Source organism: Mobula birostris, chromosome 12, assembly GCF_030028105.1.
Source record: "Mobula birostris isolate sMobBir1 chromosome 12, sMobBir1.hap1, whole genome shotgun sequence".
NCBI lineage: Eukaryota > Metazoa > Chordata > Chondrichthyes > Myliobatiformes > Myliobatidae > Mobula > Mobula birostris.
In genome coordinates this window covers 110,488,929-110,633,107 of record NC_092381.1, presented here as the reverse complement: position 1 = coordinate 110,633,107, position 144,179 = coordinate 110,488,929, and the positions used below count along the sequence as shown (strand labels likewise).

Genomic DNA, 144,179 nt, shown 5'->3' with positions numbered 1-144,179 from the left:
TTTTTAAGTATATAAAGGGTAAAAGAGAGTTGAGGGTAGATATAGGACCAATACAAAATGATGCAGGAGATATTGCAATGAGAGACGCAGAGATGGCAGAGGAACTGAATGCGTACTTTGCATCAGTCTTCACAGTGGAAGACGTCTGCAGTATACTGGACATTCAAGAGTGTCAGGGAAGTGAAATATGTGCAGTGAAAATTACAACTGAGAAGGTGCTCAGGAAGCTTAATGGTCTGAGGGTGGATAAATCTCCTGGACCTGATGGAATGCACCCTTGGTTTCTGAAGGAAGTAGCTGGAGAGATTGTGGAGGCATTAACAATGATCTTTCAAGAATCGATAGATTCTGGCATTGTACTGGATGACTTGGGTAGTGGGTAGTGGCTCCATATGTCACTACTACAGGGCATGACGGCCCTGCCCTACACGAGTCCCGGGCTCAGCTGGCTCCGGCTGACAGTACCCGGTATGGGCCCCTATCCAGGGTTACGGACCCCACTGCCTTGTGGGTATCTTCGGGAGAAGAGAAGGCTGAGGAGTAAACCCTACACAAATCCGGAGTGGAGCCCCTAAGGTGGTTGGATGACGTCTCACGTCACCTCCCGGCAGCTCCTGCAGCCAAGCTGATGCCAAATGTACTGTTTCACATTCCTTTGGACCACATCCGCGAGGCCGAGAGAGGGATCTTGATGTCTGGGCAGCCCAGGATCTCCATATTCATCGCCCAGGTCTGTGCCCCGGAGAAAAACCGGGAGCATCCATTGTCTGCTTAAGCAGACGGAGCCATTAATTACCAGATGACTGGAAAATTGCAAATGTAACTCCCCTATTTAAGAAGGGTGGGAGGCTGCAAAAAGGAAACTATAGACCTGTTAGCCTGACATCAGTGGTTGGAAAGTTATTGGAATCGATTGTTAGGGATGAGATTACGGAGTACCTGGAGGCACATGACAAGATAGGCCAAAGCCAGCATGCTTTCCTGAAAGGAAAATCCTGCCTAACAAACCTACTGTAATTCTTTAAGGAAATTACAAGCAGGGTAGACAAAGGAGATGCAGTAGATGCGGTGTACTTGGATTTTCAGAAGGCCGTTGATAAGGTGCCGCACATGAGGCTGCTTAGCAAGGTAAGGTCCCATGGAATTACAGGGAAGTTACTAGCATGGGTGGAGCATTGGCTGGTCGGCAGAAAACAGAGAGTGGGAATAAAGGGATCCTATTCTGGCTGGCTGCCGGTTACCAGTGGAGTTCCATAGGGGTCGGTGTTGGGACCACTGCTTTTTATGATCTATGTCAATGATTTGGACTATGGGATTAATGGATTTGTGGCTAAATTTGCCGATGATACAAGGATAGGTGAAGGAGCAGGTAGTGTTGAGGAAACAGAGAGCCTGCAGATAGTCTTAGATTGTTTAGGGGTGTGGGCAAAAAAGGGGCAAATTAAATACAATGTAGGAAAGTGTATGGTCATGCACTTTGGGGGAAGAAATAAACAGGCAGACTATTATTTAGATGGAGAGAGAATTCAAGCAGAGGTACAAAGGGACTTGGGAGTCCTTATGCAAGATACCCTAAAAGTTAAGCTCCAGGTTGAGTCGGCAGTGAAGAAGGCGATTGCAATGCTGGCATTCATTTCTAGAGGTATAGAATATAAGAGCAGGGGTGTGATGTTGAGGCTCTGTAAGGCACCCATGAGACACACGAAGTATTGTGTGCAGTTTTGGGCTCCTTATTTTAAAAAGCATATACTGACATAGGAGAAGGTTCAGAGAAGGTTCACGAGAATGATTCCAGGAATGAAAGGGTTACCGTATGAGGAACATCTGGCAGCTCTTGGGATGTATTCCCTGGAGTTCAGGAGAATGAGGGGGGAATCTCATGGAAACATTCCGAATGTTAAAAGGCCTGAACAGATTAGAAATGGCAAAGTTATTTCGCATGGTAAGGGATTCTAGGACAAGAAAGCACGACTTCAGGATTGAAGGACGTTCTTTTAGAACTGAGATGCGGAGAAATTACTTTAGTCAGAGGGTGGTAAATCTGTGGAATTTGATGCCACGAGCAACTGTGGAGGCCAAGTCATTGGGTGTATTTAAGGCAGAGATAGATAGGTTCTTGATTAGCCAGGGCATCAAAGGATATGAGGTGAAGGCAGAGGAGTGGGAATGACTGGAAGAATTGGATCAGCCCGTGATTGAATGGTGGAGCAGACTCGATGGGCCGAATGGCCTACTTCTGCTCCTATATTTTTATGGTCTTATGGTCTTACTTAATGTCAGAGAATGTATACAGTATACAGCCTGAAATTCCTACTCTTCACAGACATCCATGAAACAGAAGAAAACCTCAAAGAATGAGTGACAGAAACATTAGAACCCTAAGACCCCCCTTCCCCCACCCAAGCACAAGCAGCAGTAAAGGCATCAGCCCCCCACCCCATCCCCACGCCCACCATGCAAGCCCCCAAAGAGACCATGATGAAAAACTACAGTCCATCCCAGCACCTTGACATCTCAGACAAGCTCTCTCTCTCACCTGAGTGCAGGAGCTTTCTTTCAACAGCTGCGCCCACGCCTGCTGTCTTGATGTTTCAATCTCCTGCGACGCTTCAATCAGCAAGCAATCGAGTCGTCCAAGGGGCCGCCCCTTGAAGGTGCGCGTCTTCCAGACCGCACCTGGAGATATTGAAACGCCGGGTCCAAGAGTGAGAACCCACTGCCCAAAGAGAACCGTAGTTTGAGCTGCAGCTGTAAATCACAGACCCCCACAGGACCCCAGCCACCTTGAGAAGAAAAGAGAGACACGAGAAGGGAAGAATAAGCTGTTTTGCGAATGAACTGGAAGAAGTCAGCTGGGTTTGCAAAAACCTCTGCAGCCATCTTTAGTTTCCTCTCACTCCCGCTGATGTTGAATGTGAGGTTATTGTGACACGACTCAATCAGCAGATCCATCTCACTCCCGTAAGCTGCCTCAGCGCCATCTGAGATTCCACCAACAACAGTGGTTTGGTTATTAAAACTGAGGCCATGGTGATGAATCAGGTTCAGAATCAAGTTTAATATCACTGGCAAATGTGGTGAAATTTGTTGTTATGCGGCAGCAGCACATTGCAATACATAATAATAAAAACTAAAGTACAGTCAGAGGTGTATAAATATAAAGTTAAGTTAAATAAGTGGTGCAAAAAGAGAAAAAAAAGTAGTGAGGTAGTGTTCATGGTTTCAATGTTCACTCAGAAATTGGATGACAGAGGGGAAGAAGCTGTTCCTAAACATTGACTGTGTGTCTTCAGGCTCCTGTACCTCCTCCCTGATGGTAGCAGTGAGAAGAGGGCACGTCCTGGGTGGTAAATGATGTCCTGGGCGAAGCTGTAATTGATAAACAACAGACTGACATATGTCTTGTGGCTGTCTAGGCGCTACGAAACAGAGTGAGGAGCCAGTGATTCTGCATCCACTGCAGACCTCTTGCGGCAGTAGGTGAATCGCAATGGGTTCAAATCCTCGCTTTGACTCTACCAAACCTCTCAAAACATTCCATTAGAGTAGTTGTGAGTGCTACAAGGCAATAGTCATTGAGGTACATCATCCTGTTTTCTTGGTCACCTGAATGATTGCTGCCCTTTTGAAGCAGGTGAGAAGCTCAAGACTGTGGTAGTGACATGTTGAAGATGTCTTTGAATACATCAGCCAGTTAGCCAAAGTAGCCCGTTTGGCCCATTGAGCCCGTTTCACAATTCAATAAGATCAGATTGGAATATCAACTCCACATTCCTTCCCACTTTTCCCTTAAAAGTATTCATAGATTCTGCTTCCACTATGAATTCTATTGAATATTTAATATTTAAAGACTCAGATAGAGTGGCTGTTGAGAGGATGTTTCTGAACTTAAGGTTCTGAACTTAAAGAGGGGTAACTTTGAAGGTATGAGACGTGAATTAGCTAAGATAGACTGGCAAATGACACTTAAAGGATTGACGGTGAATATGCAATGGCAAGCATTTAAAGGTTGCATGGATGAACGACAATAATTGTTCATCCCAGTTTGGCAAAAGAATAAATCAGGGAAGGCAGTGCACCTGTGGCTGACAAGGGAAATTAGGGATAGTATCAATTCCAAAGAAGAAACATACAAATTAGCCAGAAAAAGCGGCTCACCTGAGGACTGGGAGAAATTCAGAGTCCAGCAGAGGAGGACAAAGGGCTTAATTAGGAAAGGGAAAAAAGATTATGAGAGAAAACTGGCAGGGAACATAAAAACTGACTGTAAAAGCTTTTATAGATATGTGAAAAGAAAAAGATTGGTTAAGACAAATGTAGGTCCCCTACAGACAGAAACAGGTGAATTGTTTATGGGGAACAAGGACATGGCAGACCAATTGAATAATTACTTTGGTTCTGTCTTCACTAAGGAGGACACAAATAATCTTCCGGAAATAGTAGGGGACAGAGGGTCTAGTGAGATGGAGGAACTGAGGGAAATACATGTTAGTAGGGAAGTGGTGTTAGGTAAATTGAAGGGATTAAAGGCAGATAAATCCCCAGGGCCAGATGGTCTGCATCCCAGAGTGCTTAAGGAAGTAGCCCAAGAAATAGTGGATGCATTAGTGATAATTCTTTAAAACTCGTTAGATTCTGGACTAGTTCCTGAGGATTGGAGGGTGGCTAATGTAACCCTGCCTTTTAAAAAAGGAGGGAGAGAGAAACCGGGGAATTATAGACCGGTTAGCCTAACATTGGTGGTGGGGAAAATGCTAGAGTCAGTTATCAAAGATGTGATAACAGCACATTTGGAAAGCGGTGAAATTATCGGACAAAGTCAGCATGGATTTGTGAAAGGAAAATCATGTCTGATGAATCTCATAGAATTTTTTGAGAATGTAAATAGTAGAGTGGATAGGGGAGAACCAGTGGATGTGGTATATTTGGATTTTCAAAAGGCTTTTGTCAAGGTCCCACACAGGAGATGACTGTGCAAACTTAAAGCACACGTTATTGGGGGTAAGGTATTGGTGTGGGTGGAGAATTGGTTGGCAGACAGGAAGCAAAGAGTGGGAATAAACGGGACCTTTTCAGAATGGCAGGCAGTGACTAGTGGGGTACCGCAAGGCTCAGTGCTGGGACCCCAGTTGTTTGCAATATATATTAATGACTTAGATGAGGGAATTAAATGCAGCATCTCCAAGTTTGTGGATGACACGAAGCTGGGCAGCAGTGTTAGCTGTGAGGAGGATGCTAAGAGGATGCAGGGTGACTTGGATAGGTTAGGTGAGTGGGCAAGTTCATGGTAGATGCAATTTAATGTGGATAAATGTGAGGTTATCCACTTTGGTGGCAAAAACAGGAAAACAGATTATTATCTGAATGGTGGCCGATTAGGAAAAGGGTAGGTGCAATGAGACCTGGGTGTCATTATACACCAGTCATTGAAAGTGGGCATGCAGGTTCAGCAGGCGGTGAAAAAGGCCAATGGTATGCTAGCATTCATAGCAAGAGGATTCCAGTACAGGAGCAGGGAGGTACTACTGCAGTTGTACAAGGCCTTGGTGAGACCACACCTGGAGTATTGTGTGCAGTTTTCGTCCCCTAATCTGAGGAAAGACATTCTTGCCATAGAGGGAGTACAAAGAAGGTTCATCAGATTGATTCCTGGGATGGCAGGACTTTCATATGATGAAAGACTGGATTGACTAGGCTTATACTCGTTGGAATTTAGAAGATTGAGGGGGGATCTTACTGAAATGTATAAAATCCTAAAGAGATTGGACAGGCTAGATGCAGGAAGATTGTTCCCGATGTTGGGGAAGTCCAGAACGAGGGGTCACAGTTTGAGGATAAAGGGGAAGCTTTTTAGGACTGAGATGAGGAAAAACTTCTTCACACAGAGAGTGGTGAATCTGTGGAATTCTCTGCCACAGGAAACAGTTGAGGCCAGTTCATTGGCTATATTTAAGAGGGAGTTAGATATGACCCTTGCGGCTAAAGGGATCAGGGGGTATGGAGGGAAGGCTGGTACAGGGTTCTGAGTTGGATGATCAGCCATGATCATACTGAATGGCGGTGCAGGCTCAAAGGGCCGAATGGCCTACTCCTGCACCTATTTTCTATGTTTCTATGTATCTATAGTGGGGGAGTCTAGGACCACAGGGCACATCCTCGGAATAAAGGAAGTCCCTTTAGATTCTGGGGCCCACAGACCGCTTGGTTAATGGTAAGGCTCCATGGCATAAAAAAGGTAGGGAACTACTGCTTTAGAACAAAGATGAGAAGAAATTTCTTTAGCCAGAGGGTGGTGAATCTGTGGAATTCATTGCCACAACAACTATGGAGGACAAGTCATCGAGTATATTTAAAGTGGAGGTTGATGGGTTCTTGATTAGTACAGGCATCAAAAGTTATAGGGAGAAGGCAGGAGAATGGGGTTGAGAGGAATAACAAATCAGCTGTGATGCAATGGTAGAGCAGACTGAATGGGCTGAATGGCCTGTTTCTGCTTCTATGTATTATAATCACTACACTTTCAGGAAGAATATTTCAAAGATTCATGATTGGTGAAAAAAATTCACAATCTTATTCTTAAATGGACAACTCTTCATTTTTAATCCTCAACTGAAGGATTTTTGCCACAATAGGAAACACCATATCTACCCTGCCAAGACTCCAGATCATCTTACATGTTTCAAAAGCAAACTCTGCATTTTTCTTGGCGGTTGATCGGGACAGGACTGCGCAAGCACGTGTAAGTCAGTCTGTGAGGCAGCGGGAGTATTTAAAAGAGAGTAGTTTGACGGAGCGGGCGACGTTGTAGCGGGCAACGGAGTAGAGGGGGACAGAGTAGGGAGGCTTTGTCTTGAGAGGCTTCGGCGAGCAGAGGCTGAGGACGAGCTTCACTCCAAGTGAGGTAAGGCCAGGTAAGTTCCTTTAAAAGGAGAACAGTCTGCAGCAGTATTTTATTTGAAGCAAGGAAGTCGGCGAGGCTGTAGTGTATTGGGTAGGTTATGACAGCTGAGATCGGCCCTGTGGTTTGTTCCTCCTGAAGCATGTGGGAGATCAGGGATACTTCCAGTGTCCCTGACGACTATGTGTGCAGGAAATGTGTCCAGCTGCAGCTCCTGGCAGACCGCCAGTGGATGGAGCTGTGATTGGATTCATACTGGAGCATCCGCGATGCTGAGAAAGTCGTGAATAGCACGTTCAGTGTGTTGGCCACACCGCAGGTAAAGGCTATACAGGCAGAAAGGGAATGAGTGGCCACTAAACAGCATAGCAGTAGGCAGGTAGTGCAGGAGTCCCCAGAGGTCATCTCCCTCCTAAACAGATATTATATTGTTTTAGATACTGTTGGGGGAGATGTCTCATCAGGGGAAGGCAGCAGCAGCCGAGTTCATGGCACCATGGCTGGCTCTGTGGCACTGGAGGGAAGGAAAAGGAGTGGGAGAGCTATAGTGATAGGGGATTCGATTGTAAGGGGAATAGATAGGCGTTTCTGCGGCCGCAAACGAGACTCCAGGAGGGTATGTTGCCTCCCTGGTGCAAGGGTCAAGGATGTCTCTGAGCGGCTGCAGGACATTCTGGAGTGGGAGGGTGAGCAGTCAGTGGTCGTGGCGCACATAGGTACCAACGATATAGGTAAAAAACGGGATGAGGTCCTACAAGGTGAATTTAGGGAGTTAGGAGATAAACTAAAAAGTAGGACCACAAAGGTAATAATCACTACCAGTGCCACGTGCTAGTCAGAGTAGAAATAGGAGGATATATCAGATGAATAAGTGGCTTGAAAAATGGTGCAAAGGGGAGGGAGAGATTCAAATTTCTGGGGCATTGGAACCAGTTCTGGAGGAGGTGGGACCGGTACAAACAGGACAGTCTGCACCTGGGCTCGACTGGAACCAATGTCCTAGGGGGAGCGTTTGCTACTGTTGTTCAGGAGGATTTAATCTAACGTGGCAGGGGGATGGGAACAAGTGCAGAGAGACAGAGGGGTGTAAAGTGAGGGTAGAAGCAAAAAGTAGTAAGGTGAAAAGTAAAAGTGGCAGAACGGCAAATCCAGGGCAAAAATCAAAAAGGGCCTCTTTTCAACATAATTGTATAAGGGCTATGAGTGTTGTAAAAGCAAGCCTGAGGCTTTGTGTGTCAATGCAAGGAGCATTCGTAACAAGGTGGATGAATTAAAAGTGTAGATTGTTATTAATGAATACGATATAGTTGGGATCACAGAGACATGGCTCCAGGGTGACCAAGGATGGGAGCTCAACATTCAGGGATATTCAATAATCAGGAGGAATAGACATGAAAGAAAAGGAGGTGGGGTTGCATTGCTGGTTAGAGAGAAGATTAACGCAATAGAAAGTAAGGACATTAGCCGGGAGGATGTGGAATCGATATGGGTAGAGCTGCATAACACTAAGGGGCAGAAAACGCTGGTGGGAGTTGTGTACAGGCCACCTAACAGTAGTAGTGAGGTTGGGGATGGCATTAAACACGAAATTAGAAATGCGTGCAATAAAGGAACAGCAGTTATAATGGGTGACTTCAATCTACATATAGATTGGGTGAACCAAATTGGTAAGGGTGCTGAGGAAGAGGATTTATTGGAATGTATGCGGGATGGTTTTCTGAACCAACATGTTGAGGAACCAACTAGAGAGCAGGCCATTCTAGACTGGGTATTGAGAAATGAGGAAGGGTTAATTAGCAATCTTGTTGTGAGAGGCCCCTTGGGTAAGAGTGACCATAATATGGTGGAATTCTTCATTAAGATGGAGAGTGACATAGTTAATTCAGAAACAAAGGTTCTGAACTTAAAGAACGGTGACTTTGAAGGTATGAGACGTGATTTAGCTAAGATAGACTGGCAAATGATACTTAAAGGGTTGACGGTGGATATGCAATTGCAAGCATTTAAAGATTGAATGGATGAACTACAACAGTTGTTCATCCCAGTTTGGCAAAAGAATAAACCAGGGAAGGTAGTGCACCCATGGCTGACAAGGGAAATTAGGGATAGTATCAATTCCAAAGAAGAAACATACAAATTAGCCAGAAACAGCGGCTCACCTGAGGACTGGGAGAAATTCAGAGTCCAGCAGAGGAGGACAAAGGGCTTAATTAGGAAGGAGAAAAAAGATTATGAGAGAAAACTGGCAGGGAACATAAAAACTGACTGTAAAAGCTTTTATGGATATGTGAAAAGAAAAAGATTGGTTAAGACAAATGTAGGTCCCCTACAGTCCGAAACAGGTGAATTGATCGTGGGGAACAAGGACATGGCAGACCAATTGAATAAATACTTTGGTTCTGTCTTCACTAAGGAGGACATAAATAATCTTCCGGAATAGTAGGGGACTGAGGGTCTAGTGAGATGGAGGAACTGAGGGAAATACATGTTAGTAGGGAAGCGGTGTTAGGTAAATTGAAGGGATTAAAGGCAGATAAATCCCCAGGGCCAGTTGGTCTGCATCCCAGAGTGCTTAAGGAAGTAGCCCAAGAAATAGTGAATGCATTAGTGATAATTTTTCAAAGCTCTTTAGATTCTGGACTAGTTCCTGAGGATTGGAGGGTAGCTAATGTTACCTCGCTTTTTAAAAAAGGAGGGAGAGAGAAACCGGGGAATTATAGACCAGTTAGCCTAACATTGGTGGTGGGGAAAATGCTAGAGTCAGTTATCAAAGATGTGATAACAGCACATTTGGAAAGCGGTGAAATCATCGGACAAAGTCAGCATGGATTTGTGAAAGGAAAATCATGTCTGACGAATGTCATAGAATTTTTTGAGGACGTAACTAGTAGAGTGGATAGGGGAGAACCAGTGGATGTGGTATACTTGGATTTTCAAAAGGCTTTTGACAAGGTCCCACACAGGAGATTAGTGTGCAAACTTAAAGCACACGGTATTGGGGGTATGGTATTGATATGGATAGAGAATTGGTTGGCAGACAGGAAGCAAAGAGTGGGAATAAACGGGACCTTTTCAGAATGGCAGGCAGTGACTAGTGGGGTACTGCAAGGCTCAGTGCTGGGACCTCAGTTGTTTACAATATATATTAATGACTTAGATGAGGGAATTAAATGCAGCATCTCCAAGTTTGCGGATGACACGAAGCTAGGTGGCACTGTTCGCTGTGAGGAGGATGCTAAGAGGATGCAGGGTGACTTGGATAGGTTAGGTGAATGGGCAAATTCATGGCAGATGCAATTAATGCGGATAAATGTGAGGTTACCCACTTTGGTGGCAAAAACAGGAAAACAGATCTGAATGGTGGCCAATTAGGAAAAGGGGAGGTGCAACGAGACCTGGGTGTCATTATACACCAGTCATTGAAAGTGGGCATGCAGGTACAGCAGGCGGTGAAAAAGGTGAATGGTATGCTGGCATTCATAGCAAGAGGATTCGAGTACAGGAGCAGGGAGGTACTACTGCAGTTGTACAAGGCCTTGGTGACACCACACCTGGAGTATTGTGTGCAGTTTTGGTCTCCTAATCTGAGGAAAGACATTCTTGCCATCGAGGGAGTACAAAGAAGGTTCACCAGATTGATTCCTGGGATGGCAGGACTTTCATATGATGAAAGACTGGATCGACTAAGCTTATACTCACTGGAATTTAGTAGATTGAGGGGGGATCTTATTGAAACGTATAAAATCCTAAAAGGATTGGACAGGTTAGATGCAGGAAGATTGTTCCCGATGTTGGGGAAGTCCAGAATGAAGGGTCACGGTTTAAGGATAAAGGGGAAGCCTTTTAGGACCAAGATGAGGAAAAACTTCTTCACACAGAGAGTGGTGAATCTGTGGAATTCTCTGCCACAGGAAACAGTTGAGGCCAGTTCATTGGCTATATTTAAGAGGGAGTTAGATATGGCCCTTGTGGCTAGGGGAATCAGAGGGTATGGGGGGAAGGCTGGTGCAGGGTTCTGAGTTGGAAGATCAGCCATGATCATACTGAGTGGCGGTGCAGGCTCGAAGGGCCAAATGGCCTACTCCTGCACCTATTTTCTATGTTTCTATGTTTCTTTTAGTCAACCACAGTTTTGGGAGTTATAGTGGAGCGTGTATCAAGCTTCAAATTCCTTGGCGTCCACATTTCCGAGGATCTCACCTGGTCCCTGAACTCCTCCATCCTGATCAAAAAGGCGCAACAGCGCCTTTATTTCCTGTGGAGCATCAAGAAAGCTCACCTCTGTCCCAGGATACTGACGGACTTTTACCGCTGTACCATTGAGAGCATACTCAACAACTGCATCTCAGTGTGGTATGGCAACTGTCCCGTATTGGACTGCAAAGTACTCCAACGTGTGGTGAAAACTGCCCAGCACCCAATTGCCCACCATTGAGAACACCTACCATAAACGCTGCCTGGGCAGGGTGAAAAGCATTATCAAGGATGCATCTCATCCTAACCATGGACTTTTTACTCTCCTCCCATCCGGTAGGCGCTACAGGAGCCTCCGCTCCCACACCAGCAGGCACAGGAAGAGCTTCTTCCCTGAGGCTGTGACCCTGCTGAACCTCACACCACACGCTAAGCAGTATTGCACTCATACTGTACTGTCTCAGTACTTTTATATTTGTCATTACTTTTTATTCGCAGTTATTTTGTAAATAACACCCTTCTTTGCATTTCTGGTTAGATGCTAACTGCATTTCATTGGCTTTGTATCTGTACTCGGCACCATGACAATAAAGTTGAATCTAAACTGATCTAACCTAATCTAATCATTGCACTCATGTGCTGGGTCCAGGACAGATCCTCTGAAATGATGACTCCGAGGAATTCCATGAGGACTGGTGCATCGGCCTCATGTTTCCTCCGCCTGAGGTCAATAATCAGCTTCTTGGTCTTGCTGACATTGAGTAAGAGGTTGTTGTAGCACGACTCAGCCAGATTTTCAATCTCCCTCCTATATGTCAATTCGTCACCAGCTGTGATTTGGCCAAAGACAACAGTGTCGTCAGCAAACTTAAATATGGCATTGGAACTGTGCTTGGCCTCACAGTCATAAATATAAAGCGAGTAGAGCAGGGGACTAGGCCCTCTATCTCTGTCTTTCAATACTTGATGGGTTTCAATGAGATTACCCTCCATTCTTCTAAACTCTAGCGATTACAGGCCCACCCAGAGCCATCAAATGCTCCTCGTACATTCGTACATCTGTTATGTGCCGTGTCGTACGACATGGGTGATCATGGTCTTTCCATTAACATGATTGCTCTTGGCAAAATTTCTCAACAGATGTTGTTTGCCTTTGCCTTCTGGGCAGTGCCTTTACAAGACGGGTGACCTCCCCAGCCATCATTAATGCTTTCCAGGGATGGTCTGCCTGGCGTTAGTGTTCGCATAACCAGATCTTGTGGTATGCACCAGCTGCTCATATGACCATCCACCACCTGCTCTTGTCGTTTCACATAGAGTCGTAGAAAAGTACAGCACAGAAGCAGGCCCTTTGGCCCATCTAATCTGTTCTGAACCATTTTAACTGCCTACCCCTACTGGCCTGCACTGGGACTATAGTCCTCCGTCCCGCTACCATCCATGTACTTATCCAACCTTCTCCTAAATGTTGAAATTGAGCTCACAACGCAGCACTTGCACTGGCAACTCGTTCCACGCTCTGATGACCCTCCGAGTGAAGAGGTTTCCCCTCATGTTCCCCTTAAACTTTTCATCTTTCACCCTTAACCCATGACTTCTAGTTGTAGACCTCAAAGGAAAAAACCTGATTGCAGTTACCCTGTCTATACCCTTCATAATTTTGTATACCTCTATGAAATCTCCTCTCAATCTTCTATGTTCCAAGAAATAAAGTCCTAACCTATTCAATCTTTCCCCTTAACTCAGGTCCTCCAGACCCAGGAACTTTCTTGTAAATTTTCTCTGCACTCTTTCAACCTTATTTACATCTTTCCTGTAGCTAGGTGACCAAAACTGCACACGATACTCCAAATTAGGCCTCACCAACATCTTAAACAACTTCAAAATAACATCCCTTTTCCTGTACTCAATACTTGGATTTCTGAAAAACCAATGCACCAAAAGCTTTCTTTATGACTCTATTTACCGGTGCTACCACTCTCAATGAATTATGGACCTGTATTCCCAGATCCCTCTGTTCTACCACACTCATCAGAACCCTAAACTTCACTGTGTAAGAACATAAGGACATTAGAAACAGGAGCAGGAGTCGGCCATCTGGCCCGTCGAGCCTGCTCTGTCATTCAATAAGATCATGGCTGATCTGGCCATGGACGCATTCTCCACCTACCTGCCTTTCCCCCATAACCTTTAATTTCCCTATTATGCAAAAATCTATCCAATCTTGTCTGAAATATATTTACTGAGGTAGCCTCCATGGCTTCATTGGGCAGAGAATTCCACAGATTTACCATTCTCTGGGAAAAGCAGTTCCTGCTCATCTCCGTCCTAAATCTACTCCCCTGAATCTTGAGGCTATGTCTTCAGGAACAGACCTACCCTGGTTGGTCCTACAGAAGTGCAATGCCTCACACTTGTCTACATTTAATTTCATCTGCCATTTTTCAGTCTAATTTTGCTGCTGCCCAGATGCCACTGCAAGCCATGAAAGTCTTACTCACTGTTCACTACACCCTCAATCTTGGTGTCATCTGCAAACTTGCTGATCCAGTTAAGCACATTATCATCTAGATCATTGATATAGATGACATACAACAATGGACCCAGCACTAATCCCTGTGGCACTCCACTATTCACAGGCCTCCAGTCAGAGAGGCAACCCTCTACTATCACTCTATGGCTTCTTTCAATGTCTAATCCAACTTACTAATTTATCTTGAATGCCGGCGAAAGAACCTTCTTGACCAACCACCCATGTGGGATCTTGTCAAGTGCCTTGACAAAGTCCATGTAGACAACATCCACTGCCTTTGGTGCTGAAGAAACAAAACCATGGAATCAGAAGAAGAAGAATTCATAATAATAAATAAATAAGCAATAAATATTGAGAACATGAGATGAAGAGTCCTTGAAAGTGAGTCCATTTGTTGTTGGAACATTTCAATGATGGAGCAAGTGAAGTTGAGTGATGTTATCCCCTTTGGTTCAAGAGCTGGTGTCTGAGGGGTAGTAACTGTTCCTGAATCTGGTGGTGTGAGTCTTGAGGCTCTGTATTGTCTTCCTGATGGCAGCAATGAGAAGACAGTATGTCCTTACAAGAAATGCAAAACAGAAGGTCTCGGATGACTCTTGACCTTCTTCTTTGGAACAGAGGAACTGTTGGCTGAAAAAAGATGAGATTCCATCCAGTCCAGTTCCTACAGCCTTGGTTGGTAAGAGAGTCAACAGGATTGGAATCACAGTAACCAGTCACAGGAGTGAAGGAGATGAGAGGCGATTTGATTTGAAGAGACATAGATTGAGTGGATAGACAGAGACTTTTTCCCAGGGCAGAAATGGCAGGGGGCATAATTTTTAGGTGATTGGAGGAAAGTAGAGGGGGGATGTCAGAGGTAAGTGTTTTTTTCACAGAGAGTGTTGAGCATGTGGAACCTGCTGCCAGGGGTGGTGGTAGAGGGAGATCCATTAGGGATATTCAAGGGACTCTTAGACAGACACATGGATGATAGAAAAATGGAGGGCTATGTAGGAGCAACATCCAACAGGACCACAACCAAGAAGGTTTGGAGGCTTGTGTGCCACAATGACTCAGAAAATTATGTTGGCTGGAGTCAAGGCCTTGTGGTTTGACTCTTGGTAGGGTCTCCCATGACACAGAGGTCAAAGGGTAGAGGCTAGACTAAGAGTGGTTCACCATCCTCCAGGTTTTGGGGTTAAGCTCTGGGCTAACAACCCTGACTTGTCAAACAAAATTATTGAGGAAATGGCAACAAAGAACCTTCTACATCTATGTGCGACAGTATGGACAGTGAGAGATGGAGGACTTTCATTGCTACCCTAAATGCCAGTGGAGTAATGGGCAGTAAGTAAGCAGGTGGAAAGGGACCGTTAGATTGATCTTGGAGTAGCTTTAAAGCTAGTAAACAACAGAGGCCAAAAGACCTGCAGTGTTCCATTTTACTATGCTAAATTCTGCCATTAAATAAATTACACTTTTCCATTACCTGAATTCACAATTGCAACTCAAATTTCCAGTGCAGTGTGATTTCAAAGTTCAAAATAAATGTTATTATCAATGTACGTATATGTCACTATATACAACCCTGTGATTCATTTTCCTGTGGGCATACTCAGCAAATCTATAGAGTAGTAACTATAACAGGATCGATGAAAGATCAACCAGAGTGCAGAAGACAACAAACTGTGCAAATGCAAATATAAATAAATAGCAATAAATAATGAGAACATGAGATGAAGAGTCCATTGGTTGTGGGAACATTTTAATGATGGGGCAAGTGAAGTTGAGTGAAGTTAACCCCTTTGGTTCAAGAGCCTGTAGGTTGAGGGCTAGCAACTGTTCTTGAACCTGGTGATGTGAGGCCTGAGCCTCTTGGACCTTCTACCTGATGGCAGCAGTGAGAAAAGAGCATGGCCTGGGTGGTGAGGATCTCTGATGATGGATGCTGCTTTCCTACGACAGGGTTTCATGTATGTGTCATTATGTGTGTGCATAATAAAGAACTTCAGTTCCCAGTGGGCAATGCAGGTGGTTCACCCGGAACTGGAAATGGAGGTAGTGAGCTGGTCGTACTTGCACATGTAGAACACAGTTCAGCTGGAGCCATTGAGGATAAAATGTTCTAGTGTTTCCTCATGCAGTTATTCTTTATTAAGAACAAACATAACAATGTTAATGTGCTCAATGGTGGGGATGGCTTTACCCATGATGCAATGGGCTGATTCCACTAGTTTAGCAGGGTTTTCTGTTCACGGGCTTTGGTGTGTCCATACCAGCTTGTGATGCAGCCAGTCAATACACTCTCTAAAACACATCTATAGAAGATCTGACCTTGCATTAAAGTATTACTCTGTAATTAAGTGTCTTTCTAGGTCTCTGCTTTAATGCATGTCCCAACAATGCATTGTCTAAAAGAAGATGTCATGTAAATAAAAGTTCAAAGTAAAATATATTATCAAAGTTCATACTGTACATGTCACCACATACAGCCCTGAGATTGTTTTTCTGTGGGCAATCTTAGCAAATCTATAGAACAGTAATTGTAAATAGGATCTGTAAACATCAGGAAATATAAACTGTAAACAAACTGTGCTAATGCTGATAATAAATAAATAGCAATAAATAACGAGCATGAAATAACAGGATCAAAGAGTCCTAAATGAGTGTACTGATCTCCTTTTGTTTAAGAGCCTGATGGTTGAGGGGTAGTAACTGTTCTTGAACCTGGTGGTGTAAGTCCTGAAACACCTGTACCTTCTACCTGATGCAGCAGTGAGAAAAGACCATGGCCTGGATGGTGAGGATCTTTGATGATAGATACTGCTTTCTTGCAGCAACATTTCATGTAGATGTGCTCAATGGTTCGGAGGGCTTTACCCATGATGTACTGGGCCAAGTCCATTATCTTTAGTAGGATTCTCTGCTCAAAAACATTGATGTTCCCATACCAGCCAGTATGCACACTTCCTTCTCTAGACGTTTGCCAAGGTTTTTGATTAATCGAAAGGAGGGCAGAGCATAGTCATGATAGCACTAAATGGCAATTGCTCTGCTTGCAGCTCTGTTTCTATCTCTGATATCTCTTTTTTTCCCTTTCAAGGTTATTTTGAAGACCCTGACCTGGAGTTGCACTCTGACTTCAGTTCTTTGCGGGAATGGGACCCTCTCTCAGGGCCTCACAACCGGCCGCTCTTGATATCCCAAGGACACGGCCTGGAAGACTAGTGCACCTTCAGGGTGCTGGATTTTTGTGGCTCTGGAGACGGGCTGATTCAAGGCTGGTGCCACCAACTGAGGCGTCAGGGGAGAACACAGAACACCGGAAGCAGCGGGCTACTGGCTGCGTGCCCAGAGAACTGAGTTCTTTGGGCACAGAGCTCGGAAAAAGCTACGCAACAGACTTTTAACATCATAAATCAGTGAGTTGTTTGTTATGTCTCCACTCTCACTGTGAAACACGGACACCTCTTTTTCCATTGTTAGAGAGAGAGAGGGTCTGTGGTATGTTGAATTACCGGGTGTACGATAGTCTTTGGGGTACTGCAAGTCTGTGTCTTTATTGATGCTTTGTCACACGCTTGAGTGCTCGGTGGAGGGGGCTGATTTTTTTTTGCTGGTGGGGGTGGGGAAGTCATCTGAGTGTGCATAGGAAGGTGGAGCTGGGGAGGGGCTTTGGGGTTCTAACGTTTAATTGTCATTCATTCTCTCCTCTGTTTTCGTGGATGTTTGTGAAGAAAAAGAATTTCAGGACGTATATTGTACATATTTCTCTGACATTAAATGTACCTATTGAATCTATTGAACCTCCACAGACTCACAATTATATTTATATGACAGGTATAGCACAGGTCCTCTGAGATAGTGACAACCAGGAATTTAAAGCTGCTGATTCTCACCACCTTTGATACAGTGGTGGTGTCATTAGCAAACTTGTATATGGTGTTGGAGCTGTACTTAGCTGCACAGTCACAGGTGTAAAACAAGTAGAGGCGGGGTTTAAGTAGACATCCCCGAGGTGCTCCTGTGCCGACGGAGATTGTGGAGGAGATGCTTTGTCCAATCTGAACTGACTTGGGTCTACAAGTGAGGAAATCCAGGATCCAGTTGCACAAGGGCCACGTCTTGGAGTTCACCGATTAGTTTTATGATGGTGTTAAATGCCAAGCTGTAGTCGATAAAGAACATCCTGACGTGTGCATCTCTGTTGTCCAGATGTTCCAGAGTTGTGTGTAGAGCCAACAAGATAGCATCTGCTGTCGATTCGTTGCTTCGGAAGGCACACTGGAGCCGATCAAAGTCGCCACTCAGACGAGAGCTGCTATGCTTCAACACCAGCCTCTCAAAACACCTCATCACTGTGGGTGTCAGTGCCTCTGGGTGATGATCATTTAAACAGGTTACCACACTCTTTGTGTTGTTCTAATGAACAGATTAGAAGAGATAGACAATGTTTTGGGCCAAGTCCCGTCTTCAGGAGTCTTTCATCACCAACTATATTAGAATGTGAACTCATCTGTTTTCTGTTTCAGGCAAGACCTGCTTCCCAAGAAGTTCCTAATGCAATCCAGTGATCTACTGGTGTGGATAGACTTACTGCCTGTTATGCCACTGGCAATTAGGGCAGCACTGAAGGTCCTTCATCTCTGCCTGTCCGTACCGTCACATGCAGATGTAGAAGGATTCTTCATTGCTGTTTCTGTAACAATTTTGTTTTACCAGACGGGGTTGTTAGGTCTGAGCTGAACCCCCGAACCTGGAGAACCAATGGACCACTCTTGGTCTGGCCTCTTCCCTTTGACCTGTTTGACGTGGGTGACCCTACCAAGAGCCAAAGCATAAAGCCCTCGCTTCGGCCAACATAGCTCTCCGGGTCATTGAGGCACACAAGCCTCCAAACCCAAAGACAGGGTTGTGGTCCTCTTGGAACAATGGTGAAGATATAAAGATTGAAATGGGTTTAGGTTGGTGGTGAGAGAGAGGAAAAGAAGAATTTCCCAATCATCTTTCTTTGACTGAAAGGTTCATTGACTTTCACTGTGAAAGATGGCAACTTCACACCAAGATGAGCAGGGCTTCAGTTCAGGATAAAGACCACCAGAGCCCAAGGTCACCAATTCATTGTTGCTGTCCCGCCATGTTGGTGGTCTGGGCACCAGCTCAATGGCAAGTTCTGAATCAGAAGAGATTCTCTTTTCCAAGTCATGTGCACAAGATCAATGTCTTGTACCAGTAGAACCAGACTTTGTGGATGGATTTAGGACTAAAAGAAAGTTAAAACTAAATGCGAAGAGACAAGTCTGGCTAGTCTCTAAGGTTGCAGACTCCATCACTGTGCTGTCTTCCAGATGCATGTGCTATGTTTTAAGAACATAAGAACTTAAGACATTGGAGCAGAATCAGGCCATTCATCCCATCGAGTCTGTTATTATGATTATGAGGACACGCAGTCCCCTTTTATTGTCATTTAGTAATGCATGCATTAAGAAATGATACAATGTTTTTCCAGAATGATATCACGAAAACACATGACAAACCGACTTAAAAACTAACAAAAACCACATAATTATAACATATAGTTACAACAGTGCAAAACAATACCGTAATCTGACAAGAACAGACCGTGGCACAGTAAAAGTCTCAGAGTCTCTCGAAAAGTCCCATCATCTCACGCAGATGGTAAACCTCCATTGCCACTGACTTGCCGATGCATCATCCTGGAAGCATCCGACCACAGTCCAACTCCGAGTCCGTCTGAAAAACTCCGAGCCTCCGACCAGCTCTCCGACACTGAGCACCGAGCACCATCTCTGTCGAGCACTTCGACCCCGGCCCTGGCAACAGGCGATACGCAAAGCCGAGGATTTGGGGCCTTCGTCTCTGGAGATTCTTGATTACACAGTAGCAGCGGCAGCGAAGCAGGCATTTCAGAAGTTACTCCAGATGTTCCTCTGTGCTTCTCACGGCTGTCCCCATCAAATCCGGATTGTGCACGGCACCCCTAGTTACATATATCGATATTCATTCGGAACGGCTGCGCACGCTGCGTCTCGTCACCATCTTCTCCTCCCTCCTACGAACACTCTCCTCCTCCTAAGTCTGTTCTGCCATTTCATCAAGGCTGATTTATTATCCAACTCAACCCCATTCTCCTACCTTCTCCCTGTATCCTTCAACACCCTGACTAATCAAGAATCTATCAACCTCTGCCTTAAATATACCCAGTGACTTGGCCTCCACTGCAGTCTGTGGCAATGAATTCCACAGTTTCACTACCTTCTAGCTAAAGAAATTCCCCGTTATCTTTGTTCTAAATGGACGTCCCTGTATTATGAGGCTGTGCCTTCTGGTGCTAGACTCTCACATTATTGGACCCATTCTCTCCACATCCACTCTATCTACGCCTTTCAATATTCAATAGGTTTCAATGAGGTCACCCACTTGGTCTTTTAAACTCCAGCAAGTACAGGCCCGGAGCCATCAAACGTGCCTCATATGTTAACTCTTTTGTTCCTGGAATCTTTCTCATGACTCCTCTCCAATGCCAGCACATCTTTTCACATATAAGGAGTCTATAACTGCTCACAATAATCCAAGTACAGTTTCAACAATGCCTTATAAAGCCTTGGCCTTACACCCTTGCTTTTATAAACTAATCCTCTGGAAATGAATGCTAACATTGCATTTGTCTTCTTTACCACTGAATCAACCTGCAAATTAACCTTTAGAGAATCCTACACAAGGACTCCCTTTGCAGACTTTTTACACCTCTGACTTTTGGATTTTAGAAAACAGTCTATGCCTTTATTCCTTCTACTAAAGTGCATGGCCATGCACTTCCCTACATTATATTCCATCTCCCCCAATCTAAGTCCTCCTACAGACACCCTGCTTCCTCAACAGTACCTGCCCTTCACCTATCTTCATAACGTCCACAAACTTGGCCACAAAGCCATCAATTCTTTCATCCAAATCTTTGTCATATAACATGAAAAGAATTGGTCCCAACACAGTCCCCTGCACAACACCCCACTGCAAGTCAGCCAATCTTCTGTCCATACTAGTATCTCTCCTGTAATACCATTGGCTCTTATCTTGTTAAGCAGTCTCATGTGCAGCACCTTGTCAAAGGCCTTTTGCCTAGGTCAGCCTACCACACTCCATGTTTCCCCTGCTAACTCCATGCAAATTGAATTTCAATTCCATTGAACTGAAGTTTAATTGTCATTCAACCATACTTGAATAGCCATGTAGACAGGCAAATGAGACAGTGTTACTCTGGGGTCAAGGTACGAAAGACAGTACCAACAATCACACACAGCACAAAGCACATATAGTAAATACAAGATCACAAGGACATAAAGACATCAGTCAGATACAGCCATGCAAAAAAAAGTCCAGACCTGAGCCATGAATGCTGCTGGAGTCAATGGTTGACCACAATACAGCTTGCCTTCTGCCGAGCGAACACAGGGGGTGTGGGGTGCAGCATCGATTCCAACCTGGACATCACGCCACACCACTCGCAGTGGAGCTCACTGGCTCTGATGCCTCTCTCCTGGAAGCTGTAAACTGGCAACACCATGGCTCGAGGCCTAGTCCTCGCTACGACCGAGGCCACGCAGCACCCTAGCCATCCACCCTTGCTCACTGCCAGTAAATCGGCGAATGGAACTTGCGACATACCACATTAACAATGTCCAAAAAGGTCTTGCAATCACAATATAAGTGACCAAGACAGCCCCTCACTATTAGACTGTACACCTCTTTCGACTCAGGCTGCAGCGCGATGCACAGCTCCTTCACTTTCTCCACCAACAAGCAACTTGCTGATGGGGTGGAGCTGTAGTACCACAAGTTCTAAATATCTGGTTATCCTTTTACTCTTCATGTATGTATAGAATGCCTTGGGATTCAACTTAATTCTACTTGCCAAGGACTTTCCATGGCCTCTCCTAGATTTCCTAATTCCCTTCCTTAGTTCTTTTCTGCCTTGTTGGTACTGCTCATGTGCTTTGTGTGATCCTGACTTCCGAAGCTTTATATACTTTTCCTTTCTCCCCTTGACTAAATCCATCACCTCTGTGGACATCTAAGGTTCTCTTATCTTTCCGTCCCGTCCTTTCTTCTAACAGGAACGTACCTTTCCTGTACTCTGTGCAATTGATCTTTAAATACCCTCCACGTGTCTGATGCAGACATGCCAGAGAAAAGGTGTTCCCAATTAACGCTTCTTAGTTCCTGCCCAATGCCCTCGTAGTTTTCCCTACTCCAATTTAAAACTCTCTCACAGGACCATACCTATACTTATCTATGGTTATCCTGAAAGTTAAGGACAAACACAAGACACTCTGCAGATGCTAAAAATCCAAGCAACACACACAAAATGCTGGGGGATCTCAGTAGGTCAGGTAGTATCTATGGAAAAGAGTAAACTGTTGACGTTTTGGGCTAGACCCTTCATCAGGACTGGGAAAAAAGATGACAAGTCAGAGCAAGAAAGTGGGCGGAGGGGACGAAGAAGCAGAAGTCAGGGAGTTGTGGTCACTCTTCCCTAACTGTTCACCCACTGAAAGGCCAGTCACCTGGCCTGGCTCATTACCCAACAGCAGGTCCAGGAAGGCCCCTCTTCCCGTTGGGGTAGGCCTGCAGTACTTTAAGTTCTTAATGTCCAGGATTTTGTGATCATAAAAAATGACCCCCTAGAAGCTGCTGCATTCGAACGCGCCACCATCTCACCGGTTTTTCAACATGTTAGCAAGTTCTTACTTTACACTCAGAACAATCCTTACAACTCAGGCAATGTTCTTCATACAGTAACCAGGTGCCAAGAAACATCAGAATCTGCGATGATGGTTTTAATGTTGCTGGATTAGAAATAATTATTTGTACTTGCCCTAATTACCTCAATCACTCAGCTCTGCTGGTGGCCTGCATTATGGCAGACATCTCCCAGTGTGGTCCCAAAGCTTACGGACCAGGTAAACTTGTGTTTTGTATCTAGGCTAATTTCAAAGTACATTTATTATCAAAGTTATATTCATTATATAACATTGAGAATTTTTTCCTGTCATTCATTCTTTAGGGGTTTTCTTCTGTTTGGTGGATGTCTGTGGAGAGTAAAAATTTCAGGTTGTATACATTCTTCCGATATGAAATTGAACCATTGAACCATTAACAGGCAGCCATGAAACAAGGAAATGCAAAAAACATTTTTAAAAAGATCTTTGAATACCCAATGGGCAGAGAGAAGAAAAAAAAATTATGCAAATAATAACTGCAAGCAAATAACATTCTGAACTGAAGTCTACAAAGAGAATCCAAGACCCATAGTTTGTAAATGTCGTGGATCAACAAGCCGAACCAGCCCATTCCTCACCTTGGGCCCCTGACACCCTGACCTTTTCAATCTGGCCTGGTGCCTGAACTGTTGTCCAAACCCTGCTAATTCAGCCTATACCTGATCTTCCTGATTCAGCCTGGTGCTTAAATCGTTGTCCAAACATTGGGTTCAGTCTCTGGGATCCGGACCCTGCCACCTCAATTCCGTCTGTACCCGATCTTTCTGATCAAACCTCAGGTCTTCCTTGCTCTCGGGGAGGTGCCTGCTGCCTTACCTTGCCTCGTTTTTGCTGCATTAAATTGCCTCCAAGTCCAACAGGAACTGACAGACTATTGCTTGCGATGATCATTTGCTAGAAAAAGTGTGATAGCAAAGAATTTACAGTGGTGCTAGAAAGTTTATGAAACCTAAAACATGATCAGATCTTCATGTAAGTCCTAAAACTTGATAAACAGAACCGAATTAAATAAATAACACAAAAAACTTTATACTTGTTCACTTATTAATTGAGAAAAATGATACAATATTACATGTATTTGTTGGAAGAAGTATGTGAACCTCTGGGGTAATGCCTTCTACAAAAGTTATTTGGTGTTCCCATCAATGAGATGACACTGAAGGTGTGGATTGGAGAGGTGCCCTGCCCTATAAAAAAGACGCACAAAGTCAGATTACTGACGGAGCCTGCTCTTCTCAGGAAAGATTTGTTTATGTGCACCATGCCTCGATCAAAACAAGCTTTCTAGTGGCACTGCAGTTGCTTTCCTTGTCTCTGTAGGTGCTATAATTCACTGCAGCCCCCTTAACAAGGAAAATGAAGTTGAGTTAGCAGCAGATAATGTGTGTGTTTGAGAGGGTCACTAGCAAACTCAAATGCAGGAATAACAGGGACTTCAGCAATTCAAACAAAACAAAAGATTTATTACAGAAATTAACCAGCAAAACTAACAAGAGCTCAGACAAACTACACAGAAACTTGAAGAACTGAAATCACTGACGATACACTGAAGAACTCGATCAGGGTTTTAACAGATAAGGAACCTCAACGACTGAGCAAAGAGGGATTGACGTCGTCCCCTGAAATACACCGTGGAGCTCGTAGGAATTCAGGACCAATCAGACAACATAGGTGGCCGGACAAACCAGTAATCCACAAAGCCAAGAACTGCAATACAAGACATTGAAAATATTGTGCTAACTAAATTATCCCACATTGAATAAATGTGATCAGAACAAAGAGAGTTTAACAATCTCCATGATCCCAAATGAGACACCTGCAACACAAAGTGAAAACCAGAGCTGGTCCAATGACAAACAATTACACACAAAAGATAAACAATCCAAGGAACACTGCACACCTACGAGGTGACACTGAGAAAATACATACTAACTGACAAATAAAATCTCTCTTTTTTAACAACAACCCCTGGTTTTGACAACCAGTGGCGGCGCCAGAGATTTTTTCTTGCTGGTGCTACAGTGGGGCTGAATTATTCAGTGATGGTGCTGAGGGATGTGCTGTATGATAATATGTATTCGCAAGGCCAGACGCGTGGCATTCAAAAGTCAGTTTCAAGCATTATGTGCCTACTATAAATGCTTCTGTTGATTCACAAGCAACAGCAATTGATAAACATAACGTAGAAGTGAACTGTGACACTGTCAACAGCATCGAAGACAACCCGGGCTACACAGAGCATAAACAAACAAACCAACAGAGCATCCGACCCACAGCACACAACGAGAATCACGCACCAATCCCGCAATCAGCGTCAAATGCATGCTTTTCAACTGAAAAACACAACACTAACCCACAATGTCCGCTGCTATTCGCATTACATAGACAGAAAATGCCAAAAGATACACCATTATTAAAGTCAAGTAAGGCAAACAACAGGTGCAAGGCTTTACCAGGAGTTGGACAAATTGTACCCTGACCATGTAATACCTCAATTAATTCGGCTACTGAATTTAAAACAAAAATCAACAGAATCACCACTTGGAAGTCTAAGCAAAACCAGTAGGCTTAATAGCAGTAAATGTAATATTTTGGGATTTGCAGGAAACATAAGGACTATGGGGTATCCACCACAAAATAATAATAATAATCAGCATTAGTCTTGGACCAAATTTAGCAAAAAATTAACTGCACTCCCCATTGATGTTTTCAGAGAAGCACAATCCGTCTGTTGTTGTGATTGGTGGCGAAAGCATCAATGATTTTCTGGATGCGAAGTGCTTTGGTCCTCCAGCTGTTTGTGGCCAACAGGGCCAAGTTGCTGTTCCGAGCATCGCCACTGCTATTCCTTAGGTAGTTTTTGAGGCGAGTGAGGCAAGAGAAACTCCGTTTGCATGAAGCAGATGTCACAGGTAGAGTCAGTGATATGCAGATTGGTTTGTATAAATCTATAGATGCATCACGGTAGGGTCTCATTAGAGCTAGAAATTCCACTGTGTCATTCACTGTCTGTTCTTGCTAGAGACTCAACCAGTGCTCTCATATACTCTCGATTTTCTTGGACAATCTTTGCATGTCCTTTGTCAAGCATATTTCCTAATCTTTAACCGTCTTGTTTTCTCAGTCTGAATTTGGCCCGTGCCTCCATCGCAAACTTATGAGCTGCACTTACATGGTGGGTTTTGAAAGCTGTTGTAGCTTTCCACCAGTTGCGGTAACCAGTGACAGTGAAGGTGGACTCAGAATGGAACCCATGTCCTCCACACAGGAAATGCCTGCATGCGAAGCAGAACGTAGTATCTTTCGTGGTCGAATATTCCACCCAGTCAAAGCAGCCATGAATAAAACTCCTTTGCTGATTGCCAAACTGTTGCGGGCAGCGAAGGGTACTTTTTCAATGCTGGCTGACGAGGTCCTTCCTCAGGCTGCTGGCTGACACTAACAGTATTCCCACTCGCACTAAGAGCGGCTTCATCCACGTTCTCTTCCGAATCCCGCTCCATTTCTTGTTCCTCTACTTCGCCCTCGCACTCCTTCGATGAACTGCTGTCGTCCTCATCCCCACTTACTTCTTTCTGCATGTCACTTTCAATTAAGACAGGCTCAGGCTGAGACATCACTGATTCCTCTGGATGAGGTTGTTTTCTGACTAAAAATCGATCCATTTTTCACGCCGGCCAAAATAATGCACGTGCCAGGCACACGCTTGCTTGTAAAAGCACAATGTGTGTGTGTGGCATCCGTTAGTCTCGCGAGACCATGGATCTGCGACTGGATGTATACTATCAATCTCCCGCGTAAGTGAGAGTGAGTGACATCACCACCTGAAGTGATCTTAGATCAGCTTAACTGATCTGAGGACAGCAATGGCACGACATTGACAATGAACGAATAAGTAGAAGTGTAGAGTGGATCTGACAGAGTTTATAACTTTATTGCTGCGTGGGTGCTATGGTAATTGGGGGCACTGTTTCACTAGGTCAACTGGAGAAACAAGCTGTATTCAAAACTACACAGATAAAGCAAAGCAGCTGCAATTTGTATGTGAAATTTCAGTTAATTTCTTGGTGGTGCTATTGTAATTTCTGCTGGGGCTATAGCACTAGCTAGCACCACCTTAGCGCCGCCCCTGATGACAGTGTTGGTGTGTGTATGCATGCATACATGTATAAATACGTACAAAGCTGCAGTTGTGTAAACACAGGATGCTGAGATACATCCTAGGATGTGCTGGGACACATCACCAATGATGTAACCTGGGGTCATTGGGTGTTTCGGGTCTCTCAACATCAGACACTCTCACTCAGGCGACCTGTCCAGGGTTGATCAGGCCCTGGTTCATGTCCCAGCAGCAACGGTCCACAGGTCCAACCTCTTGATCCGTCGCTACCTGGAGGCTTGTTCAACAGCCTCTGTGACGGTCCGGATGGGTCTTTTCTTTGGAGTCCCAGTAATGCCAAGGAGAGAGTAGGTTCTGAACAATGAGCAGCCAGCAAAAACCTCTACACCCCATTTCTATAGACTCGTACCATACCCTCCACCCCGGTCTGGGGCACTGCTCTACCAGCTCCTGGAATTTGGCCTTCTTGTGCTCAAATGCCTCTGCAGTACGGTCTTCCCAAGGAACAGTCAGTTCTACCATGACCACCTGCTTTGAGGTCAGGCCTCAGGGATGATGATGCGATGAAGTCAGGGAACTTTAATTGCTTCCCAATTTCAGCTTTCAGTTGCCAGTCAGACAATGTGGTGAGCAAGCCTGCTGGTGATCTAGGCTGAGGCTGTGAGTGACAACAGAAGGCCATCAAGGATGTGGTTACCTGCTGAGTTATTCTTAACGTGCCTAGCTACAGCTTCCAGTTTAAGATGATGCTGGTGAACCGCAGCAACTTCTGGCTGGTAGCTAACGAAACAAGGAAAATGCTTTGTTAATCACAAATTTTCTGGCAAACAGTCATCACAAGCAATAGTCTGTAACTCCCCTTTGGACTTGGAGGCAATTCGATGTGGTAAAACCGAGGCAAGGCGAGGCGGTGGGCACTTTGTTGAGAGCATGGAAGAGCATGAAAGATCGGGCACAGACTGAATCGAAGCCATGGAGTCCAGGTGCCAGACATGACTGAGCACAATGTGTGGACAGAGACTTACAGGCCAGATTGAAGTGGCGAAGTCCGGCATATCCAAGCGGTAGAACTTGTTGTTTGGACAGAGAGTTAAGTGCCGTGCCAAATTGAAAAGGTCAGGGCGTAGGGGCCCGAGGTGAGGTGGGGGCTGGTTAGGATTGCTGCTCCACAACATTTACTCGGCTCTGTGCTGAACTATGGGACTCTCTTGCGAACATCAGTTCAGAAACGCTATTTGCTTGCTGTTACTGTTTGTATGCTTTTTTTTACAATGCATATTGGGTGTTCGACGATCTTTTTTATGGATTATTTTAGTTGTAAGGGGTGTCTTTTTTTTATGTCACTGCATAGTCTAATTAAAATGGCTTCTTTGTTATGTTATAATTGAAAGGGCTTCTTTGTTATGTTAACTGCTGAGAAAGTCCTCCCGCTAGCAGTTTGTTTGAATCACGTTACTGATAAAAAGATGTTATGAACCAATTGGGATAGTTGTTATGTTTTTGGTGTGTCTGTAAGATATTGTATGCGCAGGGCTTTGGGGGGAGAAGGCAGGAGAGAGAGACAGAGAATGGACCAGGTGCTGTGAGTCCGCTAACTGGGTCGGACCCCGAGCGGGGCATTCGGCGAGGAGAGGAGATGGAGACGGACTCGCGTGGAGTGTCTGGTCAATCACCGTTGTTGGTCCCAGGCAGCCGGTCAAGGTGGTTGAGGGGTCGCAGGGTGAAGAAGAAGGGTCCTGAGCTCCAACTGTTTGTGCACGAAGAGATTTAACTTTGATAAGTGTGGCACCTTTGAGTTTCCTTTTATATTTTATTCTTTATTAATTATATAGTTCCAGTAATATCTATAAATTGTAAATCATTTATTTAATCATATCTGGTGTGTTGTCTGTTATTTGGTCGGGGTGGGGTACATCACACAGCATCCAGACAAACTGATTACCCAGTTTGGCGGGGTGGAGGGCTGTTTCCCTAGACGACAGTGAGCCGAGCGACCCTGAGGCTGGCCAGGGGGGCTACATAGTCTTTTATCTTCCTTTGGACATGATGTCTTTTTTTTATTCTCTGCACAGTGGGTGTTAGACAATTTTCTCACATATATGGGGCTTGTTTTTGGGTTTCTTCATTTCATGGCTACCTGTTAGGAGACGAATCTCAAGGTTGTGCAATGTAGATGTACTTTGATAATAAAATGTACTTCAGCTTTGAACTTTGGATGTAGAGAGAATGTTTCCTATTGTGAGGTTGGCTAGGACCAGACGGCACAGCCTCAGAATAGAGCGACATCCATTTAGAACAGAGATGAGAAGTCTGAGGATGTTGAATCTACCGAATTCATTGCCACAGATGATTGTGGAGGCCAAGTTATTGGGTATATTTGAATCGGAGGCTGTTAGGTTCTTGATTAGTAAGGTCCTCAAAGGTTATGGAGAGAAGGCAGGAGAATGAGGTTGAGAGGCATAATAAATCAGCCATAGTGGAATGGTGGAGCAGACTTGATGTGTCAAATGGCGCAATTCTTCTCCTACAACGCTGTACAAAAGTATTAGGCACGCTAGCTCTATATACATGCCTAAGACTCACCCCAGTTATGAAGTTCTCTTCATACAAGAGATCTCCATTCCATGCAACATGTGTGAGGGTGGCGGCAGCAAACAATGCTACCAAAGGCAACATCCTCCAGACAGTTTACAAAACAACTCCTTTCACTTCTTCTACATCTTCCATTTATTTCAAATGTAGTCCTGCTGCTGTTGGAGCCTGTGGTCTACAAACTGATGGTGTGTTTTCAGGCCGATCGAATGATCTGGTGCTTTGCCGTCTCTGAGAGATTCCACGAGGCTGCGAGCAAAGTGGATGACATGAGGGCCAGAAAGCGGAGGCACATATGTATATCTAGGATGCCCAAGACTTTTGAACAATTCTGTTGTAATGTTATGTATTGCACTATATTGTTTGTGGTTTTTGTATTGCTATATTTATGCTTTATTCTTGGTTGGTGCGGCTGTAACGAAACCCACAATTTCCCTCGGGATCAATAAAGTATATCTATCTATCTATACTGCTGCCACAAAAAAAACCAAATTCCATGACAGACCGTACTGTGCAAAAGTCTTCGGCACATTTATGTCATTAGGATGCCTAAGACTTTTGCACAGTACGGTATTGTACTTGGCAGAGTGGAGAGTGAGTTTGTAAATCTGGTGGGAACAAAGGATATTGGGGATGACAAGGGTGGATGGCCATTAGAGGGGTGTGGGACAGGTGGCAGAGGAGGCGGGGGAGGCGAGGGTGCAGACTCACCTAACCCTGAGACACCAGGCAAGGTCATTTGATTCCAAACAATTGGTTTATTGATCATCACAGAATGTCTCTCTGATGCTTCCCACTCCCTCCCCTCTCCCTTCCCCTTTCCCTGCCCCCTTTTCCACTCTCAGTCCACAATAGATATCCATATCAGAATCAGGTTTATCATCACTCACATATGTCATGAAATTTGTTTTTTTGTGTGGCAGTAGTACAGTGCAATACATAAAATTACCACAGTACCCAGCAGAAGTCTTAGGCACCCTGGCTATATATATTTCCCCACACGAAACCACCATGGTGGGCTTCACAGCTGAACAGGTGAGAAGGCAGCTGAAATGTCTCAACCCAAGCGAGGCTGCAGGACCGGATGGTGTCAGTACCAGAGTGCTCAAAGCCTGTGCCCCTTAGCTATGTGGAGTACTTCACCATGTATTCAACCTGAGCCTGAGGCTCCGGAGGGTTCCTGTACTGTGGAAGACATCCTGCCTCGTCCCTGTGCCGAAGACACTGCGCCCCAGCGGCTTCAATGACTACAGACCGGTGGCATTGACCTCCCACATCATGAAGACCCTGGAGAGACTTGTTCTGGAGCTGCTCCGGCCTATGGTCAGGCCGCACTTAGATCCCCTCTAGTTCGTGTACCAGCCCCAGCTAGGAGTTGAGGATGCCATCGTATTCCTGCTGAACCGTGTCTACGCCCATCTGGACAAGCCAGCAAGCACTGTGAGGGTCATGTTTTTTGACTTCTCCAGTGCGTTCAACACCATCCGCCCTGCTCTGCTGGGGGAGAAGCTGACAGCGATGCAGGTGGATGCTTTCCTGGTGTCATGGATCCTTGATTACCTGAATGGCAGACCACAGTACGTGTGCTTGCAACACTGTGTGTCCAACAGAGTGATCAGCAGCACTGGGGCTCCACAGAGGACTGTCTTGTCTCCCTTTCTCTTCACCATTTACATCTCGGACTTCAACTACTGCACAGAGTCTTGTCATCTTCAGAAGTTTTCTGATGACTCTGCCATAGTTGGATGCATCAGCAAGGGAGATGAGGCTGAGTACAGGGCTACGGTAGGAAACTTTGTCACATGGTGTGAGCAGAATTATCTGCAGCTTAATGTGAAAAAGACTAAGGAGCTGGCGGTAGATCTGAGGAGAGCTGAGGTACCAGTGACCCCTGTTTCAATCCAGGGGGTCAGTGTGGACATGGTGGAGGATTACAAGTACCTGGGGATATGAATTGACAATAAACTGGACTGATCAAAGAACACTGAGGCTGTCTACAAGAGGGGTCAGAGCCGTCTCTATTTCCTGAGGAGACTGAGGTCCTTTAACATCTGTCGGACGATGCTGAGGATGTTCTACGAGTCTGTGGTGGCCAGTGCGATCATGTTTGCTGTTGTGTGCTGGGGCAGCAGGCTGAGGGTAGCAGACACCAACAGAATCAACAAACTCATCCGTAAGGCCAGTGATGTTGTGGGGATGCAACTGGACTCTCTGACGGTGGTGTCGGAAAAGAGGATGCTGTCCAAGTTGCATGCCATCTTGGACAATGTCTCCCATCCACTACATAATGTACTGGGTGGGCACAGGAGTACATTCAGCCAGAGACTCATTCCACCGAGATGCAACACAGAGCATCATAGGAAGTCATTCCTGCCTGTGGCCATCAAACTTTACAACTCCTCCCTTGGAGGGTCAGACACCCTGAGCCAATAGGCTGGTCCTGGACTTATTTCATAATTTACATATTACTATTTAACTATTTATGGTTTTACTACTATTTATTATTTACGGTGCAACTGTAATGAAAAGCAATTTCCCCCAGGATCAATAAAATATGACTATGACTATGACTATGACTATATGTGCCTAAGACTTTTGCAGAATAATTGTGTGTGTATTATATTGTAACATAGCTCTGTGTTTTGCGCTTTGTTTGGTCAGGCTGTGTACACGTATGTGGTTGAATGACCAGGAACTTGAACTTGATAAATTCTTTATAATTGTTAAATGTTGTTGTTTTTGGTTGTGTGCTGCTCTCTATTCAACCCTCCACAACAAATTCCTAATACATGTAATCCCATATGGGGAAATAAAGTTAACCCTTGAATAAATCCCATCTCTTTTTTAAGATTGCTAATTTTTCATGATTTATTTATTGAGATACAGCACTGAATAGGTCCTTCGAGCCCTGAGTTAATTCTAGTCTAATCATAGGACAATTTACAATGACCAATTACCCTACCAGACACTACATCATACCCTACAAACTGGAGCACCCAGAGCTACCCATGCAGTTACAATGAGACTGTACAATCTCCTTACAGGTAACAACGGGAATTGTCTAGAATTCCCAATTGTCTAGAATTGTCTAGCAAGGTTGTGATGCTGAGGCTTTATAAGGCACTGGTGAGGCCTCACCTTGAATATTGTGAACAGCTTTGGGCCCCACACCTTAGAAAAAGATGTGCTGGAATTGAAAAGGGTCCAGGACAGGTTCACAGGGATGATTTCAGGAATGAAGGGGTTGTCATACAAGGAACATTTGATGGCTCCGGGTCTGTACTCGCTAGATTTCAGAAGGATGAGGGGGGATCTCATTGAAACCTTTCGAATGTTGAAAGGCCTAGACAGAGGAGATGTTTCCCATGGTCGGAGAGTCTAGGGCAAGAGGGCACAGCCTCAGGATAGAGGGGCGCCCTTTCAAAACAGAGATGCAGAGAAATGTCTTTAGCCAAAGGGTGATAAATTTGTGGAATTTGTTGCCACATGTAGCTGTGGAGGCCAGGTTGTTGGGTGTATTTAAGGCAGAGACTGATAGGTTCTTGATTGGACATGGCATCAAGGGTTACGGGCAGAAGACCAGGATCTGGGGTTGGGGAGGAGAAAGAAAAGGCTCGGCCATGATAGATTGGCAGAGCAGACTTGATGGGCCAGATGGCCTAATTCTGCTCCTATGTCTTATGGAAGTGAACCCAGGTCGTCAGTACACAAAGCGTTATGCTATCCACTATTATACCATGCCGCCCCAAATATGGGAAAAGGTTGAATAGGTTACAACTTTATTTCCTGGAGCATAAGGGAATGAGGGGAGATTCGATAGAGGTATACAAAATTATGAGGATTTTTCCATTGAATTTGGGTAAAACTAGAACTACAGGTCATGGGTTAAGGGTGAAAGATGTTTGGAGTTCCAACATTTTCTTGCTGCTTTAAAAAAAAAGATAGAAAACTACTTTTAATCAAATCTCCAGTTCAAGAGGCACAGATTGAAATAGTGAAAAAGGCCAAAAACAAATCTGAAATATTTTATGTCTGGAATAAAGGTTTAGAAATTTCTGGACAAGCCACTTAGACTTGTATTAATTTTGCCTCTTGTCTCTTACAGTCAATATCAACATGTAGTTTAATACTTTGTTTGCAATTCCACAGTGCAGATCAGAGACGGTGTTGAAAAAGAATGCTCCATCCATACATTCCTGACATGCTTTACTGACATCTAGCTCCCATCAGAAACACCTCCGCTAATTTCCAGAGGATTAAATGTTAAACTTGCATTCACCTTCAAACAATGAATATATAAAAAAGGCATGCACATGCTGTATCTTACTTCAGAGTTCTGTTTCACGAGCCAGCCCTCATCGGAGGATCAGAGGTGGTTAAGGTAGAGAAGAGCTTTAAATTTCTGGGTGTTTTTATTCCAGAGGACCTCTCATTGGCTCAGCATGCAGATGCAATTGCAAAGAAAGAACAGAAATGCCTCTACTTCCTTTTGAGACTGCGGAGATTCGAAATGACATCTAAATCTTTGACAAACTTCTGTGGAGTTTGTATTAACTCGTAGTGGAGAGTGTATTGACTGGCTGCATTATGGCCTGGTATGGAAACACCAATGCCTTTGAACAGAAAATAGTGGACATGGTCCAGTCCATCACAGGTAAAGGCCTCCTCTTCACAGAGCACATCTACATGAAATGTTGTCAGAGAAAAAAGCAGCATCCGTCATCAGAGATCCCCGCCATCTATGCCATGCTGTCTACTGACTGCTGCCATACAGGAGCCTCAGGATTCCCACCACCATGGTCAGGAACAGTTACCAACTCTCAACCATCAGGCCCTTGAACCAAAGGGGATAACTTCACTCAATTTCACTTGCCCTATCATTGGAATGCTCCCACAACCAATGGACTCACTTTCAAGGGTTCTTCATCTCATGTTCTTGATATTTATTGTTTATTTATTTATTTATAATATTTCTTTATTTTTGTATTGTTTAGCTCAGTGTTTATCATCTGCAGGCCGCCCCAATTCAAAGTCGCCCAAAATAGCAAAAAAGGAGCAAGCAGAACCCAGAAACTCATCATTCCCTGATTTACAGAGTCCAATCACAAACCCTGTCAACTGGACCTTGTTCAAGACCCAGAACTCCAGCACCATCCTCCAACAGCTTCGAGAGAGAGAGAGCAAGACCATTCAAATACAGGACCTTCCTTTGGGAGCAGTGAACCAGACTGAGGGAGAGAGTGTCACATGCAGACAGCTTCGCTTGGCAGCAGCGAGTAGACAGCGCTGAACACCAACTTACCTTCCGCTCATGCCTCAACGATTTTAAAGTCAGTGATATCAGACTACAACATGGTGTTTAGGATGCACTAAAGTTCAAAGTTCAAGATAATATTTATTATCAAAGTACATATATATCTCCATATACAATAGACAATAGGTGCAGGAGTAGGCCACTCGGCCCTTCAAGCCAGCACCACCATTCACTGTGTTCATGGCTGATCATCCACTATCAGTATCCAGTTCCTGCCTTATCCCCATATCCCTTGATTCCACTATCCTTAAGAGCTCTATCTAACTCTTTCTTGAAAGCAACCAGAGAATTGGCCTCCACTGCCTTCTGAGGCAGAGCATTCCACAGATCCACAACTCTCTGGGTGAAAAAATTTTTCCTCAACTCCGTTCTAAATGGCCTACCCCTTATTCTTAAACTGTGGCCTCTGGTTCGGGACTCCCCCAACATCGGGAACATGTTTCCTGCCTCTAGCGTGTCCAATCCCTTAATAATCTTATATGTTTCAATCAGATCCCCTCTCATCCTTCTAAATTCCAGTGTATACAAGCCCAGTCCTTCCAATCTTTCAACATATGACATTCCCGCCACCCCGGGAATTAAGCCAGTGAACCTATGCTGCACTCCCTCCATAGCAAGAATGTCCTTCCTCAAATTTGGAGACCAAAACTGCACACAGTATTCCAGGTGTGGTCTCACCAGGGCCCTGTACAACTGCAGAAGCACCTCTTTGCTCCTATACTCAACTCCCCTTGTTATGAAGGCCAGCATGCCATTAGCTTTCTTCACTGCCTGCTGTACCTGCATGCTTACTTTCAGTGACTGATGAACAAGGACACCTAGATCTCGTTGTACTTCCCCTTTTCCTAACTTGACACCATTCAGATAGTAATCTGCCTTCCTGTTCTTGCCACCAAAGTGTATAACCTCACATTTATCCATATTAAACTGCATCTGCCATGCATCTGTCCACTCACCCAACCTGTCCAAGTCACCCTGCATTCTCATAACATCCTCCTCACCTTTCACACTGCCACCCAACTTTGTGTCATCTGCAAATTTGCTAACGTTACTTTTAATCCCTTCATCTAAATCATTAATGTATATTGTAAATAGCTGCGGTCCCAGCACCGAGCCTTGTGGTACCCCACTAGTCACTGACTGCCATTCTGAAAGGGATCCGTTAGTCCCTACTCTTTGTTTCCTGTCTGCCAACCAATTTTTTATCCATGTCAGTACCCTACCCCCAATACCATGTGCTCCAGTTTTGCCCACTAATCTCCAATGTGGGACCTTATCAATGGCTTTCTGAAAGTCCAGGTACACTACATCCACTGGCTCTCCCTTGTCCATTTTCATAGTTACAGCCTCAAAAAATTCCAGTAGATTAGTCAAGCATGATTTCCCCTTCATAAATCCATGCTGACTCAGACCGATCCTGTTACTGCTTTCCAAATAGCTAAACAGCAAATCTACAGAAGATCAATATAAAAACAACCAGAGTGCAGAAGACAACAAACTGTGTAAATACAAATATAAATAAATAGCCATAAATAACAAAACATGAGTAAGACCAAAGAACTGATTGTGGACTTCAGAAAGGGTAAGACGAGGGAACACACTCCACTCCTCTTGGAATCAGAAGTGGAAAGAGTGAGCAATTACAAATTCCTCGTGGCCAAGATCTCAGAGGATCTATCCTGGACCCAACATATCGATGCAGTTACAAGGAAGGCAGAACAGCAGCTATATGTCATTAGGAATTCAAAGAGATCTGGTATGTCACCAAAGACACTTGTAAGTTTCTACAGATGTAAAGCAGAGAGAGCGTTCTAACTGGCTGTTTCGCCATCTGGTATGGGGTGGGGGTGCTACTGCACAGGATCAAAATAAGCTGCAGAGAGTTGTGAACTCAGTCAGCTCTATCATGGGCTCTAGTCTCTGTAGTATTCAGGACATCTTCAAAGAGCGATGCCTTAAAAAGGCGGCATCCATCATTAAGAACCCCCATCACCCAGGACATGCCCTCTTCTCATTGTTAACATCAGGAAGGAGGTATAGAAGCCTGAAGGTACACCCTCAACAATTCTGTAACTGCTTCTTCCCCTCTGCCATCTGATTTCTGAATGGACATTCGACTCATGAACACATACTTATTTCACTATTGTATACAATTGAAGATATAATACAATTGATGCAACAAAAACAGAATGTCAAACCAAGAGACAGCGAAGAATACAAACAACTTGATAAGACAATAAAAAGAAAATGCAGAGAAGCTAAAGACAGATGGCTAAATGAGAAATGCTCGGAGATAGAAATGCTACAAATCCATAACTCTGGAACAAAGTTGATGCACAGTAAGATTAAGGAACTAACGGGAAAATTACCTTGCTCAAGACGGCAGCTTAATTATGAGCAAAGAGGAAATCCTAAACAGATGGACGGAATATATAAAAGAACTTTTTGAAGACCAAAGAGGAGAAAAAACGAACATAAAGAAGAATCCTGAAGGACCTAGCATAATAAAATCAGAAACTCCAGCAGCCATAGATAAAACAAAACATAACAGAGCAACTGGTCCAGACAACATCGCTGTTGAAATGATACTGGCCTTAGAAGATTTTGGAATAGAGAAAATAACAGAAATAGCAAATGAAATCTATGATCATGGGGAGATACCAGCTGATTTAAGTAAATCACTGTTCATCACACTTCCAAAGAAAGAGGGAGCAACAGAATGTGAGTTACATCGTACAATAAGCCTGATGAGCCACGTGGCAAAAATTATTCTCAGAGTAATCATGATGAGAGCAAGACGCTGTATAAAACCAGAAATCAGTAAAGAGCAATGCGGCTTTGTGGAAAACACTGGAACCAGAAATGCAATTTTCATGGTATGGATGATCTGTGAACGAGCCATCCAGGTACAAAAAGACATCTACCTATGTTTCATCGACTATAAAAAAGCTTTTGACACTGTCAGACGACAAGATCTTCTGGAAATGTTTCAAAATTTTGACATAGATGGGAAAGATATACGTTTCTTAAGAAACTTATACTGGGACCAGACAGCATCCACCAGAATAGAAGAAGTGAGTGAGTATGTGAATATCATGACAGGAGTCAGGCAAGGTTGTGTCTTTTCGCTAGACTTATTCAATCTGTATAGTGAAAATATCTTGAGAAGTATCAAAGACATCAAAGGATTCACAACTGGAGGCCATAATATAAATAACATCAGATATGCTGATGACATTGTACTAATAGCTGACTCAGAAACAAAACTTCAAGAACTACTCACTATAGTGGCAGCAGAAAGTAATCGCAGGGGCCTCTCAATCAACACCAAGAAGACAGAAAGCATGGTCATCTCCAGAAAGACAAACATCCCACAATGTGTGATCAAGATTGGAAATACAAACATCAAACAAGTCAACAAATTCAGATATCTTGGCAGCATAACAACAAGTGATGGCAGGTGCGACAGAGATATCAAATACAGAATAGCAATGGTGAAAGAAGCTTTCCAAAAAATGAAGACCATATTAACAGACAGAAAGATGAGTATGCACACTAAAAACAGAATACTGCAGTGCTACATTTATTCTATCCTGACTTATGGAAGTGAATGCTGGACCATTTCTCCAGCAATGGCAAAGAGATTAGAAGCAGCTGAATTATGGTTCTACAGGAGAATGTTAAAAATATCATGGACCACACACACATCAAATGAAGAAGTTCTCAGAAGAGCCCAAGCAGTTCGATCACTCATACCAACAATAAGAGAAAGACAACTCAGATTCCTAGGACACATCATGTGGAAAGATGAACTAGAAAAACTCGTACTTTCTGGAAAGATTGAGAGGAGCAAACCTAGAGGAAGACCTTGGCTTATGTACATCAAAAGCCTAGCCAGGTGGCTACATATCCATGAAATGGAAGTCATCCAAAGAACGAGGGATAGATCTATATGGAAAACCATGGTCACCAACATTCACATCGGATATGGTACCTAGACAGACAGACATACATATATTATATACATACGTGTTTCTATATATGTGAATTAGGGGGAAAACCCTGCGCTGGTTGGAATCATACCTGACACAAAGGAAGATGACTGTAGTGGTTGGAGGTCAATCATCTCATGCTCAGGACATCACTGCAGGAATTCCTCAGGGAAGTGTCCTAGGACCAACCATCTTCAGCAGCCTCATCAATGACCTTCTTCCGCCACAAGGTGAGAAGTGGGGATATTCTCAGATGACCGCACGATGTTCTACACCATTCGTGACTCCTCAGATAGTGAAGCAGTTCATACCCAAATGCAGCAGGACCAGGACAATATCCAGGCACGGGCTGACAAGTGGCAAGTAACATTCAAGCCACGGAAGTGCCAGGCAATGACCATCTCCAACAAGAGAGGCTCTAACCATCGTCCCCTTGACATTCAGTGGCATCACCATCACTGAACCCCCTACTATCAACATCCTGGGGGGGTTACCATTGACAGGAAATGGTACTAAAACAGATTAAATGAATCCTGTGGCGCTTAACTCACTTCCTGACTCTTCAAAGCCTGTACACCATCTACAAGGCTCAGGTGATGAGTGTAATGGAATACCTGCCACTCCCCTGGATGAGTGCAGCTCCATCAACACTCAAGAAGCTTGACACCATCCAGTACAAGGCTGCCCACTCGATTGGTACCCCTTCCACAAGCATCCAATCCCCCCACCATTGACCCTCCAAACCACTCACCATCCTGCCTTGGAAACATATCGCCATTCCTTCATTGCTGCTGGGTGAAGATCATGGAATTCCCTCCCTAAAAGCACTCGCGGTATCTACACCTCGGGGACTGCAGCTCATCACCACCTTCTCAAGGGCAACTACGGATAGGCAATAAACACTGGCTTAGCTGGCGATGCCCACATCCTGTAAATGAAATGTACATATATGTGTCTGTGTGTGATATAATGTTGGCGCGTGGCCAAGTGGTTAAGGCGTTCGCCTAATGATTTGAAGGTCGCTAGTTCGAGCCTTGGCTGAGGCAGCGTGTGTGTCCCTGAGCAAGGCACTTAACCACACATTGCTCTGCGACGACACTGGTGCCAAGCTGTATGAGTCCTAATGCCCTTTCCTTGGACAACATTGGTGTCGTGGAGAGGGGAGACTTGCAGCATGGGCAACTGCTGGTCTTCCATACAACCTTGCCCAGGCTTGCACCCTGGAAACCTTGCAAGGTGCAAATCCGTGGTCTCATGAGACTAACGGATGCCTATAAGAAAGTGTGTGATATACATATATATATATTTACTGTGATTCAGTTTTTTCTCTGTTATTGTGTATTGCATTGTACTGCTGCATCAAAGTCAACATTCACGACATTTGCCAGTGATATTAAACTCGATTCGAATTCTGATTCTGACGTACACTCAATGGCCACTTTATTAGGTACAGGAGATGCCTAATAAAATGGCTACTGTGTATAATAATCGATAGTATTAAGTTGAACAGTTAATTCAGCCACATACAGTCCCAAGCCCCACCGCTTGGGGCTAGCAACCCCATCCGAGAAAACGCAGAGCTACAGAAAAGGAAGCAAGCTTCAAAGACGTCACCCTTGCCAGAGGAAGGATCTTCACCTATATGGGCTACACCTGGGGACAACTTGAAAGTCCGTCCCTGGACAGAGGACTCGTGTGCTGCTGTCAGCACATGACCCAGTAAGGGAGATGGGCTTACGTAAGTAGGAACATAGAAGATGTTCAGTGAAATTAAAGAATTATAGGAAGTGTATCCAAAGCAATATGACACGAGGAAATCTGCAGATGCTGGAGATTCAAGCAACACACGCAAAAAATGCTGGTGGAATGCAGCAGGCCAGGAAGATGTACAGTCGATGTTTTGGGCTGGGGCCCCTTGTTGTCCCAGTCCGAAACGTCGACTCTACATCTTCCTATAGATGCTGCCTGGCCTGCTGCGTTCCACCAGCATTTTTTGTGTGTGTGTTGCCAAAGCAATATGATATTGGTAGCTCGAGAAAGCAGACATTTCTGATTTACAGAAAAATTGGTTTATGGACGGTTCTCAGGAATAGAAGCCTTGCAGAACCGGTGTTGTAAATTTTCTTTAAGAAATGTATCATTCTGTTCAGGCAACAATACTGCTTGGATTTCCAGCATCTGCAGATTTTCTCTTGTTTCTGTACAGGGAGATTTAGTTTATAATCAAGGAGCTTAGTGCCCTCTGCTGTCTGGATAATTCAAAAGGTTCCTGCGTTCAAACCTATTGTGTCTTGATGAAGAGTTGCAGCACAAAACGTCAACTGTTGCTTCCTTTCCATAGGCGCTGCCTATCCTGCTGTGTTCTTCCAGAATGTTGTGTCCATTACTCTGCATTTGGAAAGCTTCTCACACCAAAAACACATGTGTAATACAGTAACCAACCCAGGTACGTCGCAGAAAGGGAAATAAATACCATGCAGGGAAAAGTGACTGGATAATTAAATGAATGCAAAGAGGTTAAAAAAAACTCAAACTGAACTGAGATAATTCAAAGTTCTGCGATGCAATGGGACTTGGGAGTCCTTGTGCAGGATACCCTTAAGGTTAACCTCCAGGTCGAGTCGGTGGTGAAGAAGGTGAATGCAATGTTGGCATTCATTTCGAGAGGAATAGAGTATAGGAGCAGGGATGTGGTGTTGAGGCTCTATAAGGCACTGGTAAGACCTCACTTGGAGTACTGTGTGCAGTTTTGGGTTCCTTATTTAAGAAAGGATTTGCTGACTTTGGAGTGGGTTCACAGAAGATTCACTAGAATGATTCCGGGAATGAGAGGGTTAACATATGAGGAACGTTTGACCGCTCTTGGACTGTATTCCTTGGAGCTTAGAAGAATGAGGGGGGACCTCATAGAAACATTTCGAATGTTGAAAGGCATGGACAGAGTGGATGTGGCAAAGTTGTTTCCCATGGTGGGGGAGTCCAGTACAAGAGGGCATGACTTAAGGATTGAAGGGTGCCCATTCAGAACAGAGATGCGAAGAAATTTTTTTAGTCAGAGGGTGGTGAATCTGTGGAATTTGTTGCCACGGGCGGCAGTAGAGGTTAAGTCATTGGGTGTATTTAAGGCAGAGATTGATAGGTATCTGAGTAGCCAGGGAATCAAAGGTTATGGTGAGAAGGCAGCGGAGTGGGACTAAACGGGAGAATGGATCAACTCATGATAAAATGGCGGAGCAGACTCGATGGGCCGAATGGCTGACTTCTGCTCCTTTGTCTTATGGTCCTATGGTCTAAGATGAGTAACAATAGTGCTCCCCTCCTCCCTTTCTACCAAACATGGCAAAGTACGTTCATCTGTTTAAAGGTGCTGTACCTGCATCCCTGAGAGCTAAGTCCAACGAGTCCTTCAGAAGATCGTGAAATCACTAGTTCATTAAGATGGTTAAGGGGAAAATACAGTCTGCAGTTTGCAGTGAAAGTAGTTCAGAAGTATATTTAGAAGTTACATAAGCTGCCAGCAAAACGTTGCCATGTTTCACCAGCGCCATTTTGCCCAGCTCTATACAAGAGCAACACAACTAGTATTATTGGATTCAATGTCCATTCAGAAATGGAATGACAGAGGGGAAGAAGCTGTTCCTGAATCACTGAGCGTGTGCCTTCAGGCTCCTGTACCTCCTCCCTGATGGTAGCAATGCGAAGAAGGCATGTCCTGAATGATGGGGGTCCTTAATGATGAACGCCGTCTGTTTGAGGCATTGCTCTTTGAAGATGCCCTGGATGCTGGGGAGACCAGTGCCCATGATGGCGCTGACTGAGTTCACAACTTTCTGCAGCTTATTTCAATCCTGTGCAGCAGTTACCACCCCCCCCCCACACCCCCATACCAGACAGTGATGCAGCCAGTTAAGATGCTCTCCTTGGTATATCCGTAGAAAATTGCCAGTCATTCAGCAAAGAAACAGGATCTTTGGCCAACCAGTCCACTCCAAGCAAGATTCCCATCGAAACCATTTCCATCTGACCTCTTTTGACCAATGTCCGTTTAAACCTTTCCTATCCATATACCTGTCGAAATAGCTTTTAAATATTATTACTAAATCTGCCTCAACCATCCCTCCTGGCAGCTTATTGTATATATAGACCACCCTCTGGCAGAGGAAGCTGTCCCCCAGGTTCATATTAAATCTCTCCCTCACACCTTAAACCTATACCCTCTAGTTCTCAGATGAAGGGTCTCAACCCGAAACGTTGTCTGTCCATTTCTCTCCATATTTGATGCCTAGTGTGTAGAGTTCCTCAGTACTATGAGTGTTGCTCCAGATTCCAGCAACTTCTGCCACCTGATTCTCCCACCCTGCCAAATAAAACTGGGCACATCCATCATATTTGTGCCCCTCATGATCTTGTTTAGATAAACAGCACGAAACAGGCCCTTCCAACACAAGGTGCCATGCTGCCCAGCAACCCACCTGGGTAACAGCCTTGCCCCCCTTACCCCCAGGCTGTGAGACCTCTGAACCCCCTGCTACCAGCAACCCACCTGGGTAACAGCCTCTCCACCCCCCCCCCACCCCCAGGCTGTGAGACCTCTGAACCCCCTGCTACCAGCAACCCACCTGGGTAACAGCCTCTCACCCCCCACCCCCAGGCTGTGAGACCTCTGAACCCCCTGCTATCACCCACTACACATCACTTATGACAATGCCAGTAGCAGTCATACTGTTGTGCATTTAACTGCATGTTGTATATGCACTTTATGGCCACTTGTAAATCTATAGAATACTTTTTTTGTCAGTTCAAAATTCAGAGTAAATGGGATTAGCAAAGTACATAGATATCACCACATATAACCCTAAGATTCATTTAATTATGGGCATGCGCAATAAATCTATAGAATAGTAACTATAACAGGATCAGTGAAAGATCAACCAGAGTGCAGAAGACAACAAGTTGTGCATATGCAACTATAAATAAATAGCAATAAATATCGGGATCATGGGGTAATGAGATAAAGAGTCCTTAAAATGAGATCATTGGTTGTGGGAATATTTCAGTGATGGGGCAAGTGTGTGAAGTTATCCCCTTTTATTCAAGAGCCTGATGATTAACTGTTCTTGAACCTGATGTGTCATTAACTTCAAACTTTCTGCATAATCACTAAAAGCGTTGAACTGCATGTGCATGTAACGAGAGCTGTATAACTCATCTCCTTCTACCTTAGGCCACAAACTTATCAATTACCCATGCTGTGGACACTTTCTTGAGGTCCAAGATCCGTATGCTCCACGACCGCTGGACTAAGTGTGTAAACATAGGAGGGGACTATGTTGAAAAATAAATTTGCTAGATTTTGTAAAATTGACTCCTTCTACCTTAGGCCACGAACTTATCAATCACACCTCTGATATGAATATATATTGCCAGGGTGCCTAAGACTTTTGCTCACTTCTGTATTTGTCAACGTGGAGCAGAGAGCGAATTTGTAAATCTGGCGAGAGCAAAAGATGGTGGGAATGGCGAGGGTGGAGCACCATCAGAGGGGTGTGTGACAGGTGGCAGAGAAGGAGTGCCAGGCGTGGGGGGGAGTGGCATGGGGGTGCAGACACCCTCAGCACTGAGACACCAGGCAAGGTCATTTGATTCCAGACAATTGGTTTATTGATCATTGCAGAACGTCTCTCTGGTGCTTCCAGCTCCCTCCCCTCTCCTTGCCCCTCTCCCTTCCCTTCTCCCAGTCTGCTTCCCATTCTTAGTCCATGATAGAGATCCAAGTTGGAATCATTTGCATCAACGACCAACATGGTCCCAGGATGGGCTTGGGACAGTCTGTAAGTGTCACTGTGCTTTCAGCACCAACATAGTATTCATACAGCCCACTAACACTAACCTGTACGTCTTTGGAATGTAGAAGGACACCAGAGCATCTGAAGGAAACCCACATGGTCACTGGGAGCATTTTGATGCATTCAGAAATGTTTATTTGAGTCTCTAATCATTTTCATTATTCTTTGCAAATCAATTTCATTTATGTGCGTTAGATGTGAGTATTGTGTTTGAAATTCAAATGTGTTCAAAGTGCTACCCTCTCTCTAATGGTAACTATGAAATAGTGTATAATTACTGAAACTTTGCTGTTTGCTCCTTTTAGGCTCCAGCAACTGTCTATTACATTCCCAACTTTATCACCGTGGCTGAAGAAAAATATCTGCTGCAGCAGGTATGTTACTGCACTTCATCAGAGTCAGTTTTACAATCACTGGTGTAAGTTGGAAACTTGTTTTACTACAGCAGTACAGTACGGGCAATTATTAAACTGACATTAAACTTCTTCATGATATATCCCCCTGTTATCCAGAGCACAGATTAATTGTTCTATCAAACTGGAGTCTATCTGATAAGGCAACGTTATCACACATGGGCTGGCTCGGCCAGAGTCTTCATCTTGTGCAATCGGAACACAGAATCCGAATCAGTCTATTTTCACTGATATGTGTCCTGAAATTTGTTGTTTTGTGGCTCCAGTACAGAGCTATACATAAATAATTACCATGTTACAATAAAAAATATAAGACATTGGAGTACTGTGTCCAGTTCTGGTCACCTCACTACAGGAAGGATGTGGAAGCATTGGAAAGATTACAGAGGAGATTTACCAGGATGTTGCCTGGTTTAGAGAGTATGGATTATGATCAGAGATTAAGGGAGCTAGGGCTTTACTCTTTGGAGAGAAGGAGGATGAGAGGAGACATGATAGAGGTGTACAAGATAATAAGAGGAATAGATAGAGTGGATAGCCAGCGCCTCTTCCCCAGGGCACCACTGCTCAATACAAGAGGACATGGCTTTAAGGTAAGGGGTGGGAAGTTCAAGGGGGGATATTAGAGGAAGGTTTTTTACTCAGAGAGTGGTTGGTGCGTGGAATGCACTGCCTGAGTCAGTGGTGGAGGCAGATACACTAGTGAAGTTTAAGAGACTACGGACAGGTATATGGAGGAATTTAAGGTGGGAGCTTATATGGGAGGCAGGGTTTGAGGGTCGGCACAACATTGTGGGCTGAATGGCCTGTACTGTGCTGTACTATTCTATGTTCTATGTTTTAAAAATAGTGCATAAAGGGAGTTAAGTAGTGAGGTGATATTGACGGGTTCAGGGACCATTAAAAAACCTGATGCAGGAGGGAAAGATGTTCCTGAAACGTAGAGTGTGGGTCTTCAAGCTCCTGTATCTCCTCCCTAATGGTAGCAATGAGAAGAGGAGATGTCCCTGGTGGTGATGGTCCTTAATGATGGAAGCTATATTTTTGAGGCACCACTTCTGAAGATGTCCTCGATGGTGGGGAGGCTGGTGTCCATGATGGAGCTGGCCAAATTTTCAATCCTTGGCAGGTATTACTGATCCTTTACATTGGAGCGTCTAACCCAGACGTTGATGCAACCAGTCAGAATGCTCTCCTTGGTATATCAGATCAGAATAAGAATCCAAATCACAATCACGTCTATTATCACTGACACAAGTTTTGGTGCAGTAGTACAATGCAAGACATAAAAAATCACTCCTAAGTTACCATAACAAATGTTGGTTGCCCTTCATGTCCTAAGATGAGAGGAAACCTGTGGGGGAGAGTTTTTGAAGTGCAAAAGCTGTTGCACTGAGGCAGTTCCACTCTGTTGACCTCTGAAGTCCAGGTTCAGTGGTACGAACAAGCATCACAAACTGGGGCCTTCCTTGGTTGCAGTGGATGACCAGGACATTTTCTGTGCCTTATCGTGCCCTTCGCTCTCTGCGGAGTGTTGCGATACCACCTTCCTGGCCATTGGATCTCGCTGTAGATCTCATCCACCCAGTCCGCCCCAGCTGACATTGCATGCTAGGACCAGCATGGTCCCTCTTTCACTGGGGTATGAGGCCGCCGGCTCCCCTCAGCTGGTTGAGCTTGCCTGTCGAAGCGGTGTAGCAGGTTTAGCCACTGTCGCATACAAACAGCTACTTGGAGCCACAGGTGAGAGCTGTGTGTCCAGTGGGGACTAAAGTTGAGTGACCTGCTCCAGACACGACAAGCCCCTCACCCAGGACGCTACCCCTCCCTGAACACCCCATACACTCCAACATAAGTACTAATATCACAATAACAACTGACTGGAAAGAATCTTGCTTACAGTGTCTGTCCTAAACTAGGAAGAAATGATTTTCTTTTGGCTTCTGGCAATAGTGCTAACTCTTACCTACACTCAGAAATGTGAACCGAAAAGGTCCTGTAGTTCCTTAGACTAGGAGCTGTTCTTCAGGTGTTTGCCAGTTGAATTTGGGTGCTTGTCTGCAGTTGATGGCCGTCCATCTGTTTTCTAAACTAAGTGTTCAGCTTAGTTCAATTCAGTTTAGTTGAATTTAATGCTCTGTCATTCACTCTCAGAGAGACAGTCTCTTCTGATCAAAATTGCACAAAATAGCAATAAGAGAAAAGCCAGAAATCAAAAACACATCATATCATGAACTACAGAGTCTGATCCACAAACTGTGTCGATTAAACTTCTTCACTGTTGCATTTTTTTTTACTATTGCTTCTTGTCATTTCACAGATTGTGTTTTTAATTTTCAGGTTTATGATTCACCCAAACCCAAGTGGACTCAGTTGTCGGGAAGAAGAACTGGGGTGAGGGAACACCCGAGTAATAGGGGTATAAACTTTCCCTGATTGAATATGTTTATGGGTGGATTATTGAGAAAGGTATTGCTAGAATAAAGTTGAATGAATTATTCCATATCGAGGCTGACAACCAAAAGGAAAAACTTCCATTCATATTGGCACTTTTCATGACCTCTAGATGTCCCAAACCAAGCATATCAAGACTACCACTGTGAGAAGTACATCCAGCTGCAGCTTCCAACAATCCACCTTAAAGAGTTGGAGCTAGAATTGGATGAACTCCGGATCGTTCGGCAGGCTGACGGGGTGATAGATAAGACATACAGAGAGGTAGTTACATCCAAGGTGCAGGACACAGAAGACTGGGTAAGTGGAAGGGGAAAGGGATTAAGGAGTCAGTGCAAACTGCCCATGTAGACATTCCCCTCAATAACAGGTATTTTACTTCAGATACTTTTGGGGGGGCGGTGGTGACCTAACAGAGGAAAGTCACAATTATTGGGTCTCTGACTCTGTGTCTCAGAAGAGAAGTGGGGAGAAGAGGCACACTGTGGTGATTGGGGATTCATTAGTAAGGGGAATGGACAGGAGGTTCTGTGGGTGAGGACGAGATTCCTGGATGGTATGTTGCCTTCCTGGTGCCAGGGTCCTCGACATCTCGGACCCAGTCTTCAGCATTAAGTTGGAGGGTGAACAGCCAGAAGTCATTCGTGTAGGTGCCAGTGATATGGGTAGGGCGAATGACAAGATTCTGCATGGGGAGTTTAGGGAGTTAGGTGCTAAGTTAAAGGGCAGGACCTCCAGGGTTGTGATCTCAGGATCGCTACCCATACCACACGTTAGCGAGGCCAGAATTGCGAAGATTTTACAGTTTAATATACGGATAAGGATTTGGTGCAGGAGGGAGGACATAAGATTTTTGGACCATTGGGTTCTCTTCCAGGAAAGGTGTGACCTGTACAGATGGGACGATTTGCAACTGAACTGGAGGAGGACTAATATCCCAGCAGGAAGGTTTGTTAATGCTGCACCATGAGGTTTAAGCTGGGGTTGCGGGAGAATGGGAACCAGTGTGCAGAACAGTTAGTGGAGAGGTTCAGGAAGCAGATTTTGGTTAGACCTCAGACAAATTCAGGAATCAAAAGGTTGAGCATGGTGTGACTGATGTCCTGAGCTGCAAGAAGTATCGTAGGAAAGGTGGATGATAGAGCTGAGGAAGAGGTAGCTGGCTTACAAACAGAGGCAAAGTGTAGTGAGGTCCGGCTATTGATAGGGCAAAACCACAGTCAACAGGATGAGTTGCGATGTAAAAGGCGGACAAAATCGGATAGAAGACTGAAAGTGTTATATTTCAATACGTGCTGTATATGGAATAAGGTCGATAAACTTGCAGCACAGTTGCAGATTGGCAGGTATGATGTAGGCAGCATTGAATCATAGCTGAAAGAAGATTATAGCTGGGACCGTCAAGTTCAGGGATACACATTGCATTGAAAGGACAGGTAGAAAGGCAGAGGGGGTGGCGTTGCTCTGTTTGTAATAAAATAAAATAAAATCATTAGAAAAAGGTGATAAAAGGTTGAAAAGTGTTGAAAAATTGTGGACAGAGCTAAGGAATTGCAAGGGTAAAAAGACCCTGATGGGACTTGTATACAGTACCCCAAATAGTAGTAAGGATATGGTCTACAAATTACAGCGGGAGATAGAAAAGGACAATGTTACATTAGTCATGGGAGATTTCAATATACAGGTAGATTTGAAAAATCAGGTTGGTGCTGGATTCCGGGAGGGGGAATTTCGAGAGTGCCTACAAGATGGCCTTTTTGAGCAGCTGATAGTTGAGTCCACTAGGGGATCAGCTATTCTCGATTGAGTGTTGTGCAATGAACCAGAATTAATTAGGTAGAGCTTAAGGTAAAAGAACCCTAAGGGCCAAGTGATCATAATATGATCGAATGCACCCTGAAATTTGAGAAGGAGAAGTTAAAGTCAGATGTGTCAGTATTGCAGTGGAATAAAGGGAATTACAGAGACATGAGAGTGGAGTTGGCCAGAATTCATTGGAAAAGAACACTGGCAGGGATGACAGCACAGGATGTATACATCCCAGGAAGGAAGAAGTATTCTATTGGAAAGATGACATAACCGTGGCTAACAAGAGAAGTCAACGCCAACATAAAAGCTAAAAAAGCGCATATAATAGAGCAAAAATTAGTGGGAAGGTAGAGGATTGGGAATCTTGAAAACCAACTGAAGGCAACTAAAGAAGTCATTAAGAAGGTAAAGATGGAATACAAAAGTAAGCTAGCCAGTAATATTAAAGAGGATACCAAAAGTTTCTTCAGATACATAAAGTGTAAAAGAGAAGTGAGAGTGGATAATAGACAGCTGGAAAACGACGCTGGAGAGGTAGTGATGGGAGACAAGGAAATGGAGGATGAACTGAAAAGAATTTTGCATCAGTCTTCACTGTGGAAGACACTAGCAGTATGGTGGAAGTTCCTTATGTCAGGGATCATGGAGTGTGTGAAGTTCTTGGGAAACAGAAAAGTCTGAAGGTAGATAAGTCAACTGAACCAGATGGTGGACACCCCAGGGTTCTGAAAGAAGTGGCCAAAGAGACTGTGAAGGCATTAGTATTGATCTTTCAAGAATCACTAGATTCTGGAATGATTCCACAAGATTGGAAAATGTCACTGCACTCTTCAAGAAAGGAAACTATAGTCTGACCTCAGTGGTTGGGAAGATGTTGGAGTTGATTCTTAAGGATGAGGTCTGAGGGTACTTGGAGGCACATGATAAATAAGCCATGGTCAACATGGTTTCCTCAAGGGAAAATCTTCCTTGACAAATCATTAAGGACCCCATCACCCAGGACACGCCCTGTTCTCATTGCTACCATCAGGGAGGAGGTGCTTAACAATTCAGGAACAGTTTCGTCCCCTCTGCCATCCAGTTTCAGAATAGACATTGAACCCATGAACACTACATCACTACTCGTTTCTCTCTTTGCACAACTGATTTCATTTAACTTTTTACATATATACTTGCTGTAAATTACAGTTTTTATTATTATGTATTGCATTGTACTGCTGATGCATGACAGTAAATTTCACGACATATGCCAGTGATATTAATTCTGATTCTGGTTTAAACAGAAATCTAGCATCTATTCATTTCCATTTCCATGCTTTTGTGTTTGATTAACACAACCTTTATGTTTCTCCATTAGTTTCTGTTGTGCTTTCTTTCCTCTGCACTTCCTGGTCTCTCGTTTGTATCACTCGTATTCACTAGTTCATTCTCTGTTTCATTTTTATGTATCCTCTTCACAATCCTCCCCTTCAATGTACACGTGAGAAATAAAGATAATCTCGATTGTTTAGTTATGGTTAAATTAGAGGTTGACAGGTTATTGATTAGTCAGTGCGTGGAAAGTTATGGGAGAAAGCAGGATAAAGTGGTTGAGAGGGATAATAAATCAGCTGTGATGTAATGTAATGCTAACTTGATGGGCTGAATGGCCTTATTCTGCACTGATGTCAAATACTGTTTTATTTCAGCTTCCTCTCCTTTAGCTTAATTGTAGTCAATGGGATATAAAGAGGCGATGCAAATATAAATTACTGCTGTATTTCCTTTACAGCACTGTCTTTCCTGTTTTCTTCTCTTTACTGCTCTTTCTCCTCTATATTCAAAGATTCATTTATTGTCAGAGTATGTATGCAGTATACAACTCTGAAATTCTTCTCCTCTAGATGGCCACGAAACAAAGTAAACCTTGGAAGTCATTCAAAGAGAAATAGCGACCCCCCCCTCCCCCACACAACAAGCACAGCAACACAATTATTAACTCCCAAAGCCCCCTTCACTGCGCAAAATGTCAGAAGTATACTGGACCCCAAATATCCCTCTCCCCACATGAAAAAATAAACAAAATCTCAACAAGGACATTTTGCCTTAAATCTCTTCTCCCTGCACATAAAAAAACCGAGAAAGAACTAAGAAACACAGAATATAAAAATCTGTAAGACTGAAAAAAGTCCATAGGCCAAACTCATATCTATATCCATATCAATAAACGCAAAAAGCCTCAGTGACCTCCTCTGGGCACAGCGACAGTGATATATTTTACCACAGCCACCCCTTTCTCCTACTCACTACTATCTTCTGGGTTAGTGCTGAGTGGTGGTTGTCCATTGATGACAGGAGATCTGTATGAGAGAGTTCTATAAACTGGGAAAGCTGTTGCACTGGGGCAGTTCTACTCTCAACTTTGGAAGTCGGGGTCCAGTGGCATGAACAAGCGTCACAAACTGGGGTCTTCCTTGGTTGCAGTGATGTCTTCTGTGCCTTGTCATACCTTTTTACCATGATGTCTTCTGTGCCTTGTCATACCTTTTGCTCTGCACAGACCATTGCAGAATGGCCTTCCTGGCTGTTGAATCTCACTGTAGATCTCATCCACCCAGTCCACTTGAGCTGTCTTCACATGCGAGGTCAGGCACATCCCTATTCCATCGGGGTATGAGTCCCGCCGGCTACCCTCACCTGCTTTAGCCCATCTGTTGAAGCTACTTGGAGCCACGGGTGAGAGCAGAGTGTGCGGTGGGGACCACAAGTGAGTGAGCTGCGCCAGATTGGACAGGATAAGCTCCTTCAACAAAGGTGCTATCCATACAACCCAGTAGTGAAAAGGCGCCACCAAAATGAAGCAATATTAAATGCTCAAATATGAGCTGAGTTTCACCTTAGTTATATCACTTGTAAGTGCTGTGGTATGGTTTTCTAATAAATAGTTCCTAATACAGGGATATATTTTATATATAATATATATAAATTTATATCTAAATTCATGTAAAATCAAAGAGGGCAGATTATTGTTATTTGTTAAATGTATATCGAGACATACAGTGAAATATGTTTATGTCAATGACCAACACAGTCCAACTATGTGCTGGGGGCAGCCCACAAGTGTCACCACACTTCTGGCACCAATATAGCACACCCATATCTTACTAACTGTAACCTGTACAGCTTTGAAATGCGGGAGGAAACCCATGTGGTCAACGTACAAACTCCATGTGCTGGGTGGCGATGACATTACATGCCCACTGTTGTAACTATGAACAAAGTCACTGGAAAAGACACTGAAGTGGTGGATATGGAAGCCTTTATTCTAGCAAACCGAGTATGCAGTCATCATATTTGAGAAGTCTTGGAAGAAGAGACCTCTTTGACCCAATATTACACAACATTTTTATATGCTAAAGAGCAAAGGTAAGAGCAGAACAATTCTATAGTTACAATGTGTCCACAATGCTTCCTTTCAATTACATACTGTTTTCAAACACCTCCTTCTTCGTACCCTTACTCCAGACACCCAAAATGACCCTAGGCTGCATTCATGCAGATGCTGGCACCTGAGGTCAAGTAGAATGTTCCTTTGTTTGTGATTGAGCCCAACCTGCAGCTCCAGGAAGCCCATTATTCTGAACTGTTTTAAATTCAATCTGCAATCCACATTCAAATCTGAAAATTGGTTGCTAGTGAAATTAATATTTGCTATATATCCTAACTGCAGAATACACCCTAACACCCACAACTCACTAACCACAACCTGGACGTCGTTGAACTGTGGGGGGAAACCCATGTGGTCAACGTAGAAACTCCTTACAGACAGCAGCAGGAATTGCTGGCGCTGTGAAGCATTATGCTAGCTGTGCCAAATAATCCCCATTTTTATTACTGAGTTGTTGTGTGAAATCAGTTTTTGTTTTTGTCCTTGTAGCCTCACGAGGATGGGCCTCTGTACTTTCCAACTGTGACCACTATAAGCCTTGGCTCTCAAACTCTACTAGATTTCTATCAGCCCATTACAAAAGAGAATGAAAAGGGAGAGGTTAGTATCATTTATCTTCATCATTACTTTTTGGGGTGAACAGTAGTTTTGATGAACTGTCGATCATAGTCTCTGCAAGATTTGCTGTTGCTTGCGTGGTGCATGGTGCGGGGGGGGGAGTTGATGCCTTTGCTGGGGCAAGTTGGGGGAAGGGGAGGGTTGATGATTTTGCTGCTGCTTGTTTGGGGGAGGGAGGCTTTGGGGTTCTAACGTTTTCTGTCAATCATTCTTTGCATTTTTCTGTTTTGTCGATGTCTGTGAGAGTAAGAATTTCAGGTTGTATACTGTATACCAGCAGTCCCCAATCACCGGGCCGCAAAGCATATGCTACCGGGCCGCGAGGAAACGATATGAGTCAGCTGCACCTTTCCTCATTCCCTGCCACGCACTGTTGAACTTGAACATAGGCTTGCCAACTGTTCCGTATTTGCTGGGACATCCTGTATATTGGGTTGAATTTGGTTTGTCCTATACAGGACCGTCCTTGTCCCGTATTTCCCCCGCTAAGGTAGAGCGTTCCTATGAAACCGTTCGTGCCGAAATGGCGTAAAGCGAAGGAGCAATTACCATTAATTTATATGGGAAAATTTTTTGAGCATTCCCAGACCCAAAAAATAACCTACCAAATAACACATAGAACCGAAAATAACACTAACATATAGTAAAAGCAGGAATGATATGATAAATACACAGCCTATATAAAGTAGAAATAATGTATGTATAGTCGGGAAGATTAAGCCAAAACCGATTTGTAGAAAAAAAATTGGCACGTACGCGCATGCTGACACAGGTGCCTGTGCAAGGCTTCATGGCCATGGTAGTCCATCCTGGGGTAAACACAAATGTATGGGATTTGACTGCTACCTTTGTCCCTTATTTGGGAATGAGAAAGTTGGCAACCCTAACTGTAAAAGACATGTTGAGGTGAGTTAGGTGAGCTTAACCCTACTTGAACACCCTCGTCCCCTCGGTCGGCCGGTCCGCAAGAATATTGTCAATATTAAACCGGTTCGCGACGCAAAAAAGGTTGGGGACCCCTACTGTATACATTCTGTGATATTAAATTGAACCATTGAACCATAACTCTTTTAAACATTAATGGATTTCCAGCTTAGACAGAACTGCCCATCTCACTGTTGCCATGGGAACACCTGATGTTTTTCTGTGTGACCAAATAGGGAAGTATCATCATTTTAAGTGTTAAATGTGTTTAAAGAATACTTAATAAAGAACATTATAATGGCAAATTCAATACACAGATAATAAACATCATGTTGATTACAATGTGAGATTTTAATAACACAGTGGTTTGAACATACCTGTGCTTCCTAAATAATTGACACAAGATATAAGATTTTTTTAATATAATGTAGATTCAGAAAATCAGGGCCACATCAGCAGATTAAAGATTTGTGGGGGTTTTTTTTTGCTCCATTTACATCGAAGCATAGTGAAATATGTCTTTTGTCTCAATGACCATAGCAGTCAGTGGATGAGCTAACACCCACACCTCATGAACCCTAACCTGTATGTCTTTGGTTTGTGGGAGGAAACCAGAGCACCTGGAGGAAACCCATGTGACTACAGGGAGAATGTCCAAACTCACTGCAGACAGCGGTGGGAAATGAAGCAGGTCACTGGTGCAGTAATAGCATTATACTGTTGTGCTACACATTAATGATCCTGAGGATGTCAACCTCTGATTACTGGCCAGAGCCATTTCAACACTCAGTCTGGGAGTGCTGACTCAGGGACACTGTTGTGTGTGCTGGCTCACTGGTGCTGTCGCCTAGTGACCTGATGCCCTTCTGAGACAAGTCACCAGTTTGGACGTCAGATGATGTCAGGACACTGATACAATAATCAACAATCTTGTAAAGAAAGCTTTTGGCATATTGATTTATTGGGTACAAGAGATGGGCTATTATGTTGAAGTTGTACAAGATGTTGGTGAGGCCTAATTTGGAGTAATGTGTGCAGTTCTCATCACCTAACTACAGGAATGATGTAAACAAGGTGAAAGAGTACAGAGAATATTTACAATGATGTTGCCAGGTCTGGAGGACCTGAGATATAAGGAAAGATTGAACAATAAGGAAGATAAGAACTGTATTCTTTAGAAACATAAAAGACTGAGAAGAGATTTGATAGAGGCAGACAAACTTATGAGGGGTATAAACAGTCACTTTCCACTGAAATTGGGGTGGGACAACAACCAGAGGTCATGGGTTAAAGGTGAAAGGTGTAAAGCTTAGGGGAACATCAGGGGAAACCTCTTCACTCAGAGGGCCATGAGAGGCTGGAATGAGTTGCTAGCACAAGTGGTGCATGCGAGCTGGATTTCAACGTTTGGATATGTCCATGGATGGTAGGGATATGGAGGGGTATGGTTTTGGTGCAGATCGATGGGAGTAGGCAGTTTAAATGATTTTGATATGGACTAGATGCGTTGAAAGGCCTGTTTCTGTGCTGTATTTCTATATAAATCTAATCTCCATTATTGTTTCATCCTCCTGATGGGAACCTGAGATGAGCTGACACTCTCTGAGACACAGGTCTCCAGGCTGTCCCATATTCAACTTCCTGCACGATCTGAAGAGAACGGCGATATCTGAGCAGTGTATCTCTGCTTCAGCAGACAAGTTTGCACCTGTAACAATTCTTCTGCTGGCGAATGATCTGTGCATACACTGCATCACTGCACACACAGATGAGCCATCTTGTGCCGGGGGGGTGTGGGGGTGCATCCCTATTCACGTGCAGAACAGGTATCTACTGACATGTCACAGTCCCTTTGCTCCTGGAGGACCACAATTTGCTCCTGGGAGCATCCCTGTCCACCAAGAGCAGCAAATGTGTTTCTGCTCAATGATTCCTAACAACATCTAGCTACTGCTGTGTGACCAAGGTCAGAGATCTAGTTTGATCAACAGAGACAGGAGGACAGTGGTCTCCACAGGAGCTGTTACCATACAAGAAAGTGCACACAATGTCCAGAGTGAAGGGGGTGAGCAGGGCTCCACAGACTCTCCATAGGGTGCAGTAAGATACACTCTTCCACCCTCCTTTCTATCTCCTGAATTCTATCAACTAGCCTGATGGAGATCTCACCAACTCAGTATGCATGGCTATCAGTTTCTGCAAGAAAACATTTCAAGTGGCCCTCAGCTGAAGCTCTGTTGTAATGTGTGTGATACGCACCGCAAGCCCATCAAATGTGCAAAGGTCTCGATAGAGTGAATGTCATGAGGATGTTTCCTATGGTGGGGAAGTTTAAGACCAGAGGGTACAACCTCAGAATAGAAGGACATCTAAAAGAATGGAAATGAGGTGGAATTTCTTCAAACAGACAGTGGTGAATCTGTGAAATTCGTGGAGGCCAAGTCATTAGGTATACAGTATTTAAGGTAGAGATGGATAGATTCTTGATTAGTCAGGGTGTGAGGGATATGGGGAGGAGATAGGATCTGAGAAGGAAATGGATCAGCCATGTTGAAATGGTGGAGTAAGCTTAACAGGCCAAATGGCCTAAATCTACTCCTATATCTCATGGTCTATTTCACCACCACGTGCACCCAGGTTCCCAAACTTAGTCGCCTATCCTCTCTCCACTTCTGCACATATTCTCTGGCTTCAAGCACCCAGATATTCAGCTGAGCTCCAAACCAAATGGTCTTCTGAAGATGGGGGTCAAACCTCTTCAGTATTAGAGCTTCACTCGCTAGGTATATGACAAAGAATCCCACTCTTATCTGAAGTAATGACAACTTCACTTCTAGCTGCAGAGGATGCAGAGGCATCAGAGGAGTTGAACCAAAGGGTTAAAAAAATGCGAATTATGCTTCCAGTAACAACATAGGGCTGCCTGTGGACTCCAGCTCCGGATTGTTTGGGGGGTTTGCTCACGAAGGCTTCCCCATGAGTGGGTATAGCTGCAAGGCAGCAGGGGTTTGAGGTGAGGTGTTTTTCTTCTCCCAGGTGAGTTGCCAACTACAGCTGATGAGCCCCATCTGCCCGAAATTTTTGTATATTTTTGTTGCACATATTTACAAACAATAATCACTGTTAAAAAGGCACTAGTTGTGGATAATAATAAACATGAGAAATTCTGTAGATGCTCGAAATCCAAAGCAATACATACAAAATTGCGGAGGAAATCAGTGGGTCACATAGCATTAATGGAAATTAATAAATAGCCATCATTTCAGAGTGTGGCCCTCTTTCAGGTCTGGAAAGGAAGAAGGAAGATGTCAGAGTGTGAGGGGTGGGGTGGGGAAGGAGGATAGCCCAAAGTTGATAGGCGGAGCCAGGTGGGTAGGAAAGATAAAGGCCTGGAGAGGAAGGAATCTGATAGGAGAGGAGAGTGGACCATGGTAGAAAGGGAAGCAGGAGCTGAGAAGAGGTAAGAGGCGAGAGTGAGGAATAGAAGAAGAGGGGAAGGAGAGTTTTGTTTTACCAGAAGGAATATGCCATTAAGTTGGAGGCAATCCACATGGAATATAAGCGGTTGCACCACCCTGAGGGTTGTCTCACCTTGACATGAAGTGGCCATGGACGGATGTGTTGGATTACAGTGAGAATGAGTAAATAGGAAATAACCAAATTTTGTGATGTTAAAGATATACAAGGAATTAAGTAAGCCTTTAAAATCAACTGCTAAAATTCAAGAGGCTCCAGGTGATTTAGCGAGGGACAGCATAGAATTCATAGACATGGGGTGCAACCAGAATTCCAGTTGAAGCTGGTGAGATGTCGATGTCCTTGTGATCGATGACAGGCTTGAAGACAAAGCTCTGCAGGAGACTGGTCAAAAAAAGGAAGAGTTCCATGCGAGCCAAAGATTCTCCCAGACACATTCTTTTGCCTGCAAGAGTACAGGGATGTTCTTGAAAAAAATCTGTGAAAGGTTGTTTACAGCACTCAGCACTATTTACTTAAAATATATTTCATAATTGGAGACCTTTTTCGGGTTCCTTTGACTGTTTTTGGTAAAATTAGAGATGAATAATAAATATACCAGTGACATAATTACCTCATGAATAAACTAAAAAAAGATCTGAGTTGGACCATAAGATATAGGAGCAGAATTAGGCCATTTGGCCCATCGAATATTCAATGCAATTCCATCATGGCTGATCCATTTTCCCTCTCAGCCCCAATCTCCTGCCTTCTCCCAGTATCCCTTCGTGCACTGACTGATCAAGAATCGATCCACCTCTGCCTTAAACATACGCAATGTCTTGACCTCCACAGCATTATTTGTTTTATATTCTAGTCCATTGAAATGAATGTTAACAGCGCATCTGACTTCCTCAGCACTGACTCAATCTGCAAATTAACTTTTAGGCAATCCTGGACAAGGACTCCAAAGTCCCTTTGCACCTCAGATTTTTGAATTTGCTCTCCATTTAGAAAATAGTCTACGCTTTTATTTATTTTATCCAAGTGCACTTTCAGACACTGTATTCCATCTGCCACTTCTTTGCCCATTCTGCTAATCTGTCTAAGTCTTTCTGTAGCCTCTCTGCTTCCACTAAACAACCTGCCTCTCTACTTATGTTCATATTGTCCACAAACTTCACCACAAAGCCATTAAATCCATCGTCCGAGTCATTAACATATAACATTAAAACCGTACCTAAAACAGTCCCCTGTGGGACACCAATAGTCACCGGCAGCCAACTAGAAAAGGTCTCCTTTATTCTCACTCTTTGCATCCTGCCAATCAGCCAATGCTCTATCCATGCTAGTATCTTTCCTGTAACACCTTGGGCTCTTAACTTGTTAAGTAGCCTCATGTACGGCACCTTCTTAAAAGCTGAAGATCTGAGTACACAACATCCACCAATTCTCCTTTGTCTATCCTGCTTGTTATTTCTTCAAAGATTTGTCAAGCAAGATTTTTACTAATGAAACCATGCTGACTACAGCTTATTTTATCATGCGAGTCCAAGTCCCCAAAAACACATCCTTGACAATTGACACCAACACCTTCCCAAACACTGAGGTAAAACTGGCCTATAGTTTCCTTTCTTCTGCACTCTCTTTCCTCTCGAAGAGTTGAGTGATTTTACAATTTTCCATTCTAATGGAAGCATGCCCGAATCAATTGATTCATGAAAGATCATTAGTAGTGCCTCCACAATGTCTTCAGATATCCTTTTCAGAACCTATTTGATACTTATCTGCTGTCAGACCTTTCAGTTTTCCAAGAACCTCGTTCTAGTAATGGTAACTTCACACACTTCATGACCACTGACACCTGGAACTTGCACCATACTGCCAGTGACTTCCACAGTGAAGACAGATGCAAAATACTTATTCAGTTCATCCGCCATTTCCCTGTCCCCCATTACCATCTCTCCAGCATCATTTTCCAGCAGTCCAATATCTACTCTCACCTCTCTTTTACACTTTATATATCTGAAGAAACTTTTGGTATCCTCTTTAACATTATTGGCCAGTTTACCTTCATATTCCATTTTCTTCTTTATGACATTTTTAGTTGCATTCTGTTGGTTTTTAAAAGTTTCCCAAACCTTTAACTTCCCAGTATTTTTTGTTCTATTATAAGCCCTCTCTTTGGCTTTTATATTGGCTTTGACTTCTCTTGTCTGCCACGGTTCTGACACCCTGCTTTTAGAATACTTCCTCTTTGGGTTGTATATATCCTTTGCCTTGTGAATTACTCCCAGAAATTTCAGCCATTGCTGCTCTGCTGTCATCCCGCCAGTGTTCTTTACATATCAATTTTGGCCAGCCTCTCTCTCATTCCTCTGGGTTTCCCCTTACTCCACTGTAATACAGGTACATCTGACTTCAGCTTCTCCTACTCAACGTTTCAGGAACTGCTTCTTCCCCTCTGTCATCCAATCTCTGAATGAACATTGAACCCATGAACACCACCCCACTATTTCTGTTTTTGCACTACTTATTAAACTTAACTATTTAATATACATACATATACTTACTGTAATTCAGTTTTTTCTTATCATGTGTTCATTTGTACTGCAGCCACAAAGTTAACACATTTCACAGCATATGCTGATGATATAAAACCTGATTCTGGTTCTGAAGAGTCCTTAAAGTGAATTCTTTGGTTGTGGGAACATTTCAATGATGGGGCAAGTGAGTGTAGTTATCTCCTTTTGATCAAGAGCCTGATGGTTGAGGGATAGTAACTGTTCTTGAACCTGGTGGTGTGAGTCCTGAGGCTCTTGCACCTTCTACCTGGCGGCAGAAGCGAGAAGACAGCATGGCCTGGGTGTTGGGGATCTCTGATGATGGATGCTGTTTACCTACAGCAGTGTTTCATGTTGATGTGCTCAATGGTTGTGAGGGTTTGACCCGTGATATTCTAAGTCAAATCCAGAAAGCAGCAAGTCTGATGATTGGGAGCATTTTGTGCAACACTCATAAAAGTTGCTGGTGAACGCAGCAGGCCCAGGCAGCATCTCTAGGAAGAGGTACAGTCGACATTTCGGGCCGAGACCCTTCATCAGGACTAACTGAAAGGTCTAATTGCTAATTGGCCCTTCAAGTCTGGTCCGCCATTCAATCATGGCTGATTGTCCATCACAGTTTTGAATTACCAGTCAGGGTTGTTAGCCCTGAGTTGAACCCTGGAACCTGAAGGATTGGTGGACTGCTGTTAGTCTGGCCTCTGCCCTTTAACCTGTTTGACATGGGTGACCCTACCCAGAGGCAAAGCATAAAGCTCTTACTCCAGCCAATATAGATCTCCGGGTCATTGAGGCATGCAAGCCTCCAAACGCTATGAGAAGGTTGTGGTTCTCTTGCAGGTGGGCAGAGAGAACAAGCAATAAAATAAATAAGTGTATATGTATACCTGCTGAGAATGCCACAAAATTTTCACTCTTTTTGAAACATCCATTTTCATCAAGGAAATGGTTTGCATTAAATGATTCTGGTGACTCCCAGTGGCTGTTGTCTTTCAGAACAGAGGAAAGGACAGGGATCACAAACATGCCCTAAACACAGAAACAAGTTCAGACATGGTTATGATCAAAAATTGTGTTAGATGACATTATGTCAACACATTAAAATAATAACTAATGACATTATACATCCCAGGAACGATGTATTGCAGTGGCTGATGTGGTATTGCTCCTCGGAGCACAGAATGTAATACATTTGTGGTCTGAAACCTGATCTTGTTGGATCGGTAATAATAGTATTATTGTTATAATATTAATATAGTAATATTATTACTACTGTTTAAAAATATTTTTTCTCAGCTCAGGCTGGTAATGCCTGATATACAGGCATAGACAAGCACACTCATTTCTGAATTGCTAGGAACTTTCGGACTATTCTGGTGGTGGTTAGTACTGCGGCTTTCTGGAGATTTACATAAATATTGCTCTGAATGACTAATTGATTTAAGTGTAGAGACTTTGGGTTTCTTACCAGTTGTAGATATTACCACTAGGACAATGTATACCCTGTTCATGTTCCATTACCTTTCAATTTCCTTTTTCAAATTCAGGATATTTCTAGTATATTTCAGCTATTGATTCAGTATGTTTTATGTGTTTGGAATGGCTGAATCTACTAAGTAAATCGTGCTTGCTTGTTTATTATATTATTATTATTGTTTGTTTATCCTGTATTATTATATTATACTGTTACTTATAGAACACTTTTCATACAGGCGATGTAGCTCAGAGTGCTTTACAATGGGTTAAAGTGGAGACCAAAATATATAGGAGCAGAATTAGGCCATTTGGCCCATCGAGTCTGCTCTGCTATTTTATCATGGCTGATCCATTTTTCCTCTCAGCCACAATCTCCTACTTTCTTCCTGTATCCCTTCATGCCCTGACTAATCAAGAACCTATCTACCTCTGCCTTAAATATACCCCTTGACTTGGCCTCCACAGCTGCCTATAGCAACGAATTCCACAGATTCACAATTCTCTGGCTAAAGAAAGTCATCCTCATCTCCATTCTCCATTCAAAATAGATGTCCCTCTATGCTGGGGCTGTATCCTCTGGTCCTAGACTCCCCCCCTCCATAGGAAACATCCTCTCCACATCCAGTCTGTCAAGGCCTTTCAACACGCAAATAAAATGAAAAATAAAAATAAAAGACAAAAAGATGTTAGTTAAAGGCAAGGTTAAATAAATAGGAGTTGAGCTGGCGTTTAAAAATGTCAACCTAGTCACTATAGTTTTAAGTATTGATTTCCACAGTTTAGGAGCGTAGTTCAAAAAAACAGACCCACCAATTATCTTTTGATACAAAGTTGCCTAAATTTAAGAGACCGGCAGAAGAAAACCTGAGAACACGGCCTCAGAATACAACGTCATCCCTTTGGAACAGAGATGAGGAAGAAATGAGGGGGACGTCATTGAAATCTATCGAATATTGAAAGCCCTAGACCTCAGTAAAATAATAGAGGTCCATGGCATTAAAACTGCTGGGAACCCCTGGCCTAGACAGAGTGGACATGGAGAGGATTAGGGCTAGAGGGCACAGTCTCAGAATACAAGGTTGTCCCTTTAGAACAGAGATGAGGAGGAATTTCTTTTACCACAGGGCGGGGAATCTGGAATACATCGCCACAGGTGGCTGTGGAGGCCAAGTCATTGGGTACATTTAAAATGGAGGTCGACAGGTTGTTGATCAGTCAGGGTGTCAACGATTATGGGGGGGAAGGCAGGAGAATGTTGCTGAGAAGTGATAATAAAATCAGCCAAATGGCCTGACTCTGCTCCAATTTCTTCTGCTCTTTCAGTGAACTGCATACTAATATTTCAAAGCCCTACCATTTACTGCGTACCCCAATATACTGGAGATTATTCCATCACCTGGAGTGTATGGGATGTCCAGGGAGGGGTAGCACCTCTGGTGTCCATTCCGGGGCAGCTCATTCATCTTTGGCGCCTACTGGACACTCTGCTCCCACCTGTGGCTCCAAGTAACTGACCTCATGTGACAGCAGCCACATCCCAGTACACCACTTCAACAGACTGGCTAAAGCAGGCAAGGGTAGCCAGCAGCCTTATATTCCGGTGAGAGAGACAGGCTTGTCTTAGTATGTGAAATCAACTCCAGCGGACTGGGTCGGTAAGATCTACAGTGAGATCCAACACCCAGGGAGGCGATATTTTAATGCTCCCTGGAGACCGAACAGCATGACAAGGCACAGAAAAGGTCATGGTCATCCACTGCAACCAAGGAAGACCCAGTTTGTGATGTTCGCTCATATCACTGGACCTGGACTTCTGACGTTGAGAGAGTGGAACTGCCCCAGCGCAACGGCTTCTCCAGTTTAAAAACTCTCCCACACAGGTCTCCTGTCGTCATCGGACAGGATGGACAAACACCACCATTCCTCCTCACCAACAAGCAGGTTAAGGACACTGTACTTTTTAAAGTACAGAATAGCTGGCACGTGATCATTTAATTTTTGGTTTGATGTTATTACAAATAATACAAATAAAACATTATATTGATCTTGCCTCTGACCTTGGGTATCAAATATCCTCGGAAGTTCACATCACTTGTTGTCATGCGTGGAACGCTCAGAGGAGCGATGTCGATGTATCGCTGGACCTCGTGGATGACCGCGTCAGTGTACGGCATCTTCGCCCGATCCTCAATTGCCAGTCTTCGATGAGATCCAATCACATCATCAATCTCATTATGAATCTTCTCTGGGAGAGGAAGATAAGCAAATTTTGTTTCACACATTCCATTTACCAACATTTCCCAACTCGTCATATTGGTCAATATTGTCTGATTTTACACTCAATAGTCAGTTTATTAGGTACACCTGCTCATTAGTGCAAATTTAGGATGACGACAGAGACAATTTGAGACTCTGCAAACGTTGTTAGGGGTTTGAACATGCTCTGCAAGTCTATGTATCTTGCTGTATCTTCACAGTTTTCTGATGACTCTGCCATAGTTGGATGCATCAGCAAGGGAGATGAGGCTGAGTACAGGGCTACGGTAGGAAACTTTGTCACATGGTGTGAGCAGAATTATCTGCAGCTTAATGTGAAAAAGACTAAGGAGCTGGTGGTAGACCTGAGGAGAGCTAAGGTACCGGCGACCCCTGCTTCCATCCAGGGGGTCAGTGTGGACATGGTGGAGGATTACAAATACCTGGGGATACGAATTGACAATAAACTGGACTGGTCAAAGAACACTGAGGCTGTCTACAAGAAGGGTCAGAGCCGTTTCTATTTCCTGAGGAGACTGAGGTCCTTTAACATCTGTCGGACGTTGCTGAGGATGTTCTACGAGTCTGTGGTGGCCAGTGCTATCATGTTTGCTGTTGTGTGCTGAGGCAGCAGGCTGAGGGTAGCAGACACCAACAGAATCAACAAACTCATTCGTAAGGCCAGTGATATTGTGGGAAGGGAACTGGACTCTCTGACGGTGGTGTCTGAAAAGAGGATGCTGTCCAAGTTGCATGCCATCTTGGACAATGTCTCCCATCCACTACATAATGTACTGGTTGGGCACAGGAGTACATTCAGCCAGAGACTCATTCCACCGAGATGCAACACAGAGCGTCATAGGAAGTCATTCCTGCCTGTGGCCATCAAACTTTACAACTCCTCTCTTGGAGGGTCAGACACCCTGAGCCAATAGGCAGGTCCTGGTCTTATTTCCTGGCATAATTTACATATTACTATTTAACTATTTATGGTTTTGTTACTATTTATTATTTACGGAGCAACTGTAACAAAATCCAATTTCCCCCGGGATCAATAAGGTATGACTATGACTAAGTGCAGGATCACACAGACAACCGGAAGGGTTAAGTAAAACCAGGAATTTTATTAATAAATTAATCAGTTGAACTTACAAGGCCTTGGATAACTCATGATACTCGTTCAGAACTCCACTAGGCAGGGATCAAGACAGTGGAGACCCGAGAGGGTAGCACTACCCCTTTAAATACATTCCAGTGCACAAAAAAGTCTCTGCCCAGCTGATAAAACACCAGACTAATTACAGGGTTAACCAGTAACTATTCTAATAAGAGACAAAAGTCCAAGGATACTTAACTGGACACCTGCAAAGTCTTGAAGAATTAATTGGAAGTATCCAAGGACAATTGCAACTTAACTGTAAACTGGGGAAGATCTAACAATATCACATAAAAACCCCGAAGTGCATTAATATAGATAATTCTAATTAATAAAACACAGAGAATACAAAAAAAACTCAGACCCCTCAAAGAACTCTACCGATGACCCATGGTTGTGAGAGTGTGGGTTTCCTCTGGGTGCTCTGGTTTCTCCCACATCCCAAAGACGTACAGGGTAGAGGGATAATTGGTCACATGGGTGTAACAGTAGTGTGGATTAGTTGGACCAGAAGGGCCTGTTACCGTGTTGTAGCTCTAGATAAACGATGACTGTGTGGCTCAGCACAACTCCACTACTGTATTCAAGTTTGCTGACGTGGATCCAGTCAAAGGCAGTGATGAATCAGCAGTCAGGAGGGAGATTGAAAACGTGGCTGAGTGCTGTCATAACAACAACCTCTCACTCAATGTCAGTACAACCAAGGAAATGATTATAGACTTCAGGAGAGGGAAACCAGATGTCCATCAGCCGATCTTCACTGGAGAGTCAGAGCTGGAGAGGGTTAGGATCTCTGAATTCCTGGCCGTTACTGTTTCAGAGGACCTGTCCTGGACAGGAAAGTGCAATTGCAAAGAAAGCACGGCAGTGCCTCTACTTCCTTTGGAGTCTGCGGGGATTCAGGATGACATCTAAAACTTTGACAAACTTCTTTAGATGTGCAGTGGAGAGTGTACTGACTGACTGTACGGAAACACCAATACCTCTGAATGGAAAAACCTACAGAACATAATGGATTTGGCCTAGAATATCACGGGTAAAACCCTCACAACCATTGAGCACGTCGACATGAAACACTGCTGTAGGTAAACAGCATCCATCATCAGAGATCCCCAACACCCAGGCCATGCTGTCTTCTCGCTTCTGCCACCAGGTAGAAGGTGCAAGAGCCTCAGGACTCACACCACCAGGTTCAAGAACAGTTACTACCCCTCAACCATCAGGCTCTTGATCAAAAGGAGATAACTACACTCACTTGCCCCATCATTGAAATATTCCCACAACCAAAGAATTCACTTTAAGGACTCTTCAGAACCAGAATCAGGTTTTATATCATCAGCATATGCTGTGAAATGTGTTAACTTTGTGGCTGCAGTACAAATGAACACATGATAAGAAAAAACTGAATTACAGTAAGTATATGTATGTATATTAAATAGTTAAGTTTAACAAGTAGTGCAAAAACAGAAATAGGGGGGTGGTGTTCATGGGTTCAATGTTCATTCAGAGATTGGATGACAGAGGGGAAGAAGCAGTTCCTGAATCGTTGAGTGTGTGCCTTCTGGCTTCTCTGTCTCCTAGAGGGCATATCCTGGTGGTGCGGGTACTTAATAATGCACGCTGCCTTCCTGAGGCTCAGATCCATGAAAATTGAGAAGGCAAAGTTTACAAATTTCTGCAACTTACTTCGTTCTGCACAGTAACCGCGCGCCCCCCCCCCAAACCAGATGATGATGCAGTCAGTAAGAATGCTTTCCACAATACATCTGTAGAAATTTGCCAGTGCCTTTGGTGACATACCAAATCTCCTCAAACTCCTAATGAAACATAGCCACTGCCTTGTCTTCTTTATAGCTGCACTGATATGTTGTGACCAGACTAGGTCCTCAGAGTTATTGAAGGAAGTTGAAATTGCTCACTTTTTCCACTTCCAATAGCTCTGAGAATAGGTTTGTGTTCCCTCATCTTACACTTTATGAGAGATTGTTCTTTGGTCTCACTAATATTGAGTGCAAGGTTATTACTATGAAACTTCTCAACTAGCTGTATATCTCTCTCCATTACACCCTCTTGTCACCATCTGAGATTCTGCCAACAATGGCTATATAACATCAGCAAATTTATAGATGGTGTCTGAGCTGCTCCTAGCCACACAGTCACGGGTGTAGAGAAAGTAGAGCAGTGGGCTAAGCACATATCACTGTGGTGCACCAGTGTTGATTGTCAGTGAGCTGGAGATATTATTTCTGATCCGCACAGATCATGGTGTTTCGGTTGCAGTGGAAGATACAGAAACCTAGATTCTGTAGCTTTTCACTCAGTTAGTTTTATCTCATTATCTCATGTTCTCATTATTTCTTGCTATCTACTAATATTTGCATTTGCAGTTTGTTGTCTTCAGCACTCTGGTTGATCTTTCATTGACCCTGTTAGAATAACTATTCTGTAGACTTGCTGACTATGCCTGCATTAAAATGAACCTCAGGTTTTGTATATGGTGACATTTATGCACTTTGAACTTTAAAGATAAAATGAAAGAAAGAAATCAAATGGAACTGATGTTTTAAGATATGACCTGTTCAGAGAAGCATTATTCGGCAGTACTGACATGCACACGTTGTCTTCGTCGTTCTTGCTGGTTGAAGGCACAAGCTTTGGAGGTATTGTCACAGCAGCTTAGACAAAGAGCATCCTGTAGATGGCACCCCATGAACCCATGGGAAAGAGACAAGTGTTCAGGGTGAGAAGAGAGCAAAACCTTTGGAGTGTCAGAAAGGGTACCAATCACACGGTCGACTTTGTTCTTCAGAGTTCACAGTTCTTTTATTATCAAAGCAAGTATGTACATTATACAACTTGAGATTTGTCTCTTTACAGGCAGCCACAAAACAAATAAACCTCAGAGGAACCCATTAAAGAAAAAGAAGACTGCAAACACCCAATGGGGGAAGAGGGAGGGAGAAGGGGGTGTGGATGGAGGGGCAGGGGGGTGTGGATGGAGGGGCAGGAGGGTGTGGATGGAGAATGGGGATGGGGGTGCAGATTAGAAGTGTGGTGACACTTGCAGACTGCCCCCAGCATAATTCCCACTGATTTGTTTTGACACACACAATGCACTTTTCTGCATGTTTTGATGGCTTATGAGTGCCTGAGATCCCAAGAGTTATTGCGTCTGGATTTCACCTCCTAGTAGGGTCACCCATGGCAGTAAGGTCAAGGGAGAGGTTCCAGACAAAGAGTGACCAACCAAGACCTCAACGGTGGAGCTGGTGGAAGATGGTGACTCATCACCATGGCTGTGAATGCGCAGGAAAGCTTCAGCAGTGTAGGGTCCCGAGTCATTTTGCATCCCATGCCACTGGACACTGACCCTGACCCGTCAAGGACCGAGTGGTGGTTGCTCATGCATCAATCTCCCCATGTTAAACAAATTCACCCACAAGCATTCTCCATTAGGGAAATAACCCCTCAGGAGAACATCATACTCGTCTTGAGTGATTACTATACTTCCATTTTTAGATGTAATCATACATATAACAAAAAATTCAACAATGAACCTCTATATGGAACACTGTCCTAAGAAAGCAGGATCGATCATCAGAGACCACCACCCACGTCATGCTCTCTCCTCACTGTTCCCATCAGGCAGAAGGTACAAGAGCCTCAGGACTCGCACCACCAGGTTCAGGAACAGTTACTACCCCTCAACCATCAGGATTTTGAACAAAAGGGGATAACTGCTCACACTTGCCCATTCTTTGAGATTTTCCTACAACCAATGATCCAGTTTCAAGGACTCTTTATCTCATTATCTCATGTTCTCATTATTTATTGCTATTTCTTTATATTTGCATTTGCACAGTTTGTTGTCTTCTGCACTCTGGTTGATCTTTCATTGATCCTGTTATTGTTAGTATTCAATAGATTTGCTGAGGACGACCACAAGAACTGAACCTCAGGGCTGTATATGGTGACACGTATGTACTCTGACAATAAAATTTACTTTGAACTTAGACTTTGACACTGCTGTGTAATTGATACACACCTCGCAATTTCTACAGCTGTACCGGAGAGCATTCTCACTGGCTGCATTACCACCTGGTATGGGGCATGGGCACTGCACAGCTGCACAGAGCTGTAAACTCAGTCAGCTTCCCATGGGCACTAGTCTCCGTAGTATCCAAGATATTTTCAAACAGCAGTGCCTTGGAAAGGCAGCACCCATCATTAAGGACCCTTACTACACAGGGCAGGCCCTTTTCTCATTGCTACAATCAGAGAGGAGGTACAGAAGCCTGAAGACACACACTCAGTGATTCAGGAACAGCTTCTTCCCCTCTGCCATCTGACTTCTGAATGGACAATGAACTCATGAACACTACCTACTTTTTTTTGCACTACTTACTTAATTTAATATATAATTACTTAGTGTAATTCACAGTTTTTTCCCTATTATCATGTACTGTATTGCATTTTACTGCTACTGCAGAGTTAACAGATTTCACAACATATGCTGGTGATAATAAAGCTGATTCTGATTCTACATTGAAGACAAGCTCTTTTATGGTCAGCAGGTCGGGCAGCATCCGTGGAAACGATCAGGCAACGTTTCGGGCCGGAACCCTTTGTCAGGACGGATTCCGGCCTGAAACATTGACTGATCGTTTCCACGGATGCTGCCCGACCTGCTGAGTTCCTCCAGCATGTCGTGAGTGTTGCTTTGACGCCAGCATCTGCAGAGTATTTTGTGTTTTCTTTTATGGTCAACTGAAGGGTTCAATGGACTGAAGGTCTGGGCTGTACAGTTTGTTTGGTTGTATTTTTACTGATATTCTATATGGACTGGTTGTCTTTTATGTGCGAGGACTGGGCCTCAAGCTGCAGTTTCACCTGGTGAGGTCGAGTGGGGGGGGAGGCAGCCTCAGGACCAGTGAACTCCTCCGGGGTGGTGTGGTGCAGTGTCCAGCCTGGAGCCGGCTCCCCCCCACCGTGTTTGCTCACAGGAGACGGGCTCTATCGAAATCAACTGGAGATTGATGGAGTGAGTTTTTGATTCTTTTATTACGTGATTATGATACCATTTGTGCTTGCTATCTTGTGAGTGCTTTGTGCTGTGTGTGACCATTGGTACTGTGTTTTTTACCTTGACACTGGAGTAACGCTCTTTCATTTGGCTGTATTCTTGAGCATTCATGTATAGTTGGGTGATAATTAAACTTGAATGGATTTGAATTGAATTAAAGCTTACCTTGAACTTCCGGATACTTTGCCAGGATTTGAAGAGCCCAGCGCAGTGTTGTACTGGTTGTTTCGGTTCCAGCCAGAAATAAGTTTAGTGTCGTCAACAGCAAGTTTTCTTGAAAGAATTCGGAGTTAAGATCATCTTTGTCCTGACTCAAGGCAAACAAAAATCCACGTTTTAAACAGAAGGGATTGTGCAGACGCTAGAAATTGTGAGCAACACACACACAAAAAAAGTGCCGGAAGAACTCAGCAAGTCAGGCAGCATCTATGGGGGTTAATGAGCAGTTGACGTTGTTTCAACCGAGATCCTTCATCAAGGCTGAAACAGAAAAGGGCAGAAGCCAGAAAAAGATGGGGGGAGGGAGGTGGGAAGGGAAGGAATACATTTTAACAGCCTTCAGTCGATTTCAACTTTAATTCAACTTCCTGGATCCTTATATTCTTTTTATTTTTTTATTTTATTGCAATTCAGCGCAGAATAGGCCCTTCTGGCCCTTCAAGCTGCGCTGCCCAGCAATAACCCAATTTAACCCTAGCCTAATTACGGAACAATTTACACATTAACCTACCAACTGGCACTGTGGGAAGAAACCCATGCAGTCATGGAGAGAGCGTATAAATTCTTTACAGGAGACAGTGGGTATTGAACCTGGGTCACCTGTACTGTGAAGCGTTGTGCTAAGCACTACGCCATCCTAATGTTACCGCGCTCTAAAATAGGCAAATGTTTGCAATAGCAGTTCCCAAAGAAACAGAAAATCATGGAAGTTTTTAGGAGGGTCTGTGACAGAGGACTGTTGACACAAAATGCCAGATTTTCTTTCTATAGGCATTGCCTGACCTACTGAGAATTTTTGGCATTTTCATTTCTTAGTTTAGATTTCTAGCATTTGTATAGTTTTCATCGAAAAAGGTAACTTTTTTTGGGCGGCACAGTAGTGTAATGCTTTAGAGTACAGGCGACCCGAGTTCAATTCCAGTCGCTGCCCGGAAGGAGTTTGTACGTTCTCCCTGTGGCCGTGTTGGTTTCCTCCAGGTGCGCCAGTTTCCACACACAGTCCAAAGACGTACCAGTTAATAGGTCAATTGGTCATTAAAAATTGTTCTCTGGTTAGGTTAGGATTCAGCAACGTATGGGGATCACCAAGTAGAGCATCCACTCCAAGGTGAGGCTGTACTGGAGCTGTGTTCTGTCCACACTCTTGTACGGGTCAGAATGCAGGAATGTGACAGAGAGCAATCTTGCCAAGCTGTCGTCATTCTACACCATGAGACTCCGGAAGATCCTTTGTTATTTCTGGCCAAGAAAGATCTCCAACCACACCCTACTCCTTGAATGTCCCCAAGAGGACATGGTCACCATCATCATGAGGAAACGTTGGAGATGGGTTGGGCACGTGATGAGAAGATATGCCAATGCTATCAACAAGACAGCACTTCATTGGACCTCTGAAGGGCGGAGAAAATGCAGGAGACCAAAGACAATTTGGCACCGTACCGTAGAGGCAGAAATGAAGACCCGAACCACACATGATGGGGCACAATAGAGAAGACGGCCGAGGACAGACAGAGATGGAGGACCTTCATTGCAGCCCTAAGCACCATCGGTGTAATGGGCAGTAAGTAACTAAACTGAATAAATAGATGGGCTGCTGGTTGGTGCAGCTCTTTGGGCCGGAAGGGCCTGTTCTGTGTCGTGTCTCTAAAATAAAATAAGAAGACAGAAGTTATTATGTTCAGTGTATTTGGTAGGACAGTGGGAAATGAACAAATGCAAGAAGAAACTTGTGCCATTACCTCATCCATCTTCATGAGGAAGCAGTCGATGTAATCCCTAGGGGAGTCTTTCTGGACAGTTTCTTTGTGACTCTGAATAGTTTTGGCCAGAAAACATTTCAAGTTTTCGATATTTTGGAAAATCTTCTGGTGAGGTCCAGGCAGGAAACCCATGATCCTTGGGAAGTTGTTGTACAACTGTAAAATAAACTCATCATTTTCACTGACATGGTGCTACACTGGATACCTAATGCTCAGTTCAAAAAGTTCAAAGTTCAGAGGATATTTATTATCGAAGTATGTATGCAGCATTCTACTCTGAGATTCTTTTTCCCACAGACAGCCACAAAACAAAGAAAACCATGCAAATGTGCAAAGAAAAGCAACAAAACCCACCCCCACGTCCAAAAAAAAGAAAAAACGCACAAATGGCAAAAGATTGAAAAATACAGAATATAAAACACAAAATCTATAGAGTTCAGACATATTCAGTTCAACTCAGTTCAATCTAGCTCTGTGTCGTTCATTATCTGCAGGCCGCCCTGATCAAAGGCACACAAAATAGCAACAAAAATCAAGAATTAACCAGAAACACATCATTAGGTGAAATACAGAGTCTAATCCACAAATTACATTGATTAAACCTTGTCCAATACCCAGGGCTACACCACAATTCTCCAGTTGCATCGAGCGAGAAGGAGAGGGAAAGACCACTTGAAAAAAGGAACTTCCTTTGGAAGCAGCGAGCCAGAGGTAGAGAGAGAGGGGGAGAAGGTAGAGATGGAGGTGGAGAAGAAACCATCACACTCAGACACCTTCCTCTGGCAGCAGCGAGCGAGAAGCTGATAGATGGCACTGAACATCTGCTTATCTTCTGTTCTCACCTCGATGATTTCAATCTTCCTTGACTCTTCAAATGGTGAGATTGGTGAGAAATGCAGTCAAATATGGGCTTGCATCCCATCTCCAGGCTTCTTGGCCTCGAGGCTGCAAGCTTTGTTCGAAACCTCACCGGACATCCCTGGACAATGAAGTGCCAGATCACTCAATTGGCCCAAAAACACATCACCAAAATGTAGATCACAGACTCCAACAGTAGAAGAACCACATTTGGAAGAAAAAGAAGAGGTAAAAGCATCAGGTTAGAGGTAAGAAATTTGCTTTGTCACATGTACATCGAAACATATCGTGGCGTTATTATCTTCGTCTTGAGCCTGTCACTCCTCCTGGAGCAAAGGCCCCCGACAGTATCCTGCCAGAGTTCTCTGTTCTGGGCCAGTCTTTCAAGTTATCCCCAGGTATAGCCCATCTTCTCCTTCCTCTCCCAGGGATGAGGTCTTTAGAGTTTCTGCTGGCATTTCTGTAGCTCTGTGATTTTTATGGGATGGAGTTACTAGTGCCAAGCCCAACACTCATCCTTTTGCAGCAGGCTTGGGATCATCCAAAGCAGAGTTGGTGTAATTATGGTGGTGTTATTATTAAACACCTGGTGCTGGTACTATTTTTTCAATTTCAAGTTTAATTGTCGTTCAACCATACACGAATACCCATGAATACAGTCAAATGAAACAGCAATATTCCGGGGCCAAGGTGCAAAGCATAGTACCCACCGTCACACACAGCACGAGCCACATATAGCACATGTAAGACAGCAAGCACATCAGATATCAGTAAAATACAGTCACACAAAAAAATATGGTCCAGGTCCCTGAGTCCATGAATGTTGCAGCAGTCTGCGGTTAAACACGAGACCAGCTTGTCTTCTGCCAAGTGAACACTGGGAGTCAGCGATGCCAGCTTGGACACCATGCCACACCACCTCCAATGGAGCTCACCAACTCCGACGCCTCTCTCATGGGTGACTGTTGACAGGCAACAACACAGCTTGAGGTCTAGTCCTCATATGAGTTGTTATTGAGTTTAATGATTAAGGATTAGGACATGCTCTCTCCTCACTGCTGCCATCAGGAAGAAGGTACAAGAGCCTCAGGACTCATACCCCCAGATTCAAGAATAAGTATTGTCCCTCAACATCAGGATATTGAACCAAAGGGGATAACTTCACTCAACTTCACTTATCTCATCATTGAACTGTTCCCACAATCTAAGAATTCACTTCCAAGGACTCTTCATCTCATGTCACGATAATTATTGCTTATTTATTTATTATTATTGTTTCTACTTTTCCATTTGCACTGTTTGTTGTCTCCTGCACTCCGGTTGAATGCCGTAGTCTTTCATTGACTCTGTGACTACACTTTCACGGGGCGTACTTCTACTCCCTGAGTATAGGCAAAGACTGAAGACTGCAGCACCAATAGAGACAACTGAGAAGGTATGGACCAGAGAGGCACAGGACTGCTTTGAATCAGTGGACTGGACTGTGTTCAGAGTTACTTTCGAACCTGAGTGAGTGTGCCACAGTTGTCACCGACTTCATTAAAACCCATGTAAATGAGGCTATGAAAACTTGCTGTACATTCCCAAACCAAAAGCCTTGAAAGACAAGGGAACACAACCAATCCTCATAGAGGGATCAGAAGTGGAAAGAGTGAGCAATTTCACATTCCTGGGTGTCAATATCTCTGAAGACCGAACCTGGACACAACATCATATTGATGAAGCTATAAAGAAGGCAGAATAGTGGCTATATTTCATTAGGATTTTGAAGATATTTGGTTTTTCAACTAAAACACTCGAAAACTTCTAAAATGTACTATGAAGAGCATTTTGAAGGCTGCATCACCATCTGGTATTGGGGCGGGGGGTGGGGGTTGATGGAATTGCTACTGCACAAGATCAAAATAAGTTGCAGAAACTAGTTAAATTAGTCAGCTCCATCATGGGTACCAGCCTCTGCAGTATCCAAGACATCTTCAAGGAGTGGTGCCATAGGAAGGCAGTGTTCATCATTAAGGGTCCCCACCATCCGGGACATGCACTTCTCACACTGTTACCATCAGGGAGGAGGTACAGGAGCCTGAAGGCACACACTCAGCGATTCAGGAACAGCTTCTTCCCCTCTGCTGTCCAATTTCTGAATGGACATTGGACCCATGAATGCTACTTCAGATCTGTTTTTATTTTTGTTATTTTGCACTAATTTTAATTTAACTATTTTATAGACACACACATATTTAATGTAACTCAGTTTTTTCCTCTATATTTGTCATGTATTACAATGTACTGCTGCTGTAAAGTTAACAAATTTCACAACATATGTAGGTGATAGTAAATCCGATTCTGATTCAGATTCTGTGATAGTTATTATTGTATAGATTTGTTAAGTATGCCCACAAGAAAATAGACTTCAGGGTTGTATATGGTGACATATATGTACTTTGATAATAAATTTACTTTGAACTTTGATTAAGTTAGCTTCATTTGTCACACGTATACCGAAACATACAGTGAAATACGTTGTTTGTGTCAACAATCAACACAGTTTTAGGATGTGCTGGGACAGCCCGCAAGTGTCACTATGTTTCTGGTGCCAACTAAGCATGCCCACAACTCACTAACCCTAAACTCTACGCCTTTGGACTGTGGGAGGAAACCGCAGCACTTGGAGGGAAACCACACAGTAACAGGGAGAACGTACAAACTCCTTACAGACAGCAGCGGGAATTGAACCCAGGTTGCTGGTGCTATGAAGCACTATGCCAACGATTATGCTGCCGCAATAGACTCATGTACATCATGATAGAAATACATCACCAACAGTCTGGAGGCAGAATGGAGTGATGACGGCACAAAACGGCAACTCCTTTGTTTGCATCTTCAGAAACAGCTCTATTTCCATCTTTAATATCTTTATTTTTCCCTTTCAGAGTTCTTTTGGAGACCCTAACCTGGAGTTACACACTGATTATGGTTCTTTGCGGGAACGGGACCTGCTCTCGGGTGTTCATGACTGGCCGTTGTCCGGCACGCCAAGGACTCGGCCTAAGAGACCGGCTGGGCTTTGGAAGTCCGGGATCTCGGGGCTCTTGAGATGGGCGGATTGAGGATTGGTATCATGGCAGGAGACCCGTGTGTCATCCGGGGAGTCAGAATATCTGTGGCTGTCTGCCCAGAGACTTGTGACCTTTGGGCACAGAGCTCAAATAAAGCAACATGGCAGACTTTTAACATCGTAAACCAGTGAGTTGTTTATGTCTCCCTGCCCGCTGTGAAAACGGAGACACCTCTTTCTCCCTTATTAGGGAGAGAGAGCGCATGTGGTATGTCGAATACTGGGTAAAATGCAAAGTCTTTGGGGTAAGTGCAAGTTGGTGTTTTTGCTGTTGCTTTGCTCACTCTTGAGTGCTCGATGGCAGGTGCTGGTGCTTTATTTGCTGGTGGGGGGAGGGGAAATTGTTGCTTGCTGCCGTTTACGTGTGGGAGGAGGGAGCTGGGGGGGACTTTGGGGTTCTGACATTTAACTGTCATTCATTCTTTGGGGCACTTCTCTGTTTTCGTGGATGGCTAGGAAGAAAAGCATTTCAGTATGCATACTGTATACATTTTTCTGACATTAAATGTACCTTTGAAACCTATTGGTTTGGATCTTAACCATCCCACCACTGTCTATAAGGAACGTGTACGTTCTCCCCGTGACCATGTGGTTTCCTCCAGGTGTTCCAGTTTCCTCTCAGAGTCCAAAGACCTACTGGTTAATTGGACATTGTGAATTGCCCTTTGGCTAGGCTAGGGTTAAATCGGGGGATTGCTGGGTGGCGTGGCTCAAACTCTGTACTGTATCTCAATAAATAAGATTATCTTGGCACAGTCAGTTGAATTTTAAGGTTATTTTAAACCATTAGCCAACAGACATTATGACTGAATGAAATTTGGTTTGAAACGTTGATTCAGTGGTCCAAATAGTATTCTAATTTCAGAATTTCGTGAGGTAGGACACAGACACCAGGGTTATGGATGACCATGGGTCAGCAGACATTGGAAAGTAGGAGGCTGACCAGGAATGTGTTGGAATGTTCAAGTTCAGATATAATAAAGGGAGGGACAGGGATTCAAAGATTCAAAGTACATTTATCAGCAAAAAATGTAAAAATTGTACAACCTTGACATTTGTCTGCTTACAGGCAGCCACAAAGCAAGGAAGACCAACACCCAATGTGCAGAGAAAGAGAACAAAATGCAAATCACCCAAACAACAGAAGCCAGCAACGACATTTCAAATCAAACTGAGTCATCAGATCAGAATTCCCAGAGTAGCCCGTAGTAGGCCGAAGCCTCGGTCTCAGTTCATCATATTAGTGGGGAAAATTGCTGTGAAGCTCGCAGACAACAAGCACAGCAACTGGAACAGTTTCACAGACTCCAGATTGCGGAGGAAGGAGTGAACATAGTGGGAGAGCAAGCAAAATTGGTCCAGCTCTCGCCTCTGGTCCCAACACCTTTCCTTTCCAGTCTATCTGAGCCTACATTTAAATTTTCCAAACAGCAGAACATACCTTGCATTAGGACCTGAGCCCTGCTGTAACGAAATGCTCCGGGCCTCGACCACACTGCCCAGTGATTCACTCTGGGACACGTCTTTCTGCAGGCATTAAGGGTGAAGACTAGCGACCCCCACAGTCAATGATTGAGGTTGATGATCCCGAGTATGAGGGTGGGTTTTCCACCAGCTCGGTGTGTCTTGGGGGGTTGACGGTCTGTGCAAGCTCAGAGCTTGAGGCCCAGAGATCAAAGTCCTGCAAATGGCAAGTCCTGGGGTCAATACCCAAGGTCAAAGTTGGAGGGCAAATCCAGCAATCAGTCGCTGGGTCAATATGTCCGGTAGTCAGAGGTTCGACATCAGTGAGTCGGAGGGACTAGAGGTTGTGGAGGCCTAATATCTGCAAGTCCAAGAGTCCGGGGCCAAGGACTGCCGGTCAGAGGCCGAGCTGAGGTTGGAGACCTGTTTGTGAGAGTAGGTGGGAGGGTGGAAAAGCGGCTCACATGTTGTGCTGTTCTGCCAAAGATCGCGGGCATGTTGGGCTGGAACCGGAGAGCTGGTGAAACCTGCAGGCTTTCCCCAGCACATCCTTGTGTTGTGTAGGTTTTTAACACAAATGACGCATTTCACTGTATGTTTCAGTGTACAGGTGGTAAACAAATGAATCTGAATCTTCGATGAGCATTTTCACAGCTGGCAGACTGAGAGATGAGTAGATTTGTGCATTGTTACAACCATTAAAATAGTCTGGGGGCAACAATATGGAAATAGCCATCCAAAATTAGATCTGAAGTCAAAACTGCAAAAGTACTGCATTACATGACAAAGTATATTGCAAAAACATTACATTGTAGATTGGGGGACTGCTTCGCCGAACAACTCCTCTCTATCTGCCAAAAGTGAAACTTCCTGATGGCCAAATATTTAAATTCCTGATCATTCTGACGCATTGGTTCATGGCGACATCTTAGAAACATAGAAACATAGAAAAATAGGTGCAGGAGTAGGCCATTCGGCCCTTCGATCCTGCACCGCCATTTATTATGATCATGGCTGATCATCCAACTCAGAACCCTGCCCCAGCCTTCCCTCCATACCCGCTGATCCCCGTAGCCACAAGGGCCATATCTAACTCCCTCTTAAATATAGCCAATGAACTGTCCTCAACTGTTACCTGTGGCAGAGAATTCCACAGATTCACCACTCTCTGTGTGAAGAAGTTTTTCCTAATTTCGGTACTAAAAGGCTTCCCCTTTATCCTCAAACTGTGACCCCTTGTTCTGGACTTCCCCAACATCGGGAACAATCTTCCTGCATCTAGCCTGTCCAATCCCTTTAGGATTTTATACGTTTCAATCAGATCCCCCCCTCAATCTTCTAAATTCCAACGAGTACAAGCCCAGTTCATCCAGTCTTTCTTCATATGAAAGTCCTGCCATCCCAGGAATCAATCTGGTGAACCTTCTTTGTATCCCCTCTATGGCAAGGATGTCTTTCCTCAGATTAGGGGACCAAAACTGCACACAATACTCCAGGTGTGGTCTCACCAAGGCCTTGTACAACTGCAGTAGTACCTCCCTGCTCCTGTACTCGAATCCTCTCGCTATAAATGCCAGCATACCATTCGCCTTTTTCACCGCCTGCTGTACCTGCATGCCCACTTTCAATGACTGGTGTATAATGACACCCAGGTCTCGTTGCACCTCCCCTTTTCCTAATCGGCCAGCATTCAGATAATAATCTGTTTTCCTATTTTTGCCACCAAAGTGGATAACTTCACATTTATCCACATTAAATTGCATCTGCCATGATACAATTTAGTCTATCTTAGCTAATTCACGTCTCATACCTTCAAAGTTACCCCTCTTTAAGTTCAGAACCTTTGTTTCTGAATTAACTATGTCACTCTCCATCTTAATGAAGAATTCCACCATATTATGGTCACTCTTACCCAGGGGGCCTCTCACGACAAGATTGCTAATTAACCCTTCCTCATTGCTCAAAACCCAGTCCAGAATAGCCTGCTGTCTAGTTGGTTCCTCGACATGGTGGTTCAAAAAACCATCCCTCACACATTCCAAGAAATCCTCTTCCTCAGCACCTTTACCAATTTGGTTCACCCAATCTTGTGCACAGAAGAGGCCATCTCAAGGTGGAGGAGCCACACCTGATGTCCTGTCCGGGTAGCCTCCAACCTGATGGCATGAATATCAATTCCTCATTTTGATAAAAAGATTTTTCTCTTTATTGCCCTATCCCCTCATCTCTTCTCCACACTGGCCTCTTACTTCTCCTCACCTGCCCATCCCCCCCCCCTCCCGGCTCCCCTCCCCCTTCCCTTTTTTCTGTGGTTCACTTTCCTCTCCTATTAGATTCCTTCCTCTCCAGCCCTTTATCTTTCCCACCCACTGGGCTTCATCCATTAGCTTCCAGCTATTCTCCTTCCCATCTCCCCACCTTCTCATTCTGGCGGTCTCCCCTTCCCTTCCAGCCCTGAAGAAGGGTCTTGGCCCAAAGTATTAACTCTTTATTCATTTCCACAAATGCTGCCTGTCCTACTGAGTTCCCCCAGCATTTTGTGTGTGTTGTTTAAATATACATTTGTTAATATTAAATGCACTCCCCCATCTTGCTGATAAATAATTAATGTTGATCCTGAATCTCTCAGTTTCACTTACACATTGACCACCTGAGTCTCAGATGAAAATATATTTGCTCTTAACTTCAGTAACTCACACAATCCACTGTAAAGAGACATACCTGTATCCAGGGGCTACTGAAAGTGCGGGCACTTTCTGCAACCAGCTCCATCAGCCACAGAAATTGTTTATCTTCGTAATCAAAACGTTTTCCAAAGGTGATGGAACAGATGATATTTGACGTTGCACCTCGCAGGAGAAAGTTTGGGTTGAAAGGTTGACCTGGTCCAATTAAAGAGGCCATTTAGAAAATCATAGGACGTTAAAATGAAATTTTGGGGCAGTCCTAAATGTTTTTTGGAAATTAAACACAAGAGATTCTGCAGATCCTGGAAATGCAGAGCAACACACACACAAGGAGGCAAGAGTGGGGAATAAACTTTTGTCACCTTCTCACTCTGGCATCTTCCCCCCTCTTTTCCAGTCATGATGAAAGCTCTCGGCCAAAAATGTTGACCATTTATTCCTCTCTGTAGATGCTGCCTGACCTGCTGAGATCCTGCAGCATTTTGTATGTGGTGTTATACATATTAAGTACATCTTTGTTCAAAAGGTATCAATTAGTTACTTAATACAGAACCAGTAAGGCCTCACTTGGAGTATTGTGAGCAGTTTTGGGCCCCTTATCTAAGAAAGCATATGCTGACATAGGGGAGGGTCCAGAGGAGGTTCACGAAAATGATTAAAAGGCTTGTCATATGAGGAACATCTGCTGCCTCTGGGACTGTATTCACTAGAATTCAGAAGATTGAGGGGTGACCTCATTGAAACCGATCAAATGTTGAAAATTCTCGATAGAGTGGATGCAAAGAGGATATTTCCTATGGTGGGGGAGACTTGGACCAGAGGGCACAACCTCAGAATAGAGGGATGTCACAACAGAGATGAGGGAGAATTTATATAGCCAGAGAATGGTGAGTGTGTGGAATTCGTTGCCACAGGCGGCTGTGGAGGCCAGGTAATTGGGAATACTTAAGGCAAAGGTGAATAGATTCTTGATTAGTCAGGGCATGAAGGGATTCGGGGAGAAGGTAGGCCATCAAATGCTGTAGTGACAAACCTTTCTTATCCCCGAAGCTTGTTACCAGGAACTGGGCTTCTTCCTGAATCCTCTCCTCAATGCTCTTTCTCCCCATTCCAAAATTCCTCAAGGTGCTGAGAGTGAATCTCCGAAGCTGCTTCCATCTCTCGCCACTGCTGAAAGCAACTCCTGCAAGAGAGACCTTAGGTTAACGTCTCTTTGGAAGGGGTGTCGATTGTCTGAGGGCCAAACATACCAGTTTCCCAATTTATTCTTTATCCTTCCTTACAATTGCCGAGATGTAGCTCCTCATCTCAGTGCTCGTTCTTCTAGGTAGGAATTGCTACTATAGAATTCCACAGTTAAATCAGCTGGTGTTCCTGGTCACCAAACACAGTCCAAGGTTTCCCTGATTAGATGTCACAAGACGAACAAAAAGGAACCGTAAAAGAATTGGAGAGGTTCACAAGAATTATCTCAGAAGTTAAAGGGTTAATGTAAGAGGAGCATTTGATAACTCTAGCACTGTACTTGCTGGATGAACTCAGGAATTTTAGGGTTAATGTTTGAGGTGCATTTGATAACCCTGGGCCTGAACTTGTCGGAGTTTAGAAGAATGAAGCGGGGGATGGTTCTCATTGAAACCAGGCCTAGAAGGGATGTGGAGAAGATTTATCTATTTATTTATTGAAATACGATGCAGAATAGGCCCCTTCAGCTCTTCCAGCCACATCACCCAGCAATCCCCCGATTTAACCCTAGCCTAATCACAGGGCAATTTACAACGACCAATTAACCTACCAACTCAAGACCATCTTTGGACCGTGTGAGGAAACAGGAGCACCTGGGGAAAACGTATACAGTCATGGGGAGAACGTACAAACTCCTTACAGTTAGTGATGAGAATTGAAACCGGATCGCTGGTGCTGTGAAGCATTGTGCTAACAACTACACTACCATGCCGTCCATGGTAATGACGTTGCCTATATTGGGGGAGTCTCGGACCAGAGGTCACAGCCTCAGAATAGAAGGATGTCCCTTAGAACAGAGATGATGAGCAATTTCTTTAGCCAGAGAAGGGCGAATCTGTGGAATTTGTTGCCACAGACAATTATATATTCAAAGGTACCAGTCCAGGTAAAATGGAGCAGATTAGAAGATTTAATGTGTGGCTCAAATCATGGTGTAGGCTAGAGGGGCATAGGTTTATAGGAAATTTGGGCACCTTTTGGGGCTGATGGAACCTGTAGCACTGGGACCGGTTGCATTTGGACTGGAGGGGCACTAGTGTACTGGGCAGGTGTATGCTTCAGTTAGTTGAGATCTGTTTAAACTAGGGAATGAGGAGCAGGGTAACAGGAAGAGGCTGGGCTCAACTGTTTAAACATTATCATGACCAATTATAGGCTTCAAAAATATAAAAATGGGCTGGAGTAGGATAAAAGAACTTCAGTAATAGACTGGGGATGGTCTGTATAAATGCAAGAAGTATTAAGAATAAATAAGCTGGCATTATATGCTAGTGTGTACAAGTATGATATAACAGCAATAACTGAACCTGGCTGACCTCAAAGGATGGTGATGAATATAGTATTAAAGAATATAATTTATTTAGTAAAGGTAGGCAAGATGGTAAAGGTGGTGGAGTAGCCGCATATATAGAAAGAATTTAAACATGAGGCTCCTTGTGATAGGAGATGAATCGAGACTTAGTGAAGATATCTGGGTGAGAATTGAAAGCTATAATGATAAAGGAATAACATTGGGTGTATGCTATACACCCTCTCATGCTGATAGTGATTTTAATAACTAGGGAGGAGAAGATGGTGACGCGATGCAGTTCGCAGCAGCCACTTCGGTGGTGATGTCTGTTATCTGTCAAGTAGGGTGCCGTGCACAATCCTGATTTGATGGAGACAGATGTGAGAGCACAGAGGAACACCTGGTGAAACTTCTGAAATGCTGCTTCGCTGCCGCTGCTACTGTGTGATCGAGAATCTCCGGAGGGGAAGGCCCCAAATCCTCAGCTTTGCTTGTTGCTCGGCGGCTGGGGCGGGGTCGAAGCGCTCGGCAGAGGATGGTGCTCGGTGTCGGAGGGCTGTTCGGAGGCTCGAAGTTTTCGGACGGACTCAGAGTCTGCTGCGGTCGGGTGCTTCCAATGGTGCTGCATCGGCAAGTTTGCGGTGCTTGGAGGTTCGTAGCAGGGAGAGTTTCTCCCTTCTACCGTCTGCGTGAGATGATGAGGCTATCGGGACTTGAGACTTTTTTTTACTGTGCCCATGGTATGCTCTTTATCAAATTACAGTATTGCTTTGCAGCGTTGTAACTATATGTTATAATTATGTGGTTTTGGCAGTTTTAGTCTTGGTTTGTCCTGTGTTTCTGTGATATCATTTTGGAGGAACATTGTATCATTTTTTAATGCATGCATTTCTAAATGACAATAAACGAGGACAGAGTGTCCTCATAATCTAATCTAATCAGAATTTTAGAAAAGCAAGTTCTGAGGGTGGTATTATAGTTATGGGTGACTTTAATTTCCCAAGTATTGAGTGGGAGAACTCAGTGGCTCAAGAATTAGAGGAATGTGAATTCATTGAGTTATAATGATTGTTTTTGATCCAATATGTAACTGCACTAACAAGGAGCAAGGCCTGTCTAGATTTGACATTCTGTAACAATCATGATAGAATTTTGAGCACAGAAGTCGTTGAGCTTTTAGGAACAAGCAACCATAATATTATTAGTGTTGAAGCTTTGTGTAAAAGTATATCAGTAAAAACCAAAACCATTAAATTGAATTTCAGAAAGGCAAACTTGGAGCAGATGAGGCAAAGACTTCAGAAGGTAAACTGGAAGGAACTGCTTGACATTGAGTCAGTTGAGAAACAATGGGGTCGATATAAAGAGGTAATACACCCAGAGCAGGAAATGTTCCTACCCAAGACCAGGAAAAGCAATAAAAACAATAGATCAATTACACGGATAATTAACGATATACATAAAATTATTGAAGAAAAGACAGCTTTATAAAGAACACAGAAAAATAGTAATGAAGTTAACCAAAGGGGATTTGAAGATATGAGAGCTATAGTCAAGAGGGCAATTCCGATAGCCAAAAGGCAGGTCGAGAAGGATATTGCTGGTAATGCTACAATTGATCCCGAGAGATTTTTTCAATACTTTAGTAAAAGAAAAGTCAGGAGGAAATTAAGTGTATTGAGAATACCAATAGCATGATAAATTATGCAGAGAAGGTCATAGTGGATACTCTTTACAGATGATTTGCTAAAGTACTCACCCACAAAGATGTTAGCCACATGCTAGTAAGTGTAGAGAAAAATAAGGTTGTTTTAAGTGACTTAGAGATCTTAGAAAGTGAGCTCCTGCTTCAGCTGAAAAGGCTGAAAGGTAATAAATCTCCAGGGCCAGCCAACATATATCCAATGGAACTTAAAGAGGTCTGTGATTATATATACAAATCCCTAACATGTATTTTTCAAAAGTTATCAAAGTTGCTGGTGAACGCAGCAGGCCAGGTAGCATCTCTAGGAAGAGGTACAGTCGACGTTTCGGGCCGAGACCCTTCGTCAGGAGGGGGAGGGATGTGTATATAAATAAATAACAGATGGGGTACGAGGGGGAGGTGGGGCATTAATTCCACATCCTATTCCCATTCTGATATGTCTATCCACAGCCTCCTCTACTGTAAAGATGAAGCCACACTCAGGTTGGAGGAACAACACCTTATATTCCGTCTGGGTAGCCTCCAACCTGATGGCATGAACATTGGCTTCTCTAACTTCCGCTAATGCCCCACCTCCCCCTCGTACCCCATCCGTTATTTATTTATATACACACATTCTTTCTCTCTCTCCCCCTTTTCTCCCTCTGTCCCTCTAACTATACCCCTTGCCCATCCTCTGGGTTTTCCCCCCCTCCCCCTTTTCCTTCTCCCTGGGCCTCCTGTCCCATGATCCTCTTATATCCCTTTTGCCAATCACCTTTCCAGCTCTTGGCTCCATCCCTCCCCCTCCTGTCTTCTCCTATCATTTTGGATCTCCCCCTCCCCCTCCCACTTTCAAACCTCTTACTTGCTCTTCCTTCAGTTAGTCCTGACAAAGGGTCTCGGCCTGAAACGTCGACTGTACCTCTTCCTGGAGATGCTGCCTGGCCTGCTGCGTTCACCAGCAACTTTGATGTGTGTTGCTTGAATTTCCAGCATCTGCAGAGTTCCTCGTGTTTACGTTTTTCAAAAGTCGGTGAAGACTGGTGAAATCCCTAAGGAATGGAAATGGGTTAACGTTGTCACAGTATACAAGAAGGGTGACCATACTGACCCTAGTAACTATAGACCTATAGTCCCTAGTAAACATTATGTGCATCATAGGTAAGATAATGGAAACATTAATAAAGAATGAGGTGGAAAAGTAGCTGATAAGAACAGGCATGTTAGCAGACAACCAGCATGGGTTGAGAAAGGCGAAATCATGTTTTACTAATATGCTGAAGTTCTATGAGGAAGCAATTAAAATTTTTGATAACAATAGAGTGGTTGATATAATTTATTTGGACTTTCAGAAGGCTTTTGACAAGGTACCCCATGAAAGGTTAATAATCAAATTACAAGAAGTAGGGATTCAGGGTAAGGTGTGTGAATGGGCACAGAATTGGCTGTAAAACAGAAAACAACGAGTTAAGGTGAGAGGATCATTTTCACACCTAGAAGATGTTAATAGCGGGGTTCAGCAGGGAGCAGATTTGGGGGCCGCTGCTGATTTGTAAGATCTCTAAGTCACTTAAAACAACCTTATTTTTCTCTACACCGACAGATGAGCACAAGAGACCAAAGAGTTCATCTGTCTCTGTGTGTCTCAAAGCTTGTGAAACTCCTATCAAAACCATGCTGATTTAGTGGCATGAGAATAAACAATTGAAGAGTTTGTCTATCTCTGTGTCTCTCTCTACACTTGTGGAACCTCTATTTATTGGGAGACCTTTCCCTTGGTTCATACTCAGTGACCTGACTGATGAAGGCCAGTGTGGAAGCCTCAGGACTCACACCACCAGGTTCATGATCAGTTATTATCCCTCAACCATCAAGCTCTTGAACCAAGGAGGACAACTTCACTTGCCCCATCACTGAAATTCTTCCACAACCAATGGACTCTTCATTTCATGTTCACAATATTTATTTCTTATTTGTTATATAATTTCTTTAGTTCAGAATTGGCACAGATTGCTGTCTTCTGCACTCTGGTTGATCACCCAAGTTGGCGTAGTCTTTCATTGGTTCTGTTATGGTTATTATTCTATAGATTTTTTTTATTGAGTATGCCAACAAGAAAATGAATTTGAAGGCTGAATATGGTGACATGTATGTACGTTGAAAATAAATTTACTTTGATCTTTGTCTTTGGGGCAGCACTTCATGTAGATTCTAGACGCAACTATTACAAATACCGTCAGATGTTGGGAAAGAAACTCCACCAAGTGGATCCTCGATTTCCTCACTTACAGACCTCAGTCACTATGGGTTGGCAACGTCTTCTCCAGAATCAGTTTAACTTTGAACTTTTTTGACTACCTTGTCCATCTGTGATGCAGCTTTCAACGAACTATGCACTTGTGTTCCTAGACACGAGAAAATCTGCACACCTGGAAATCCAGAGCAACACACACACACACACACACACACACACACACACAGAATGCTGAGGGAACTCAGCAGGTGGCAGTATCTAAGGAAAGGAATAAATAGTGGACATGTTGGACTGAGACCCTTTATCAGGACTCTTTGTACTCCTAGGGCACTTTTTGCTGGTGTCTAGTTTTGTCGTTCTGCTGAACATTGTGGGCATGTTATGCTAGTGTCAGAACATGTGACAACACTTGCAGGCTGTGCCCAGCTAATCCTTGGGTGTACTGGCTGTTAACACCAACTACGCATTTCACGGTATGTTTCAGCGTTCATGCGATGAATCTGAATCTCAGGTCCTTCTGTTCCACCACACTCCCTAGTGTCCTTCCATTCATTGCACAGCTCCTTGGAAATATATCAGTATTCCTTCATCAACATCTTCATTATGTGACATGTTATATGATATAAGCAATCTTGCTCCCTTCACCATAATTGTTCTTGACCAATTTTTCTGCAGAACTGGTTTCCATTGCCTTCTCTGGGCAATGTCTTTACAAGATGGGTGACCCCAACCATGATCAATATTCTTTGGAGATTGTCTGCCTGGTGTCAGTGATTGCATTACCAGGACTTGTGATATGCACCAGCTGCTCATACAACCATCCACCACCTGCTCCCACGGCTCCCATCCCTTACACCTCCTTTGGTAGAGAGGTATCTCAACCGCGATACCCACGTTCATTGTCACGTTCTAAATCCTGGAACACTCTTCTCAGGCAGCATCGTGGAAGTAACATCAGCATACAGGATACTCAGCACTATCTTCTCAATGGCTTGGGTTTCCACCAGGTGCTCTGGTTTTCTCCCACAGTCTGAAGACATATGGTGTAGGAGGTTAGCAGAACAGAGGAAACTGAGAATTCATCTAAAATGGTGGCAAACGTAGAGAGGGTTGTAAAGAAAGTTTTTGGCATATTAGCCTTCATAAATCAAAGTACTGAGTGCAGGAGATTGGATGTCGTGTTGAAGTTGAATAAGATGTTGTTGAGGCCTAACTTGGAGTACTGTGTACAGTTTTGGTTACCTACCTACAGTAAAGATATAAATATGATTGAACAAGTCTAGAGAAAATTTACAAGGATGTTGCCGGAATTGGAGGACCTGAGTGATATAGCAAGATTCAACAAGTTGGGAATTATTCTTTGAAATGCAGAAGATTGAGAGGAAATTTAATAGAGATATATAAGATTATGAAGGATATAGATAGAAAAAAAATGCAAGTGGGCTTTTCCCCTGAGATTGGGTGGGACTACAATTACATGTCATTGGTTAAGGGTGAAAGGTGAAAAGTTTTAAGAAAACACGAGAGGGAAACTTCTTTATTCAGAGGAGAAAAGCGTGGAATGAGCTGTCAGTGCAAGTGGTGCATGCGAGTTCAATTTCAACATTTAAGAGAACTGTGGATAGGTACATGTGTGGTAGGGTTACTGAGGGCTATGGTCCGGGTGCAAGTCCGTGTGAATAGTTTAAATGTGCCGGTATAGACAAGAAGGGCCAAAGGGCCTGTTTTGTGCTGTACATTTCTACGACCCTATTAATTGGTCATTGTAAATTCTCCCGTGATTAGCCCAGTATCTGGGCTGTGCGGCTCCTTGAGCCTGAAGTCCCTGTTCCGCACTGTTATTTCTAAATAATAAATTAAAATTATAACAAGAACAACCAACAAGTGCCATCTCTTTCAGCAGCATTAACAGTCCTAAGTGTATAAATAACAAAAAATATTCAGATTTCAAGAGAACGGAAGCAGCAACAAAATAACTTGAGTTAAATTAAAAATTTTCTTACCATAGCCGTCAGAGACTCTTTCCAAGAAGGGTAAGAGATATCGGCCGCTGAAGTCATGCCCATGGCCAATAAGGGCCTCTCTTATAGCTTCGGCACCACACACCACCACCGCAGGGAAGCTGCTGAACCAGAAGGTGAACACGGGGCCATACTGTTCACTCAGCTGTGGTGATACAATGAATGTATATTGTTTTTTAACATGTAATACTCCGTATGATGTTCATCAATCAATTTAGCTAGAGAGGAGATAAGACCCATACTATATTCCTTTAGGGGAACAAGTGGCCTAGGCACAGTACTGTATTTGTCAACGTGGAGTGGAGAGAGTGTTTGTAAATCTGGCGGGAGCAAATGATGTAGGGAATGGCGAGGGCAGAGTGCCCTGGGATGGGTGGCAGAGGAGTGCCAGGGGCGAAGGGTGGTATGGGGTGCAGATGCATCCAGCCTTGAGACCCCAGGCAAGGTAATGTGATTCCAAACAATTAGTTTATTGATAATTATAGAATGTTTCTCTGGTGCTTCCCACTCCATCCCCTCTTCCTTCCCCTTTTCCCAACCATGACTCCCCTCTCCCTGCCCCCTTTCCCACGCTCAGTCCAGAACTGAGATCCGTAACAGAACCAGGCTATCATCACTCACATATGTCATGAAATGTCTTCTCTTTTTGCAGCAGCAGTACAGTGCAATACATAAAATCACTACAGCACTGTGCAAAAGTCTTAGAGACCCTAGCCATACATATGTGTCTGAAACTTTTGCACTGTATTGTACATTGAAACATCAAAACAGCAAAATGTGTTGCTTGTGTCAATGTCCAACCCTCATTGGGGTGTGAATGTGTGGTGACACTCGTGGGATTTCTCCAACAAATCCACAGACTGTGATGGTTGTTGACGTAAACGATGCATTTCACTTAATGTTTCGATGTACATGTGTTGAATAAGTTCATATGAAATCTGACCAATGCAGTACAAGGATGTGCTGGGGGCAGATCACAACTGTCACCATGCTTCTGGCGCCAACATAGCACGCCCACAACTTACTAACCCGTACGCCTTTGGAATGTGTGGGAGGGAAATGGAACACCCGGAGGAAACTCACACGGTCTCGGAGAGAATGAACAAATGGCTGGAGGAAATCAGTAGGTCAGGTAGTATCTGTGAAGGAAATGGACAGTCCACATGAAGGTTCTCGATTTGAAACATTCATTGTCCAGTTCCCTCCGCAGACACTCTGTGACCCACTGAGATCCTCTAGATACAAGCATCTGCAAGGTCTTGTATCTCAAAGTGATGCAGAGCTACCCACTGAACTACTGGAACTATCAGAACTTATGACCAAAGTTCTGTGTCTCTCAGAGGAGACATTAACATCCTCAAAAATTGATATCTCAAGAAGGCAGCATCCGTTATTACGGACCCACACAATACTGGACATACCCTCTTCTCATTCCTTCATCATGGGCGCTAGCCTTCCCACCTTGGAGGACATCTTCAAAAATTAATACCTCAAGAAGGTGGTGTCTATCATTAAGGACCCTCACCATCTGGGACATGACCCCTTCTCATTACTACGATCAGGGATGAGGTATAAAAGCCTGAGGTTCCACCCTCAATGATTCAGGCATCCATCAGATTTCTGTACTGTCCAAGAACACCATCCCACTATTCCTCTTTGCCACTATTTCCTTCTTTGTAACCTATAGTAATTTTTGGGTGGCGGTGTGCAGATGTGTCTCTACCAAAAGAGGTGTAAGGCACTCCTTCCTTCCGCTAGCCTGCAGGTCACCCTTGGGCAAGGTGTAGCACCTGCTTAGCCCCCATCCCTCCAGATCAGGGTCAAATGAAGCCATGTGAGCAAGTGGTAGATGGTTGTATGAGCAGCTGGTGCCTATCACAAGTCCCGGTTATGTGACCACTGACACCAGGCAGACAAACTCTGAAGAGTATTAATAATGGCTGGGGTAATCACAGTCTTGTAAAGGGACTGCCCAGAAGAAGCAATGGCAAACAACTTCTGCAAAAAAATTTGCCAACAACAATCATGGCCATGGAGAAGAACTGGCACATAATGAATGAGTGAGTGATTTTTATTTCTTGCACTGTACTGCTGCCACAACAAATTTCACAGCATATGTCAGTGATAATAAAACCTGGTACTGATGGTCAGTTCCAGAATTTATAGCCTGAACATCTGAAAACAAGTCTTGATTACTTCCTGATAGGCACAGGCTAACAATAAGTATAAAAATCATAGAGCAACATAGTGCAGATACAAGTCTTTCAGCCCATTTTGTGGACGTCCATCCATGGTGCCCACTCTGATGACCTCAATTTCCTGCATTTGGCACAAGCTCCACCCCTCCATGTATCTACCCAACTGCTTCTCAAATTGTACCTGTTTCAACCACTTCCTCCGGCAGCTTGTTCCCTTCACTCACCACCCTCTGCTCCTTCAATTGAATGGTTAAAGCAATGGGCTAGAAATTCATTGGGGTTTCCAAAGTTCAAAGTACATTTATCAAAGTATGTAGATATTACACAACTTTGAGATTTGTCTCCTTACAGGCAGCCACAAAACAAGAAACCCCAAAGAACCCATTTCTAAAAAATCCAACACACACATGCAGAGAGGGGAAAAGAAAATCAAATTGTGCAAACAACAAATGCAAACAACAAAAGCAAGCAAACAGCGCTCAGAATTAAAGTAAATCCATAGACAAGAAGCCTGGACTTTGAACTTTGAAGTCTTCTGCACCTCAAACACAGGCTTATTACCACTGACATGTCGTGAAATGTGTTGTTTGATGGTTGTAATCTTGTACATTAAAATTACTATAAGTTACAGAAAGACATAAATGATATATTATAATAATATAGATTATATATAAATGTTATATGTAATGTTGAATCTATAGGGTAGCATAGTGGTCAGAGCAATGATCTACAGTACAGGTGACCTGTGTTCAATTCCCACTGCTGCCTGTAAGGAGTTTCTTTCTCCCAGTGACCATGTGGGTTTCCTCCAGGTGCTCCGGTTTCCTCCCACAGTCCAAAGACGTACCAGTTGGTAGGCTAATTGTCCCAGGATTAGGCTAGCGTTCAGTTGGGGGATTGCTGGGCGGCACGGCTCAAAGGGCTGTAGTGGCATATTCCACACTTCATTTTAATCAATCAACAAATAATATATATAATATTAGATATATATTATACATATAAGGTAGCGTGGGGTGGGAGGGCTTGGTCGACAGCCCACCCCAGGCTTTCCTAGTGGCCAACACTATTTACTGTTCTTGTTTCAAAATGCTTTCGTGGCATTACAGTAGGGGGTCGCACTGACTGTAACCGGGGTGTGAAATAATGACCTCCCCCGTCTGTATATGACTGAGGGGGGGTTTCTGCCTGGGTCACAGCGCCCGGTAGGTGTTTTTTTGTGCTTGTCGCAATAAAAACGGCTGTTGAGTTAAAGGAGCTTTTCTCGTCTGTCATCATAGAACGAATGCTCGCCACAATATTACACTAAAATATCTAAATAAATAAATCAATAGTGCAGAAAGACAGCTAATAATGAGGAACTGTTCGGAAATCTGATGGCGGAGGGGGAAGAAAATTCCGAACACGTTTCGGGTGTCTTTTCGAAAATACTCGTAGTAGTTTTGAACGTGGTGATTTCAGAATCAGAATCAGGTGTATCATAGAAAACATAGAAAACATAGAAAATAGGTGCAGGAGTAGGCCATTCGGCCCTTCGAGCCTGAACCGCCATTTATTATGATCATGGCTGATCACCCAACCTTCCCTCCATACCCCCTGACCCCTGTAGCCACAAGGGCCATATCTAACTCCCTCTTAAATATAGCCAGTGAACTGGCCTCAACTGTTTCCTGTGGCAGAGAATTCCACAGATTCACCACTCTCTGTGTGAAGAAGTTTTTCCTAATCTCGGTCCTAAAAGGCTTCCCCTCTATCCTCAAACTGTGACCCCTCGTTCTGGACTTCCCCAACATCGGGAACAATCTTCCTGCATCTAGCCTGTCCAATCCCTTTAGGATCTTATACATTTCAATCAGATCCCCCCTCAATCTTCGAAATTCCAACGAGTACAAGCCCAGTTCATCCAGTCTTTCTTCATATGAAAGTCCTGCCATCCCAGGAATCAATCTGGTGAACCTTCTCTGTACTCCCTCTATGGCAAGGATGTCTTTCCTCAGATTAGGGGACCAAAACTGCACACAATACTCCAGGTGTGGTCTCACCAAGGCCTTGTACAACTGCAGTAGTACCTCCCTGCTCCTGTACTCAAATCCTCTTGCTATAAATGCCAGCATACCATTCGCCTTTTTCACCGCATACATTCCAAGAAATCCTCTTCCTCAGCACCTTTACCAATTTGGTTCACCCAATCTACATGTAGATTGAAGTCACCCATTATAACTGCTGTTCCTTTATTGCACACATTTCTAATTTCCTGTTGAATACCATCTCCGACCTCACTACTACTGTTAGGTGGCCTGTACACAACTCCCACCAGCGTCTTCTGCCCCTTAGTGTTACGCAGCTCTACCCATATCGATTCCACATCTTCCCGGCTTATGTCCTTCCTTTCTATTGCGTTAATCTCTTCTTTAACCAGCAACGCCACCCCACCTCCCCTTCCTTCATGTCTATCCCTCCTGAATATTGAATATCCCTGAACGTTGAGCTCCCATCCCTGGTCACCCTGGAGCCATGTCTCTGTGATCCCAACTATATCATAATCATTAATAACAATCTGCACTTTCAATTCATCCACCTTATTACGAATGCTCCTTGCATTGACACACAAAGCCTTCAGGCGCTCTTTTACAACTCTCTTAGCCCTTATACAATTATACTGAAAAGTGGCCCTTTTTAATGCTTGCCCTGGATTTGTCAGCCTGCCACTTTTACTTTTCTCCATAGTACTTATTGTTTCTACCCTCACTTTACACCCCTCTGCCTCTCCGCACTGGTTCCCATCCCCCTGTAGTGAACTAACTTCCTCACGCCTAGCCTCTTTAATTTGATTCCCACCCCCCAACCATTCTAGTTTAAAATCACCTCAGTAGCCCCCGCTAATCTCCCTGCCAGGATATTGGTCCCCCTAGGATTCAAGTGCAACCCGTCCTTTTTGTACAGGTCACGCCTGCGCCAAAAGAGGTCCCAATGATCCAAAAACTTGAATCCCTGCCCCCTGCTCCAATCCCTCAGCCACGCATTTATCCTCCACCTCATCGCATTCCTACTCTCACTGTCGCGTGGCACAGGCAGTAATCCCGAGATTACTACCTTTGCTGTCCTTTTTCTCAACTCCCTTCCTAGCTCCCTATATTCTCCTTTCAGGACCTCATCCCTTTTCCTACCTATGTCATTGGTACCTATATGTACCACGACCTCTGGCTCCTCACCCTCCCACTTCAGGATATCTTGGACACGATCAGAAATATCCCGGACCCTGGCACCAGGGAGCCAAACTACCATCCGGGTCTCTGGACTGCGTCCACAGAATCGCCTATCTGACCCCCTTACTATCGAGTCCCCTATCACAACTGCCCTCCTCTTCCTTGCCCTACCCTTCTGAGCTACAGGGCCGGACTATGTGCCGGAGGCACGGCCACTGTCGCTTCTCTCGGGTAAGCTGTCCCCCCCAGCAGTACTCAAACAGGAGTACCTGTTGTTAAGGGGCACACCCTATTACCTGACCTTTCCCCTTCCCCCTCCTAACCGTGACCCACTTGTCTGCCTCCCGTGGCCCCGGCATGACCACCTGCCTGCAACTCCTCTCTATCACCTCCTCACTCTCCCTGACCAGACGAAGGTCATCGAGCTGCAGCTCCAGTTCCGTAACGCGGTTCCTAAGGAGCTGCATCTCGATGCACTTGGCGCAGATGTAGACGTCCGGGAGGCTTGTAGACTCCAGGGCCTCCCACATCCGACACCGAGAACAAGCAAACTGCCCTCACACTCATACTGCCCCTCTCCTCAAATAACAACAATATTATCATATCATAACAATAATATCATCGTGGAAAATTAATGCCGTGAAATTTGTTGGTTTGCGGAAGAAGTGCAGTGCAAAATTACTGTTACAAAATATTAATAAATGGTGCCAAAAGAGGGATAATAGTGAGGTTCTGATCATTTGATACCGACCGTGATTTAAAGAAAAACACCAGCCCTACGCAACTTTTGTATGACTGCTTCCGTGATTTCGTCAAATAAAGCGGCCTCAAGTGGGGGAAGTTTTTTAAAAATTTTTTATCTCTGTGTGTAATTTAAATATACAGACATTGTCCCTACCTTGATGAGGGATTTGTGGGGTGCTTTGAAATCCAGTTGGAATAGGTTGCCGATGATCGGGAGGGCAGGGGGACCCGGGGGAAGCCTGCCTGTCTGCCGCTGGTTGTTCAAAAAGAACCTCGCCAGAAGCAGGACGCTCAGTAAAACAACCAACAAAGTTGTCAGCGGTTCACCAAAACTCATGGTGACAGAGTACACAGTTTCTAAAAAAGAAGCAAGAGAGGCTGTATCTCAAAATTCACAGTTGTACCACTTTCACCAGATTCAAACAGTCAACTACCCTTAAATTAAGGGCAATTAAAGTCCCAATTGAAAAAAAAGTCCTCACTGACAACCTTTATACATTTGAGTAAGTCTCATTATGGACCGCCCTTCGGAGTTCTGACGCGACTTCATGTCAGTGGGCGTGAGTTATGTTCTCAACAAGTGAAACTATCGAGAATTGAAATGGCGTTCAAAAGGCTGACAATTCCGAATCACCTTCATTGTCAGGTAAATGCTCGGTAAACCGGACCGCAAGCTGCTGAGAATTCCTCCGGCCATCGTTGGAATATATTGATTCTGTGCATTACGTCTGATTTAAGCTCCTTTTTTTCAGTTGAAAGTTCAAAGTAAATTTTATTATCAAAGCTCATACATGTCACCATATACAACCCTGAGATTCGTTTTCCTGTGGGCATTCTCGGCCTGGACTCGTGGAGCCCATAAGTAGATCAACAGACCGAAGGCTAGCATCCTCGACCTCGAGGAATAGCCACGACGACGACTCGGCAAAGCTACAGAATAGTAACTCTAACAGGATCAATGAAAGATCAACCAGAGTGCAGAAGACAACTGTGCAAATGCAAATATAAATAAATAGCAATAAATAATGAGAACATGAGATAAAAAGTCTTTAAAGTGAGATCATTGGTTGTGGGAACATCTCAATGATGAGGAAAGCCGGTGTAATTAACCCCTTTTATTCAAGAGTCTGAGATTGAGGGACAGTAACTATTTTTGAACGCAGTGGTGCAAGTCCTGTGTCTTTTGTACCTTCTACCTGATGGCAGCAGTGAGAAGAGATCATGTCCAGGGTGGTGGGGATCTCTGATGATGGATGCTGCTTTCCTACGACAGCGTCTCAGGTAGATGTGTTCAATAGTTGGGGGGGGTCTTTACCCGTGATGGACTGGGCCAAATCCACTACCTTTTGCATGACATTTCCGTTCAAGGGCATTGGTGTCGCATACCAGGGTATGAGGCATGTTTTGCAGCAGCAGAGAGGCAGGCTTCTCCTGGGTCCCTCCACCCTCTGATTGCTGTCAAGATAGTTTAATGTCATTTCCAGAACATGTGTAAAGGCAAACGAAATGATCATTACTCTGGCTCTGATGCACTACAACAAAAACCACAATAAGATCGAGAACACAGCCCAGTCCACCACAGGTAAAGCCCTCCCCACCATTGAACACATCTACATGAAACATTGCTGCAGGCAAGCAGCATCCATCATCAGGGACAACACCACCCTCCCCAGGACATGCTCTCCTCTCGCTGCTGCCAACAGGAAGAAGGTACTGGAGCCAGCAGATTCAGGAACAGTTACTACCCCTCAAGCATCAGGCTCTTCAACTTCACTCAAAGCAACACACAAAATGCTGGAGGAACTCAGCAGGCCAGGCAGCATGTGTGTATAAACAGTTGACGTTTCAGGCCAAGACCTTTCATCAGGACTGGAAAGAAAAATGATAAATCAGAGTATGGAGGTGGGGGGTGGGGAGGAAGAAGTTCAAAGTGGCAGGTGATAGGTGGGACTGGGAGAGGGGGAAGGGTGAAGTAAAGAGCTGGGAAGTTGATTGGTGAAAGAGATAAAGGGCTGGAGAAGGGGGGAATCTGATAGAAGGCCATGCAAGAAAGGGAAGGAGGAGGAACACCAGAGGGAGGTGATAGGTCCCAAGAAGGATACGTGGCTGTGGTTGTGGGTCACTCAACTTGCCCCATCATCGAAATGTACCCATGACCTATGACCCATTTTCAAGGACTCTTCATCTCATGTTCTTGATATTTATTGTTTATTTATTTATCATGGTCATTTCTTTCTGTTTGTATTTGAACAGCTTGTTGTCTTCTGTACTCTGGTTGAATGCCCAATTTGATGTGATTCTGTTATGGTTATTATTGTTTTCATTCTGGATTTATTGAGTATGCCTGCAAGAAAATGAATCTTAGGGTTGTGTATGGTGACACACTATGGGGAGTAACCTCAAATTATGAGTGTGAGAAAGCTGGTGGAGTTTTGGATAGTTCACAGTACATTTATTATCGAAGTATGTATATTATATACAACCTTGAGATTGGTCTCCTTACAGGCAGCCACGAAACAACTGAACCTGAAAGAACCCATTTCAAAAATGCTGTCAAACACCCAATATGCAGAGATAACAAATGGTGCAAACAATAAAAACAAGCCAGTAAAATTCACAACTGAAGTTTGTGTAAGTGAGTCCACAGCCACAAAGCCAGCCGTCACTGCAGCCAATATAGGAGCCCGTTTCAGCCTCAGTTCAGTGCAGAGATGGGTAAACCTTGCAGAACAGCTAACTGAACCAGCCTGTCCCTCGTCTCCAGCCCCCACACCCTGACCTTTTCAACCTGGCCCAGTCCCGATAGCATCCAAACCTCAGGTCGTTCGTCACTCTCAGAGCTGGGCCCTGCTGTTTTGATACACTTTACTTCTTGAAATACAGTGCGGAATAGGCCCTTCCGGCCCTTTGGGCCACAGAGCTCGACGATGCCCAACTTAACTATGATGTTGTGGCTATTACAGAGACTTGGATGGCTCAGGGGCAGGAATGGTTACTTCAAGTGCCAGCATTAGATGTTTCAGAAAGGATAGAGAGAGAGGCAAAAGAGGTGGGGGCGTGGGACTGTTGATCAGATAGTGTCACGGCTGCAGAAAAGGAGGAAGACATGGAGGGATTGTCTACAGAGTCTCTGTGGGTGGAAGTTAGGAACAGGAAAGGGTCAATAACTCTTCTGGGTGTTTTTTATAGACCACCCAATAGTAACAGGGACATTGAGGAGCAGATAGGGAGACAGATTCTGGAAAGGTGTAATAATAAGAGAGTTGTTGTGGTGGCAGATTTTAATTTCCCAAATATCATAGAAACATAGAAACATAGAAAATAGGTGCAGGAGTAGGCCATTCGGCCCTTCGAGCCTGCACCGCCATTTATTATGATCATGGCTGATCATCCAACTCAGAACACCGCCCCAGCCTTCCCTCCATACCCCCTGACCCCCGTAGCCACAAGGGCCATATCTAACTCCCTCTTAAATATAGCCAATGAACTGGCCTCAATTGTTTCCTGTGGCAGAGAATTCCACAGATTCACCACTCTCTGTGTGAAGAAGTTTTTCCTAATCTCAGTTCTAAAAGGCTTCCCCTCTATCCTCAAACTGTGACCCCCAAGAGCAAGGGGTTTAGATGGGGTGGAGTTTGTTAGGTGTATTCAAGAAGGTTTCTTGACACAATATGTAGATAAGCCTACAAGAGGAGAGGCTGTACTTGATCTGGTATTGGGAAATGAACCTGGTCAGGTGTCAGATCTCTCAGTGGGAGAGCATTTTGGAGATAGTGATCACAATTTTATCTCTTTTACTATAGCACTGGAGAGGGATAGGAACAGACAAGTTAGGAAAGCGTTTGATTAAAGTAAGGGGAAATGTGAGGCTGTCAGGCAAGAAGTTGGAAGCATAAGTTGGGAACAGATGTTCTCAGCATGTATGGAAGAAATGTGGCAAATGTTTAGGCGATATTTGCGTGGAGTTCTGCATAGGTACATTCCAATGAGACAGGGAAAATATGGTAGGGTACAGGAACTGTGGTGTACAAAGGCTGTTGTAAATCTAGTCAAGAAGAAAAGAAGAGCTTATGAAAGGTTCAAAAAACCAACTAATGATAGGGATCTAGATTATTATAAGGCTAGCAGGAAGGAGCTTAAGAAAGAAATTAGGAGAGCCAGAAGAGGCCATGAGAAGGCCTTTTGGTGGACAGGACTAAGAAAAACCCTGAGGTATTCTACGAGTATGTGAAGAGCAAGAGGATAAGACATGAGAGAATAGGACCAATCAAGTGTGACAGTGGAAAAGGGTGTATGGAATCGGAAGAGATAGCAGAGGTACTTTGCTTCAGTATTCATACGGAAAAGGATCTTGGCAATCTAGGGATGACTTAAAGCGGACTGAAAAGCTTGAGCATGTAGATACTAAGAATGAGGATGTGCTGGAGCCTTCGGAAAGCATCAAGTTGGATAAGTCTCCAGGACCGGACAAGATGTACCCCAGGCTACTGTGGGAGGTGAGGGAGGAGATTGCTGAGGCTCTGGCAATGACCTCTGCATCATCAATAGGGATGGGAGAGGTTCCGTAGAATTGGAGGGTTGCAGATGTTGTTCCATTGTTCAAGAAAAGGAGTAGAGACAGTCCAGGAAATTATAGACCAGTGAGTCTTACTTTAGTGTTTGGTAAATTGATGGAGAAGATCCTGAAAGGCAGGATTTATGAACATTTGGAGAGGCATAATATGATTAGGAATAGTCAGCATGGCTTTGTCAAAGGCAGGTCGTGCCTTACAAGCTTGATTGAATTTTTTGAGGATGTGACTAAACACATTGATGAAGGTAGAGCCATAGATGTAGTGTATATGGATTTTAGCAAGGCATTTGACAAGGTACCCCATTCAAGGCTTATTGAGAAAGAAAGGAGGAATGGGATCCAAGGGGACATTGCTTTGTGGATCCAGAACTGGCTTGCCCACAGAAGGCAAAGAGTGGTTGTAGATGGGTCATGTTCTGCATGGAGGTCGGTCACCAGTGGCGTGCCTCAGGGGTCTGTTCTGTGATCCTTACTCTTCATAATTTTTATAAATGACCCGGATGAGGAAGAGAAGGGATGGGTTAATAAATTTGCTGATGACACAAAGGTTGGAGGTGTTGTGGATAGTGTGGAGGGCTGTCAGGGGTTACAGCAGGACATTGATAGGAAGCATAATTGGGCTGAGAAGTGGCAGATGGAGTTCAACCCAGGTAAGTGTGAGGTGGTTAATTTTGGTAGGTCAAATATGATGGCAGAATATAGCATTAATGGCAATACTCTTGGCAGTGTGGAGGATCAGAGGGATCTTGGGGTCCGAGTCCATAGGACACTCAAAGCTGCTACGCAGGTTGACTCTGTGGTTAAAAAGGCATATGGTGTATTGGCCTTCATCAATCATGGGATTGAGTTTAGGAGCTGAGAGGTAATGTTGTGGCTATATAGGACCCTATTCAGACCCCACTTGGAGTACCATGCTCAGTTCTGGTTGCCTCACTACAGGAAGGATGTTGAAACCATAGAAAGGGTGCAGAGGAGATTTATAAGGATGTTGCCCGGATTGGGGAGCATGCCTTATGAGAATAGGTTAAGTGAACTTTTTTCCTTGGAGTGGCAGAGGATGAGAGGTGACCTGATACAGGAGTATAAGATGATGAGAGGCATTGATCATGTGGAGAGTCAGAGGCTTTTTACCAGGGCTGAGAGGGCACAGTTTTAAGGTGCTTGGAAGTAGGTACAGAGGAGATGTCAGGGGTAAGTTTTTTTAGACAGAGAGTGGTGAGTGCGTGGAATGGGCTGCCGACGATGGTGGTTGAGGCGCATACGATAGGGTCTTTTAAGAGACTCCTGGTCAGGTACATGGAGCTCAGAAAAATAAGAGGGCTATGGATAACCCTAGGTAATGACTGGATTGGTTAATGACCTAAATTCATATCCTTACAAGACAAAATCAAGATTTAAAACTACCACATCAAAGCCCGTCGTAACAACAGCACAGTAGTGTAGTGGTCAGCACAACACTTTATGGTACCAGTGACCTGGGTTTAACTGCCTGTCAGATTGTGTGTTCTCCCCGTGACTGCTTGGGTCTCCTCCAACAGTCCAAAGACCTGCTGGTCAGTAGGTTGATTGGTTGTTGTACACTGGCCCGTGATTAGGTTAAGGTTAAATTGGGGATTGCTGGGTGGCACAGCTCGAAGGCCAGAAATGCCTACTGTGCTGTGTCTCAATAAATAAATAAATAAACAAATGAAATCACATTAAGGATGGAGGCTGACAGCCCGTAATGGGACTTACAGGACTGTGCATGTCCTGAGTGCAAGGGAGGGACAGGGCTTACTTTCCTGTTGTTGATTTGTTCCTTGTTGTGCTCTGAGGTGAGAGTGGCAGGCAAGCGGGTGTTCAGCACAGTCTACCACCAATGGAAGGTCTGCGTATGACGGTCTCTCTCTCCCTCTTGCTCACTGATTCTGGCAGAAAGTGCCTGCATTCAAACAGTCTCTCTCTCTCACCTTCTGCTGCTCAATGTGTCGGAATATCGGGGACTTGAGCAAGGTTTAACTGATGAAGTTTGTGGATTGGACTCTATAGTTCACATTATGATGTGTTTCTGATTTTGATCGCTCCTTTTTTTTGTTACCATTTTGTGTGATTTTGATCGAAGCAGACTCAGATAATGAACAACACATTGAACTAGACTGAGCTGAACAGAGTATGCCTCGACTGGTTGGATGATTTATGCTTTGGTGATTTACATTCTGTGGTCTTTGTTTGTTTTTCTTTTTACCATTTGTACAATTTGTTCCTTTGAGCTTTGGGCGTTTGATGTTTTTGTTTGAATGGGCTCCATGGTTTTTCTTTCTTTGTTTCGTGGCTGTCTGTGGGAAGATGAATCTCAGGGTTGTATACTACATACACACTTTGTTAATAAATGTACTTTGAATCTTTGTTGTGTTCTGCCCAGCATTGTGGGCATGCTATATTGGCACCAGTATGTGTGGCGACACTTGCAGGCTCCCCCCAGCACGTCCTTGGGTGTGTTGGTTGTTTTGCAAGCAGCACATTTTAGAGTTTGTTTCGAAGTACATTCGATGCACTAATCAGCAGTACCTCCACTTCCTGAGGAGACTGAGGCTCCCCCACCATCTCCAACTGAATTTTACAGGACCACCATTGACAGCATCCTGACAAGTCACATCTCCATCTGGTATGGGAGCAGCAGAGTGTTAGAACGGAAACAGGACCCTTAGTATTATTAAGGACCAGCATCCTCCTTGACTTTCTACCATCAGGTAGGAGACTCTGATGCATAAAGACAAGAATGATCAGGATAGGAAAACAGCTTCTTCCCTCAGGCCATTTGGCTTCTGAACTCCTTGCCGCATTGCATTCAAAGTGTCACTGGATAATTTGTACTATACTCTACAATATTTAATTTATGCTCGTTATTTTGTTAATCTATGCATAATTCATTTCTAGATTTAATTCTTACTTTTCTACATTATTGTGTACTATATGTGTGTTATGTATACTGTGTTTTATACCCTGGTTTAGAGAAACGTTGTTTTGTTTGACTGTATACTGTACATGTATATAGTTAAATACCCATAAATTTGACTTGAAAAGACTTCCTCTAAGTATTTTTTTTTAAGTTGGGGAATAGAGGCCCGCCCTTTCAGTTTTCTCTAATACTTCGTTGGATTTGGTATCAACTGTATAGACAGCACAGTGGCATAGTAGTTAGCACAACTCTTTCCAGTACCAGCGATCCGGGTTTGAATTCCCACCACTGCCTGAACGATGTTTGTACAGTATATCCTCCCTGTGACTGCATGGATTTCCTCCAGGTGCTCCAATTTCCTCCCACAGTCCAAAGACATAGGTTAATTGGTCATTGTAAATTGTCCCATGATTAGGTTAGGATTCAATTGGGGGTGGGGGGTTGCTGGGTGGTGCAGTTCAAAGGGTCTATTCCACCTTGTATCTCATTAAATAAACATAACAATTGTTTACCCAGTGCCTCTACAGTACATTCATTCGTTTTTACCAAACCCTCATATTAACGTTTATAAATTAATTAATTTCGGCGGTTTGGCACATTCAGGTGTAATTGCAGCTTGTTCGTCATACAAGATAGGGGGCGCCAAAGCTCCTGAAATTACACACTTGTTATCTCTTGCATCCTCTATTTGTTAGTCATTGGGAAGCAAATCCCGCCTACCGTTCGTCACTCGATTGGATATAGCGAGTCCCGATCACGAAGTTGATTGGACAAATCAATTGACAATCAACCTCCATTGGGCGTTTGAGTACGACCTCTCGTATGTTTTAATGTCTCGTGGTCTTCAAACGGATGACCTCTGGTTACAATTTTGTAAACTTCTATTTGCTCAGCGACTACAAGGTTGGTGGCAATTACGGTTTCACCGAACCCATACCGACAGCTCGGCCATTTCGTCCTTAATAGGCGGGGTTCGGCTCATGCTCGCTATCAATCAGAGATTCTCCTTCACTCTTCTCTCTCTCTCTCTCTCTCTCTCTCTCTCTCTCTCTCCACCCCCCCCCCCCCACCTTGCCATAATCCTACAGTCACACGGTTCGCGGCTTTTTTTGATTTCCATTCGACCTTTGCCCAGCCATTCTTTCTTCGCAGCTTCCCGTTTGGGTTTGGCTGCATAACGCCCGTTCCCCCCGCTGCAGCAGCATTCCCTGTGACCTGCTCGCCAAGTATACCCTCCAATCAGAACACGTAGCTCCGCATCGTGCTCGCGGTTCCTCCAATCAGAGCTCGCCATTCCACATTGCGCTCTTGGTTTCTCCAATCGCAGCTCGCCGCTCCGCGTCGCGCTCCTGATCCACTAATCAAAGCTCGCTGTTTCGCATTGCGCTCTGGGTCCACCAATCAGGTGTCGCCACTCCACAATGTGCTCCAATCAGAGTATGTTTTTTTTCGCGCTAGGGGTCGGGTCGGCTCGTGCTCTGGCTTCAAGTCGACAGCTTTCGTTCCTCAAATACGGTCCGCACGGTGATGATGGAGGGCGGCCGAGTCACGCCACTTCACACGGAAAAAGCTCCAAGAACTTGGGCTCAGTAGTCGTTTCGTGCGGCGTGAGACCTTTTAGCAGGACAGTTCATCTCTCTCCATAGATGTTCCCTGACCTGCTGAGTTCCTCCAGCATTTTGTGTGCCGCAAGGGCTTAACAGCATCTGCGGAATTTCTTGCGTCGATGCAGTGGTCCCCAACTTCGGGCCGCGAAGGGTGTAGCGGTAGCCGGAACGCACCCAGCACATCTTTAAGATAAAAGCCGAAATAAACAAGCTAATTGATTAGGTGCTGCCTGGCATGTAAATATCAGCCCAGATTGTGATTAATTAGCTTGTTTATTTCGGCTTTTTTCTTAAAAATGTGCTGGGTGCGTTCCGGCTACCACTGCATTCTTCGCGGCCCGGAGTTTGGGGACCACTGGTCTATAGAATCAAAGTCAGATTTAATATCACCGGCACATGTTCTGAAATTTGTTATGCGGCAGCAGTACAACGCCATACATAATACGGTACCTTTATTATAATTTACAGTTTGTGTGTTTGCGCATGCACCCTCGGTGGCACTGACTGAGTTCACAACTTTCTGCAGCTTATTTCAATCCTGTGAAGCAGTTACCCCCCCCCCACACCCCCATACCAGACAGTGATGCAGCCAGTTAAGATGCTCTCCTTGGTATATCCGTAGAAAATTGCCAGTCATTCAGCAAAGAAACAGGATCTTTGGCCAACCAGTCCACTCCAAGCAAGATTCCCATCGAAACCATTTCCATCTGACCTCTTTTGACCAATGTCCGTTTAAACCTTTCCTATCCATATACCTGTCGAAATAGCTTTTAAATATTACTACTAAATCTGCCTCAATCATCTCTCCTGGCAGCTTATTGTATATATAGACCACCCTCTGGCAGAGGAAGCTGTCCCCCAGGTTCATATTAAATCTCTCCCTCACACCTTAAACCTATACCCTTTAGTTCTCAGATGAAGGGTCTCAACCCGAAACGTTGTCTGTCCATTTCTCTCCATATTTGATGCCTGGTGTGTAGAGTTCCTCAGTACTATGAGTGTTGCTCCAGATTCCAGCAACTTCTGCCACCTGATTCTCCCACCCTGCCAAATAAAACTGGGCACATCCATCATATCTGTGCCCCTCGTGATCTTGTTTAGATAAACAGCACGAAACAGGCCCTTCCAACACAAGGTGCCATGCTGCCCAGCAACCCACCTGGGTAACAGCCTTCCCCCCCTTACCCCCAGGCTGTGAGACCTCTGAACCCCCTGCTACCAGCAACCCACCTGGGTAACAGCCTCTCCACCCCCACCCCCAGGCTGTGAGACCTCTGAACCCCCTGGTATCACCCAGTACACATTACTTATGACAGTCATACTGTTGTGCATTTAACTGCATGTTGTATATGCACTTTAAGGCCACTTGTAAATCTATAGAATACATTTTTTGTCAGTTCAAAATTCAGAGTAAATGGGATTATCAAAGTACATAGATATCACCACATATAGCCCTAAAATTCATTTAATTATGGGCATACTCAATAAATCTATAGAATAGTAACTATAACAGGATCAGTGAAAGATCAACCAGAGTGCAGAAGCCAACAAATTGTGCATATGCAACTATAAATGCAATAAATATCGAGATCATGGGGTAATGAGATTAAGAGTCCTTAAAATGAGACTGTTGGTTGTGGGAACATTCCAGTGATGGGGCAAGTGTGTGAAGTTATCCCCTTTTATTCAAGAGCCTGATGATTAACTGTTCTTGAACCAAATGCATTGTCCATCAGATTCCTAATACTGCCCCTAATCTTATACAGGTCCTCCTTGTGTAAGATGGCTACTGCGCCTCCTCAAATCATATCAAGTTTTAATTATCATTCACCCATACATGGATATAACCAAATGTAACAGTGATCGTCTGGGACAAGGTGCAGAACATACAGTACACAGCACATTCAAAATAGTGAGGGGGAGAAAACAGTCACGCAAAAAAGTAGTCCAAGACCTCGAGTGACATGTCCTGCCAATTGATGGTATAGTTCCCGGCATTGCAGCCTGTCGTTCCACCATTCAAACACTGGAGGGCTCCACCGACAGGGTGTTGGGCCAAGATACAGAGCTGGTCCTCGTCCGTGGATCCCTCAGTTGTCACACAATTTGAGAGAGTGGTTAAGAAGGTACATGGCGTGTTAGTCTTTATTAGCCAAGGGACTGAATTCAAGAGTCCATAAGACCATAGGAGCGGAATTTGGTCCATCGGGTTTGCTCCTCCATTTCATCATGGCTGACCCATTTCCCTTTTTGCCCCAATCTTCTGCCTTCTCCCCATATCCCTTCATGTCCTGACTAATCAAGAATTGGTCAACTTCTGCCTTAAATATACATAAAGACATGATCTCCACAGCTGCCTGTGGCAACAAATTCCACAGATTTACCACTCCCTAGCTGAAGAAATTCCTCCTCATCTCCGTTCTAAAGTCATGAGGAAATGTTGCAGCTCCATGAAACTCTTGTTTGACCACCTTTGGAGTATTGTGTTCAGTTCTGGTCACCTCATTACAGGAAGGATGTGGAAGCTTTAGAGAGGGTGCAGAGGAGATTTACCAGGGTGCTGCCTGGATTAGAGAGCATGACTTATGAGGATAAGTTGAGCGAGCTAGGGTCTTTCTCTTTACAGCAGGGGTTCCCATTCCCAACCTTTTTTATGCCATGAACCCCTATGATTAATCGAGGGGTCCATGGACGCCAAGTTGGGAACCCCTGAGTGAAGGATGCTGGGAGGTGACTTGATAGATGTGTATTACATTATAAGAGGCATCAATAGTGTGGATAGCTAGCATCATTTTCTTTGGGTGGAAATAGATATTACAAGAGGGGATAATTTTGTGGTGATTGGACTAAAGTATGGCGGGGGAGGGGAATGTCAGAGGCAGGTTTTATTTACACAGAACAGTGGGTGTGGAATGCACTGCCAGCGTGGTGGTAGAGGGAGGTACGTTAGGGAGATTTATGAGACTCTTAGATGGCCCTCCATTTTTCTTTCATCCCTGTGCCTATGTGGGAGGGAAGGGTTAGATTGATCTTGAAGTAGGCTGAAATGTTGGCACAACAACATGAGCTGAAGGACCTGTACTGTGCTGTACCATGTTTCATAAAGTCAGGAGGCAATATTGCAAATAGATTTAATTGTTTCTTATGAATTTACAGGTTCACTTCAGTGACTGATGAACAGCCCTACCTGTTTTGAAAAGCAGATGTTACATTCTTCAGTTTGACCGTGCCATGGCTGCTCAGAATGATGGTCCTTGTGATCTGGAGCTCTTCCGTGTGGTTCAGGTTCGTTAGTACCTCATATTCGATGAAGGATACGGGAGTTGCTTGCCTGCTGGTCTAAGTAGATACGTTAAATTCTAAAGGAGGAATTTCTTTAGAATATAGAAATCTGCAGCACAATACAGGCCCTTTGGCCCACAATGTTGTGCCAACCATGTAACATACTCTAGGAACTACCTAGAATTTCCCCAGCGCATAGCCCTCTATTTTTCTAAGCTCTATGTACCTATCTAAGAGGCTCTTAAAAGACCCTATCGTATCCGCTTCCACCACCGCCACCTGCAGTGCATTCCTTGCGCCCACCACTCTGATGCCCTCTGTCACCCCTGACATTCCCTTGATACCTATTTCCAAGCACCTTAAAACTGCCCCCTCGTATTAGCCATTTCAGCCCTGGGAAAAAGCCTCTGGCTATCCGCATGATCAATGCCCCTCATCATCGTATACACCTCTGTCAGGTCACCCACCTCTCATCTTCCATTGCTCCAAGAAAAAAAGGCCAAGTTCACTCAACCTTTTCTCGTAAGGTACACCCTCCAATCCAGGCAACATCCTTGTAAATCTCCTCTGCACACTCTCTATAGTATCCACATCCTTCCTGTAGTGAGGTGACCAGAACTGAACACAGTCTCCAAGTGGGGTCTGACCAAGGTCTTATATGGCTGTAACATTACCTCATGGCTCTTGAACTCAATCCCACAGTTGATGAATGCCAGCACACCATATGCCTTCTTAACAATACTGTGAACCTGTGCAGCAGTTTTGAGTGTCCTATGGATATGGACCCCAAGATCTCTCAGATCCTCCACACCGCCAGAAGTCTTACCATTAACATTATATTCTGTCTTCAAATTGGACCTACCAAAATGAACCACTTCACATTTATCTGGGTTGGAGTTCATCTGCCACTTCTCAGCACAGTTCAGCATCCTATCGCTATCCCTTTGTAACCTCTGACAACGAGACTGTCCACAACATCCCCAACTTTTGTGTCATCAGCAAACTTACTGATCCACCCTTCTACTTCTTCATCCAGGTCACTTATAAAAATCACAAGTAAGGGTCCCAGAACAGATCCCTGCAGAACACCACTAGTCACCGACCTCCTTACAGAATACGAACCATCTACAACTACCTTTTGCCTTCTGTGGGCAAGCCAGTTCTGGATCCACAAAGCAATGTTCCCTTGGATCCCATACCTCCTTAATTTCTCAATAAGCCTTGCATGGGGAACCTTATCAAATGCCTTACTGAAATCCTTGTACATTACATCCACTACTCTACCTTCAGTGCGTTCTGATACATACTCAAAGAATTGAATTGAATCAGGCTCATAGGGGTCATCCTACCCTTAACAGCCATCATGACCATCCGTAATGGATTTGATTCGAAGAAGGAGTCTGAGAGTCTGAGCGGGAGTGCCGAGAAAGACATTTTTGAAATTTTCGTTATTTTTTTTTCTCCAACGGCGTTCTGAGAGGCGGGACTGCGCAGGTGTGTGACGTCGGGCTGTGCAGCGCAGCAGATTTAAAAGGAACAGAGCCTCATAGGGCGGGCAGCGTAGTTTGCGGGCTGCAGAGTGAGCCGGGAGCAGAGTGAAGACTTAAGGGCTTTGGCTCAACGGGCTTAGGCGGAAACAGGTGAGGAAGGTTTGGCATTCATTTTCTGTTGTTATTTGAGGAGAGGGGCAGTATGAGTGTGAGGGCAGTTTGCTGTTCTCGGTGTCGGATGTGGGAGGCCCTGGAGTCTCCAAGCCTCCCGGACATCTACATCTGCGCCAAGTGCATCGAGATGCAGCTCCTAAGGGACCGCGTTACGGAACTGGAGCTGCAGCTCGATGACCTTCGTCTGGTCAGGGAGAGTGAGGAGGTGATAGAGAGGAGTTGCAGGCAGGCGGGGCCAAGGGAGGCAGACAAGTGGGTCACGGGTAGGAGGGGGAAGGGGAAAGGTCAGGTAATAGGGAGTACCCTGGTGGCTGTGCCCCTTAACAACAGGTACTCCTGTTTGAGTACTGTTGGGGGGGACAGCTTACACGGGGGAAGCGACAGTGGCCATGCCTCTGGCACATAGTCCGGCCCTGTAGCTCAGAAGGGTAGGGCAAGGAAGAGGAGGGCAGTTGTGATAGGGGATTCGATAGTAAGGGGGTCAGATAGGCGATTCTGTGGACGCAGTCCAGAGACCCGGATGGTAGTTTGCCTCCCTGGTGCCAGGGTCCGGGATATTTCTGATCGTGTCCAAGATATCCTAAAGTGGGAGGGTGAGGAGCCAGAGGTCGTGGTACATATAGGTACCAATGACATAGGTAGGAAAAGGGATGAGGTCCTGAAAGGAGAATATAGGGAGCTAGGAAGGGAGTTGAGAAAAAGGACCGCAAAGGTAGTAATCTCGGGATTACTGCCTGTGCCACGCGACAGTGAGAGTAGGAATGCGATGAGGTGGAGGATAAATGCGTGGCTGAGGGATTGGAGCAGGGGGCAGGGATTCAAGTTTTTGGATCATTGGGACCTCTTTTGGCGCAGGCGTGACCTGTACAAAAAGGACGGGTTGCACTTGAATCCTAGGGGGACCAATATCCTGGCAGGGAGATTAGCGGGGGCTACTGAGGTGATTTTAAATGAGAATGGTTGGGGGGTGGGAATCAAATTAAAGAGGCTAGGTGTGAGGAGGTTAGTTCACTACAGGGGGATGGGAACCAGTGCAGAGAGACAGAGGGGTGTAAAGTGAGGGTAGAAGAAACAAGTACTAAGGAGAAAAGTAAAAGTGGCAGGCTGACAAATCCAGGGCAAGCATTAAAAAGGGCCACTTTTCAGCATAATTGTATAAGGGCTAAGAGAGTTGTAAAAGAGCGCCTGAAGGCTTTGTGTGTCAATGCAAGGAGCATTCGTAATAAGGTGGATGAATTGAAAGTGCAGAGTGTTATTAATGATTATGATATAGTTGGGATCACAGAGACATGGCTCCAGGGTGACCAGGGATGGGAGCTCAACGTTCAGGGATATTCAATATTCAGGAGGGATAGACATGAAGGAAGGGGAGGTGGGGTGGCGTTGCTGGTTAAAGAAGAGATTAACGCAATAGAAAGGAAGGACATAAGCCGGGAAGATGTGGAATCGATATGGGTAGAGCTGCGTAACACTAAGGGGCAGAAGACGCTGGTGGGAGTTGTATACAGGCCACCTAACAGTAGTAGTGAGGTCGGAGATGGTATTAAACAGGAAATTAGAAATGTGTGCAATGAAGGAACAGCAGTTATAATGGGTGACTTCAATCTACATGTAGATTGGGTGAACCAAATTGGTAAAGGTGCTGAGGAAGAGGATTTCTTGGAATGTATGCGGGATGGTTTTTTGAACCAACATGTCGAGGAACCAACTAGCGAGCAGGCTATTCTGGACTAGGTTTTGAGCAATGAGGAAGGGTTAATTAGCAATCTTGTCGTGAGAGGCCCCTTGGGTAAGAGTGACCATAATATGGTAGAATTCTTCATTAAGATGGAGAGTGACATAGTTAATTCAGAAACAAAGGTTCTGAACTTAAAGAGGGGTAACTTTGAAGGTATGAGACGTGAATTAGCTAAGATAGACTGGCAAATGACACTTAAAGGATTGACGGTGGATATGCAATGGCAAGCATTTAAAGGTTGCATGGATGAACTACAACAATTGTTCATCCCAGTTTGGCAAAAAAATAAATCAAGGAAGGTAGTGCACCCGTGGCTGACAAGAGAAATTAGGGATAGTATCAATTCCAAGGAAGAAGCATACAAATTAGCCAGAGAAAGTGGCTCACCTGAGGACTGGGAGAAATTCAGAGTTCAGCAGAGGAGGACAAAGGGCTTAATTAGGAAGGAGAAAAAAGATTATGAGAGAAAACTGGCAGGGAACATAAAAACGGACTGTAAAAGCTTTTATAGATATGTAAAAAGGAAAAGACTGGTAAAGACAAATGTAGGTCCCCTGCAGACAGAAACGGGTGAATTGATTATGGGGAGCAAGGACATGGCAGACCAATTGAATAATTACTTTGGTTCTGTCTTCACTAAGGAGGACATAAATAATCTTCCAGAAATAGTAGGGGACAGAGGGTCCAGTGAGATGGAGGAACTGAGCGAAATACATGTTAGTAGGGAAGTGGTGTTAGGTAAGTTGAAGGGATTGAAGGCAGATAAATCCCCAGGGCCAGATGGTCTGCATCCTAGAGTGCTTAAGGAAGTAGCCCAAGAAATAGTGGATGCATTAGTGATAATTTTTCAAAACTCGTTAGATTCTGGACTAGTTCCTGAGGATTGGAGGGTGGCTAATGTAACTCCACTTTTTAAAAAAGGAGGGAGAGAGAAACCGGGGAATTATAGACCGGTTAGCCTAACGTCGGTGGTGGAGAAACTGCTGGAGTCAGTTATCAAGGATGTGATAACAGCACATTTGGAAAGTGGTGAAATGATCGGACAAAGTCAGCATGGATTTGTGAAAGGAAAATCATGTCTGACGAATCTCACAGAATTTTTTGAGGATGTAACTAGTAGAGTGGATAGGGGAGAACCAGTGGATGTGGTATATTTGGATTTTCAAAAGGCTTTTGACAAAGTCCCACACAGGAGATTAGTGTGCAAACTTAAAGCACACGGTGTTGGGGGTAAGGTATTGGTGTGGGTGGAGAATTGGTTAGCAGACAGGAAGCAAAGAGTGGGAATAAACGGGACCTTTTCAGAATGGCAGGCGGTGACTAGTGGGGTCCCGCAAGGCTCAGTGCTGGGACCCCAGTTGTTTACAATATATATTAATGACTTGGATGAGGGAATTAAATGCAGCATCTCCAAGTTTGCGGATGACACGAAGCTGGGTGACAGTGTTAGCTGTGAGGAGGATGCAGGGTGACTTGGATAGGTTGGGTGAGTGGGCAAGTTCATGGCAGATGCAATTTAATGTGGATAAATGTGAAGTTATCCACTTTGGTGGCAAAAATAGGAAAACAGATTATTATCTAAATGGTGGCCGATTAGGAAAAGGGGAGGTGCAACGAGACCTGGGTGTCATTATACACCAGTCATTGAAAGTGGGCATGCAGGTACAGCAGGCGGTGAAAAAGGCGAATGGTATGCTGGCATTTATAGCAAGAGGATTTGAGTACAGGAGCAGGGAGGTACTACTGCAGTTGTACAAGGCCTTGGTGAGACCACACCTGGAGTATTGTGTGCAGTTTTGGTCCCCTAATCTGAGGAAAGACATCCTTGCCATAGAGGGAGTACAAAGAAGGTTCACCAGATTGATTCCTAGGATGGCAGGACTTTCATATGAAGAAAGACTGGATGAACTGGGCTTGTACTCGTTGGAATTTAGAAGATTGAGGGGGGATCTGATTGAAACGTATAAGATCCTAAAGGGATTGGACAGGCTAGATGCAAGAAGATTATTCCCGATGTTGGGGAAGTCCAGAACGAGGGGCCACAGTTTGAGGATAGAGGGGAAGCCTTTTAGGACCGAGATTAGGAAAAACTTCTTCACACAGAGAGTAGTGAATCTGTGGAATTCTCTGCCACAGGAAACAGTTGAGGCCAGTTCATTGGCTATATTTAAGAGGGAGTTAGATATGGCCCTTGTGGCTACGGGGGTCAGGGGGTATGGAGGGAAGGCTGGGGCGGGGTTCTGAGTTGGATGATCAACCATGATCATAATGAATGGCGGTGCAGGCTCGAAGGGCCGAATGGCCTACTCCTGCACCTATTTTCTACGTTTCTATGTAATCAGATTATGTCTCTCCAAATACTCATAAATCCTGCCTCTCAGGATCTTCTTCAACAATTTGCCCATCACTGAAGTAAGAGTCACTGGTCGATAATTTCCTGGGTTATCTCTACTCCCTTTCTTGAACAAGGGAACAACATTTGCAACCCTCCAATCCTCCGGTACTTCTCCCATCCCTATTGATGATGCAAGAGGCTCAGCAATCTCCTCCCTTGCTTCCCACAGTAGCCTGGTGTACATCTCGTTCGGTCCCGGTGATTTATCCAATTTAATGCACATCCTCTTTCTTAATGCCTATATGCTCAAGCATTTCAGTTTGCTGTAAGTCATCCTCACAATTGCCAAGGTCGTTTTCCCTGGTGAATACTGAAGCAAAACATTCATTAAGTACCTCCGCTACAGCCTATGAATCCGTGCACACGTTTCCACTATTGCACCTGACTGGTCCTATTCTCACTTGGCTCATCCTCTTGCTCTTCACATACTTGTAGAATGCCTTGGAGTTTTTTTTAATCCTGCTCACCAAGGCCTTCTCATGGCCCCTTCTGGCTCTCCTGATTCACGGCTTCATGCTTTGAGTTGTAGAGGGATACAACATGGGTGGCAGGGTGCAGATACGTATCTACCAAAGGAGGTGTAAGGCATTTCTTCCCTCTGCTATCCTGCAGGTCACCCTTGGGCAGGTGCTGCACCTACTTACCCCCCACACCCACCATCAGGGTCACGTGAAGCCATGGGAGCAGGTGGTGGATGGTCGTATGAGCAGCCAGTGCATGTCACAAGTCCTGGTTATGCGACCACCGACACCAGGCAGACAAACTCCGAAGAGTATTGATAATGGCTGGGGGAGGTGAGGGTCACTGTCTTGTAAAGATACCGCACAGAGGAAGACAATGGCAAGCCACTTATGTAGTAAAATTTGCCAAGACCAATCACGGTCATGGAAAAACCGTGATCATCCATATCATACGACAAGGCACATAACGAACGAACAGCATAGTGATAGCAACACACATCAAAGTTGCTGGTGAACGCAGCAGGCCTGACGAAGGGTCTCGGCCTGAAACGTCGACTATACCTCTTCCTACAGATGCTGCTTGGCCTGCTGCGTTCACCAGCAACTTTGATGTGTGTTGCTTGAATTTCCAGCATCTGCAGAATTCCTGTTGTTAGCATAGTGATAGGCCCTTCAGTCTGAAGACTGCAACAATTATTAACAACTGATTTACACTAATCCAGTATTAATCTCATATTTCAGTATTCTCACTTCTCAAGTTTTTTTTGTAGCAGCAGTACAGTGCAATACATAAAAGTACTACAAAATTGTGCCAAGTTTTAGACACCTTAGCTACATCCATGTGCTATATGTACATGTGACAAATAAAAGTAATTTTTTTCAGAATATAAAGATAAATGTTAAAGATAAAGCAGATGGACTACAGTATCTGCAATTGTGTGGTCATGCACCTTGGTAGAAGAAATAAAAGCTTAGACTATTTTCTAAAACGGGGAGAAAATTCAGAAATCTGAGGTGCAAGGAGACTTGGGAGGCTCATGCAGGATTCTCTAAGGTTAACTTCCAGACTGAATTGGTGGTGAGGAATGCGAATGCCATGTTAGCATTCATTGCAAGAGGATTAGAATATAAAAGCAAAGATATAATGTTGAGATTTTATAAGACACTCTTGAGACCTCATTTGGAATATTGTGACTAATTTTGGCCCCTTATCTAAGAAATGATGTGCAGACATTGGAGAGTTCATTTGGAGGAGATTCATGAAAATGATTCCGGGATTGAAAGTCTTGTCACATGAGGAGCATTTGGTGGCTCTAGGCCTGTACTCACTTTAATTTAGAAGAATGAGGAGGTGAATTGCAATTAAACCCATGGAATGTTGAAAGGCCTAGAAGGAGTTGATGTGGAGAGGATGTTTTCTATGGTGGGGGAGTCTAGGACTAAGGGACACAGCCTCAGGATAGAGGGGCCTCATGGAAGTGAGGAATTTTTTTAGCCGGTGAGTGGTGAATCTGTGGAATTTGTTGCCACAGGTGGCTGTGGTGGCCAAGTCATTGGGTGTATTTAAGGCACAGGCTGATAGACTCTTGATTATTCAGGGCATAAAGTGTTACGGGGAGAAGACAAGATATCGGAGCTGAGATGGAAAATGAATCAGTCACGATAAAGTGGCAGAGCAGACTCCATGGGCTGACTGGCCTAATTCTGACCCTTTGTCTTACGGTCTACATCAAAGCATATAGTGAAATGCATCATTTGCATCAACGACCAACATGGTCCCAGGATGGGCTTGGGGCAGTCTGTAAGTGTCACTGTGCTTTCAGCACCAACATAGTATTCATACAGCCCACTAACACTAACCTGTACGTCTTTGGAATGTAGAAGGACACCAGAGCATCTGAAGGAAACCCACATGGTCACTGGGAGCATTTTGATGCATTCAGAAATGTTTATTTGAGTCTCTAATCATTTTCATTATTCTTTGCAAATCAATTTCATTTATGTGCGTTAGATGTGAGTATTGTGTTTGAAATTCAAATGTGTTCAAAGTGCTACCCTCTCTCTAATGGTAACTATGAAATAGTGTATAATTACTGAAACTTTGCTGTTTGCTCCTTTTAGGCTCCAGCAACTGTCTATTACATTCCCAACTTTATCACCGTGGCTGAAGAAAAATATCTGCTGCAGCAGGTATGTTACTGCACTTCATCAGAGTCAGTTTTACAATCACTGGTATAAGTTGGAAACTTGTTTTGCTACAGCAGTACAGTACGGGCAATTATTAAACTGACATTAAACTTCTTCATGATATATCCCCCTGTTATCCAGAGCACAGATTAATTGTTCTATCAAACTGGAGTCTATCTGATAAGGCAACGTTATCACACATGGGCTGGCTCGGCCAGAGTCTTCATCTTGTGCAATCGGAACACAGAATCCGAATCAGTCTATTTTCACTGATATGTGTCCTGAAATTTGTTGTTTTGTGGCTCCAGTACAGAGCTATACATAAATAATTACCATGTTACAATAAAAAATATAAGACATTGGAGTACTGTGTCCAGTTCTGGTCACCTCACTACAGGAAGGATGTGGAAGCATTGGAAAGATTACAGAGGAGATTTACCAGGATGTTGCCTGGTTTAGAAAGTATGCATTATGATCAGAGATTAAGGGAGCTAGGGCTTTACTCTTTGGAGAGAAGGAGGATGAGAGGAGACATGATAGAGGTGTACAAGATAATAAGAGGAATAGATAGAGTGGATAGCCAGCGCCTCTTCCCCAGGGCACCACTGCTCAATACAAGAGGACATGGCTTTAAGGTAAGGGGTGGGAAGTTCAGGAGGGATATTAGAGGAAGGTTTTTCACTCAGAGAGTGGTTGGTGCGTGGAATGCACTGCCTGAGTCAGTGGTGGAGGCAGATACACTAGTGAAGTTTAAGAGACTACGGACAGGTATATGGAGGAATTTAAGGTGGGAGCTTATATGGGAGGCAGGGTTTGAGGGTCGGCACAACATTGTGGGCTGAATGGCCTGTACTGTGCTGTACTATTCTATGTTCTATGTTTTAAAAATAGTGCATAAAGGGGGTTAAGTAGTGAGGTGATATTGACGGGTTCAGGGACCATTAAAAAACCTGATGCAGGAGGGAAAGATGTTCCTGAAATGTAGAGTGTGGGTCTTCAAGCTCCTGTATCTCCTCCCTAATGGTAGCAATGAGAAGAGGAGATATCCCTGGTGGTGATGGTCCTTAATGATGGAAGCTATATTTTTGAGGCACCACTTCTGAAGATGTCCTCGATGGTGGGGAGGCTGGTGTCCATGATGGAGCTGGCCAAATTTTCAATCCTTGGCAGGTATTACTGATCCTTTACATTGGAGCGTCTAACCCAGACGTTGATGCAACCAGTCAGAATGCTCTCCTTGGTATATCAGATCAGAATAAGAATCCAAATCACAATCACGTCTATTATCACTGACACAAGTTTTGGTGCAGTAGTACAATGCAAGACATAAAAAATCACTCCTAAGTTACCATAACAAATGTTGGTTGCCCTTCATGTCCTAAGATGAGAGGAAACCTGTGGGGGAGAGTTTTTGAAGTGCAAAAGCTGTTGCACTGAGGCAGTTCCACTCTGTTGACCTCTGAAGTCCAGGTTCAGTGGTACGAACAAGCATCACAAACTGGGGCCTTCCTTGGTTGCAGTGGATGACCAGGACATTTTCTGTGCCTTATCGTGCCCTTCGCTCTCTGCGGAGTGTTGCGATACCACCTCCCTGGCCATTGGATCTCGCTGTAGATCTCATCCACCCCGTCCGCCCCAGCTGACATTGCATGCTAGGACCAGCATGGTCCCTCTTTCACTGGGGTATGAGGCCGCCGGCTCCCCTCAGCTGGTTGAGCTTGCCTGTCGAAGCGGTGTAGCAGGTTTAGCCACTGTCGCATACAAACAGCTACTTGGAGCCACAGGTGAGAGCTGTGTGTCCAGTGGGGACTAAAGTTGAGTGACCTGCTCCAGACACGACAAGCCCCTCACCCAGGACGCTACCCCTCCCTGAACACCCCATACACTCCAACATAAGTACTAATATCACAATAACAACTGACTGGAAAGAATCTTGCTTACAGTGTCTGTCCTAAACTAGGAAGAAATGATTTTCTTTTGGCTTCTGGCAATAGTGCTAACTCTTACCTACACTCAGAAATGTGAACCGAAAAGGTCCTGTAGTTCCTTAGATTAGGAGCTGTTCTTCAGGTGTTTGCCAGTTGAATTTGGGTGCTTGTCTGCAGTTAATGGCCGTCCATCTGTTTTCTAAACTAAATGTTCAGCTCAGTTCAATTCAGTTTAGTTGAATTTAATGCTCTGTCATTCACTCTCAGAGAGACAGTCTCTTCTGATCAAAATTGCACAAAATAGCAATAAGAGAAAAGCCGGAAATCAAAAACACATCATATCATGAACTACAGAGTCCGATCCACAAACTGTGTCGATTAAACTTCTTCACTGTTGCATTTTTTTTTACTATTGCTTCTTGTCATTTCACAGATTGTGTTTTTAATTTTCAGGTTTATGATTCACCCAAACCCAAGTGGACTCAGTTGTCGGGAAGAAGACTACAGAACTGGGGTGAGGGAACACCCGAGTAATAGGGGTATAAACTTTCCCTGATTGAATATGTTTATGGGTGGATTATTGAGAAAGATATTGCTAGAATAAAGTTGAATGAATTATTCCATATCAAGGCTGACAGCCAAAAGGAAAAACTTCCATTCATATTGGCACTTTTCATGACCTCTAGATGTCCCAAACCAAGCATATCAAGGCTACCACTGTGAGAAGTACATTCAGCTGCAGCTTCCAACAATCCACCTTAAAAAGTTGGAGCTAGAATTGGATGAACTCCGGATCGTTCGGCAGGCTGACGGGGTGATAGCTAAGACATATAGAGAGGTAGTTACACCCAAGGTGCAGGACACAGAAGAGTGGGTAAGTGGAAGGGGAAAGGGATTAAGGAGTCAGTGCAGAGTGACATTCCCCTCAATAACAGGTATTTTACTTCAGATACTTTTGGGGGGGCAGTGGTGACCTAACAGAGGAAAGTCATAATTATTGCGTCTCTGGCTCTGTGTCTCAGAAGGGAAGTGGGGAGAAGAGGCACGCTGTGGTGACTGGGAATTCGTTAGTAAGGGGAATGGACAGGAGGTTCTGTGGGTGAGGATGAGATTCCTGGATGTTATGTTGCCTTCCTGGTGCCAGGGTCCTAGACATCTCGGACCAAGTCTTCAGCATTAAGTTGGAGGGTGAACAGCCAGAAGTCATTCGTGTAGGTGCCAATGATATGGGTAGGGCGAATGACAAGATTCTGCATGGGGAGTTTAGAGATTTAGGTGTTAAGTTAAAGGGCAGGACCTCCAGGGTTGTGATCGCAGGATCGCTACCCATACCACACGTTAGTGAGGCCAGAACTGCGAAGATTCTACAGTTTAATACATGGATGAGTTGGTGTAGGAGGGAGGGCATAAGATATTTGGAAAGGTAAGACCTGGATAGATGGAACAGTTTGCACCTGAACTGGAGGGGGACTAATATAGTGGGAAGGTTTGTTAATGCTACACAGTGTGTTTAAACCAGAGTTGCAGAGGATGGGAACCAGTGTGCAGAACAGTTGGTGGATAGGTTCTGGAGGCAGATTTTGGTAAGACGTCAGACAAATTTGGGAATCATAAGGTTGAGCATGGCGTGACTGGTATTCTGAGCTGCGTGTATTTCAATGCAAGAAGTATCGTAGGAAAGGTGGATGATAGTGCTGCAGATGAGGTAGCTGATTTACAAATAGGGGCAAAGTGTAGTGAGGGCATTCTGTTGATGGGGCAAAACTGCAGTCAACAGAATGAGTTGCAATGTAAAAGGTGGATAAAATCAAAAAGGGTGAATACAGGACTGAAGGTGTTATATTTGAATGCGAACTGTATACAGAATAAGGTCGATAAACTTGCAGCACAGTTGCAGATTGGCAGGTATGATGTAGGCATCATTGAATCATAGCTGAAAGAAGACTGTAGCTGGGAGCTTCAAGTCCAGGGATACACATTGCATTGAAAGGACAAGTAGAAAGGCAGAGGGGGTGGCGTTGCTCTGTTTGTAATAAAATAAAATAAAATCTTTAGAAGGTGACAAAGGGTCGGAAAGTGTTGAAAAATTGTGGCTAGAGCTGAGGAACTGCAAGGGTAAAAAGACCCTGATGGGACTTATATACAGTACCCCAAATGGTAGTAAGTATGTGGTCTGCAAATAACAGCGGGAGGTAAGGACAACGTTACATTAGTCATGGGGATTTCAATATACAGGTAAATTTGGAAAATCAGGTTGGTGCTAGATTCTAGGAGGGGGAATTTTGAGAGTGCCTTCAAGATGGCCTTTAGGTGAGCCCTGTAGGGGATCAGCTATTCTCGATTGAGTGTTGTGCAATAAACTAGAATTAATTAGGTAGAGCTTAAGGTAAAAGAACCCTAAGGGCCAAGTGATCATAATATGATCGAATGCACCCTGAAGTTTGAGAAGGAGAAGTTGAAGTCAGATGTGTCAGTATTACAGTAGAGTAAAGGGAATTACAGAGACATGAGAGTGGAGTTGGCCAGAATTCATTGGAAAAGAACACTGGCAGGGATGACAGCAGAGCAGCAATGGCTGGAATTTCTGGAAGCAATTCAAAAGGCACAGGATGTATACATCCCAGGAAGGAAGATGTTTTCTATTGGAAAGATGACATAACCATGGCTAACAAGAGAAGTCAAAGCCAACATAAAAGCTAAAAAGAGGGCATATAATAGAGCAAAAATTAGTGGGAAGTTAGAGGATTGGGAATCTTAAAAACCAACAGAAGGCAACTAAAAAATTCAGTAAGAAGGTGACATTAAAAAGAAACCAAAACTTTCTTCAAGTATATATGTAAAGTGTAAAAAAGAAGTGAGAGTGGATTGTAGACTGCTGGGAGACAAGAAAATGGAGGACGGAGTGAATATGTATTTTGCATCAACCTTCACTGTGGAAGAGACAAAACAGTATGGTGGAAGTTCTAAGTGTCGGGTCAAAAAGAGTGTGAAGTTGCCTTAACTAGAGAGAGATTTCTTGGGAAACTGAAAAGTCTGAAGATAGGTAAGTCACCTAAATCAGATGGTAGATACCCCAGTGTTCTGAAGGAGGTAGCCAAAGGGATCGTGGAGGCATTAGTAATGATCTTTGAAGAATCACTAGATTGTGGAATGGTTCCAGAAGATAGGAAAATGTCACTCCACTCTTCAAGGAAGAAGAGAGTCAGAAGAAAGGAAACTATAGGCCAATTAATCTGACCTCAGTGGTTGGGAAGATGTTGGACTCAATTGTTAAGGATGAGGTCTGAGGGTACTTGGAATCACGTGATAAAATAGGCCATAGTCAACATGGTTTCCTCAAGGGAAAATCTTGCCTGATAAATCTGTTGGAATTCTTTGAAGAAATAACAAGCAATATAGACAAAGGAGAATCAGTTGATGTTATGTACTTGGATTTTCAGAAGACATTTGACAAAGTGCCACACATGAGGGTGCTTAACAAGCTATGAGCCCATGGTATCACAGGAAAGAATTATGGATAAGGCAGTGGCTGATTGGCAGGAGGCAAAGAGTGGGAATGAGGGAGCCTTTTCTGGTTGGCTGGCAGTGACTAGTGGTGCTTCACAGGGGTCATAAGATATAGGAGCAGACTTAGGATTAGGCCATTTGGCCTGTCAAGTCTGCTCCACTGTTTCATCTTGGCTGCTTCATTTCCCTCTCAGCCCCAATCTACTTTCTTTCCATATCCCTTCATGCTGTGACTAATTAAGAATCTATCAATCTCTGCCGTAAGTATACCCAATAACTTGGCCATCACCACCACCTGTGCTGACAAATTCCACAGTTTTTCCTCTCTCTGCTAAAGAAATTCCTCCTCATTTCCGTTCTAAATGGATGTCCCTTCTATTGAGGCTGTGTCCTCTGGTCTTGGACTCCCCCACCATTGGAAACATCCTCTCCACATCCACTGTATTGAGGTTTTTCAACGTTCAGTACATTTCAATTAGATCACCCCCTCATTCTTCTGAATTTGAGTGAGTACAGGCCCAGAGCCATCAAACGCTCCTCGTATGACAAGCCTTTCAATCCTGGAATCATTTTCGTGAACCTCCTTTGAACAGAAATAAGCTCTTATCAGCTGATTGATAAGTATATAAAGGCCAAGCTTTTGGAGGACACACCACAATCAACAGCATACTGACGATGTCTCCTCGCATGTCTGAGAAGAATTCAACCCAGTCATCAACCACCCAGGCTACACATTGTACTGATTTGAACCCTCTCCAATGTCGGCACATCTTTATTAGATTGGGGCCCCAAAATTGCTCATAATATTCTAAGTGAGGCCCCATTAGTGCCTTATAAAGCCTCAACATTACATTCTTGCTTTTGTATTCTAGTCCTCTCAACGTGAATGCTGACGCCGCATTTGCTTTTCTCACCATCGAATCATCCTGTTAGGGTGCATTGTTATGCTTTTCCAGATTTCTCTCCCTTTATTTGCACCCTGAGTTGAATGTAATAGTCCAACAGATCCCACAGTTCCACTGGGAGTTGTTGAGATGTCAGGAGGAGGAAAATAAGCAAGTAGGTTTTTAAGTTGGCACAGTTGTTGTTCTCTTCAACTAACTTTCCTAATCTCCTGCAGGTGGTTTACCTCACCCGAAGGGAATGCTCATTGAGAAGCTACCTGATTGGCTGGAGAAGTACACAAAGAGAATATCATCCATGCAGCTTTTCTCAGGGAAAGTTGCTAATCACGTTTTGGTTAATGAATACAACCCTGGTGAAGGAATCATGGTATTAACAAAATATCAATTAATTGTTTCACGTGCTTTTCATTTTAATTATCGCAGAACTGTAAATTCATATTGCTCAGATAAAGTTCAAAGTCCAAAGTAAATTTTATTACCAAAGTACATGTATGTCACCACATAGAGCCCTGAGATTCTTTCTCCTGTGGGCATACTCAGCAAATCTATAGAATAGTAACTGTAAAGAGGATCAATGAAAGATAAAGTAGAACGTAGAAGACAACAAACTGTGCAACTACAAATATAAGTAAATAGCAATAAATAACAAGAACATCAGATAGTGAAATAAAGAGTCCTTAAACTGAGATCTTTGGTTATGGGAATATCTTAATGATGGGGCAGTGAGTGTAGTTAATCCACTTTTATTCAAGAGCCAGAAGGTTGAGGGGTAGTAACTGCAGAAAGTTGACTTCATCATGGGCACTAGCGTTTGTAGTATCCAGGACATCTTCAAGGAGTGATGCCTCAAAAAGGCAGTGACCCATCATTAAGGACCCCCGTCACCCAGGACACGCCCTGTTCTCATTGCTATCATTGGGGAGGAGGTACTCAACAATTCAGGAACAGTTTCGTCCCCTCTGCCATCCAGTTTCAGAATAGACATAGTACCCATGAACATTACCTCACTACACTTCCTCTCTTTGCACTACTGATTTCATTTAACTTTTTACATATATACTTGCTGTAAATTACAGTTTTTATTGTTATGTATTGCATTGTACTGCTGATGCATGACAGTAAATTTCATGACATATGCCAGTGATATTAATTCTGATTCTGGTTTAAACAGAAATCTAGCATCTATTCATTTCCATTTCCATGCTTTTGTGTTTGATTAACACAACCTTTATGTTTCTTCATTAGTTTCTGTTGTGCTTTCTTTCCTCTGCACTTCCTGGTCTCTCGTTTGTATCACTCGTATTCACTAGTTCATTCTCTGTTTCATTTTTATGTATCCTCTTCACAATCCTCCCCTTCAATGTACATGTGAGAAATAAAGATAATCTCGATTGTTTAGTTATGGTTAAATTGGAGGTTGACAGGTTATTGATTAGTCAGTACGTGGAAAGTTATGGGAGAAAGCAGGATAAAGTGGTTGAGAGGGATAATAAATCAGCCGTGATGTAATGCCAGAGCAAACTTGATGGGCTGATTGGCCTTATTCTGCACTGATGTCAAATACTGTTTTATTTCAGCTTCCTCTCCCTTAGCTTAATTGTAGTCAATGGGATATAAAGAGGCGATGCAAATATAAATTACTGCTGTATTTCCTTTACAGCACTGTCTTTCCTGTTTTCTTCTCTTTACTGCTCTTTCTCCTTTATATTCAAAGATTCATTTATTGTCAGAGTATGTATGCAGTATACAACTCTGAAATTCTTCTCTAGATGGCCACGAATCAAAGTAAACCTTGGAAGTCATTCAAAGAGAAATAGCAACCCCCCCCCCCCACACCGCACAATAAGCACAGCAACACAATCATTAACTCCCAAAGCCCCCTTCACTGCACAATATGTCAGAAGTATACTGGACCCCAAATATCCCTCTTCCCGCATGAAAAGATAAACGAAATCTCAACAAGGACATTTTGCCTTAAATCCCTTCTTCCTGCACATAAAAAAACCGAGAAAGAACTAAGAAACATGGAGTATAAAACTCTGTAAGACTGAAAAAAGTCCATAGGCCAAACTCATATCTATATCCATATCAATAAACGCAAAAAAGCCTCAGTGACCTCCTCTGGGCACAGCGACAGTGATATATTTTACCACAGCCACCCCTTTCTCCTACTCACTACTATCTTCTGGGTTAGTGCTGAGTGGTGGTTGTCCATTGATGACAGGAGATCTGTATGAGAGAGTTCTATAAACTGGGAAAGCTGTTGTACTGGGGCAGTTCTACTCTCAACTTTGGAAGTCGGGGTCCAGTGGCATGAACAAGCGTCACAAACTGGGGTCTTCCTTGGTTGCAGTGGATGACCATGATGTCTTCTGTACCTTGTCATGCCTTTTGCTCTGCACAGACCATTGCAGAATGGCCTTCCTGGTTGTTGGACCTCACTGTAGATCTCATCCACCCAGTCCACTTGAGCTGTCTTCACATGTGAGGACAGGCACATCCCTATTCCATCGGGGTATGAGTTCCGCTGGCTACCCTCACCTGCTTTAGCCCATCTGTTGAAGGGCTGTACCAGGTGCAGCCGCTGTCTCATGCAAACAGCTACTTGGAGCCACAGGTGAGAGCAGAGTGTGCGGTGGGGACCACAAGTGAGTGAGCTGCGCCAGATTGGACAGGGTAAGCCCCTTCACCAGAGGTGCTATCCATCCCTGGCTATCCATACAACCCAGTAGTGAAAACGCTCCACCAAAATGAAGCAATATTAAATGCTCAAACACGAGCTATGTTTCACCTTAATTATATCACTTGTAAGTGCCGTGGCATGGTTTTCTAATAAGCAGTTTCTATTACAGGAATATATATATAATGTATATTTTTTTAATATCTAAATTCATGTAAAATTGAAGAGGGAAGATTATTGTTATTTGTTAAATGTATATTGAGACATACAGTGAAATATGTTTATGTCGATGACCAACACAGTCCAAATATGTGCTGGGGGCAGCCCACAAGTGTCGCCATGCTTCTGGCGCCAATATAGCACACCCACATCTTACTAACTCTAACCTGTACAGCTTTGAAATGTGGGAGGAAACCCACGTGGTCAACGTACAAACTCCATGTGCTGGGTGGTGATGACATTACATGCCCCCTGTTGTAACTGTGAACAAAGTCACTGGAAAAGACACTGAAGCTTGTGGATATGGAAGCCTTTATTCTCGCAAACCGAGTATGCAGGCATCATATTTGAGAAGCTCATGAAAGAAGGGCAACACTCACAACACGCTGGAGGAACTCAGCAGGTCGGACAGTATCCGTGGAAAAGATCGGTCGACGTTTCGGGCCGGAACCCTTCGACAGGTTCCTTTGACCTCAGCATCTGCAGATTATTTTGTGTTCATGAAAGAAGAGACCTCTTCGACTCAATATTACCTGGCATTTTTATATGCTAAAGAACAAAGGTAACAGCAGAACAGTTCTATAGTTACAATGTGTCTACAATGCTTCCTTTCAATTACATACAGTTTTCAAACACCTTCGCACCCTCACTCCAGACACCCAAAATGACTCTAGGCTGCATTCATGTAGATGCAGGCACCTGAGGTCCAAGTGGAATGTTCCTTTGTTTGTGATTGAGCCCAACCTGAAGCTCCAGGAAGCCCATTATTCTGAGCTGTTTTAAATTCAATCTGCAATCCACATTCAAATCTGAAAATTGGTTGCTAGTGAAATTAATATTTGCTATATATCCTAACAGCAGAATACACCCTAACACCCACAACTCACTAACCCTAACCTGGACGTCATTTAAATGTAGGAGGAAACCCATGTGCTCAACGTAGAAACTCCTTACAGACAGCAGCAGGAATTGCTGGCGCTGTGAAGTATTACGCTAACTGTGCCAAATAGCCTAGATTTTATTACTGAGTTGTTGTGTGAAATCAGTTTTTGTTTTTGTCCTTGTAGCCTCACGAGGATGGACCTCTGTACTTTCCAACTGTGACCACTATAAGTCTTGGCTCTCAAGCCCTACTAGATTTCTATCATCCCATTACAAGAGAGAATGAAAAGGGAGAGGTTAGTATCATTTATCTTCATCATTACTTTTTGTTATGTCATGTTTATATGATGGAAACGTTCTGAATATTTCACCTCACCTGAATTTGACAGAGTGTCAAGATTATAGAATAGTACATCACCGGAACAGGCCATTCAGCCCACGGTGTTGTACCAAACCAACTAAAAAGCAAATCAAAAACACCTGAACACTAATCCCTACAACCTACACAATGTCCATGTCGCTCCATCTTTCTCACTCCATGTGCCTATTAAACCTCTCTTAAAAGACTCAAATGTATTTGCCTCCACCACCATACCAGGTAGCTCATTCCAGGCATCCACCACTCTCTGAGTAAAAAACTTAACCCTCACATTTTCCTTGAACCTACCAGCCTCTCTCTCCTTCAATGCATGTCCTCTAGTACTAGGTATTTCAATCCTGGGAAATAGATACCCTCTATCCACTCTATCTATGCCTCTCATAATTCTATAAACCTTGATCAGATCTCCCCTCAGCCCCCAATGCTCCAGAGAAATACAACCCAAGTTTACCCAGCCTGTCATGATAGCACATGCCCTCTAAATCAGGCAGCACTCTCTCCAAAGCTTCAACATCTTTCCTATAGTGGGGTGACCAGAACTGTAAGCAATACACCAGAAGTGTCCTAACCAGTTATAAAGTTGCATTCACCATTTCAAGCCCTGTAAATGTTTTTCTCAATGTTCAGAGAGATGAGTTCCTGGACTACTTCACCTTCTTAGTTTTTAATTCCACCCAAACTGATTTTACTTGTTTTCTGATGCAAGATCCTTCTGTACTAACCTATGTCTCTGAGAAACAGTGTGTATTGAATCAGATGGATACCTAGACTCTGTGTAGTGAATTGAATTGACTTTATTACTTACATCCTTCATATACATGAGGAGTAAAAATCTCCATCTAAATGTGCAATGTGCAATTTATAGTAATTTATAATAAATAGTATGTACAATAGGACAGCCAATATAACATAGAAATACAGTGGTGTCAGCATGAATTAATCAGTCTGATGGCCTGGTGGAAGAAGCTGTCCGGGAGCCTGCTGGTCCTGGATTTTATGCTGTGGTACCGTTTCCTGAATGGTAGCAGCTGGAACAGTTTGTGGTTGGGGTGACTCAGGTCCCCAGTGATCTTTCTGGCCCTTTTTACACACCGCTCTCTGTAAATGTCCTAAATAGTGGGAAGTTCACATCTACAGATGTTCTGGGCTGTCTGCACCACTCTCTGCGGAGTTCTGCGATTGAGGGAAGTATAGTTCCCATACCAGGCAGTGATGCAGCCAGTCAAGATGCTCCCAATTGTGCCCCTATAGAAAGTTCTTAGGATTTGGGGGCTCATACCAAACTTCTTCAACAGTCTGAGGTGAAAGAGGCGCTGTTGTGCCCTTTTCACCACACAGCCGATATGTACAGACCACATGAGATCGTGAAATCCTTGGTGTTCTTTATGCTGAGGAACTTAAAGCTGTTCGTCCTCTCAACCCCAGATCCATTGATGTCAATAGGGGCTAACCTATCTCCATTCCTCCTGTAGTCCACAACCAGCTCCTTTGTTTTTGTGATGTTGAGGGAGAGGTTGTTTTCTTGACACCACTGTGTCAGGATAATGACTTCTCTGTAGGCTGCCTCATTATTATTTGAGATTAGTCCAATCAGTGTAGTGTTGTCAGCAAATTTAATTAGCAGATTGGAGCTGTGGGTGGTGATACAGTCATGGGTATACAGCAAGTAAAAGATGGGGCTTAGTACACAGTCCTGAGGGGCACCTGTGTTGAGGGTCAGAGGTGAGGGAGTCCACTCTTACCACCTGCCAGCAATCTTACAGGAAATCCAGGATCCAGCTACACAAGGCAGGGTGAAGGCCAAGGTCTCTCAGCTTCTTCTCAAGCCTGGAGGGAATTACAGTATTGTAGTCCAAGAACAGCATTCTCACATAAGCATCCTTCTTCTCCAGATGTGAAAGGATGGTGTGTAGAGCTGTGGGCACTAGTTTGGTGCCACTTTCAACAGTGCAAATTACACCATGAGTTCACTTTACCCATAAAGTTTTCAGGCACATCCTATTCTTGTCAGCATCAAACAGTGCCCCAACTAACCCTAGAAATCCCAGATAGTGTAATAATCAGCGCAACGCTATTAGAGCTCATGGTGTCCGAGTTCGGGGTTCATGTCCGAGACCCTCTGTCAGAAGTTCTATGTCTTTTCCATGAGCGCATGGGACAGCACTGTAGCGTGGTAGATGGGTTGGTTGGTTAGTTGGTTGGCAGCCAGGTAGGTAGGTATGTAGGAAGAAGCTAAGTGGTGCAGCTTGTTGGGCCTGTTCTGCACTATACTCTACCTCTAAATCAGGGATTCCCGACCCCTTTTATGCCATTAAGCAAGGGGTCAGTGGACCCCAGGTTGGGAACCCTTGATCCAAATAAATAAACAAATACACAGCAGAGCTTTGCCTGATGCAGGCACCAAGGAATCACCCCTTTCAAGCCAGGTTGGTTAATGATGCGTCGTTAAATACAACAAAGCAAAAATTGGGGAAGATAGAGGATTGGGAAGTTTTTAAAGACCTACAAAGAGCAACTAAAATATCGTAAGAAGGGAAAAGATAAAATAAGAAAGCAAATAATATCAAAGTGCATAGTAAAAGTTTTTCAAGTATGTTAACAATAAAAGAGAGATGAGAGTAGATATAGGACTGCTAGAAAATAAGGCAGGAGAAATAATAACAGGGGACAAGGAGATGGCTGATGAACTAAATGAGTATTTTCAATCAGTCTTTACTGGGTGACACTAGCAGTATGCCTGATGTTGTAGTGTGTGAAGGAAGAGAAGTGAGTGCAGTTACTATTACAAGAGAGAAGGTGCTCAAAAAGCTGAAGGACCTAAAGTACATAAGTCACCCAGACCAGAGGAACTGCACCCTAGGGTTCTGAAAGACGTAGCGGTAGAGATTGCGGTGGCATTAGAAATGATCTTTCAAAAATCAATGGACTCTGGTATGGTGCCAGAGGACTGGAAAATTGCAAATGTTACTCTACTCTTTAAGAAAGGAGGAAGGCAGCAGAAAGGAAATTATAGACCAGTTGGCCTGACCTGAGTGGCTGGGAAAATGTTGCAATCAATTGTTAAGGATGAGGTGATGACACTTGGTGACACAGGACAAGATAGTAAAAAGTCAGCATGGTTTCCTTCAGAGAAAACCCTGCCTGACAAACCTGTTGGAATTCTTTGAGGAAATTACAAGTAGGATAGATGAAGAGGATACAGTGGATGTTGTATATTTGGACTTTCAGAAGGCCTTTGACAAGGTGCCACACATGAGGCTGCTTACCAAGTTAAAAGCCTATAGTAGTACAGGAAAGTTAATAACATGGTTAGAACATTGGCTGACTGGTAGGAGGCAGCAAGTGGGAATAAAAGGATCCTTTTCTAGTTGGCTGCCAGTGACTTGGATGTGGGAATAGATGGCCTTGTTGCCAAGTTTGCAGATGATACGAAGATTGGTGGAGGAGCATTTAGTGTTGAGGAACATGTAGGATGCAGAAGGACTTAAACAGGTTAGGAGAAAGTGCCAGATGAAATACAATGTCGGAAAATGCATGGTCATGCGCTTTGGTAGTAGAAATAAATGTGCGGTCTATTTTCTAAATGGGGAGAAAATCTAAACATCTGAGATGCAGAGGGACTTGGAAGACTTTGTGCAGAACACCCTGAAGGTTAACTTGCAGGTTGAGTCGGTGGTGAGGAAGGCAAATGCCATCTTAACATTCATTTCAAGAGGTCTAGAATACCAGAGCAAGGATGTGATTGTGAGGCTTTATAAGGCACTGGTGAGGCCTGACCTTGAGTATTGTGAACAGTTTTGGGCCCTTATCTTAGAAAAGATGTGCTGGCCTTGGAGAGGGTCCAGAGGAGGTTCACAAGGATGATTCCTGGAATGAAAGGGTTAACATATGAGGAACATTTGAAGGCTCAGCGTCTGTACTCGCTGGAATTCAGGAGCACGAGGGGGGGATTGCATTGAAACCTTTGGAATGTTGAAAGGCCTAGACAGAGTAGATGTGGAAAGGATGTTTCCCATGATGGGAGAGTCTAGGACAAGAGGGCACAACCTCAAGTTAGAGAACTGCCCTTTCAAAAGAGAGATGCGGAGAAATTTATTTTGCCAAAGGGAGGTGAATTTGTGGAATTTGTTGCCACATGAAGCTGTGGAGGCCAGGTCATTGGGTGTATTTAAGGCAGGGATTGATAGGTTTTTGATTGGACATGCCATCAAAGGTTATGGGGTGAAGGCCAGAAACTGGGGTTGAGAAGGAGATTAAAAAAGGATCACCCATGATTGAATGGTGGAGTAGACTCGATGGGCCAGACAGCCTAATTCTGCTCCTATGTCTTATGGTCATAAATGCATCACTGGAGGTACTGGGTAGAATCCTTTCCCTCTTCACTGCCGTGGTAACTGTTAAGTTGTGCTACAAAAGTACAAATAGAATAGCATCAAAAATTGAGGCAGCGTGTTAGTGTAATGCTATTAGAGCTTCAGACACCCAACTGCTGACTGCCAGGAGTTTGTATATCCTTCCTGTGACTATGTGGATTTCCTCTGGGTGCTCCGGTTTCCTCCCCCAGTCCAAAGATAAACAGGTTAGTAGGTTGGTTGGACACATGGGTGTGTAATTGGGATCACTGGGCTGGAAGGGCCTGTTACCGTGCTGTATCTCTACATAAATTACTATAATCAATCTAGCCCTTAATTGTCAATTTCATATAAAGATTTATATTGTACAAACGTGGACAGTTCTAAAATTTGATCCTGTTATAATTACTATTCTATAGATTTGCTGAGTATGCCCACAGGAAAATGAATCTCTGGGTTGTATGTGGTGACAAATACGTACTTTGATAATAAAATTTACTTTGAACTTTTAACAATCTAGTTAGTGCACCTATAACATCCCCATTAGTGTAACTAAGCAATCTTAGCGGTCAATAAAGGTATAATATGCTGTGGCTCACCCCTGGCTCTAACTAGACTAAAACTGACTACGACAAAGGGTGAATATGTAACAATACTCTTTGCTTTTCTGTACCCATAACCCAACCCAGATGACAAATTACCGTAATAAACATGCAACACAAAATACAGACGGAAAATAGATTCATGGCTCCTACAGTAAAGTTGAGGTATAAGGTGGCAGTGATGTTCAATAATCTATTTCTTACGTAGTACTTGGGGAAATAAATGTGTTAGTTTTGAACTGGATTTTAAATAATTCATGCCCCACCTTTTCCAGATTGCTTTGCCTCAAACGGAAGAGAATCGCTACTTTTTATCTCTGCTACTTGAGCCACGTAGCCTCCTGGTGCTGAAAGATAGCATGTACTTGAAGTATCTACATGGAATCAGACCCGTGTCAGAGGACATTATCACAGACAAGGTGGCAAACTTGACGTCTTGCAACTCAAAACTTGGAGCTGTTTTAACGAGGACTACAAGAGTGTCTCTGACTATTCGTCATGTGCCAAAAGTTTTAAAAACTACCTTATTATTGGGGAAGAAAAAATAAGAGAGGATTTTCTTTAAAATAAGTTGAGGCCCCCGCCCCCCCACAGGACACCTCCTCCCTCAATATCACCTCCCTGAATAAAAAGGCACAGCTGTACCTTCAGTTCCTGAGGAGACTGAGGCAAGTGAGGCTCCCTACCTACCCACACCCATCTTGACTACATTTAAAGGAGCGCCATTGAGAGTGTCCTGACAAGTTGCATCTTTATCTGGTATGGGAGCAGCCAAGCATCGGATCAGAAGTCTTGACAAAGTCAAAGTCAAATTTATTTATATAGCACATTTAAAAACAACCCACATTGACCAAAGTGCTGTACAGATCAGAGCAACAACCAACAAGGCAAATGGCTTATAGGCACCAAAGAAACAACACAAGGGCCTAGGCACATGGTCCTGAAGGAACATTGTTTCATTTTTACTGTGCACTGTACTGGCAGTTATGGTTGAAATGACAATAAAAGCAACTTGACTTGAAAATCAGCCACATCAGGAGGATTCAAACACTAGTGAATAGAAGTAAGTTTTGAGCCCGGATTTAAAAGAGTCGATGGTGGGGGCAGATCTGATAGGAAGGGGAATGCTGTTCCACAGTCTAGGAGCTACAACAGCAAAAGTGCGGTCACCCCTGAGCTTAAGTTTAGATCGTGGGACAGCCAGGAGCCCCAAGTCAGCTGACCTGAGGGACCTGGAAGTAGAATAAGGGACTGTTAGAGTGACCAAGAAGATCACAAGGATCGCCAATGATCTAATGGGGTCGTTTTTCAGGAGTGCTGCATACACAGGGCACTTAGTGTTATCAAGGATCCCACCTATCCATCCAGCATCCTCTGACATTCTACATCAGGTAAGAGATGCCGATACATAAAGACAAGAATGGTCAGTATGGGAAACAGCTTCCTGCAGGCTGTTAGGCTTCTGAACTCCCTGCCGCATCACATTCGAAAAGTCTCTAGATAATATGTACTGTACCCTGCAATACTTAATTTATGCACTTTGTTTATTATTATGTAATTCATTTGTGGATTTAATGCCTACTTTCCTAAGTTATTGTGTGTTATGAGTACTACTGTGCTTTACACCCTGGTCTGGAGAAATGTCTTGTTCTGTGGTATACATGTATACAGTTAAATAACAAAAAACTTGATTTGACAAGAATGATGATAGCAAAACAAGCCCTTTCTTCATACTCCACACACCCCAGGACAGGCCTCCACTTTCTCACTCCCAAATAAGGGACAAAAATAGCAGTCAAATACGGGACACTTGTGTTTACCCCGAGAAAAACTACCATGACCATGAAGCCTTGCTCGGGCACCTGCGTGCGCATGTGTGTATGTGCCGATTTTTTTCTACGAATGGGTTTTGGCTTAATCTTCCCTATCCTGTTAAGTGAAACTACACTGTACATACATTATTCCTACTTTATATAGGCTGTGTATTTATCGTATCAGTCTTGCTTTTACTATATGTTAGTGTTATTTTGGGTTTTATGTGCTATTTGATATGATTTAGTAGGTTATTTTTGAGTCTGGGGACGCTCAATAATTTTTCCCATATAAATTAATGGTAATTGCTTCTTCGCTTTACGCCATTTCGGCTTATGAATGGTTTCATAGGAATGCTCCACCTTAGCGGGGAAAATACGGGACAAGGACAGTCCTGTATAGGACAAACCAATTTAGCCCAATATACGGGATGCCCCAGCTAATACAGGGCAGTTGGCAGCCCTAGCACGTTTCTGGGCTTTCAGATTCCGGTGGACTCTAACTATCAGACGTCGGATCTTTGACTTCCCCAGCAATCTTGCAAAGACTCACAGACCCAAGGCTTCAGCCATCGGGCCTCAACTTTCGGACTTTCAATCTACCCTGGACTTGCCAATGATATTGAAATGAAGACCCCAAATTCTGGGCCTCAAACGCAGGTCACACCGACTTGCGTACCTGGGAGGTCATCGGCCCTCGTGCCTCCTGTCCGCACAGAACTGCAATCCCAGAAAATGCTGCCGATTCATTCTCATTTACCTTAGGGTGGGGGCCACCAGCCTTTGTCCTCGCTGGTTTGCCAGACCGACCTTCAACCTCAGGAACTATGTACGTAAATTCCACACATTTATTTATTTAGCGATACAGCTCAGTAATAGGCGCTTCCAGCTCAACAAGACCATGCCACCCAACTACACACACGAGACCAATTAACCTACTAACCCATGTATCTAGAATGTGGGAGGAAACCCACACAGCCATGGGGAGAAGGTACAAACTGCTTGCAGTGACCCCAGGTTGCATTACTGATGATCTGCCCCAGTGCACACCCGGTTCATTAAGCCAAGTGGTGTCGGACATGTTCAAGAAAGGCGTGGCCCAGATTAAAGTGGCTCCGCTACCCTATCCGCCACAGACCCACATACCTCACCACACTAAACTCTACAACTTTATCTCTCCCAGCCACACATATACATCCACCAGCCCTACCCTCAAACCTAATGCTCAGGTCCAAGGGGGCACACACCACCACTAATCCTAGGTGCACCCCATTTAACCGTGGCCGCACCCCATTTAACCGTGGCCACACCCCTACAAACCCAATGACATGCAAGGAGGAGGAAGATCCAATAAAGGCAAGTGTTGGACCTGGTTAATGAAGGCGTGGGCCAGATGAAAATGGTAGGGTTGTGTGACACTGAATCGCGTGTGACAAGATCAAGCACAAGAGGGATGATTCTCCCACTGCCCGCATACTCTCAACCCTGACTGGTCAAACAAAATTGTTTTGGAAACAGCAATGAAGAATCCCTCTGCATGTGAGTGTGACGGAATACCAGACTCTCCTCCAGGGCTTTCGTGACTGACACTAGTGGAAACCAGAGGAAGCTACTGATAAAATGTAGGAAGCCCCGAACACCATCAGAGATGGAGGACCTTCATTGCTGCTCTAAATGCTGGCGGTGTAATTGGCAATAAGTAACAAGTAATGTTACTGTGTACAATAGGCTGTCCTGAAATACACACCAACTACTCTGCCATGGTTTAATAAATTACTGACTGTAATATAAATGCTTGTGGTCATGAATATTGAAAAATTAGGTTTTATTTACTGTAATTAGTAAATACATGTTTCCACTTTATTAAAATCTGACACTTGTTTTCCATGACCATGTCTGAGCTGCCAAGGTGTTGGGATGGACAGTAGTTTTGATGAACTGTCGATCACAGTCTCTGCATGATTTGCTGTTGCTTGCATGGTGGGTGGTGTGGGGGGAAGAGGAGGGTTGATGATTTTGCCGCTGCTTGTTAGGGGGAGGGAGGCTTTGGGGTTCTAAAGTTTTCTGTCAATCATTCTTTGCATTTTTCTGTTTTGTGAATGTCTGTGAAGAGTAAGAATTTCGGGATGTATACTGTATACACTCTGATATTAAATTGAGCCATTGAACCATAACTCTTTTAAACATGAATTGATTTCCAGCTTAGACAAAACAACCACCCATCTCACTGTTGCCATGGGAACATCTGATGTTTTTCTGTGTGACCAAATAGGGAAGTATCATCATTTTAAGTGATAAGTGTGCTTAAAGAATATTTAATAAAAAAATATTATGATGGTAAATTCAATATACAAACAAGAAACAACATGTTGATTACAATGTGAGATTTTAATAATCACACAGTGGTTTGAACATATCCTGTGGTTCCTGAATAACTGACAGAAGATATAAAATCTTTTAATATAATATAGATTCCCCAAATCAGGGCCACATCAGCAGATTAAAGATTCGATTTTTTTGCCACATTTACATCGAAGCATAGTGAAATATGTCTTTTGCCTCAATGACCATAGCAATAAGTGGATGAGCTAACACCCACACCTCACGAACCCTAACCTGTATGTCTTTGGTTTGTGGGAGGAAACCTATGTGACTACAGGGAAAATGTCCAAACTCCCTGCAGACAGCGGTGGGAAATGAAGCAGGTCACTGGTGCAGTAATAGCATTATGCTGTTGTGCTACACATTAATGATCCTGAGGATGTCAACTTCTGATTACTGACCAGAGCCATTTCAACACTCAGTCTGGGATTGCTGACTCTGGGATACTGTTGCGTGTGCTGCTTTACTGGCTGTGTCGCCTAATGAACTGATGTGTTTTGAAGCTGGACATCAGATGATGTCAGGGCATTGATAGAACAATCAACAATCTTGTAAAGAAAGTTTTTGGCACTTGGCCTTCATAAATCAATGTATTGGGTACAAGAGATGGGATGAGATGGGATGATGATCTGCCCCACTGCACACCCAGTTCATTAAGCCAAGTGGTGTTGGACATGTTCAAGAAAGGCGTGGCCCAGATTAAAGTGGCTCCGCTACCCTATCCGCCACAGACCCACATACCTCACCACTGGGAAATCCTGCTTTCTCTGGCGGACAGAGCGTAGATGGACGTGGAATTAAAATGTGTCCCATTCCACGTCCCATTCCAATTCTGATAGGTCTATCCACGGCCTCCTCTACTGTAAAGATGAAGCCACACTCAGGTTGGAGGAACAACACCTTATATTCCGTCTGGGTAACCTCCAACCTGATGGCATGAACATTGACTTCTCAAACTTCCACTAATGCCCCACCTCCCCCTAGTACCCCATCCTTTATTTATTTCTGTACATTCTTTCTCTCTCTCTCCCCCCCCTCCTTTTTCCCCCTCTGTCCCTCTCACTATACCCCTTGCCCATCCTCTGGGTTCCCCCCACTTTTCCTTCTCCCTGGGCCTCCTGTCCCATGATCCTCTCATATCCCTTTTGCCAATCACCTGTCCAGCTCTTGGCTCCATCCCTCCCCCTCCTGTCTTCTCCTATCATTTTGGATCTCCCCCTCCCACTTTCAAATCTCTTACTAGCTCTTCTTTCAGTTAGTCCTGATGAAGGGTCCTGGCCCGAAACGTCGACTGTACCTCTTCCTAGAGATGCTGCCTGGCCTGCTGTGTTCACCAGCAACTTTGATGTGCGTTGCTTGAATTTCTAGCGTCTGCAGATTTCCTCGTCCAAGGATACTTAATTGGACACCTGGAAAGTCTTGAAGAATTAATTGGAAGTATCCGAGGACAATTGCAACTTAACTGTAAACTGGGGAAGGTCTAACAACACAAAAACCCCGAAGTGCATTAATTCAGATAATTATAATTAATAAAACACAGAATATAAGAAAAAACTCAGAACCCTCAAAAAAGTCTACCAATGACCCATGGTTGTGAGAGTGTGGGTTTCCTCTGCATCCTCTGGTTTCTCCCACATCCCAAAGACATACAGGGTAGAAGGATAATTGGTCACATGGGTGTAACAGTAGTGTGGGTTAGTTGGGCCAGAATGGCCTGTTACCATGTTGTATCTAAATAAGCTATGTATGCGCAGTAGCCCCCCGCCCCAGCCCATACGAGATGGTGATGCAGTGGGTCAGAATGTTTTCCATAGTACATTGTAGAAATTTGTGAGTGCCTTTGGTGACATACCAAATCTCCTCAAAATCCTAATGAAATATAGCCTCTGCCTTATCTTCTTTGTAGCTGCATCATGTTAGGTCCTCAGAGCTACTGAAGGAAGTTGAAATTGCTCACTCCTTCCACTTCCAATAGCTCTAAGAATAGGTTTGTGTTCCCTCGTCTTACCCTTTATGAAGTCCACAGTCAGCTCTTTGGTCTTACTAATGTTGAGTACGACACCACTCAATTAGCTGGTATATCTCTCTCCATTGCACCCTCTCGTCACCACTGAGATTCTGCCAACAATGGTTATATATCATCAGCAGAGTTATAGCTGGTGTCTGAGCTGTCCCTAGCCACACAGTCACGGGTGTAGAGAGAGCAGAGCAGTGGGCTAAGCACATATCACTGTAGTGTGCCAGTCAGGGAGATCTTATTTCCGATCCACACAGATCGTGCTGTTTCGGTTGCAGTGGAAGGTACAGAGGCCTAGATTCTGTAGCTTTTCACTCAGGTAGCTTTATCTCAGTGGGGAGAGCGGGAAAAGGAGAGAGCATGTGGGGAGGGAGGAGGAGAGAGAACGCAGGGGGGAAAGAGGGAGCGCGGGGACGGACCGGGGGGGGGGAAGAGACAGCGCGGGGACAGACAGACCGGGGGGGTGGGGGGGACAGAGCGCGGGGACGAACGGACCGGGGCGGGGGGGGGACAGAGTGCGGGGACAGACCGGGGGGGAGGGGGGGGAGACAGAGCATGGGGAAGGACCGGGTTGGGGGGGGGAGGGAGACAGAGCGCGGGGATGGAGGGAGTCTGGGGAGGGAGGGAGAGGGTGGGGAGGGAATGAGGGAGAGTGGGGGAAGGAGTGTGGGAGGGAGGGAGAAAGGAGGATTGGGGAGAGATGAGGTAGAGAGGGTGAAAGTGACGGAGGAGGTCAGAGGGACAAATCATGCAAACAATAAAAGCAAGCAAATAGCATTCAGAACTGAAGGTTTACGAAAGACTCAAAGTCAGGGATCACTGCCGTCTGAGTACACCAGAATGTGAGTCAGAGTTTTTATCACCAGCATCTGTTGTGAAATTCTGTTAACTTAGCAGTAGCAGTACAATCCAATACATGATCATATAGAAAGAAATATAATTAAGGAAATCAATTGCACAGCCTCAGTTCATCGCAGAGCTGAGTATAAATTCTTAAAATTGTCTGAGGTCTAAGTATTGTCAGAGGTATTTATTATTTTGCTCTTGAGATTCCTAATAATTAACAGAAACATTTTGGGAAACTGGGAGTTGAGTATTTGATGACTTGTCACTGAAATGAACCTCATGGTTTTGTCCTAATTGTGATCTTCCTTGTAAAAATTCTGTCTAATTTATGTTTTTTTCTTCAGCACTCAGCTTATATGATGCTGTGTGCCTGTGATACTGCTGCAGGTACGGTTTTCATTGCACCCTTGCATGCACAGGCAGCATGGTATGAAGCTGTTAGTACCGTCGTGTCTTACAACGCCAGTGAACACTGATCAGAGTTTGATTTCCACCGCTGTTAGTAAGGAGTTTGTATGTTCTTCTCTGTGACCCCCTAGGTTTCCTCCAAATCCTCTGATTTCCTCCTACATTCCAAAGACGTTCAGTACAGATTAGTAAGGGTTGGTAAATTGTGGGCATGTTAGCACCGTAAGGCCCTAAGAAACCATCAGATATTGGAGCAGAATTAAGCTATTTGGCTATTTCAACATGACTGATCCATTTTCACTCTCAGCCCCAATCTCCTCAATATACCTGTGATTCCTGACAAATCAGGAATGTATCAAATTCTGCCCAATATATCAATCCCTGGCCTCCACAGCCACCTATGGCAACAAATTCCACAGCTTCACCACTCACAGGCTAAAAAAATTCTTCCTCATCTCAACAATTCAGGAACAGCTTCTTCCCCATGAACACTACCTCGCTACTTTTTAATTTCAGTTACTTTGCATTACTTACTTTAACTTAACAACTTAATAGGCATATATAACTTAAAGTAACTCAGTTTTGTTCCCTATGTTTATTTATCATGTATTTCATTGTATTGCTGCCATAAAGTTACCAAATTTCACAACATATTCCAGTGATAATAAACCTGATTCTAATTCTAAAAGGACGTCCCTCTATTATGAGCCTGTGTCCTCTGGTTTTAGACTCTCCCACCATAGGAAACATCCTCTCTACAGCCACTCTATATCGAGGCCTTTCCACATTCAACAGGTTTCAGTGAGATCCATATTAGAAGTGTGGTGACACTTGCGGACTGCCCCCAGCATAATTCCCACTGATTTGTTTTGACGCACACGATGCATTTCTCTGCATGTTTTGATGGCTTCTGAGTGCCTGAGATCCCAAGAGCGATTGCGTCTGGATTTCACCTCCTAGTAGGGTCACCCATGGCAGTAAGGTCAAGGGAGAGATTCCAGACAAAGAGTGATCCAACCAAGACCTCAACGGTGGAGCTGGTGGAAGATGGTGACTCATCACCATGGCTGTGAATGCGCAGGAAAGCTTCAGCAGTGTAGGGTCCCGAGTCATTTTGCATCCCATGCCACTGGACACTGACCCCGACCCGTCAAGGACCAATTGGTGGTTGCTCATGCATCAATCTCCCCATGTTAAACAAATTCACCCACAGGCATTCTCCATTAGGGAAATAACCCCTCGGGAGAACATCATACTTGTCTTGAACGATTACTATACTTTCATTTTTAGAATTTACTCATGCATATAACAAAAAACTGGAAAACATTTTGGGAGGTGGGAACCGAACTGAAGAGACAGAAGGAGGGATGATTGGCTCACTTAAAGCTTGGAGAGAGTGTGAGAGGGAGGATAGGCAGGTGATAGAGAAGGGATACGCTCAGACCAATGGGATGAGATGGGTCTATTTTAATGCAAGAAGCATTATGAACAAAACAGATGAGCTTAGAGCGTGGATCAGTACTTAGAGATATGATGTTGTGGACATTACAGAGACTTGGATGGCTCAGGGGCAGGAATGGTTACTTAGAGTGCCAGGCCTTAGATGTTTCAGAAAGGACAGGGAGGGAGGCAAAAGAGGTGGGGGCTTGGCACTGCTGATCAGAGATAGTATCAGGGCTGCAGAAAAGGAGGAAGTCATGGAGGAATTGTCCACTGAGTCTCTGTGGGTGGAAGTTAGAAACAGGAAGGGGTCAATAACTCTACTGGGTGTTTTTATAGACCACCCAATAGTAACAGGGACATCAAGGAGCAGATAGGGAGACAGATTCTAGAAAGATGTAATAATAAGAGGTGTTGTGGGAAATTTTAATTTCCCAAATATTGATTGGCATCTCCCAAGAGCAAGAGGCTTAGATGGGGTGGAGTTTGTTAATGTGCTCAGGAAGGTTTCCTGACACACTATGTAGATAAACCTACAAGAGGAGAGGCTGTACTTGATCTGGTATTGGGAAATGAACCTGGTCAGGGGTCAGATCTCTCAGTGGGAGAGCATTTTGGAGATAGTGATCACAATTCTATCTCCTTTACCATAGCATTGGAGAGAGATAGGAACAGACAAGTTAGGAAAGCGTTTAATTGGAGTAACGGGAAATACGTTCTCAGGGAAATATACAGCAGAAATGTGGCAAATATTCAGGGGATATATGCGTGGCGTTCTGCATAGATACATTCCAATAAGACGGAAAGAATGGTAGGGTACAGGAACCATGATGTACAAAGGCTGTTGACAATCTAGTCAAGAAGAAAAGAAAAGCTTATGAAAGGTTCAAAAAACTTGGTAATGATAGATATAGAAAATTATAAGGCTAGCAGGAAGGAGCTTAAGAATGAAATTAGGAGAGCCAGAAGGGGCCATGAGATGGCCTTGGTGAGCAGGATTAAAGAAAACCCCAAGGCAATCTACAGGTATGTGAAGAGCAAGAGGATAAGACGCGTGAGAATAGGACCAATCAAATGTGACAGTGGCAAAGTGTGTATGGAACCGGAGGAGATAGGTGAGGTACTTAATGAATACTTTGTTTCAGTATTCACTGCAGAAAAGGATCTTGGAGATTGTGGGGATGACTTACAGTGGATTGAAAATCTTGAGCATATAGACATTAAGAAAGAGGATGTGCTGGAGCTTTTGGAAAGTATCAAGTTGGATAAGTCTCCAGGACCTGTTGAGATGTACCCCAGGTTACTGTGGGAGGCGAGGGAGGAGATTGCCTTTGGCAATGATCTTTGCATCATCAATGGGGACAGGGGAGGTTCCGGAGGATTGGATGGTTGCAGATGTTGTTCCCATATTCAAGAAAGGGAGTAGAGACAGCCCAGGAAATTATAGACCAGTGAGTCTTACTTCAGTAGTTGGTAAGGTGATGGAAAAGATCCCGAGAGGCAGGATTTATGAACATTTGAAGAGGCATAATATGATTAGGAACAGTCAGTATGGCTTTGTCAAAGGCAGGTCATGCCTTATAAGCCTGATTGAAGTTTTTGATGAAGGAAGAGTAGCAGATGTAGTGTATATGGATTTCAGCAAGGCATTTGATAAGGTACCCCAAGCAAGGCTTATTGAGAAGGTACAGAGGCATGGGATCCAAGGCGTCCTTGCTTTGTGGATCCAGAATTGGCTTGCCCACAGAAGGCAAGGAGTGGCTGGAGATGGGACATATTCTGCATGGAGGTTGGTGACCAGTGGTGTGCCTCAGGGATCTGTTCTGGGACCTCTTCCCTTTGTGATTTTTATAAATGACCTGGATGAGGAAGTGGGGGATGGGTTAGTAAATTTGCTGATGACACAAAGATTGGGGGTGTTGTGGATAGCGTGGAGGGCTGTCAGAGGTTACAGCGGGACATTGATAGGATGCAAAACTGGGCTGAGAAGTGGCAGATGGAGTTCAACCCAGATAAATGTGAGGTGGTTCATCAAATATGATGGCAGAATACAGTACTAATAGTAAGACTCTTGGCAGTATGGAGGATCAGAGGGATCTTGGGGTCTGAGTCCATAGGACACTGAAAGCTGCTACTCAGCTTGACTCTGTGGTTAAAAAGGCATACGATACATTGGCCTCCATCAACCATGGGATTGAGTTTAAGAGTCGAGAGACAATGTTACAGCTATATAGGACCCTGGTCAGACCCCACTTGGAGTACTGTGCTCAATTCTGGTCACCTCACTACAGGAAGGATGTGGAAACTATAGAAAGGGTGCAGAAGAGATTTAGAAAGATGTTGCCTGGATTGGGGAGCATGCCTTATGAGAATAGTTTGAGGGAACTTGGCCTTTTCTCCTTGGAGCGACGGAGGATGAGAGGTGACCTGATCAAGGTGTATAAGATGATGAGAGGCATTGATCATATGGATAGTCAGAGGCTTTTTCCCAGGGCTGAAAAAGCTATCACAAGAAGGCACAATTTTAAGATGCTTGGCAGTAGGTACAGAGGAGATGTCAGAGTAAGTTTTTTTTTTAAAAACGCAGAGAGTGGTGAGTGCTTGGAATGGGTTGCCGGCAATGGTGATGGAGGCGGATACGAGAGGGTCTTTTAAGAGACTCCTGGATAGGTACATGGAATTTAGAAAAATAGAGGGCTATGGGTAACCCTAGGTAATTTCTAAAGTAAGTACATGTTCAGCACAGCATTGTGGGCTGAAGGGCCTGTATTGTGCTGTAGGTTTTCTATGTTTTTTTCTAATAAACATCTATATGGAACACAGCCATATAAAAGCAGCATCCATCATCAGAGATCCTCACCACCCAGGCCATGCTCTCTTCTCACTGCTGCCATCAGGTAGAAGGTGCCAGAGCCTCAGGACTCACACCACCAGACTCAGGAACAGTTGCTACCCCTCAACCATCAGGCTCTTGAACAAAAGGGGATAACTGCTCACACTTGCCCATTCATTGAGATTTTCCCACAACCAATGATCCCATTTTAAGGACCATCTCATTATCTCATGTTCTCATTATTTATTGCTATTTATTATATTTGCATTTACACAGTTTGTTATCTTCTGCACTGGTTGATCTTTCATTGATCCTGTTATAGGTCCTATTCAATCAATTTGCTGAGATGCCCACAAGAAAATGAATCTCAAGGCTTCTTTTAAAAATCTGTTCAATATACGTATACTGCAATTGATTTACTTGTTTATTATTATTATTTTTATTTTTCTCTGCTAGATTATGTATCGCATTGAACTGCTGCTGCTAAGTTAACAAATTTCATGTCACATGCTGGTGATAATAAACCTGATTCTAATTGTGATTCTGTATATGGTGAAAATAGAATCTACTTTGGACTTTGATTTTGACATTTTGACACTGTTGTGTAATTGATACACACCTCGCAATTTCTACAGGTGTACCATAGAAACCATTCCAACTGGTTGTATTGCCATCTGGTACGGGTGTGGGCACTGCACAGGATCGAAGTAAGCTGCAGAGTTGTAAACTCAGTCAGCTTCATCATGGGCACAAGCCTCCTTAGTATCTAAGATATCTTCAAACAGCGGTGCCTTAGGAAGGTGGCGTCCATCATTAAGGACACCTATTACCCAGACATGCCCTTTTCTCTTTGCTACAATCAGAGGTGGTACAGGAGCCTGAAGACACACACTCAGTGATTCAGGAACAGCTTCTTCCCCTCTGCCATCTGATTTCTGAATGGACAGTGAACCCACAACACTACCTCACTACTTTTTTTGCACTACTTATTTAATTTAACTATTTAATATAATTACTTACTGTAATTCAGTTTTTTCTTTATTACCATGTATTTCATTGTACTGCTATTGCAAAGTTAACAGACTTTACAACGTATGCTAGTGATAGTAAACCTGATTCTGAATTAAACACAAGCTCTTTTGCCATCTTCAGAAGTTTTCTGATGATTCTGCCATAGTTGGATGCATCAGCAAGAGAAATGAGGCAGAGTATGGGGCTACGGTAGGAAACTTAGTCACATGGTGTGAGCAGAATTATCTGCAGCTTAATGTGAAAAAGACTAAGGAGCTGGTGGTAGACCTGAGGAGAGCTAAGGTACCGGCGACCCCTGCTTCCATCCAGGGGGTCAGTGTGGACATGGTGGAGGATTACAAATACCTGGGGATATGAATTGACAATAAACTGGACTGGTCAAAGAACACTGAGGCAGTCTACAAGAAGGGTCAGAGCCGTCTCTATTTCCTGAGGAGACTGAGGTCCTTTAACATCT

The 144,179-nt window shown here is 44.0% G+C and overlaps 2 protein-coding genes across 6 annotated transcripts; one reads left to right on the top strand and one right to left on the bottom strand.

Moving 5' to 3' along the window:
• Positions 1 to 54,249: 54,249 nt before the first annotated feature.
• LOC140206185 (cytochrome P450 2C44-like) lies at positions 54,250 to 103,317 on the bottom strand. 3 transcript variants are annotated; one of them, XM_072274470.1, is made up of 10 exons: positions 103,236 to 103,317; positions 94,809 to 95,011; positions 88,492 to 88,654; positions 81,045 to 81,194; positions 80,046 to 80,206; positions 71,867 to 72,043; positions 70,074 to 70,215; positions 63,471 to 63,658; positions 60,825 to 60,966; positions 54,250 to 57,839 (listed from the first exon to the last, which is right to left on the bottom strand). In XM_072274470.1, exons 2-10 carry the CDS (start codon positions 94,989 to 94,991, stop codon positions 57,658 to 57,660), a joined length of 1,488 nt encoding a protein of 495 aa, XP_072130571.1. In that variant the 5' UTR covers positions 94,992 to 95,011; positions 103,236 to 103,317; the 3' UTR covers positions 54,250 to 57,657. The 3 variants fall into 3 exon arrangements, with proteins under 3 accessions (XP_072130571.1, XP_072130570.1, XP_072130572.1); XM_072274469.1 differs by lacking the exon at positions 103,236 to 103,317 and adding an exon at positions 102,886 to 103,198; XM_072274471.1 differs by lacking the exons at positions 81,045 to 81,194; positions 103,236 to 103,317 and having other exon boundaries at positions 94,809 to 95,152.
• Positions 95,244 to 135,036, top strand: alkbh6 (alkB homolog 6). Of its 3 annotated transcripts, none has more exons than XM_072274472.1 (7): positions 95,244 to 95,300; positions 106,929 to 107,057; positions 115,434 to 115,502; positions 117,881 to 117,966; positions 122,055 to 122,206; positions 125,806 to 125,916; positions 131,229 to 135,036. In XM_072274472.1, exons 2-7 carry the CDS (start codon positions 107,017 to 107,019, stop codon positions 131,499 to 131,501), a joined length of 732 nt encoding a protein of 243 aa, XP_072130573.1. In that variant the 5' UTR covers positions 95,244 to 95,300; positions 106,929 to 107,016; the 3' UTR covers positions 131,502 to 135,036. The 3 variants fall into 3 exon arrangements, with proteins under 3 accessions (XP_072130573.1, XP_072130575.1, XP_072130574.1); XM_072274474.1 differs by lacking the exon at positions 95,244 to 95,300 and adding an exon at positions 102,955 to 103,068 and having other exon boundaries at positions 117,881 to 117,941; XM_072274473.1 differs by lacking the exon at positions 95,244 to 95,300 and adding an exon at positions 104,101 to 104,218.
• The last annotated feature ends 9,143 nt before the right edge of the window (positions 135,037 to 144,179 follow it).

Bases quoted from the DNA above. Each gene is read 5' to 3' on its own strand.
- LOC140206185 (XM_072274470.1), bottom strand. From the start codon at position 94,991: ATGAGTTTTGGTGAACCGCTGACAACTTTGTTGGTTGTTTTACTGAGC. The intron at 72,044-80,045 runs GTATGTCTCTTT...TTTATTTTACAG, and splicing joins TCAGTAGCCCCTGGATACAG to TTGTACAACAACTTCCCAAG. The intron at 63,659-70,073 runs GTAAGCTTTAAT...TTCCTCTCCCAG, and splicing joins AAAGTATCCGGAAGTTCAAG to AGAAGATTCATAATGAGATT.
- alkbh6 (XM_072274472.1), top strand. From the start codon at position 107,017: ATGATGGTCCTTGTGATCTGGAGCTCTTCCGTGTGGTTCAG. The intron at 107,058-115,433 runs GTTCGTTAGTAC...TGCTCCTTTTAG, and splicing joins AGCTCTTCCGTGTGGTTCAG to GCTCCAGCAACTGTCTATTA. The intron at 115,503-117,880 runs GTATGTTACTGC...TTTAATTTTCAG, and splicing joins AAAAATATCTGCTGCAGCAG to GTTTATGATTCACCCAAACC.